The sequence below is a fragment of the Meleagris gallopavo genome, chromosome 8 (assembly GCF_905368555.1).
Source record: "Meleagris gallopavo chromosome 8, MGAL_WU_HG_1.1, whole genome shotgun sequence".
Taxonomy (NCBI): domain Eukaryota; kingdom Metazoa; phylum Chordata; class Aves; order Galliformes; family Phasianidae; genus Meleagris; species Meleagris gallopavo.
This window is the reverse complement of record NC_139411.1, coordinates 30,982,031-31,103,926: the sequence shown is the minus strand read 5'-3', so window position 1 is coordinate 31,103,926 and position 121,896 is coordinate 30,982,031. Positions and strand designations below refer to the sequence as shown.

The following is a 121,896-nucleotide window of genomic DNA, read 5'->3' as shown; positions in this document are numbered from 1 at the left end:
GAATACAGGGAGAGTATGGAGTGATGAGATCAACATCCCTGGAGGTGTCCCAGAACTGTGGGGATGTGGCACTGAGGGGACGTGGGCAGTGGGCACAGTGGGGGTGGTTGGGTTTGGGCTTGGGGATCTGAGAGGTCTTTTCCAACCTTCACGATTCTGTGAAACCTACTGCCTGAGCTGACCAGTCAGACCGTGTTTTCATGCTCTAAATTGATATCTGGAGCTTTCTATCTGCATTGACCTCAGTATAAATTAATGTGGCCATGAGCTGAACATGAATAAATTATTTTCCCCATCCTGCCCTGCAAGGCTTTCTGAGATAATTGCATCTCAGCATCAGCACTCACAAATCCACAGACACAGCATCCTCACAGCACCGTCTGCATGTGTGAGAAGGGAAAGTATGCACACCAAAAGACAGACAGAAACCGAGTGCTGAGCAGCTTAAATAAAGGGGGATATGGGAACCAACGGCGTAGCACAAAGTAATCATAACGGTCAAATCTGATATTATTCAGTGTCTGAGAATGCTGAGCTCTTCTGGAGGTCTCTTCTGCTTTTCTACACCCACAGGGGAAGGAAAAGAGTCATTAAGAGTCCTCACTTATGTACTGGAGTGGAATTTAATTTTCAGCTCAAATCACTGTCTAGAGATTGCAGGAAGAAGTTTAGGGGTATTTGTGTCCTTTTCAATGAGTTGTGTTCAAGGTATCAAGGAAAGTTTAAGGACCAAATGTATCATGTCTAGATAAATGATAACGTATTAAGGTTCACTAATTATTTCCCCTTTGTGTTGCTCGTAAGCACACTGAGGTAATATTCTGTTACAGTTGACTTTATTGGCTTTGACTTCAGCCGAGTTTTGGAAATCAATGATTAGGTCAGATCATTACCATGGCTTTGCAGGCTTAACTTTCACAACAAGGAAATGAAACAGATTTTTTAAAATGTAGAGTTTTATATAAAAAAATAGCTCACACGAAGTCATTTAGTCATAACCATATTTCATTAACAGTAAATATAACAAAATCACAACATACTTATATAGGACGTATTTATTTATATGTTACTTTGTATTAACCATTAACTTTATGTAATAAAAATATATTACAACATTTGATATGTATTCACAAAGCACAGGTAAACAGAATAGGCAGCACAGGCCCCTTATTCAAAAATCTGAAGTCAGGATTAAAATTTATTGTCCTGTATTCCTTTCAACTGTATTAATACAACATAATTTAATGTTTCTGTCCTTACGTGACAGAATATGTATCTCTGAAATATACACTGGGAATTGATAACAGTTTAGCTTACTTGGGACTTCAAAGTTCCATGGTCCATTTTAACCTATGGAATTCTCAAGCATCTGATTGTTACCTGTTGGTCTGTGCATCTCTCTACCCATGTTTTCATATTGCCTTTTTTCCCCCATATAAATAGCCTCATAAATTACAACTCATTGTTACTAGAAAATATTAATAAAATGCAATAAATTATAGTAATATAGTTAACACATGCTCTACCTACAGCATTTATTGTTAATGCTATTTCAAAACTATCTTTCTGCAGACTGACTAGGTGCTAAGAAATAGGAAACCATGTATTTTTGATATCTCAAAACAAACCAAAAAGGTTTAAATACATAGGCCAGACCATTTTAAATGTCCTATCCTATGGATGGTCCTTACTCATCCAAGAAATATCACTGTCCTTATTGGAAGGGTTTGTAAAAAAAAGTCCTTAACTTTTTCCTTTTAACTTTTTTCTTTTTTTTAAAGCAAATAATCATCTATTAATCTTATCTAAAGGAAAAGATTGAACTGCACCTATTAAGACTGGTAATACATCACATTCTTGAAAGAATTCAGAGGGGAATGATTAATGATTGCCAAATATATGAGATTTTGTAATCCTAAAATGATGTTAAGAACATAAAAAGAATATGAAAAAATTCAAGGTTTACAAAAATGCTCTGTGTAGAAATAAAGGTAAATCAAGGCACCTTTTAGTTATCTATTTCTATTTTCCAAGGCAATTTGTGATAATGGTTTTTCAAACATTATTATCTGGGAAGCCCTACGGTTTCTATTATAAATGACCCATCACACACTGTGGCTGATGCAGGTAGGATTTTGTGGTCAGAGAAGCAATGTAAACCACTTTAAATCCAATAGGTTGTTTTTCTAATTGTGTTCCAGGACTCAAGATCGAATGGGTGCAAAATGACTGAATAGGACTACCTGTGGTGACCAACAAGGAGAGGGGTACAGCCACGTCTGCACAAGGGGTCACACTGTGTTCCCACTGGCATCCCACTAGGATGCACTGGCACTACTACATTTCAGAGCATTTGTTTCCCTCTTCCTTAAGAGAATGATCTTGCTGGGATGCAGCAGGATGGAGGCTCTCCATTTCCTTTCTTGCTATTTCTGCAATCTTTAAGAACAGGTTTGTTTCAAAGCTGTAATTTTAGAACCACAGTGATGAGAAAAGAGTTTCCCAGCATTCAGTAAGCTCCAAATGGAGATCCTTTTTCTAACGTATCTTTGAGGACTGTTAATCAGCCGTGCGGACTCAGGCCCTTGGGTATGTTGTAACCATGTACAATCTTCTTCAACAAAACAAACGTATTTTACTATATAATTATCACACGTGCATGCTGTCATACAGCAGATACATTTGCTTCTCAACACACAAAGTTCTGAATTGCACTTACAGTCTAAAGGGCTAACCATCTCAGTTATAAATATAGACATATATGGGAAACCATAGCATCCTCTCGTTCATTAGATCAACATCATTTGCTTAAAAACCAACAATTCTACATATTTACATGGCACACATCAGGACTACAGGTAAGAAGTAGACATTTTACAAAGACTGCAGCAGCTCTTATCTCCATGTAAACTTTTATACCTCCTGAAAAGGACAGCTGTCTGTTTGAGAAGGATGGTTTTCATAGAGAAACTTCATCCATCAGAGATTCTGAGTTATAATTAGTGCTCTGAATTAAAGCATAAAATGCAAATTAAAAAAAAATAATAATAAATTTAAGGCTAAAATGTTATTATTGTCTCACCTGTTCAGGCTAGAGTAGCTTATATAGTCCCTGAATCTACAAACAAGGAAGCCTATGCTTACAGCTAACTACCCAGGGCCTCCTAAAGCAAAAACCATAGGATCCACTGACCTAACTGAACTTTCTGTGCTGAATGTGGTGTGCAGTAATATACTGAGATTGTTACTGTGTACTGAGATGTATACTGACATGGGTGTGAAGTCTCTGGTCTGGTTCAACATAAATTTCATTTAATCCAAAGAAGGTGAGGGAGAAGATAGTCCTGGGAGCAGTAGAAAGTGAGCAGTGGGCTGTTTCAAAGGACTCACTGCACAATGGACTGGACAAGATACCTAGGGACCTCAGAATCTTTCTTCAGTATTAAGAGGTGGTGAAAGAACTATGAGAATTTAGGCAAGTAAACCCAGAAAAAGCTTTCTTCACGCAAATGACCTGAGCCTCTGGGACTTTAAGAATTAGGCTGTCTCCCAAAGCAAGACTCACCCAGGTGGAGCTGGTTTCAGGCCATCAATGAGAGGCTTTCCCACACATCCCACCTGAAAACTATTTAAGCCTTCCCAAGCCAGTGAGTACTCTTCCATGGAGACTGAGAGTTCCTCTATGGCAGCTACTGAGCCTCGAGAGAAATGCTGTCTTCGGGGTAAGTGGATGGCTGAGAGACCTGGCAAACTCCTGGTTTAGAAGCAGGTTATTAAGGGAAATGACCACTACAGCCTGGGTAATGCACATCACTGCAAGAGAGTACGGATAAGAATTCCCAAACTTTCTGGTCCCAAGCCTCTCAATCATATTTTTGACCCAGTTTAGTAACCTCTGAAGTTGTACTGATGACTATGTCTAAGCCCCGACTAATTAATCTAGGAAGACTTTATTTTTGATGTGGACTATTATCATTTCCCAGCACTACTGTAGAGCAAACAGATGTACTGGCAAAACTGAGATGGCAACATGAGGTGGGGATTGTCTCTTGGGAAGTGGACAAGATGACCTCTGGAGGTCCCTTCCACTCTCAGCTGCTCTGGAATGATGTGATGCACGTGGTACTGCTGCAGAAGTCCTCAGCTTCATAAGGAGTTGTCAGGGACTTTTAAACTGCCTAGGCTTGATCATTTCAGAAATAAAACTTGATGTTGTAGAAAGTATGGCTTGGGGCCATCGAAAACATAGTTTTGAGGATTTTTTTTTTTTTTACCTCAAAAAGGGGTAATAATGGGGATAGACATCATTTAGAGATGGGTCTCATAGCTGCAAGTGAGCACTTACACTCACAAGGTACTCAACAAATCCTGTTTACATCTTGTCATGTGTAAATACCTTTGAAGACACGGCCCTACACACCTAGAAGTCAGCTGTATAAAATCTGGATATAGTTATCTAATGGGACTGAATCATCAACTGAAACAATAGTTACGTTGATTTATGTCTGGAGGTGGATTTGGTACTGCTTATTTACTCAGTAAACTCATTTCATTCTTTTATGCATTCTGCCAAATGGAATTACCTGATCTCCACATCTGAACTGGATTAAAAATGTAATACAAAATGGTGTTCACAGCTATGGCTCTGAAATCATATAAATAATATATGGTTGTAAAATGAGCGGCGGGAAAAGCTCAGAACCTGCGAAATGACATACTGGGTTAAATACTTCTAATTGTCTGCCAATGTTCTGCCTGTCAAACTTACAAGATAGGAAGAAATCGTTAATTGAACATGCATGTGAGAAATAGATATTGCATATGGATTGCAGATACCACCAAACAGACAACTGCATATTGCCTAAGCAGCTGCACAAGCTTTGCACATGCAGTTCCATATTTTGGGCACACTGTAGCTGTAATTCACAACATTTTTCCAAAAACATTTAAATAAGAAATGAAAAACCCAGCCCTCGCACGCACCCTCTCATGGGCATTTGACATGAGAACGGTTCCGACTGACGATCAGAGATAATGAAGTATTGAGCATTATGTTTGCCATCGTTATTCTAACTCACTGGAGTGAAAGTGTTGTGTAGTACGTACAATACTCAGCAGACACGTAGTTAGTCATAGCTACATTCATCACTTAGACATACATTTCAGAAAATTTTGCTGGTTGCCTATAAGAACTCAGCTGAATAGCTAGCACTTAACGAGCCACAGTATCATATTTCTATATCTTATAAAATGTCATCCGGAAATGTTAGGGTATTATTTTTATTTGTATATGGAGTCAATTTGCCAAGCGCCAGCATGCACAGCTCCCGCTTGCTTCAGATGGTAGAAATATGACAATGTGTCAGAGATCTGATGTAAGTACGGGGAAATTATGTTTATTCTCTGCTATGAGATTAATTTTGAAAGAAAGGCACAATGAAAGAAAGACAAAGCTTTAAATGCATACAAGGGGAGAGATTTATTGCTCGCGGTGACACATAAATCAACCAGGGACTGACTGTGATACACAGTCTAATGCTATATTCTTCTCCAGCTTTTACCAGTCATTCTAATAGTAGCTTTTCTTTTTTCTTTTTTTTTTTTTTTTTCTGGGAAGTTATTTTTCTCTATTGGAATAATGGATTGAAAATTTGAAACCCCTCTGGGGCTGAGTTTATCAACATGCAAACCTTCCTTTGACTTGGCAGCAGGCCAGCGTGTAAACTGACAACGCTTATGGACTTCAACCACCACCCCGTTCCAATTTGCTCACATTGAAAGGGTCTTTGTCAAATACATAACATCTTGGTACAATGCATTTTACCTTTTTAAGCTCACTAATAATCACAGAATAGCCTGGGTTGGAAGGGACCTCAAGGATCATGAATCTCCAATCCCTCCCCACCACATGCAGGGCCGCCAACCTCCACATTTCATAGCAGCCCAGGTTGCCCCATCCAACCTGGCCTTGAACACCTCCAGGGATGGATGGGGCATCCACAGCCTCTCTGGGCAGCCTGTTCTGCCTGGCCCTCCTCTGGACCCTCTCTGACAGCTTTGTAATATCCTTTCAGGATACAACAAAGTTATCCAAACAGCTTGAAGTATCGAACAGGGTCTTTTTACTTATTGCACCTGAGAAAATTACATTAAGCCTAACAAGTCCAATGGTTAAGATGAGGTAGACAATGTAATATGACTAATGGCTAACCTTGAACACCGTTCCCATAGATCCCATGACTATATTTGTGTATGTATTTTACTTCATTTATGCTGTACTTTTATAACTAAACTGGATAGCTAAGCTGAAGATTTTTATTTACATGACTGTTACTGATCTTCATTCTATTAAATCTTGCATTTACAATGCAGGTGGCAATGAGATTAACATTAGATTAACATTTTCCTTGCAGATGTGATATCATGCCAGAGAGTGGGGCTAAGGTGAGGCTCTGCACACCAGCACCCGAGCTATTACCCCTAACATACTGACTTTGGGGTTCACCGAGTTACCTATCCAGGTTTTGAACTGACGGTGAGAAACTTCAACAGTGGATGCTTTTTGCAAGGTATGAAGGCGACTGTTGTTGTCATAATGTCTGTTGTGTTAAAGGACAAATATTCATGGTGGAACTTGTAAAACAGTATGCCGAAGTTTGCAAAATGATTGATACTGGTTATTTACCATAAACGAAGCAGAATATACTAATTTAGCTACTTTCTCTTGTATCTTCCAAGCAAAGGGAAGGTCTTTTGCAGAGCTATGGACAACATCAGTGCCCTTTGCTTGGAGGATACAAGAGGTGGCAGCTAAAAAGTAATTCCATCAATATGATTCTGATTTCCGTATTTACAGTTGGAATATAAGGAAAAATAGATGTTAACAGAGCCAGCTATGTCAGCTGTTATATAAACTGCCACTGCATGCATGGAACCTGATAAGCCAAGACTACTCATAATCTGGGCATGTGATGTATTTGTTGTTTTACCCTTACCAACAATCTGTGTACTTTGTGGCCACTGAACAGAGTTTCTTGACCTAGTAAGTAAAAATTTCTTGTTATCTTACCTTTGCCTTGTGGACTTTGCTGGAGACAAATTATTAGATTCAAGGTCAGAATTGGTTGCAAGTCTTTTGCCTATCAAAGTATAAATGTAAAGCCTCTGAGACCAATAGGTCTTTACCAGAAAATAATTTCAAGATATTACGACAAGGACACATCTTCTTGATGCAAGTTGTTTTATGAATTATTACTAAAATCATAGCAGGGACAACCAATTAATTATTATTCTTGATTTCTTGATTTTTGCAGCTTTGGGACAAATTTCATCTATTTATAATTCAGAAATCCTAAAAAGGGGGTTGAGAGTAGGCAGGAGGCATCCTAACCATTCCGACCTATTTATCTACTTTTTTTTTTTTTTTTTTTTTTACACTTTTAAAATTTAATGAAGAGGAAAGTAATAGAATTTTGTGAAAGTTACTTAGAGGACACATCAGAATCCAGCCTGTAGAGTGGAAAGAGATTTTCTTTTCACTCAGTTCTACAGAGTTGTTCAAATGATATGTACCAAATGAGATTGAAAGCTATACTGGGCACTGCATGAGTATCCAGGTAAAGATTTTGCTGTTTAGATTTCCCTATTAACATCTTTTCTGTAGGGTACCTGCTGAAGCAATCAGGTTGAGGTTGTTTTATAAAGCTGGCAGATCCATCAGAGAGACCCTGATCTGCAGCCAGTGAAAAACATGGCACAGATTTATTTCTGTGTGGTTTTTTAAAATAATCTCGCTGTTGCACCTTTCTGCTCCCCCTAATCTCATGAGCCCTTCCACCAAGGAGCAGCTTTTCACTCTATGTGTAACTGCTGATGGAAATCAATGGGAGATTGGTCTTGGTGAAGTCTGCAGGACCACGCACCAATAGCACGCTGCAGTTGGAGAGAGGAGGCTCAAAGCAGCCTCCCATGGGTGTACGAGGGCTGTGGAAGGGACACAGCCCCTGTGACCACTTCCCAAAGCCTTGACAGCTGAGGGTAGCTACTAGGGACAGGCCAGTTACTGACTGTTGTTTCTCATATATCACTTAATGCTTCTGGAAGATCCCATACCCACGAGGAAGGCTCCTCATTCATTCAGCTGCAATATATTTCGATTGTGCGACTCGCTGGTGAGGGCAGAGGAGTTGATGGAGCTCCTTTTGAGGATCTTGTTTATGATGTCCTTCCATGTCTTCTTGTACTGATTCCGTAGCAAAGAGTAAACAAAAGGGTCTGAAACTACTTTGCTGTAAGCTAAGCACTTGGAGATAATTCCCCAGTGGGAGTTGATGGGGATCGAAGAGGATAATTCAACAAGTCTGTGGGAAGAGGAAGGTTGAAAGAGTGAGTGTTCCAGCAGCACAATGAGAAGTCAATGATGTACCCCTCCCCAAATTCCTGGGCACTTGCAAGAAAACAAAAGGACGAAAAAAAAACACCATACCCATGAGCGTGTGAATGGACAGGTTTTGTGACTCTGCAATAGTAAGCTTGGGCTCTGTTTCCCCGAAATGGGATTACACAGCTCCTCCTGAGATATCTTGAACTGTAAACTTCGAGGCATCCTTCACTTTGTACATTTGGATGTACGCTTGCTGAAGCTGGAATTCAGCCTTGGATGTGTTACTTCGTGAAGGGTTCTTCGTATCTTTGCCTCAAATCTTTTGGACAATTGCATGCAAAGTACAACAGCTCCAACAGAACGAGGCAAACTCTGGAAGAGCCTATTTATTTGTTACTGCAAGACACCCTTGGAGACTAACAATTAAGTCTGACTGTCTATGTAGAGCTGAATTTTCAACTCCTCTTGATGATCAAAGCGAGTGAGATTGTTGATAAAGGGTCAGCTTACTCTGTATATAGTGCAGTAATCTTGCCCTGATTATTTTTTTCTCTGTAGTGGATGCTGTGTTTAGGATCATAAATGTTCTGAGGTAAGCAGGTTAGCACTCTCCAGAAAATTTTCTGCTTATGAAAAATGTATACGAGTAGACATTGCATGGCATATCCCCAACATTATGGTTTTATTCTCTGCCAAAATTTGTGCACACTAGCAATGAGTGTTACTTTCTCTGATTACTCTAGGGATTTCAGTCCTAGTAAGAGCTCTTGTTAGAAAGCAAAGTTTCGTAGTTGATATTTCTTTTTTGTTGTTGTTGTTCTTTCGTGTTTCTGTTGCATAATTTTTTCTAGTAGTGCATGCCATAAGATCATGTTTTTAGCAGCTGAAGCTTATCATAGACTTGATAGAACTCTGAAAGATATTAAAAGAGTATAACTTTCCCCAATAACATTTCCTGATGACTTCCATGCTTAACTGCACCATTTAATTCATCGTGCACATCACATTTAATAGCAAATATAATAATATAAATATTTCTGTGTAGCCCAGCATAATTTCCTAACTACTGTTGCAAAAATTTTGGGTTCCTAAGTCTGAGGTCGAGACACTGACCATCATCGCTTCTTCTAGTGGGAGTCGTATCTCCCTATTATAACTTAAAATACAACATCTGGTCCAAAGTCATCCTTCAATGATTCTATGATTCTATGATTCAAGGTTCCCTCTGGAGTATCTGCGAAACCATCCTGCAGTGATACATATCATTTATAAAAAGTCCAGGTTCTGGAATGTGATGTGTTTGAATAGTCTGACTGGGTTATAGCTGAAGCACACAGGGAAGGAAAATTATTCATTAAGAAATGGCTCAATTAAGCTTAACTTTTAAAAGCTGTCAATTTGAAGGCCAAAAATACCACTGTAATAAATCTAGCCCAGAAAAATGTTTAAACCATTGGGAAGGGAAGGAATGGAGAGAAGAGCTTTGTATGCTCCTCACACCCCAGCGCAGACCGTTCACTTTGTTCTGAGACCTCCAGTGTTTTTGACAGTGCAATATTGATAACTCCACGAGATTTTCTTTTCTCTTGTCTTTGAACAACACTGAAGGGCAACTCTGTATGTCTCTACAGCTCTTGAGTAACTATTGATTTTTTCAGAGGAGAATGATTCCAAAAGGCATATGTGCTGGAGAGAGCCCCACTATGTGATAGCAAATGAGATCTTCGCTGACAACTATCTTCAGACACAGGTGTTTTTAAACCTTCCTGGAAAAATCTTCATCTGCTAACCTTTCTATAGACAAAGGACCATTTCCAAGGAGCATTCTCAAGTGTGATTCCTACAGCATCAACACCAACACTGCTAACATTTCAAGTGGTTTAGAAATAAGGATTTCCTTAGCCATTTTGTTTGCATTCCATAAAGTTTCCCTGCATTTTGTTGTTTAAAATAGCACTGGCAGATGGCATGGTCTAGTCACTGGAACATGAAAGTGGGGCTGAGGAGCCTGAATTTGGTACAGTATGGCAATAGTGCTTGAAACATCCCAGTGCTCAGGGATGCTTGGATAGCTACCTCTCTAAGAGGTACTTCTGCTCTTCAAGTTCTTTCTTACAAGGGCCTCTCTGTCATCTTGAAATGGTTTCTGAGCACCTCTTTGGGATCAATTTGCATATATTGCAACAGCACGCAGTGCAAGTCTAAGCTGTATTAAATGAATGATTTCATGGAATCATGAGATAAAGGGAACCAACTGAAGTTTGACAATTCATGTTATATGCTCTTAATTTCACTGTCAAATAATTAAGCATTAGTCACTGATAACCACCATGTTTCAGAGAGAAATATCATCCTGTCACAATTAACATCTTTACATTAATATGTCCTATTATCAAAGAACAAATTATTTTCAGCTTCTTTATATCTTTACTGAGCTCAATGGCCATTTCAGAAATGTTCTGCATTCGTGTGCTGTTCTCTGGGGAGATCATTCGTGCTTCAGTGGAGACAAGGGCTGAAAGTATTATGCATATGAAAAAAGGAACGCCCAGTGCCTACTGGGGTTATGGGCTCTGGGGCATTGGAGTTGACCAGGAGTTGACCAGGCTCTGTTATGTGAAAATGATTGAGAATTTGGCTCAGCTCATCACTGTGAGCTGCTCTGAGTTCCCAAAGAACTGCCATAACTTTCCTCTGCTTTCGTCTTGCCTAAGTCAATGCCATTCTTCCAACCTCTCCTTCTAATTGTGGTTGATATCTGTTTTTTACAAAGCAGCATCCAAAGTTAAACACCATTACCTTCTACTCTGGGTGCTGGAGGTCTGGTCTATTCAGACATGTAAGAAAATGTAGCTATGACACTCGTGTGAATATGTTCTAAAATGAGATTTGAATATTTGGATATTCATCTTCTGGTGAGTCATATTTACTCTGTTATCTACGGTGAGCCATCCTTCTTCATATATTTAATGACTTCTTTGCATTTAAAATTTTATCATCTTGAATTTAATGTGGTTGATTTACTTTGGTGAAATGTTTTACAGATACTGAATTTGATGAAGTTTAATTAAGTGCAGTGGATGCTTTGAATGATCAAGGTGTGACAAATTTGTGTCTGACCCTCTCTCACCCAGTCCTATGAGCTGTTAACGGTCTCCATTTAGAGCACATCACATGGACATTGCAGGGTTGTAAGTGGAGGCTTACAAATTCTGCCTTCGGTGACTGACCAATTAAAAATCCAGCACTTTTATCAACAGAATCTATGATATTTTCCTCAATTATTTGCTCGTGTCCTTGACATTTAAAGATCTTGCCATTTTTGTGTATTATATTTGACATTTGCAGATACATAGCAACAAACAACTGCGGATAAGCCCCAAGATACGCAATTCTATTTGATGTAGAAACAATTAAATGTCTTCAACTCGTGTCATATACCTTATTGCCTTTGAAAGAGGGTTTTGTTTCTCATTAATGAGGGAAATTATGTGCATAGCTTCAATTTTCATGAAACATTTCAGCCAGGAAGATGTTTTCAGTGAAGGTGCATTAATATTTCAGTGCTACCTCTAAATTAAATTCTACAGCATTGGCTACATAATTCCCTAACTTGCTTTCAAAAGCCACTCTTCTACTTGTCTGATACCCAGCTCTTGTACTTCAAAACTATAAACTGTTTTGCCATGATAATTTTTTAATATCTTAGAAACATAATTCCGTGGTGCACTTGGTGGCAAGTGGAAATCCAATTATTTTATTTCACTTTCAGAAGTAAACAAGGATGTCACCTTGAAGAGTAAGGCCTTGATCTCTTATGCAGATAACACAGAGTGAAAATGCTTTACATACTTGTGCAATTTATCATGTTAGTAAAATATTTTACAGGACATATATAGATCTATATGGGCAGCTAGTATAATGAGAGCATCTCTCCTGTGCACTGACTCCCCTTCAGAAATAAACAGAGTTTTAGAGAAAACTCTGAATAGGCTACAGATCCTCAAACAAGTGATTATGTCTTCTTCAGGAGTGAAACTGAGCAGGAATTCAGGAACTTGGATCGACTCTTTAAGCTTATAATCCTAACAGTTCTGCTTGTTACCAACTCTGATTTTATTTATTTATTTCACACAGGACTCACAGTATCAGAATTTTACCTTGGTCTTTTTTCTTGTATTAATGAATAAGCTGAACATGATGATCAGTGTTCCCACTTTTCCCACTTTTTTCCTACTATCCTACAACCTGAACCTCCCCTGGCACAGCTTAAGGTTGTTACCTCTCTTCCTGCCCCCCAACCTACATCATATGAAGTTTTGAGGGAGCCTAGAAAGCCTTCAAATATGTCAACCTATAAATGCACACTTAGGAAAAGTGTGTTTTCCTAAGTGTGCATTTATAAGCAGACAAGCAAGAACATAGGTCAGAACTCATTTGTGAGTTTGCCTGTCTGTCTGCCCAAGCAGTGTTTGTATGCAGAGGGCAGCCAACCAATGTAAAAATGCATTTTGTTTGTCCCATTTGCCTAGAGATGATACAAGAGAATTTCAGTCTTCTGCCTCTTCTCCCATCCTTCTCCCTAATCCAAGGGCTTGGGACTGCACACTTCTTTCTAATATTACTTCAGAATTTTTAACTTAGGGCCGATTGCCCCAAAATTGACAGCATTTAGTAAATCACTTGAGCAAAGTTCTGTATTTGTCTGAAAAGTATGGAGTTGAAAACAGATATTAGAAAATAATATGACTTCTTTTGATTTTCCTTATGAAGAAGCTTCCTGGAGAATTCAGGTTTTCAATCACATAACGATAAATATAGCAAAAGAAGGGATGTGTTTTAATAGCATTTTTCCAAACCAAGCAACCAGCTATACCTAGGAATACCCAACATACATCTGGTATGTTAAGACACTGAATCAATAATAGAATTATCTAGATGTACTACTTAAGGTCAGCCACTGAACTAATTAAATGTTTCCTTGACAAAAGGGGTGACTAATCTGATCTTTACCCTGATGTAAGCTGAAAAAGACTCCGGTTGACCTAGAGAGGCATTTGTCCTACTGCAGCTGTAGGTATGGCTCCCTCCCTGGCTCGTGGGCTGCTGCAGACAACTGCTGGCTTTTGGTGTGGAAGCAGAAAGATGTTATAGTGTAATCCAGTACCTGCTCAAATCATCAGCTGGTTTAGAGCACGTTTAATGGAAGTAAGTGCCACTTCGAGCCTGCTCTTCACATGGGAATAATACACTTCGTCAGCTGTCTTCTGTTCACCCCCTTGAAAAGTGACTGATTGCCCCATCTTGTGAAGCACAAAACACTCTGGATTGAGTCCAGAAAAGAATACTTGCTTACATAACTAAGCCTCCTCATCCCCCTGGGTTTGACATCAGTCACATGCAGAAGGTATCCTCAAATATCCTTCCATACATCATGGTGCAAAGCATCTCTGTACTGTTAGGACCTTATGCCTCAGTTTTTCTGGTCACCCCCCTGCAGAAAAGCCATCGGTCCTTCACGGACTGAAGACTTGTGTGAATGTTTAGTGAACCTGATAAGGATTGAAGCAGGTAGGTTGAGGATTTTTCTAACCCTCCCCTTTTTGTACTTCAGGATTAGAAGCACGCAGGCTGCCTCGGAGCTCAGTGGTAGCGGGGAGGTGGTGGTTGAATGCTGGGCTGAGGTGCAAGAAGCACAGAAATACTTCTGACAGCCCTGGCTCAAGTGCTCGGTGTCAGCAGGGCTGAGCTGAGAGCTATTCAGTGCCTGTGATGATTTTCATTAGCTTCACGCACCCGATATAAAATGAAATTTAACCACTTGAAGCAAGGCATGCTCTAATATCTTATAGCCTGACAGTTAAGGCTAAGTGCCCATAATTTTAAATCCTTTCATACCCTTTCAGAGCACAGGGCAAGGTCTCTTTGCCACTGTAAAGTCAGGGTGAAGAAAAATTTCATAATGCTGTACAAATGTACTCCCAACATTGTCACAAGTTATTAGCACGGATCAATTAGCTGTTATTATCATGAGCATAAAATTAATGTGGCATCCAGTTTTTTCTTTCTAACAAGAGACTACCAGACTGCTTGTTAATTGTTTTGTTAGAAACAGAAATTCAGGATATTGTACTGTGATGGAAAAATGGGTTTTTCTACTATCCACTTATACTGAGTCTTAATTCCGGTTTTTCAATGTGGGTTTTTTTTGGGAGTTCTGAATTTGACTGACATCAGCCCCAGTAATTTCTCTCCAGTAATACTGGAACAGATGATGCTTTAGGTGTATATATCTTTTTCTTTCTCTGCTCCGCATAGCAGTATTTCAGTTTTTCCTGAGTTTTAATAATGAGCACAAGTTGTAAATTTCCTTTCAACAACTTGATAACGCTAATCCAGAAATACGTGCTTTCCAATAATTTTGTTTCATAGGAGTACTTCTGTGTTTCCCACAGGAGCCATTTTCAGAAATAAGCTGCTAGATAAATAGGGACATCTGAACATAAATTGCAAGATTTTCTTTAGCTGTAAGCCAGACTGGCTTTGATATTTGATGTTTATGACCAAGCATTCAGTCCAAGAAAGCTGCTGTATAAATCTCAGCTCTCCATCCTGACCTATTCAGACTAGTGTCCTACACTATGGGTTAGCTCACCTTCTGGGCCACTGGGGTATTCTGAGGTCTCCGAAATTCTTGGTCTCCGGAAATAACCACAACATCTCCTGGCACCTGGGGACTGAACTCCTTAGTCCCTCCCATGCAACCCACCCATTGACTTGGCTCACTGGATGAGGTTTGGCTCACAGACTACAGAGGGGTTGGACTGGAAGTGCTGTGACATTCTACATAATGTTGTTGGCACAGCAAATAGAATCTCTGGTAGGTGAAACATAACACAGAACTTTCATCAGTTTCAGTGCCCTGCTTTTCTGACCGTTTTTTCAGAATATAGGTTCCTGCTTACCTTGTGATAACATAAGGTGCAAAACAAAGTATAAAGGTACCAATGAAGGTACTTATTTTCTTTGTTGCTCGTTGCCTCCGTCTCTTCTGCTCTTCTAGACAACGCTCTCTTACACTGTGCAACATTCAACACAAACAAGAACATGAATCATAATATCAGGTAGCAGACTTTAACAGCTATACTTCTGGAATAATAGAAATCAATTCTTCCAGTACATGCTGCTTTCACATAACCCGATAACCAATGCATTGCGTTTCCACTGGAGAAGAGTGAGTATTAATGCTTTACATGATCTTACCTTCCAAAACCAATTACTGAGGAATGCACGTATGTACACTTATATGCACATATGCACCCCATTATATTGATTTATTTATGGACAGGCTGGTGGCATTCAGCCTTGAATCCAATGACACTGCAGTCACTGTATTCGAATTTTCCTCATGATATTCAAAGGCTTACAAAATAGTAGTAGTAGAGTGGGATAGGCAGCGTCCTAGTTCCATAGGAAAGGCAATTCAAACAACCATATCACAGATAAGAGAAACAGTCCAGCGAGGTAAGAAATAAAGCACAGTGAAAACATAACAGGAAAAAATACCCTCTTACCAGTCAGCCCAACACTGAGGCAATCATTATATCCAGTAGCTGTGAACAATGCAGCCATAAATCCCACAACAGCTTGTGCACGTGTTGAGCACTTTGCAAAGTCAGAAACTAGACAACAAATCTGAAAAGCTGAGGTGTTCTGACTCTGAGGCTCAAACCAGCCTTATTTCTGACCAAACAGACACCAGTTAGTCCTGTCCTGATTTTTTCCATCCTCCTCTACCTGCTTGTGCAACTTCTGTGCTGGCTGGGTGAAGCCCAAGGATGTGTCTGTGGCTCTCCAGGTGTTTCTGTGGGATTGGAAGCACAGGTTGTACGTCCCAGAGACATCTGCACCTGAACTGGTGAATCTGCCAACGTATTCCCTTTGGGAAAGGATGAAACCAAAGCCAGGCTGCCTGCCCAAATCTCTCTCTAGGCACATAGCAGTGTTGCTGCCTGTGTGCCCATGGCACACGTCTTGTGCCAAAGTGACCACATGTCTTGGGAGAACCCAGTGGTCTGGCCCACGCACAGCACATTATAACAGCTTGGAGCTCATTCCTTCTGATTTTATTGTAAATTTGTAATTGATGTCTCATTGCTAGGTTCCACGCTTGCATATGTTAATAGCTGTGTGGTTTATGACCGCACCTGTGTGCTGTTTGCTCTAAATGTCTGATCAGCATCTAAGCACGTGTTGTGTCCTGAGGATCTCAAGGTGCTTTGGGGCTATCTGTGTCACACAGTTCTAATGTTATCTTTTGATTGGGCTAAAAAAAAACCTGTTTCATTAGTTCCTTTTTATTTACTCTCTTACATTCAGTTCCCAGAGCAGCTTCCATGATGGAAAAGTGAACAAAAGGAATAACAAATTGCCTTGCTCTTAAAGAATATGCCTAAGTAGAACTAAGACGTGTCTAATGGTGTTACATGTTCTACATCTGAGTTATATGCAGCTCAAAATGACAGCTGAGCAGTAAAAAAAGAAATCCACCTGTTTGAGGGAACCTATGCTTCCAGTTCTGCAGGAGCTGAAGAACTTGGAGTACTTTTAGGTGCAAACAGGATCTCAGAGGTTCAGCAGCTTCACTTAAGACCTGCGCTGAGACTCGTAACATCCCAAGCACACATCAGTATAGGAAAAAAAAATTCCAGTCATTTCAATTAGGATGCTCTTAGGGTGGGGAAGGGTATTTTTGTGTCCAGTAGTTCCCTCCATTATATCTCTCCACACATTAATTGGTATACAAAGCTGTTATTGACTCCAGGAGCTCACGTGTGACGTGGGAAGTCCTGAAGGCTTTGGCTGATTTCTTTTGTTCTGCATTTCCAGATGTAGCTAGTAAATACCACATCACAAATGAAACTATTTTATGTTGTTCCTTCATATAGATCATGTGCTCAGACGGGTATTTTAGTTTTCTGCAGTGTTTTGTGCAGTTAGATAAGAACATAAACATGGGTTCCATGGGTGACATTGGTAACAGAACTGGATTGTTGACTAAGCTTTCATTCAAAGATTTTAATATCCTGGAAAATCTGAGATATATCCCTTTGAAGCTTTGGTATTTTAAACAAAGCTTATGAGATACTGAAACTTAAGATCCACTATCTTTAAGAGGTGGATACACAAAAAAGATAGCATAGATAATTTCGGTTGAGAAATACATGAGTTAAGCACTTAAGAGAATTCTTGCCCAAGCCTCTCACAGTAACTCAGATAGCTCAGTCTAGGGAACAAAGTCAAGAGAAAGCAGTACCCAGTAAAACGCCAAAGCTAACTTGAAAGGACATGTGCCCTAAACATTCACACGGTTCTGTGCGGTATTTAGAGGTTTCCTTCGTACTCATCTCAAATGATCTTCAGAAGATCACTTGTGTCTCCCAAGTCACAGGTAATAAAGCCATCTGTCATAACGCCTGTCCCAGAACCCCTGGCGGGTGGATTCTGAGTCACAAGGAGCAGAAAATTGTCTGTACACATTTCTCAGCGTTGAAACCAGACCACACAAGAGCCAGGGGTAAGCTAAGCTACAACTGCAAACTTTGGCCTCTTGTGTACATCCTCCCAGTGCCCGTGTTTTGCTGTTGGGTACTATCACAAACACTAAACATTCCTGTACATGTGCCACTCAATGCAGATCACTTTGTGAAGAGCCTCTGTGTAGAGTCTAAGATCTGACCCTACAGCTGCTGCAGCTGTCACTGATAGGACAGCAGCACTGTAGGTTGGAATCAGCCATCGTTGCTGTAGTCCAGAGAAATCAAAACTCCTCTTTCCTACAGAATGGCCTGATGTAAAAGCTGAATAGCAGCAACAGAGGTCACTGGCAGCAAAGTGCCTGTAAAACTCCATCTCCTCCAAAAAAGGGGTACGATACCCACAGCCCCATGAACCTGCTCTTCTGTGAGACAATTAAGAAATGCAGGAATACCTTCAAGTTAACTCAGACAAGAAAAAATGCAGAGGAGGAGAATACTGTCATGATTTTTGCCCTTTTTTTCTAAGCTTTTCTGTACAATCCAGCCATACTTTAAGCATTAGGTGTAAGGACTGCTACTTCTAACAGCCCCAGCACGTCTACAGCACTGCCCTGCGAGTGGCCACAGCATCCCACAGCAGGAATTAAGAGCGACTGGGATACAGTTTAGCAAACCAGACAGCATATGGGGTAGGAGGCTGTTTTTTCCTCTCTGTGACTTGGTGGATAAAGGAAGATTTATACATGTGTTTCTCAAAAGCAGGAACAGGACTCACCCAAAGTTCTGCTCCACATTTGTGGTCAAGACACGGATCAGACAGCTTAACTGGAGAATTTCAAGCAAATGTTTCTGTTCCTCTGACACAGCACTGTCCTGCCCTGATCCTTTCAGATTTCTTTGCCTCAGGCTAAGGAATCCCCGAGCTCTGACCTCATTTTGAGGACAGCCACATGTGCTTCCTTCCACTCCTGCAGCTGGCTGCAAGACAGGAGCTGCTGCTTGCCTCCAGCCTGCAGATAACGGTAAGGTGGGATGCTGCTATGGGACAACCCTCCTCATCTGCTCGAGACTTTCCTCTCTTCTTCTCCAGCTGCCAGCACCTTGCTGAAAGACACTTCTCTTCCCTTCAGTGTGAAATTACAGACTCAGTCTCTGACAGCCTCCCAGTCGTCATGTGCATCCTTCACAGGTGCTCCATAACCCCCCATAGCCAAACCATCTTCTCCCCCTTTCTCCAGGTGAGTCCATTGGAGCCTTTCCTTCCCAATCAGCTGCTCCAGTCACGGTCCTCCTCTAAGCGAAACTCTCAGCAAACTGGGCCCATTTCCTCCCACGCTACAACCAGCACCCCTGGTTTTGTAGAACCATAGAATTATAGCTTCATTAAGGTTGGAAAAGAACACTAAGATCACCAAGTCCAACCATCAACACGTCACCACCGTGCTCCCTGAACCATGTCCCATGTTTCCCCTGCCTGCAGCTCACTCTCTCTCTTTCCCACCTTGTCCCAGTCCCAACTGATCCTTAACCTATCTGCCCCAGCTCATCGGAGCCTCCAAGCCCAGAGCCTATTGTGGTCCATCAGCCACTCCATCCCACTGCATCCTGCCTTAGCTTTGTGATTGATTTCTAATTTCCCCTTTTCCCAGGCAGATTGCTCTGGCTTGTCCTGCTGCTGTCTTCTCACCAGCCCCAAGTCCCAGGGCTTCCATCCAGCAAACCTTTCTCTCCTTCAGCTGTACAGCTCTGCATCCCTTAATGATCAGGGAAAAGGTTTCTCCCACTCTCCCTTTCCCAGCCAAATCTGCTTCACTTGCTGACCCAGACATGTCCCATTTATGCAAGATTTATAGCCCGCACATCATCTCTGATAGGACTCTTGCACAGCTTCCCGACACACATCCATGCCTGCTTGGTGCTTGCAATTCTTCTCCCAACCCTTGGAGACTTTTCTCCTAACAATTCTCTCGCTTAAGGACTCTCATTAGCAATGAGCTTCCTATATCCCTCACTTGTCATATTAACAATGCTACTGAAGTATCTCGGTAGGATTTACATACAGGCATTCAAGCATACCTATTTAGCAGATGTTATTCCCTTACGATGCTGCCTTTGGGAAAGATAAAGTTACAGAGAGCACAGCAACATGGACACAGCTGGAAGAGCAGCGAGTGCCCCAGCTCCCCTTCCCTCTCGGCTCTGAGACAGGGACATGTGCTCCCTCTCTGCAAGAATCAGTGTTTCAGGCTGACAGTGCTAAAATCTGTGACTCTCTCAATCACTAAATCCACTTTCTGAGACAAAGAGCAGTCGTCTGATCACTGTCTCAAAGGGAAATGCATGCTCAGCCAAAACTGCTTGTTTCTTTGCTCTCCCTCCCCAGACAAGCTCCTAAGAAAGAAGACTTGTTTTTGCAGCCGGAAAAACACAAACACAAGTATAAAGCAACGTGCAGAACAGATACCAGCAGGAAGGATGCTTGTTTTCTCCCCCTCCCAGTCTCTCCCTGCTGTGACACTGCTCAGACTGCATTTAACATAACACTAAGCCCCATCCTCACTTCCTCGGCAGCCAATATTCTCTCTTGCTGAGCACACAGGCACCTACCTGGGATGGATGTCCACAAGCAGTACCAGGGTCTGCATAGTGATCACGTCAATCCGCTTACAGTGGAACCGTGCCACCTTCAGCACTTTGAGATAAGTGAAACACAGGACTATAAGGGAGAGGAGGAAGCTGAGGGTGTGAAAGACCCCAGTGAAAATCACAAACTGTGTCCTATCCTCTGGTCTCTTGTTGTACAGGGTGCAGGAGGCATAGAGGTGATGGAAACCCACCCAGGAGAGAGACGCTGCCACTATGGGGAATGACACGGAGTGTAACCACGTGTAGCTCAGGATGAGAGCAGCATCTCTGTACCTCATTTTGGAGTGGTAACTTAGAGGAAAGACCACGGCAATCCACCTGTCAATGCTCAACGCTGCCATGCTCAACATGGAGTTCGTGGTGAGGAAAGTCTCCAGGAAGCCCACAGCGTGGCAGATCTGATCTCCTCCCGGTTGCCTCTTGTAAATGATCCCAGCCAAGGTCAGGGGCATGCTGGAGACGGTCATCAACAGGTTGCAGAAGGTGAGGTTGAGGATGAACAATCCTGGGACCTGCTTGCGGATGTCGGCGCTGTACAAGAAGCACATCAGCACCAGCACGTTGGCCAGCAGGGCCACGAGCATCAGCACCACCATCACAAAAGCCAGGATCACCTCCCAGATGCTCATGGTGCATCCAGTCACAGGAGGGACATCTCCGAGTGTCCGAGGACCATGGTGCGAGCTGCTCTCCCCTCGCCCTCCTTCCCAGCCTGCTCGCACTCTCGCATGCCCTCCGTATTTTTAGAAGAGCTGCCGTTTTTTTTCTCCAACCTCCCCCTCCTTGCTGCTCCTTTCCACGTCAACGCTCTCCGAGACGTGCACAAAAGCACTGGGAATGCCCATCAAACTGCGAGGAGGGCTTTAAAAATATCAGCAGGACTGAACCACTGTCTCCATTCGGTCCATCCAAAGGCGAGCAGGTTATTCTGAGAAACTGCACCCCTGAGATCCCTAATTATCAGCCCAAAGCTTGCAAGCAATTCACTGAGCGAATAGCACTCTCTTTCTCTCTCGCTTTCTCTCTCTCTTGCTCTCCCCTCCCCTCTCCTCCAACCCTCACTCCCTTCCAGGCTGAATGTAACCTGCTTTTTATGATCACAGATAAAAACCCCATTAATGGATTAAAGCATGCACACTGCTGGTGATTCGCAAATGTGATTATGTCATCCCCACTCCACAACCCCTCCCCTTCTCCTTGCAATTGTGACTAGACTTTCCTCAAGAGAAATCCCATGCTTTTATTTAATTGATTTAGCCATTAATTTGCAAACAGCCATATAACCAAATTCCTGCACTACACTCAGTTTTCTGTAATTCAGTGCATCACTTTCATAGTCACTGCCTGCTCTCTGCTAGGGCAGGGGAATTCTTTTCTGTGCTTGGAAAGATGGGGAAATGGATGTATTCTGCTACTTCTCTGAAGCTGTCATTAGGCTACCAGAACAACTGAGAATCCTCTGCCTCCAACCACGATGTAGGAGGAAAACAGTTGCCTTCCTTCTTCCTTTAAAAGTAGGGAAACCAGAATTCCAAGTGCCCAAGCGACTTGCCTGAGTTCATAGTGCAGGTAAGAGGCAGAGGCAGCCAGTCTCACCACTCACCCTGCTTCACAGCCCATGTTTCCCCCAGTTACCCTTCCTTCTTGCAGGATGAGCACCGCAAGCACTACAAAGGGGCTTGGTGGAAGCAAGCAGGGCTGAGTCTGCGTTGCATTTAATTAGACGTTCCAATTAAGTTTGTTTCAAAGGAAGGAGTGGGAACAGTTTTCCGATTGCCTTTGCTGTCACTTTAAAACCGCTTTAACCAGGAATGCTAAAAGACTGCAAGCAATCAGGACAGCTTTCTCATCAAGGCAACCAAGCCTTAATCCCTGTACAGTGAAGAGGGAAAAGATAGCCCGCAGCAGCACAGTTACTGTGGCTGGGTAAGTGCCTCAGTACACGTGCGAGAGCTGGATGCTGAGGTGGATTGTTCCTCTGTGCTTGCAGCAAGCACTTGCCAGAGCCGTGTATGCTTGATTTACAGCATCTCTTCCTCTCAGACACTCGCTTGCTCAGTGGTGGAGCTGACACTGCACACAGCGTCGGCACTTTGCACATTGTAGGAAGGCCCCTTTGCTTCCACTCAGCTATTTCTGCTGGCGATATTTTTCCTTAGACCAAGCTTTAAAAAGCTGACAGCAAAAGGAATTCACTTTTTTAAATCAAAAGGTTGTCATTAGAGGCATTAAATAAAGCAGATGGTTGTTTCCTGAGGTGTTGAACCCATGAGAAAACCCTGTGAAAGACCACTTCTAGTGACTGTTCTAAGGTCCCTGCTAAGGGACCCTTCTAAGAGGGTACAGGGACACTACTAGGAGAGGTATGCTGAGGAGAGAAGGTGAAGATCTCACTGCAGTGCAGGTCTAGAAAATGGGAGTTTCTTTGTTGGGTACAAAGGAAAAGCCTGGGATGAGAATGATGCCCTGGAATCAGCAGACAGAGCAGGGTGATGGTGCTAAGGGATTGGACATGGCCTCAGGCTCTACTATGAAAGAAAGGCACTGTGGGTCCCCAGGAAGGGAACACAAGAGCTGGAAGGTGCAAATGCTGAAAGCCTGGGAAGTTTGTGAAGACATGGCGAGGCATCCTGGGAGACTAGGAAGGTTAGAGAAAAAAAGGAAGGGAAACCCAGGGAAACATGGGACAGATGGAGGGCAGCGGGCTTCAGGCCCACTCCCACTGCTGCTGTCAAGGTGACACTGATCACACCTTCCCATCCTCAGCCTCCTCCTTGGTCCTAAGGAGCCCTACATGGCCCCAGTCACACAAATCATTCAAGGCCCAGCAGCACTGGCTCTGGGTGTTTGGATGTTTATGTTGCCATGTTGCACACGAGGCCAGTTCTGCTGCATCTTGTCACTGGGGCAGTGACGTTGCCCCAAGTGAAGGGAAGCCCTCCATCTCTGTATGGTGTCAGCTACCTCTTCCGAAACCTGACATCCCACTTTTCTCCACCTAACCCTTCTTGACCAAGGGCTTAATGTGGCACTGATAACATTCCTATCAGTGTGGAAAAGCTACATTCAAGCAGTAGATCCAGCTCATGCTTCAGTGATTATCAGCCAAAATGAATGAATCTTCCTAGTTCCGTGTTTCACAGTTTGCTGACTGTTTGGCCTTTTCCTACCAAGTAATTCTTGTACAAATTTTGGGGGGGGGGGTGGGTAAAGAAAAAGCTACATTCCCTGTACACTTAAGAAAAATCCATCAGCTAAAAAGGGCTTAAATCTACAGTCTAGTGAAAAGCACTCTAAACTTCAGGGAAAGCTGAAGTTTTCTTTTGATGACTGCCTTGAATCTCGATGTGCATGTCTAACTCCAAAGGCCCACATACTTTACATAACTGATTCCCCTGCTGGTAATCCCTGCAGTTGAGGATATTTATTGAGTGTTTCTGGATTTATTTATCTTGCATAGCTAAGTGAGCATGATGGATCCAACAAATAGCTTCATTTTATACAAATCAGAAGGAGTTTGCTGTGCATATTTTACATGGTAGAGGGGATGAATGCTTTGCACAGCTTGCCTGTGAGCTCCTAGCGGCTGGGCCTGCATGTTTTGTTTGTAATACTTCAATGACAGACTACGTTATGAATTAGCAATAAGCACTACTAACAGATAACAATTATCACCAGCGACCTCTGAAGTATTAGGTCTTGACTTGAAAAATCAGTACTACTTTGACATTTGTTGCATTGTCAGTCACATAAAAGCACAGAATATTTACTATGTTTTCAAATATTAAAAGCAGAGGTGGCTCTGTGAAGCTATGGCCTGGCAGATGGGGCATTGGGCCATGACCAGGAGACCTGGGTTCTCCATGACCACGGGGACATCAGTTCACCAAAGCTCTCACCCCTTTCCTCTATTTAGGTTGTAAATTCATGGGGATGAAGACATGAAGTGTGTACAGAGTGAGGACCTTATCTTTGAGGGATCCCAGAGGCCTTATCTTAATCAAATAATGAAATTTATCCACAAATGACTTGTTCTAGAAGAGTTACACAAATCTCTTGCTATTTTTTAAAACTACAGCTAATGGATTAGTGGCCTACATACCACATGCATACCAGGCTACCTTGACTGAGATATGATTTGTAACGATATTGTGCTAAACAGGAAAGATATTGCAACAATATGAAACTTCTCTAGATAAGAGGTTAATTTATCACTTTGCATTTGGTAGTTTGTATTACATTTTTGTCTATATTTGGCAATGGACAAAAAAGCATGAAGCTGATGAGATCGTCAGTGTTTAGGCCTGACCTTTGGTTCAAAAGTTCTGTGACACACAGACAGAAGGTTTGTTACTGGAGTGTTCATAAAGGAGAAAGTTTTTTCTGCATGCTGCTCTACTGAGAATATGAAATAGCTAGTTGGGATCAGCAGAATTTTTTGAGGTTATATCCTATATATGTGGTATAAGAGATTATTTGATGACCTAACTAAAACACTTCAGTCGCTCATTTCAGAGGAAACTAGTGTTTAAGGCTGAAAAACACCAAGAAAACTAACTGAAAATCTAACTTGAAGATGCATTTGAGAACTGATACATTTCCTTTGGACTGAAAGATGCAGCCGCCAACTTTCTTCTATCAAATTTTGGCATCTCAGTGTCATGTTTTCACTGCACTTTTTTTCCCCTATTTTCTCGCCTTCTTCCTTTGATCAACAGTGTACAAGCTTCTCAGGACTTTAATAACAAGAACACTGACACATGGAAGAGTTTGTTTCTCCTCTATCACCGCCTTAGCCAGCTCTAAGACAGCCAATTTCCTCTGGGAAGCTCACATGCCTGCAGACAGCCCATGGGTATATCCTCTTCCCTCCATCAGCTTTTGCTTTTTGCTTCACTGCTGTTTGGAGGGTTTGTTCATGAACTGCAGAGCTGATCCTTATGGATTCCTTCCTGCTCAGGATGTTCTATGGTTCTATGAATTATTTCCTTTCGTAGTCAATTAAACCGACCTTGAGTAACAGCAGTATCTTTCCACTGATTATTTGAGGGTCAAGTGTCACACTGTAAAAAGCAACATCATCCTTTTTTACACATACAAGCCAGAAAATGGCTCATGAAGTCATCATTCAGCTGGATTGATGGTAGACATTTCACTGACTTCAACAGCCAGAATTTCGCCATGTACGCACTGCACAGATAACGTAAGTAATGACTTGTGTAACATCTACATACTTGTCAGGATGGCAGACAGACTTAATGAGGCAGCTCATTGCTCCACTGAAAACGTCAAGCAGCAGACAACACTTTTTCCTCTGCATCTGCAGTATCACAACTTCTGCGTCACCGTGCAGAAGGAGATCTAAGCCTCTGGTCAGACGGCTTCTCACAGGCCACCAGTTTGGGGAGCGAGCACATGGAACCTTCATTTTCCTCACTTCGTGGACGTGAATGCCACAACAGCTACAACACTTCACTGAAACCCTCCTAGTGAATTATTCATGCCCAGGTTGTCACTGTTAGTTTGCTTCACGGAATCAAAGAAACGTCAGGTCCTCAGGCAGATGGCTGATGCTTCTGGCGCTTCTGCCTGCCGGATGGATTTTTAAGGGCTGCAAGGGCAGCTAAGGAAATCAACTCAGCAGCAGCAGCGAGGCATGCGAGCCTTCAAGTTAGGTGGGAAGACGTGTGTAGGTGGGAGGCACTGCTCTCTTTATCTCCAGGCTGTTTCTGAGCAAGGTGAGAGCTTTCTTCCTGGGGACCAATTAGTGGATGAGCAGCTCAGTCACCTCCAGTTTGAGTGCAAGTTCATCTTTCGGTGTTATTTCTGCAAATGTAAGACGTTAAATTACATGTTCCAGCACATTTTCACAATTTATATTTTAGAATCACTCAATGACAATATTAGCAATGAGGCACATCTTGAGTCATACTTTATACTGAGCTATATTAGTCCCGTTGGAAACTGTATATATTTTCATAGGAAATGGTATTCACCTAAAGGAGACAGTTCATGGATGAACCAGCCTTATGCCTACAAAGACAACAAGGAGGCCTCAAAGAAAAGCTCGGTCCACAGGGCTTAAGTAAACTTTCTATTTTTCGATTAATTAGCTAAAGTTTATACATATTAGGAAAAAAAAAAAGCAAAGAGGACTTTTGTTTTCTGATTTTTTTCATTCTTAGTCTGTTTTTATGTCTTAACTTATTCCTCTTTCTTACGTGCAAATGAAAGAATAACAAATGAGAAAATTAACATAATTTTACAGATATTTCGAAAAACTCCATCAAACAAATGATCAAAATATTTGAAATAGAATTAAAAGAATACATCCACAGTATCGCAACAGTTAGAACAATATCAGAGAGGGGAACTAAATTTTTCTATCCATCAGCTCTTTCACCATTCATCACTTTGAATTCATATCTCCAGCCCAAACCCCAGAACATATTTCTGGAAAGGCGCATTTCCAGCCTCTGGAAACTGTTGAAATATGATCCAGGATGCTATGTGCACTAAGTGACTGAGAATTGCCTTTGGAAAATTGGGAAAATGGGTCCCATGTCCTGATAATTAAGTGGTATTTGTCATACTCGTGCTTTTCCAGACAGAATTGGTTCTCTTTACCCCATAGTTCTTCAAAATGTCAGAGCAGAAATCATTTTTGTCACACTTGCTCTTTTTAGACATGCAGTATTTCAATTTCCTCTTGTTTTAAACTGGGCCAGCTCCTTCTCACTCAGCAAAGACAAAAATAGAGGCTGGCAACAGAAGGCTTTAAAAATGATACGTAGATGGCAGTGCCTATTTCTACATCCAAAGTAATCTGTGAGCACCCACTCTCGAAAACTTCTGTTTATCCATTAACTCGGTGTTTTCATTTCTTATAATTGTCTCATTTTTACTTGGCTATTCAAATCTATTCACTTCTTTGTCTGCAGGAAACATTCACTATTAGAAGTGTTACCTGAAATAAATGACTTTTACATCTTGTCGTTCTACCGAGCTGAGTGCCATCCCTGCTCTTTCTAACGGGTTCTGCATGGGAGGAGGTTAGCATGCTTATAGGGATCATCTAACCAGACCCATCTGCTTTATTAGGGAAGAATATTTGGATCTGTGCCTCAGGCTGGGCAGAAGAACTTGGGTTCAAAAAATATTTGTACGTGATCGAATGGACTTTTTACATGGCTTTCTCCATTCCCCTCACTGTGATGGAACCAGGAATTCAGAGCTCAGTTAATTGTGTATCACCTGAAATTCTCCACTTCATTGCCTAAGTATTTTACTTTTTTGAAAAATTAATGTCATTTCAAATCAGGGGATGCAACATTCCATTTATAGGTCTTTAAGGGACTAAAAGGCTCATGGTGAAGCAGACTGTTAAAGGCTTAAGTTATTTCCCTGTAATAGTAATTTTGGGTCTGTGATCCCTTTGGATTTGTGATACATTGATAATGTATTTATAAGGCTTTCCCCCCCCCCTTTTTTTTTTTCCTGGAAGATTTTCTACAGGTCCACTATCTTTGAGGATTTTAAAATGTTAATTATTGCTTTAACTGGCTTGCCATGGTAATGAAGGAATTAGGCAACCTTTCCAATAAGCCAATGCAGCCTTTTTAAAATAGCTAAGTTATTTCCAGGTCTGTCCTTTGGAAAGCAGAACTAATGAGGTACAACATGCTCAGTTTAGCCTTTTCACTGTAAAATGCTATTAGCCTAAAGGTTGTGGGGTAGAACCTGTAAACCTACTTCAATACTTTGCAATCAAAAGCTATTAATCAAAATACATTAATATTAAAGATGGTTAGTTGCTGTTTTAAACCCAAACCATCATTTGGCCACCAGCCACAAGCAGGGCTCGCATGAAATTACCAGAGCGACAGATCTGCTGGCATTTTATCTTTGCAGTCAAGACAGACAGAGCAGTGGCCTCTGTTTGAAAAACAATTTTGCATTCTTGTATCAAATTTTGAAGATCACAATAAACTGTATGAGCTGATTCTGTCATCTTTTATTGACACCAAAGAGGAGCTTATCTCCATAATATCCCAGCTGTGGAGTCACCGGTTGCTTTCTAAAGCTGCGAGCAAACACAGCATTTATTTTACTGCAACTAAAGTTCAGTGGCTCTCCTCAGTCCTGGAGCAGAGCATGCTCCAGCAAAAATACAAATGCAAATCAGAAAAAAATACAAATGCAAATCTAGTTGGCAAGCAACTGAGCTGATCAGTGTGGGCACTGCAGTGACAGGAGGTGCTGCTGACCTACAGGAGCTCACAGGGGCACCAGTGAAGTCAGAAGGCTCTGTAGGACTGATGATGAAGTTAAGCAAAATGAAAACATGGGGTGACAAAGGTGCTGACAGCCACGCAGGCTGGATGGCAAATCACTGAAAAGTTAGGCAAACAGCTTCTGGAGTTCTTTTGGGCAAGTTACAACATACACATGATTGAAATGCATGGATCAGAAAGCTACAGAGCAAGCGCTGATTTATCTTGTTGGGAGATCAGTGTCTACTAAAAAACATGGCATCTGTACCAGGCTAATTCCTTTAATTTCATCTTTTTTTTTTTTAATTATTTCATTGAGCTTATGTCATTTATGTGCACAGTGAATAGAAGATACTACTGTTGACTGATATCTTAGATTGCTTAAAAGACCTCTTCAAAATTGCATATTGATGAAAGAAGTTTTTAATGTGTTTTTAATGTATTTGTATTTTTTGAAAGCTGTAGCGGAAACGCAAAGTCACAGCCTAAAGCAGTGATTGAGCACCTGGTGGGAAGGCAAGACCAACCCAGGGCAGCTCAGGTGCACGCAATGCAGCTGAGTGACCAGAAGGCCTGAAGTCAGGAACCACCCCTTCCCAGCCCTCATTTAAGGGTTGGCAAGGGAAGCAAGGGATCTTGCTGGAGTTCTCTGCATACCTGAGGTCTTCAGAAGGTAGGCAGGTTTTTTCCTTTATTTTTGCACTGGTGGCTGTTGCATTTGAGCAAGTTCTCCTTTGCTGTATACTAGGACTCTGCTGTTACCACTTTCCACCACCTTACAGCTGGTGAGCCAGGTGGGTGTGATGGCAGTGTACTAATTAGGATAGATTATCTTAAAAAGATGATGCGTTGGTTGATCACCAGGACCCCTAGTACTCCAAAGGAGGAATTCCTGTGGGAAACCCTGGGATTTGTGGATTCTCTGTGGCTGAGTGCTGTATGGATTGTTGTCAATGGTTTATGGGCTGGTTCAACCTGGTTCCATCATGTTAAGTAGGGGGTCACTGCAACCTGTGTAAGGAGGTTGACAGTGTCCTTTGTTTTGCCCCTGGCATAAAATATGTGGATAAAACTCTAAAAAGCTATAATGCTTCAGTCACTATAACCTTGTCATCTCCCTTATTCTTTTTTCAATGCAGTAAATATTTTAAGTTAACTCGAAGAGTGAAATAAGAAGTGTTGGCTACTTCCTTCTGTGTTCGTGTCTGTCAGCATGCTCCATCTGGGTTACTGATAGTTAAGGAAAGCTTAATTAAAACATGTGCAGAGAGAGACTAAGCAAAGCAGGAGTCCAAGATCAGCAAGTCACTGATAGACCAATCTGGAAAGTACCCACTTCACATTAGTACTGGGCAGCTATAAGCAGTATGCAAAGAGTGATTCTGTTAGCTCTTACTGAAGGCTTCTCTTGACCGGTCTCAGAGGAGTTCCGTCCCATAACAGCAAAAGTGAATTTAATCCATATTCATACAGAATACTTCCATGTCTACTAGACAATACATTTGCCCCTTTAACATAATCTTCTGATAAAGGTTCAGAGGAACAGTGGGAAAAGAAGCAAATCAGCTCCTCAAGAAAATTTAAGATTTGTGGAAGAAGAAAGCGAGGAAAGAGACTCTGAAGTGATCAGTTATATCCTTTATATCATAATATTCTAGAACACCTTTAACTTTTCTTATATTAAATTCCACCTGGCAGTTGAGAGCCTAGCTACAAAATCCAATTACATGGCAGAAAAGGAGAAAGCGACGAAACTTTGTCTGTGTCCTTAATCACTATTTGATTTTTATCAACTCCAGGCATAATAAACATTGCCTGCAATTATCTCCCACGCAGAAAGATTATTTCCTTTTGTCATGAATACCTGTCATCCAGACCCAGGAGCACTGTGCTGTTATTACTCGGGGCTCAAGGAGCACCTGTGCTTTCTTGGCAAGCTCTGGAAGGAAAATGCTTTAGCAGTAGTCAGGTAAGAATTTCCTCTGCATTCATGAGTATCTCATTGATCTGGTAGCTGTAAAGAAAGAGAAATTAAAGGAGCTGCTGACTGATCCCTTTCCTCACCACTGAGTATCTTCCACTCTTCAACACAGCTTTGAGATGATATTTTCACAGAAAATGTTCACGTTTTGTTGGAGAGTTGAAGCCCCTGAGGATTTTGGCACAAAGCTCCAAAATATGTTTGCATTTTCCTGACAAAATGTGGTTCTCTCCTGTGTAAAAGGAAAAAGAAAAAAACCTAATTATTGCCATAATAATAAATAGCTAAAATTCAGTTCTCTTCAATGGTTTTTTTTTTTTTTTTTTTTTTCCCTCTGCCTCTGGGTGTGAGAGATGAGGGGGCTGCAGCCAGGAGGAGCCCTCCGTGCATGGAGACACAAGCAGCATCTTGCAGCCCTACTGAGGATGCTGGAGTGACCTTTTCTCTTCTACGTGAAAAACAGCATCCACAAAAACTGCCTAAATGCAGAGAAATTAAGGTTGTCTTAAAACATCCCCTGCAGTACTACAAGCAGTGTTGCTATTCTGGATTTCCAGCTATTACAGATTCTCCTCTCTGTACGTAATCCTCTCCCTTTTCTTGATACCATCTCTGGAAGGTCACAGAGGATTTTGCATTTGTTTACTCTAAACTTTCTTGCAAATTAGTGGAGAGAAATCGAACAGGACTAAAAACTCTGATACTTTACTTGTTGTTTTTTTTTTTTCCTCAGCAGACCTTTTTAGCATCTGATAATCTGTCTCTTCTTCAGTCTTATCTCAGGAGAAGGAAAAGGCATTACAACAATCTTTATTGGAGAGCACACCAAGAATAAGAAATTCAATCCAATTAGTATAAACAGTGTGGATTTTTTTCCTCAGAAAGCCTCTAACATACATTGGCAGGGCAGAGATTCAAGTGTCAGTGACACCCTTCAGACAAATGGCCCTTCCAAATGGCATTTCAGAGCTAGCGACTGACTCGTGTGCTCTGTCCCTCAGACCGGAGGATGCCTGCCCTCAGTTTTGCGTGCACCTTCCCAGCAAGGCATTTTGCCTGCAGGGCTGCAGTGACAGCCACCACGTGCTCTGGAGGGATGCAGCAGAGATAGACAATGCACACCACTATTTGGAAGCACCTCTTTTGAGCTCAAGTGCTCAATAGAAGTGATACTTGTGGGTGGACATGCTGTCTGGATTTCAAAGTAGCTCTGGCCAGAAATTAAGCTAAGGGAAAAGCTGGAGGTGAAAGAGGAATGTGTGCTTTATGATGTAGGAATAAGTCTGGCTTCTAGCACTGGAGGACCTACTGGCAAGACTAATTAAAGGCCTCATTTATGGTTTCAAGGAGGCCATTATAACACTCAAAACTCCCTGAAATGTCAGTGTTGTAGCCATGCCCTGCTCTTCTGGTCATAGAACTATATAATGGTTTGGGTTGAAGGACCTTTAAGATCATCTAGTTCCAACCCCCTGCTATAGGCAGAGATACCTCCCTCTAGACCAGGTTACTCGAAGCCCCATCCAGCTGGTCATGGCCTAGCATGTCCTCCTGGCTAAGCAGAAGCCAACAGCTCCTGCCAAAGCCAGCTTCTGGGCTGTCAGAAGGGCAAAGTACCTGTCCTGGGAGGAGGATATGGCACGTGCTTCAGGGAGGCCTGTTAGATAAGTACAACACGTGTTTTAGTACTTTTAACCTGCATGTCAGGTCAGAACGTGTTTGGTTACAGCTGTCTCCTTAGCAGATAATGAAATAAGGCACTGCTTTAAATTCTGTTTAATAATTCAAGAACTATGCATGTGATGTCATTCACAGTGTATATGCCAATACAGCGGCTTGAATACATGATGTTCCTCTTTGCCAACATTTGCTTATAGGTAAAGCTGTGGGTTACTCTTCAAATGCATGTTTGTATGTGAACTTGTAAGAATTCGCCTATCTTAGGACTGAGGAAGTGCTGCTGTGGCAAGTGAAGGCGATGACAAAGCAATGTTAAAGCAAACTTGTGCTTGTTATCAACAGTTTGCTTGGTGTAATAAACCAGCAGTGCAATTCCAGGGCAACCCCCTCCCTCAGCAGCAGGGACACCCAAACCACATGCTGTGAGGATTCCCAGTGCAGGATAAAAGCTCAGATCTATTGTCTGAGTCATGAATCATCTAAAATCAATATTTTTTAGTTTAAAGCATTGTTTGGTATCGCTTCTTTATAAGCCTCACAGGCGGAGGGCTGTGCTGCTGAATCTCTGCTTTAAAGTAACTTTTTCTGACATGACATGCATCACTGAAAATATGGGTTTGTAATGAAAGTGATGGCACAATGCTGTAGCGTTGCAAACGCAAACCTGCAGTGACAGTACCTCAGAGTTCTGCTCTGATTTCTACATGTTCGCTCTTCAGAAGTGATCTTCCTTAGTGAGATCCCGTGAGGGCTTAACCCATACCAGATCTGAGCAACAATTGTGTCTTTCGGGTATTAAATAAAACGGTCTCATCCATGGCAGCAAAGGGGATGAAGCAGTGAGTAAATCACCCCTTGAAGATGCTCTGATATGGATGGTGTCCCTGGTTATAGTAGCAGCAAACCTTCACTGTGTCTTCGTCTGTCACAGCTCAGAAGGGTGGTGACTTGGTGGTGATGCACTGGAACAGGTTGCCCGAGGAGGTTGTGGATGCCCCATCCCTGGAGGCATTCAAGGCCAGGCTGGATGTGGCTCTGGACAGCCTGGTCTGGTTGCTGGCAACCCTGCGCAAAGCAGGAGGGGTTGGAACCAGGTGATCTTTAAGGTCCTTTCCAACCCAGGCTGTTCTATGAAGCATAGAGGCTCTGTCTCCCAATTATCCACAGAGATTCTGCAACGGGAAAGGGAGGAAAAATAGCCTTTCCCCTTGGTTGCTGAGCTAAAAACAGACAAACTGCTTTTGCAGCTCCTGGTATTTGTATTCTTCTGCATCTTTTGATTCCTGATGGAAATAAAGCTGTTGCTTTCCTAAGCACAACGATAACCTTCATTTCTCAGATCTCTTAGTTGAGTAGACTAGATAGGCAGACAGACAGATATAATATCCAGCAATATTCCAGGATATTACCTTTATCCACTAAAGGATAGGATTGCTTGCTGTGAGACTTTATTAAATGCTATGTCAGATCATTTTCACCACGGGAAGCTGTATCACATAGCAGATGAAAAAAGTGCAGAGCCTGCAATAAATATTCAAAGAGGCAATACATTATCCAAACTGAGATTATAATCCTCTCAGAGATTCTGGGAGCACAGAGCTGTGTCTCATGTTATCAGTTTTTTTTGATTGCCCCATTGCGAGGTGCTCTGTTTTACACGTAGAAAGCCAAGGATGTGTTGTCTGCTAATGTGATTTTTCAGAATGGCAGAGAATGTATCATTTCAAAACCTCCTAAATGAGATCTATCACGTCAACAGCAAGACAAACTAAGAAAGCCATTTTGCTTGTCTGTGTGTTGAAGGAGCATGAATTGGTAAACTGTTTATGTGAGCACCTAGATCTACAGGGTACAGGTTTTGCAGAAGCATGAAAGCCAGACCTTACAGAAAGAGCAGTCTGCTCAGACTTCCAGCCCCATTAAGAAAATATGTTCTACCATCAGTTTGAGTCACTTAGGATCTACCCTGACTGCAGCTTTAGAAATGGCCCCATTGATCTGCCACTGGCTCTGCTGGAGGAAGATGCTTTACAATATAGCCATCATTAGCGAGTTCTCCTTCAGCCATTTACTCAGGTTCAAGTGTTTGGGCAGATTTTTTTTATTATTTATTTTTTAAACAATAACAATATCCTTAATCTCCTGGAGAAGTATTTCTTTGTACTTTGCTACATCTCCTTTCTATTCTGCTGCATCTGTTAGACTGGTGTGTTTTGTTTCCAGCACTAATTACTTCTTTGATATAACAAGATAAGAGGGACAAATGGAGCACGTTGTTTTCAAAAAGGATCTGAAAAACTATGGCTTCTGTGTTAGGTTTGGTTTTATTTTCTTTTTTTTCCCTTCTCGTAGGTGAGAAAGACACTACAAGAAAAATGACTTTTCTGACCAATACACAAACTGTTCAGGAACAAGTAATCCTCCAAAAAATATATATATTGAGCAATTCTGGTAAGATTAGGGAGGAAAGGCTTACTTGTGTGTCTCGCTGCTCTTGCAGCATGGGCCAGAGGTGTCGAGACACAAGTTTATCAGGGTTTGGATATTTTAGGTAGTCTTTCTTTAGCAATTCGTATTATTCCTTATTCATGTTACTTCTGTCTTCTGTTCATTCATTTTAGACTTCCATGCCTGTGACAGATGGAATTTAAGGCCCAATCCTAATGTTGGCAAAGTTAGTAGAAGACTTACTGAAAGACTAGTGGAAAGAATTTGAAGGGTTTTAATGAGGAAAATATTCCCAAGCGGGGGAAAAATAAATGGGTTCAGCTGCCTTCCTTTATTAGGAAAGGCGACTTAAGAGTACTTCTAGAACTGGGAGAGCAGGGATTAAGTTATGAAAGATACACACACAGCCATTCCATATGTTTATACCAAAAATGTGAAACAAGAAACCCAACCCAGCAAGACCATTCAAAGGCTGAAAAGCCACAATTGATGCCAACAATAAAAGAAACGTTAATATTTCAGGTTGATTTTGCTGTGTGGCGTTTTCTGTTGTGCTCTGATAGCTTATGGCATACCATCTATGCGATAATCAAGGCTTCTCGCTAAAGACAAAGCATAAACAGGTCTGGATAGAGCTAGGAGCCTGACACAGCACCAATGGATTCAAGGATGAGCATCTGGTGGCCTTTCATAGTAGTAGTTACCAAGAAATATATGATCCTGGTCAGCTAAAAGCAGATAAACCAGCACAAGGACTACTCAATTCTGCACAGAAATGCAAAAGTAGTTTGTTATGGAGTGGTCTGAGGTGTGTCTGACTGGGAACAGACCAACTACAGGGAAAGGAGTTTGGAAGCCATATAAGAGATCTGTTGACAGGTGATGGGTGGGGGCTCCACTAAGCTGTCAAATCTTGAAATATTAAGAGCATCTCTCGCTTCCCAGAGCCGTGGAGACATTTATCTGCACTGGACTTTGGCACCACAATTGTGTCTGCATCAGTACATATCAGAACTGAGAAGAAAGACAAGTGGCAACCAGTCCAAAATGCCAGCCTTTTCCAGCTTCCAACACATCTTTCCCAGCAAAATGTCCGCGAGCTTGAAGGGTTCTCTTCAATCAGTTTTTTTTTACTTGCTTGTAATTGAAAATCGTCAACAAGTGTCTGTGAAGATTTCCCCTGATCTTTTTGTTTTCCAGGAGAAAATTACAAGTACACGTCTCAGCTTGCATCTCTCTGCTCCTTGCTATCAGCAGAGTGCGCTGTACCTGCTCAAAATAATTATGACACTCTACCTTGTGCCTAGAGTAACTGAAACGCTCCTTCCCCTTCAAGCATACTTCCTCTTTCCTGCCTGTTTTCAGCCATGTGAAGCCACACTAAATGAAGACTAACCTGACTGCTCAGTGAGCTCACACAGTAGGATGCGATGGTTTCCTTCTCGCTAACTTTGCAATCCCAGTGACCGATTGTCACGATGCGACTGTTCAGCTGGTGGTGAGCTTTGATTTCTGCTCTTTTTGATGGACATGATTGTTGGCTGCTTGCGGCCCACAATGCCCTATGTGCCCTGTGTCTGAAGTAAGTAATTCGGGATAAGAAAGAAAGACCAACCTAAATTAGAAGGTAAGGATGAGACCCTTTCTAAAAGTTTGACTGCTTGCTGCCAAAAGAAAAGCCCATTATTTATGTCTTCTGATAAATGTGGCTTTGCAGAGTTGAGAACGGAAGTGGTTGTGTCCTCATGCATCTTCAACAGCTGAAATCATATTGTCATGTACTTCTGTAGTGCTCTAATTGTTACAACCTCAGTTTCTGTTTGTGTTTATGGATAATCTGCAGTTATTTCTTAAACAGAAGGAGCTGTATATTTGCGTGGCCCTTCTTGTTCTAGTCATGGATTTAAGTGCAATACAAAGATGGTTCTAGCTAAACATGTTCCAAGCTCTAGAGCTTTTAAGTTAGTTTAATTACAAATATGTATTTCATTCAGGTACTTATCTGAAATTTATTAGCCTCGAGATACTCTAGCTAGAGTAATACTCTAGAAGTAATCACGTAATATTTAAACTGTAGGCACAGACTGTTGTTAGAACTTAATACAAGTGGTATTTCAAAGAGAATCTGGATAAGGGCTGTTACACACCAAAGAGGTTTGTGCAATATAGGCATGCGAGGAACGTTTTCCAGTTCTGCAGAATAAAACAGGGTTAGAAAGGTGTGGCAAGGGGTTCAGAATGGGTCAGAAGCCCCTACTATCAACTCTAGTGTAATAAGAGCACAGAGGACAGACTGGTGTAAAATCTGTAGTTTTCTTATCAACAAGGCAGAGCAATTCATCTCCTTTTCATGAGTGCAGCCCTTCCTTGTGGCAACCATGACCTGTACAGAAGATACAAGTCAATGTTGCTCTCTGTTTTAATATGGTTTATCTCCTAGGTCTGAAGAGGAGAAAGCACAGTGAAATCAGCTTGGTGTCTGTGAACCATAACAAGCCCAAGGCAACAGCATTCAGACACATGGATTTGGGCATGCCCAAACCTTTTGCTTCTCTGCTTTTTTTTAAAAAAAAAAAAAAAGTCACAGCTTAATGTTCTGCCATATCCAGGCTCTTTTAAACTTTCCATTCTGCAAATCACTCAGCTTGCTGACTTTTCAACTTAGTAAAGAAAACATCATGCTTTTCCACGGGGTGGAAAAAGAGCTGGGAAAAAATGCTTATGCAAAACCTAATTTGCAGTGGGGAACAAGATCAGATTTATGAAAAAAAGAAAAAAAAAAAAAGTTCATATATGGTAACTTTTCCTGCTCTGTTGACAGGAAACTTTTAAAAAAAAAAAAAAAAAAAAGCTGCTGAATTACTCATGTCCCAAACTCCTGGCCTTCCTAATGATAGTGACACAGATACTGTGGGGGGCCTTGAGAAGGAGCTGGGATCCTTCTGCTGTTTAAAGAGCATATATCAGGAAAAACTTCTGTACAGAGAGGGCTGTTAAGCACTGGAATAGGCTTCCCAGGGAGGTGGTTGAGTCACCATCCCTGGATGTGTTCAAAAACGATTTGAATGTAGTGCTCAGGGATGTGATTTAGCTGTTAGGGTTAGGGTAGTATGGTTAGGTTGTGGTTGGACTTGATGATCTTTAAAGTCTTGTCCAACCTGAGCAATTCTATGATTCTATTTATTGAGCATTATGCAGCTGCGTTTTCCAGCCTCTTTGGTTAATGAGAGGATTTCTAATGACAGATCTCTGAGGTCTTTCAAACCTTGCTGTGCTGCTCTCCCATATGGAAAAGCACAATCAAATGCATTGAAAGCAATTAAGTTGGCTTTTAGAAATATAAGAAATCATTGGCAATTTAAAGCCTGGGAATTTTTCACATGGAAAAGAAGCAATGAGTTCTGTTTTTCCATAAACTCACTGAAATTTTGTAAGACCTTAAATATCACAGTGCTCTGGGAGAGTTCAGCTGCAATGTTCTGTTTAATTCTCAAAAAACCGACATGAAAATGGGAAATGAAAATGGAGTTGTTTTTGTTTTCATAACAGAACTCTGCAAACATCATTCTCTCTCCCCCTCAATTTTGTGGGACAAGTTTCACTTCTTCTAATAAAGTACATGAATTTCCACCAAACCCTATCAAGAAAATGATTTTGCAATGAGATGATATTGGTTGGTATCCTACACCTTGCCACATTTTATTAACTTGGCTTTTAGCAGATGGCTTTTAATGAATAATTACACAGTAATGAAGAAAATATCTTGCTCTTAAATAAAATTGTATGCAGCTTTACTAATCAATTTAGACACTGTATCTCATTTGCTTACGGTACATCTCCCGCTTGGAGTATAATTATCCAACTTTGTGTCTGCATTTAACTGTCTGAATTGAAAGAATTAAAAGTGGGTAGAAGTAACTAATTGTCAGCATACCCACCAGCTTCTATTGAAGGTTTCATCAGCATGGAGCTGATGAGCTCTGAATACTTCAGGCTTTTACAGATATTGAAGAATATTATTTGTGAATGTTTTCCTGTGTTGTGCATACATCGCTTTGTACGTAACCTGCACCATGCAGTAAAGATCTTTTGAAACATGCAGTTCTTCCCGAAGTATCACTGTCCTTTTTTGCTACAGCACTGCAGTGGATGGAAGGAAAAAACAGACTTTCAACTCTCTTCAAAGCATGGCGCACACTGCGGCATAGCACTGTGTATTCGTTAAGATGATGAGTCTGGTCCAGCTCCCCTTTGAGCCCAGGGAAAGCATTGCTGAGCCTTGATCTGTTCCCTGATGGGCTTCCTGAATTTGGGACAACTCACCACCAACTCTCCCTTTTCTTCTTCCAGCAAGAGCCTCTCAGTCCACTCATAATTCCTCTGCTCCTTCGCTTGGGTCTCCCATAGCACTTTCAATCATTTCTCATCCTCGTACACATTCCTATTCCTGGCTGAGCTTTCAACTTGTAAATCAGAACCAGCAAATCCCAGCAATACTGTAATTTACCACAGAGCTCTCCACCAAGTAGAGTCGCAAATTAGCCATTACTAATGGCATCTAGCCGGTTTGATGCTGACGAAGCAACAGCAAACAGCAAGATCCAGCAGTGGTGTGATCACCTGCAAGCAATGCTGATTTTGTGGAGCTCTCCAGAATGATGGCATTTCACAGTCCTTGCGTGGCTTTTTGTCTCCGCTTCTGTCACTGACGATTTTCCATTCTTCTCAGATTTTTCCCTTTCTTTTAAATGAGCTCCTATAAAGAACCCTGTTTTGCTTGGGTTTGCGTGCAGGGGGAAGCCTCTTATTTAAAAGCAGACACCCTGGGGCACTGCCTGGTGTCATTTTATTTTATTTTTTCTTTATTTTGCTTATCGAGGCTTCTATACTCTGAAAGATTGTTATGTGAAAGCTTTTAGATCCAGCACAACTCATCTTAACCACCCTTAGGGTCTGGTGTTTTGTGTATACTCTCCAGGTATTCATCATAGGAGCAAACTGCAGAAGAATTTAGAGCTAAAAACTAGGTCATTTCAGTGAAGTATGCAAAAATTTTAGGCTGATGAGTGCGATTTCAGTGCCTAATTTCTTCTAATACTTGAGGTGGTTTGGGAGGACTGAAGGTTGACGGCTCTTCTTTTAAAAGCGTTATTGTGGGTGATCCGATGGACAATTAGAATAAAAGTGTTATCTGCTTGGAGTTGTTTTTTTTTCAGTTTATATGAAAATAACAAAGAAAAAGAGCATGCACTGCTGCTGTCCTAAGGTGTGTTGCTGATATTCTACCTTACATCAAAGAACACTTTTAAAAGGCCATTTAGCACATCTGATAAGTTAAGCTGAATGAAAGTCTATGCTAAGAAACCCAGCCAACACCAATCATGTGTACAAACAGCCATAAACCTGCTCCTGCTTATAACACGCATTAGAAAAAAAACATGCTTCCACACTCAGAAGAGCAATTGCCTCTTGTTGACATAAATCATGAGAAAATCTGGTGAAGCTTACAGTATAGGTATGAAACAGAACTGAGATCGGCGTCTTCATAACAGGGCGTTGCCAAAAGGTGGTGTTAGGAAAACTCTGCCTTGCATGCAGTATTTCATGCTCTGCTATAATACAATAAAGCAGAGCAAAGGACAAATGTTTTGTGCCATCAAATTAGATAACTGGCACAATCAAAATGCATGCATGTAGTATAAATATATGACGTGCTGAGTAGGAATGCCTTTTTTTTTTTTTTTTTTTTTTTTTAACTCACTAGTTTCTACCTGTGGCTGAAAACGCGCTCAGGACGAGGTAGGGGGAAACCTGGACAGAAAGGCAGAGACCCAGATTGATCCAGACAGGTTCCAGAACAGAAACTGGAAGAATGAATGGTAATTGCAAGTGGTAAATCCCTGCTCCAGCTGCCCTTTAGGTGACAAGTCACTGCAGGGAGGAGATCTAACTACTGGCGGCGTTTGGCCCCTGGGGAGCAACTTGTGGAAACTGGAAAATGTCAACCGGCGCTATGGATCTATTAACCCTGCTGTGGGTGGGGGGGCTGCTAATCGCTGATGGAAAGCAGGGAACCTCTTAGCTAAAGATTTTGAAGGTTTGCTGAAGGTCCTTCTGTCATACCCAGAGCCTTCCCTCTGTGATGTGACCCTGCTGGCATGGGGCAGATCCAGCCCCCGGCCTGGCTCACACCTGAGCTCTGCATTTGGCTGCTAGTACTGGAAAAGCCCTTTCTGAGAGTGTGGGAATAGGCATGTTTCACTCAGTGCATCAGCCCCCAGGTGCGCTCAGCCCAAGCTCAGTGCTTCATTAGCGATAACCCAGCTAGAGCTAAGCACCGTTATCCTTGCCCATCCCTGGGTACCACCCTTGGCGCACTGTCCTGCACACTTTATGGCAAAGCACCCAACATCTGCAAGTCTGCAGTGGGAAGAGCTCTGAAAAAGTCAAGGGAATGGAGCAGAAAGTTTGGAGGAGTGCATTAGTCAGCTCCAAGGTAGGCTGCATTGCTTTAAATCCAGGGCGGAAACTTCAGCACAAGGCTGATTTTGTTCCCAAGCTGCTCTTATTTGCAAACATTTTACACAAGCAGGCTACTATTTTAAAGTTTTCCATAATAACTTCATCATACATGCTACGGAAGAGTGAGATGGCCCAAAGATGCAGTGAATCATTTCATCTTAGCAGCAAGCGTTGCGAAGTCTGTAAAACAATGTGGAATATTACAACGCTGCTGTCTATCGTGGGCTTGATCCAGGACGAGATCTTTTGGGAAATCATGCTAACAGTGAGGTAGCTGCCGAGTTAGATGAAAGGCTTACTGCTGGCTGCCGTGAAGAGCTCAGGGAATCAGACGCAAATCCTGCTGAAATGGATTTGGTGTGTCTTAAGCCCCAGCACAATTCCCAGCGTAGGTAAAGAGAGTGATGATAGATTTCTACACTTGAGACGTGCCTGCAGATTGAGGTTGGTGTCACTGCAGTTCCACTGAGAAACCCCACCGCAATGAGCTCTGCGGGCATCGCTGCTGATGCTGATAATCCACTGATGGTCCGCAGCTTCACATCATGCAGAGAGAACACTTCTGGATGGAAAAGACGTTGGATAGCACCATCTCTCTTTGATTCACTCAGCCCATTAGCTGGGGAGATTAATATCACAAAGATTATGAAGGAGGGCCTCTCCTGGGGCTGCTGGCAGTGGTGTGGGGCATGTGGGAGGGCAGCAGAGCCCCACGAGGTATAGAATGGAGACAGCCACGAGGGCTTGCAATAGCACAGGGACTTCATTTTGGGCACCGGCTTTGCTGCCATGGTTGGAAATTACCGATGAAAAAAATAAAACCGGTGATCTTTTGCAAGGAGCAGGCTCTCGCTGAGTTACCAAGGAAATGCCAACACCCTGGGAATCAGTGTGGCAGCGAGACTTCGCAGTGTGACACTCACGGTCCCTTTCGACAGCAGCTGCTGATGTGCAGGGAAGAAAATAGCAGCAGCCTTGGCACCTCGCTGCCATGCCCTGCCCTCCCAGCCTCGCTGGCTGCTCAGGGAGGCCGCAGAGATGCAGGGCTATTTCCATTTCTTTGAGCAGCTATCGAATGAGTCGGGTTTACCGTGCTGAGAAAGACCATAAATAAAACCGAGAAGAAACTGAAACCAACCGAAGTGGGAATACAACCCATGCAAAAGCACACATATGTTTTGTAATTCCATTGCAGTGTTGAAGTTTATGGCAGCGTGGCAATGCTGTCAGATCTTTAAGAATACGCTATGCCAGCTGTTTCAGGACCATATCCCGGCATTATTATTTAATAAGCTCCTCCAGCCTGAGTACGCAGAAATAAATAAACCACTAGGTTAAGTGCAAAAACAATTGCACTAAAAGGATGTGCTCTACTTGCTCTGCTCAGGTATCGCTAGTAATAGAAGTATCCTAAAATGACTCAGACTGTAGCGGAAGGGCTGAACGCCTGAGTGCACAGCACAGAGGAAAATACAGTCCTACAGACACTGAAATCATGTCCCTTCACATTACCTTGGATAAGTAAGCAAATGCACCCGGGTACGTCCAGCCCAAGCAGCAGGGTTGTAATGGTATCTCTGCTCCTGTTTGTCTGGCTGTATTTGGGAAGGCAGGGTCCCCTAGGAAAAATAACCTCTGCACACAACAGGCACAATATTTATTCGTCAGAAAATGTGTGTTTAACAAGCTCTGCTGGCTGCCCTCTGCTCTGGCAGCTTCAGGAAAACCTCTCTATGCCTTGTGCTCTGCTTCCCCAGCGGTCTGGGGATGCCATCCGCTCCTTCGCCTCTGCTGGCTGTTTTCCACTTATTTGCTTACTCTTTTCCATCCCAGTTGGCTCTGCATAGCCTGGAGGGAGTGAACTAGATTCTCTTTCTGGGGCATCATCAAAGGAAATGTTTACCGAATTGCAGGCAGTCGCATCTATGTAAATCTGGTGGCGGCACACGGGGAGAGGGCAGCAGCCCACAGAGATGTTAGGTTTCCTGCTAGCACAGGAAGGAAAGCATAAAGTACCCCCACCCCAAGGCCAGGACGGGCAGCACACGAAGCTTGCCATTAAACAACCCTTTCTGTCTGCTTGGCAAACTAAAGCATTTAAGCTGAGACCGCTGGGAATTAGTTATCTCAATATATCCTTTAAATTATGCTTTGAAACAGTCTTCTGAAACAATCTTCTACCTTCCTCCATCAGCTGCAAATTACCAACAGCCGCCATACCAAATAGAAGTTTGTAGCTCCTCGGATCAAATGTGTCAGCCAGAATATTAACATAATCAAATTAACATGCATTTAACGTGCGTATTTCTTGAGGCAGAAGTGTTTCTTCCTGTTTCATGAGGCACCAAATTCACTCCCAGCTATTAGTCTGTACTGATAGAAATAAAACTTTCTTTCACATCTAGCTCCTTGACTTCCAAAAGCAGTTTTCCAGACAAACTCTCATTTTGAGAAGGTGTCACGCATAGCAACAGTGCACTCAAACGTCACGCCGTGCAATGGCAGGCTTCACTGGTACTGCAGCACCAGAGTGCAACCAGTTCTTCTTTCCTTCCACCACATCGAAGTGATTTTTTACGTATGCACTCACTAGTGCATATGTAATTTTCATCAGAATTTTAATGACTTTGCCTTTGTAAAATGTTTGCCTCTTTCCTCCCAAGAATTAGGTCTCCGACCAGACAGATCCCACACTGGCTCTCACCAGTCTGCCCCCAAAATACCACCAGTCTTCCCATCAGCAAACACTGGTTTGTTCTTCAAGTAAACCCTCTAACAGGTAAGGCATCAAGACCTGACATATAGTTTACTGAAGCTCTGAGGTTGTGATGCCCCATCCCTGGAGGCACTCAAGGCCAGGCTGGATGTGGCTCTGGGCAGCCTGGTCTGATGGCTGGCGACGCTGCACATAGCAGGGGGGGTTGAAACCAGATGGTCACTGTGATCCTTTTCAATCCAGGCCATTCTATGATTCTACAATTCTATAATTCTATGATTCTACGATTTTACTGGAATCGATTGTGTTAGCCAGCGGATCACAGCTGACCTCACTGCTGAGGATTAACGCAAAGAGGCACAAAGCACTACTTTCATTGCGTGATTTATAGACACCCTCACGCTGTGAAGCTTCAGGACAGTCTCTTTGGAGATGACTCTATACTATTGATGTACTTGCAGATTTTTTTTTAAAATGTTCCTATCATCCTTTTTCATTTCATATCCTGTGTTTTATTTTATGTCCTCACTTTTCTGATTATCTTACATACTTACCCTATATCGTCTCCAGTAACATTACGTAGTTCCCACTTCCTTAATCTCTATTCTTATGCTAAAAATGTATGAAAAGCTAATTATTCACCTAAGCTGGTCATTTATTGCTCTTTTCTATATCTTCCCTCTACAATGGGACAGTTTGCACTTATGCCCTTAATATCATCTGTTTAAGAGACCGCCAGAATCCTTCATTCATTTTTTCCCCTTCAGAAGGATCTTGGAGCATAGCTTATCTATTCCGAGTTTATTACCATCTGCCTTCCTAAAACAGATTGTATTTGTTTTATTATTCTTCCTCGCCACCAGACCTGCGGAATCTGTCAATACATGGTGATTCACACCAGATTACTTTCAGCTTGTTTCTCTAAACTAATTCTTTTCTCCTGCCAGGATCACAGAATCACAGAATCACCAAGGTTGGAAAAGACCTACAAGATCATCCAGTCCTACCATCCACCTATCAGCAATAGTTCTCACTAAATCATGTTCCTTCAACACAACGCCCAAACGTCCCTTGAACATCTCGAGGGTCACTGACTCTACCACCTCCTGGACAGCCCACTCCAGCACCTGACCACTCTTTCAGAGAAGTAGTATTTCCTAACGTCCAGCCTGAATCTCCCCTGGCGCAGCTTGAGGCCATTCCCTCTAGTCCTGTCACCAGTTACACGAGAGAAGAGGCCGACCCCCAGCTCATTACAACCTCCCTTCAGGGATCTCACTCAGGAGCCAGAATCTACCTCTCTCCTTGCCTCTCCCCACTTGCCTTTTCCGTGATTGACAGAAAACTTCTCAGAAAATCTCTCAGATTAATTCAGGGATTATTCCCTAAAATATCCCTGGTGCCCACAGGGTTCCTGCAGGTTACGGGCACGCTATCAGCACAGCCCATCCATGCAGGCATGTGTGAGATAGCTGAGGACCAAGCAGCCAAATCATCTCATGAGCGAATAGGTGGGAAAAACATGGTGGTGAATCTGGCAGAAAAGGAGGCAGGTTAGCATACATCATGGTAAGTGAAGCTCTTAGATGGGGGAATTTTAGAAAACAGACTCTGGGCTTTGCTAGGATTTATGGTTCCACAGGGCGTGTTTAAGACACAGGAGCCTTCCTCCCTTTCACCTGGTAAAACCCAACCTATTGGCTCTCTCTCCCAGCAAGAAGCCCATTGGTCCTTGACTATGCAAGAAGGTTTATTTTGCTTCTCACTCAGCTGGGGAGTAAACATTGAAAAGGGCTTAGCTCTACAACACAGTTCCTCTCACCAGCCATCTTTCCTTTTTGTTTTATTTATTGATATTATGTGGGCTTTATTTCACATACGCTTTACTGGAAAAGCAGCGCTGCTAACCGAAGGGCTGTTTTCACTTTTACTGGAAAGGCTTTTCTGAATATTAGCTTTGGATTGGCAAATTTTCAGTAATTTGTACTCTCAGCAATACATCGGTATGAAAATTGGATTTGGGCAATGGGCAATCCCTGAACTACTTTACTCTCAATGTAATAACTTTAGCTAGATGTTGAGCGTATATCATGCTTCCATCTATTGCTTTTCTGCTCTGGATCAGCCGTACATGTAGCGTCTGAGTCTTTTAGCCTTTATCTACACGGATAATACCTGACAATAGGAAAATGCCATCACTCTGATTTGTGGAGCCTGACAAAGAGAGATAACAGTTAAAGCTTCTATTAAGAGATTGTTGTGAAAATTAAAGCGTAATTAAATTTGAGCATACCACAGGCTAACCCTAAGTGGTTTGTAAAGCACCCCAATTTCAATGGCATGCTTCTTTGGTCATTAGGCAGGCAGTTTAGTAATACTAACAGTGAAGTAGCTTTTGTTAAGACTTGACGCAGTGCTTAGGAAGTAGGAAGGGTTGCTGCCCGTCCATCCTCTCTCATGGCTGGCAGTATAAATGGTACACATCAGGGTCAAAGGGGACCGTTTCCTAATCTCTTGTACCGAGATGGTTTCACGGGACTTCCTGCATTTTAGTTTGAGCCCGTTGCCTCTTGTTTTGTTGTCAGGCGTCACAGAAAACAGCCTGGCCTCATCCCGTTGGCACTCTCCCTTAGCGTATCTTTATACACTAATAAGATCCCTTCTTGGTCTTCTCCAGGCTAAACAGGCCCAGCTCTCTTAGCCTTTCCTCACAGAAGAGATGTTCCAGATCCTTAGTCATCTTTGTAGACCTTCACTGGACTCGCTCGAGGACCTCCACGTCTTTCTTGTACCGGGGAGCCCAGAACGGCACGCAGTACTCCAGACTGGCCTCATCAGAGCAGAGTAGAAGTGAAGTGAAGGATAGCCTTCGTTGACCTGCAGACAACAGGATACCATTCCTTTCTGATGCTGCCCAGGATACCATTGGCCTTCTTGGCCACCTGGGCACGCTGCTGCCTCGAGATCAGCTCACAATCCAACCGGGGCTCCCAGGACTTTCTCTGCAGACCTGCTTTCCGATAGGTCAGCCCCAAGCCTGTGTTTGTGCCCGGGATTATTCCTCCACAAATGCAGGACCCCGCACTTGCCCTTGCTGAACTTCACGATGTCCACCTCTCTAGCTGGTTGAGGTCTCTGAATGGCAGCCACTCTTCTATTTGGTGTCATCAGAAGAAGGATTAAAAGTTTCATTTTGAAAGTAAATGTAGTAGATGATACACAGTGTGTTTGTGAGTTTAAGTGGGAGGTCATCAGTTTAAGAAATAAACACTTTTAAAATGGCATTAAATGTTATTGTTGTTTATCCAAGCAGGGAAAAAAAATATATCTTTTTTATCAAGTCTTGCCGTGCAAAATCTGTTTCTAAAGGCAATTAAGAAATCCCTGCGATCGGCAGAAATTCTTGCCTGCCTGAGGCCAGGCTCTCTCGGATGTAAACACCAAGCAAACTGGGTTAGTAACTGCAGCTCTGGAGCTCCCTTTTGCGTTGCTTTCCTCATCCCTAGACCTGGTCCGTCACTTCTGTGGCCATAAGGAGGAACTTGCATAATTTAGGTAGTCGTAAATCTAAGCAGATGCCAACTGCGCTTACCTGCTGTACGGCGAGGCGATGTACTTATTAACTCCGCTAATCTGCCTAATTACGCTGACCAGCGAGTTCTTCTTCCTTTATCAACTTGCAGGCCAGATTGCGATGCCCTGGGCAGACTAAGTGACTTTAGAATGAGCAAGCTCAGAAGTACATGCCATATAATGTTTTTCTTTCCTTCTTTCTGACATTGAGCCCCAGATATGTATCTCTTAAAAGTATCAAGATACATGTGGAGGATGGTTTTAGATTAAAATTTAAAAAGGCAGAGAAGCAACAGTGGCTGTTGATTTCAAGACATCAAAGGAGGAACTGATGTACAACTCAATTTATCCATTCCCGTATCACCCAAGCTAGCTAGGCCTAGAATGAAGCGCATCACAATTCCCATGCCGTGACTCAAGGGAAGATAATCAGTGAGATATTCCCCTGTTCTACCTGCATTTCTTTAAAAGAATAATTTACATTTACAGCCAGCTGAAAAAAAGGAAATTGCTGTAGATGAAAATGCTCTCAGTCGTGGCGCTCCCTCTGAAGTCGCTTATCTCACCGTGGACACTGAAGTCATATAGCTGAAGGATCCAAGACAGATTTTCGTGTTGCTAGCAGTACTGAGATAGTTTCTTCCTGAAGATTAGTTGGAGCATCTTGCTAATCTTCCCTCAGGAAATATTTGTCCAAAGGAAAACAAAGGTAACCGTGTTCATTTCTGTGGTGAAGCTCTTCTTCTGAAAGAAGATGCTTACAACTAATATAATTCAAGCACTTCCAAGCCCTCTGAAATCCCTGCTTTATCCATCTGCATAAAGCCTTGCTGCTTGCAATATTTCGCGAGAGCTCTGAAGACCTGATTTTGCATACTCCAATTAATATTAATCTAGAGAGATGGAAAATATAAGCAGTCTTTCTAAATTAATACCCGTATTTCTGAGCAAGCTTTTAATCAAAGAAGACAGCATGACACCTCCAGAGGCTTTGCGTGCCATTGTGTTGCCAATAACATTATCATGTTCTATTTGAAATACATTTCCTTCCTCCATTCTCAGGGTGTTTTCAGTTCCTTAGAAATTGCTTCCAATTATTAGTTTTGTCTGCGGTTGGTCTCCAGTTTTGCAGACTGATTTAGACGGGAATGTGTTATTATCACGTATACGTATGTATCTTCAGTGCTGAGGTAAGTTACGTTCATTGAGTGGCTTTATTTCTTGTGTATTTCTGGAGTAAAATGCAAGCGTGAGTGCCTGTGAAGCGTTAAAGAGCCAGTCGTGTTCTGGGAAGCAGGAGGCCCTCCAGGCCATCACATCAGGCTCTGGACATAGATGTGAGCCCTGGAGGCACCCACTGCAGCGTGTGCGTGATGGCTCAGAAGGGGCTCTCACACGCTCTTCCAAAAGGTGTTGCAAGCACTTTCCCAGAAGCTCCCCCAAGATTTTCCCCTTCTGCCTGTGACAAATCACATATCCCTGGGGTGTATATGACGGCAGACACGACGGGTGTAGATGAGCTGTTTTGTTTCTCATTAGAAATGAACTTTTGCATCAACAAAAACAGAAGTAGTACTGTTAGATATATCGTTCCTTGTAACTTCAGCCCAACGGCCCTTTCAAAGGAAGGAATATTTCCCCGGGTGTTTTGTATTCCCAGAAAGATGCGGGACATCAGACAGACTCTCAGGGGACGGCAGATTCTACTGTGGGAACAACGGAAATTAAATCCTCATCCTACTAGGTATCGTCAACTTTGAGAAATTCCTGGCTCAGAAGAGTTTTCGATCTATTTAGGCACACAGATGAATTTTTTTTATGAAACCTTGGCCAAAAAATCAGTCTTTAGCCTTAGCTCAGAATAAACTACAAACACCTGGTTCTGTACTCTGAAGTTCCGCCAAGAGCTTTTACTGTTGTTTCTTTCCAGCCTTGCTTCTGTTTCATGCGGACATTTTTGACACAGCGGTCCTCGGTGTGCTTGAGAGATAGCACTGCAATATTTAATTCTCTTTCTCTATACGTATGCACATTCACACATTCACACATTCACACATTCCGTGATGCTGTGACTCACGGGGACTGCTGAACCCCAGCCCCTGCGCCTCGTCACCAGCAACACCACGCTCCATTGCTGACAGTCCCACGGGCTCTGCCCTGAGCTCTGAGTGAGATCGAGACATCGGAACAGTCATGGGTTTGGGTGTCGGGTTTTTTTGTTGCTTTTGTTGTTGTTTCTGTTAAACTAGAGATTAGCGTAAGCCCTGCTAGCGGCAGTGGTGAGGGGAGGCCTCATGCAGGGCCGAGAGGCATCCCGGGCGCTGCTATCCTCTCTCTTGCTGGGGTGATGGGCCCCAGGAATGAGGCGTCCCGGCCCAGTGAGGAGTGAATGAGCAGCGGGACCTGTTCCTGCCTCCCGTCCCGGCTCCTCGTGGGGCTCCTCCATCTCTCTGGGGGTGGGAGCGGTGGGAGGCTCACTGAGATCCCCAGGAAGAGCCGTGCTGGAAGTGGCAGGGAGCTCCTCCTCATCGGGACCTGCAGGGCTGCCCGTTGTCTGGGGCTTGGAGTGCCAGTGCCCTGCAGGGAGGCTGTCAGGCTGCTCTCAGCTGTGGACTCTGACAGAAGTGTGACGACTCAAGCTAGAGAGCCATCTGCCCTCTCTGAAAATCTGACGGAACTCATAAGCCTCCCACAGAGCAGGCAGCTGAGTTTTCTCCAGGTCCACTGGAGGATGCAGCGGAGGCAGAATGTGTGGCTGCAAGGAAGCACTTAGGCCTCGTCAGCTCTCCCGTCAAGACAGATGGGACATGAGCACACGTCTTTCATCACCATGTTTTTTACATGCAGCGGGCTGGGTGGAGCTGAAGATGAAGAGCTGCTCCCCTTGCTGGCACCGTTGCATCAGGCGTCGGGCACTGCCCAACAAGGAGAGGCCAGTCGCCGCCCCAGGGGGTGGGCAGCGGCAACGTCCCGGTCCCTCGGCAGGAAACCCTCCCAGCCTCACAGCTGGTACATTAGATGCTCAGCACAGGATGAGGCTGAGTGAGCAAATTAGGATGACGCTTCATCCTAATTCATCCCATATTTCAAAACCCAGCATTATTTCTGGCTCTTAAATACCACGTCTCAGCCAAGGCCCTGCTCTAAGCTGCAACAATTTCTGCTTGAGCTTCTATCAGAGCTTTCCAAAATGTCTCCATTCTCAAGTTACGTACAAGGCACATGCGTTCGCTGCATAATGTGGAAGTTACGGGTTTACGGATCCTTTAAAAAGCACATTTCAAATGAAATAGAGATTTAAAATTACCTCAATTATACCTGTTTTTTGACGTCTTTCATATTTCATTTCACCGTGACTTTATAAGAAATCCTGACAACAGCTTTCATTCTGTAGATGATTTACAGCCATACACCCCGCAGCGACTGCTGCGTTCCTGGGATTACAGTCACTTACGATTTTTTGTCTGCTATTTACTGCTTCTGTGCAATTATTTCTTCTGTGCAAGAGAATATAACCGTATGAATGTTCCTCTGATTACTTGCGACGGCTGAAATACGCTAAAGGGGATTTCTCAGCATTAGGAAATTCTGCAGTAACACGCAGCAGAAAGGAAGGGCAGAGGATTTAAGTCTCTAAGAAGCGAGCGGCCAAGGTCATTACTAGGTACCCACCTACAGATTCAGACCGCTGAGAAAGAGCAGGGCGGTAAAGCTGAAATAACCCAGCTGTCACATTTAGACTCAGGAAACAGCCTGGAGGGCTTCGCTTGGGAATTCGGCATCAGAGGCAGCTGTTGGCATGGGCTACAGGACAGACAGCACATACACTGACCGTGCATTACGGGCTGACAACTGCACCACGAACCCACAGCGCACCAGCCAACCAACACCACAGACCGCCCTTTTTCCTCCCTTCTGCATACGGTGCGAGCGCAATAATGTGGTAACAGTATATCCTTCAAATTCGACCTCCTCACTTTCCAGAATCGCTTATGAATACAATTTTTGATATTCTTCATTACTCAAACTCGCTAATGCGCTTCTTCCGGCAAGTATTCAGAATCTATTCCTGCACGCTCATGAAAGTCAAGCCATACCTCGCTTGTCTTCTCCTCAACTACCTTTACGAGAGATCATTTGAGCCGAGAATTTCAAAATTAAAAAGTAGGGATTGCATTCTAGCAGAATACATGCAAATCAGGCTCTTCTCAGAATAGCAACATTTGCTATTTTTAGTTTTTTTCTTCTTTTTTCCCCTCGGCAGTAGCTGACCAAAGCAAACGAGCAGACGTTCCTATTACTCACAGGCTTTCGATCAAGTCACTGGTAGCATATGCTGCAACATAACACGAGTAGGAGCAGCAGAATTTTTCCCCTAAGCGATTCTTTGCACTGCACAGCTTCCCAATGAAACAGTTTGCCACGACTTTGTGTTTTTATAGGTTTTTTTTTAATTAGTTCAGCTATTAAACTTAACAACGAGCTGTCACGATCGGTCCAGAAATTTAAGACCTGGTGCAGACACACCTTGAGCTCTGGCTATAAAAATAAGCCTCCAGCATCAGCCAATAAAACAGCAGCGGCTTCAGCGAGTTTCCAGAGGGCTGAGAAAGGGAATACCCACCCTGAATGTCTGAAATATCAGTTAAAATCTCTGTTTGAAGGCAGCTGGCGAGAAAGACAGGAAGAGTCCTGCTGACAGACTTCACTTCTGAGCGGTGGAAAACGAGAGTACGATGTGCCACGGAAAAATATCGGGGCAGGCAGGAATAGGCTTGTGAAAAACGTGCTTGCGCAAACATACTCGCGTGAAGAACCGCACGCCGATGGAGATCTGAGCCCACCAACAAATATAATATTACATCGTAGCGTCTGATACCCCCCCGAGGAGACCTTTGTGCGTATCCTACTTCAAAGCCACTAAACAGCGTGTCACTGCTTTTCTCCCCAGCTGCCCCACAGAAGTTTATGGGAAGGCTAATAGGTATACTATTTGTATTCTTTAGATGTAGGATGCTCCAAAATGTACACAACCATTTAGCCAGACCTGACTGATCATAAAACCGTGCTTCTTTTGTAGCCTGCTAAGTTACTTCAGTTTAGAACGCGCTGTAAATCACGAATAAAAGGATTTACACAGTGATTAGATATCCTGTGAAAGACCTCAGTAGGAAATCACCGTTTTGAATACAAAAGATGAAATGTAAACCGCACATCGGCCAGCGCAGCCCGGCTCGTGTATTTTGCTTTGCATCCCAGTACGTTGGTTCCAGGACTGCAGGATGTTTAAGTGAGTAAGTAGAACGGAGAAAAAGCGTAGCTTTTGAGCAATGGATGCTAGATGCCATTAAGTAAGGAAACAAAATGAGAACCGAAGTCATTTTTTGGAAAGCATTGGGAACGGACTTTAATACAAATAGGAAATACTTGTTCAGACAGAGAGCTATCAAAAGCAAAGGAAATGGATTGTTATGCAGAAAGGGTATTTTACAGGCAGGAGGATAACTTGCATAAAGTTCTGCTTCTTTTTTTTTTTTCAGAGTGAGGAGGGCAACAAGTACTGCAGAAGAAATAACCGAACGAAGTGCACGAGGATATGAAAATGGAACCGCATCGAACCGCTCCAGAAATGTAAATTGTTGTGAAGCGGTTTGCACTAGCAAAAGCCAGAGAAACCGGCCGTGTGAAATGACATCTGACACCAATCATTTCTAAGAAACGTATCAAATCAGAGGTGGACAACTGCTGCTGGGAAAATAGCAAGCACCGAATAACAAGCAAAGGAGAAGCAGCGAACTAAATGCTTAATGGGGAGGAACTAGGAGAAAGACACGACTCTGATGTACAGTTCCTTACGCAGACAAAAATCCAGTCCTAGATTTTATTGAAGTCTGCAGAGGAAACGCCGAGTCACGGCTTGAAGCAGTGATTGAGCACCTGGTGGAAGGCAAGGCCAACCCGGGGCAGCTCAGGTGCATGCAATGCAGCTGAGTGATCAGAAGAGGTGGAGCCAGGATCCACCCCTTCCCAGACCTCATTTAAGGGCTGGCGGTGGAGGAGAAGGACTCTCATCGGGAGATCTCTATGTCCCTGAGGATTTTACAGGTCTTTTAAAGGTAAGAAATTTCTTTCTCTTCTGCACCCGCTCTTGTTGCATACGAGCGCATTCTCCGTTGCTGCTGCGTCGTTACCCCGGCTATGAAGCATTTTGAAGTCCAGCAGCACTCTCCCACGCCCTGCGGAAGTCCCCTTATGGATATAAGGGTAAGCTGTTAATTCAGATTAGGGCACAGTTATGAGGAAAAGTTTTTACGGCATGTAATAATGCATATATAGTCAGATACAGCCATGCGATCAAATCTATAGTTAAAGGTGGTGACTATCTTGAAAAACAGAGCAAGTTTTCAGCTACAAAACACTATCGCATAGTGTTCTTGCGCTCTTTTTATCTGCTGTAGTTTCTGTAGGAATACATAGGAGGCATTACTTCCAGAGTAATCTATTTAACTGTATGGGAAGATGGAAGCCAACAGAGTCATGGGGTGAGACGTTACTCATCGTGGCTGTTGCAAATGATTTCTCCAGAGGCTATAATTTCATTGATGAACTTACTCGTTGTAACTCATTTTTCACAACAGTCACGCTCATAATTAATTGTAAAGATATCTGTACTTCGATGGTTTGCATCAGGTCCTGACTAGCAGTCCTCCAGGGGTAGCGTGTCCCCATGGGCGCTCTCAGCGCTCTGCAATGCCGTGCTTAGGGATATCAGCTTATCCAAGAGAAGCAGCTACCCCAAACGAGACCTGAACAAGTGGTGCGACCCAGGGCTAAGGCAGGGTGTCCAGCGTGCTCTGGCAGTGCCTTACAGGGCACGTGCACTCAGCGCAGCAGAAAAACAGACGCTGGGAAGCCGGGGCAGTAGCAGCTATCCCTCCGTATCCTCGCAGCAGCCCTAGAGACCTTTTCGGTCACAAGCCAAGTATCTTCAGCTCACAACTGTATATCTGGATGTGAAACCTCACCTAAATCCTTCTTTTGTTAATTTAATCCCTTACTGAGTCTAGTTCTCTGCCTCTCTGTGCTCTACTTCACTGTAAGGCATTACCGTCCTGGGGCTTGAAGCCCCTGGGAAGGGAGTACCAGCAAGCTTCGACTGGCAGTAAGAATGATACAGCAAAGCCACGAGATGCGTCTGGGGCTTTCTGATGCAAGCCCATGCAGCAACAGCGGGTCAGAACCACTGTGCTGTACAGGTATAAAATGTTCTGAGAAATTTTGCTTACGAATCTCCCACTCGAACAGGAAAAAGGAAAGCAGGTAAGAGCGAGCATTCGGGACGGACCCGCATCGGGAGACAGGCTTGTTTAAGGGCATTAAAATCACTGTTATGTCAATGTAACTAGACAGGCAGTATGCAGTCCCTGGCTATTTATATCTCACAAATAAGGCGAGCAGACAGCCGAATATAGCTGCGGGCCGGCAGAAACAGAGCAGTGCAGTTTATTAACAAGCCGAGGTGGACGTGGCACTTGATACGTCCGTGTGTGAAATTATTTTTATCATTTACATGTTCAAAAAGGTCACGGAAGCTTTAAATATGAAATCGAAATAAAATTAAACCTTGCCGAAGATAGCAGGATCCCTCGGGCGCTTGGAGGCTGTCAGCACCTTACTCAGCAGTGGTAGAGAGAAGGGGACTAAACCGCCGGGGACTTCAGTCCGCACAGGAAAAAACAACAGTGCCATCTTTCCAATGTTAGAGAAAGTAACAGTCACTTAAAAACAGTGGGCAATAATCAAGCAATAGGGAAAAGCAACCGCCTTAGTACAAACTTCAGTATGTAGACTTTCTGGCATATGAATTGAAACGCAACTCCGTTCCAGCTAAAATATTGCAATTAAAAATAATTATACTGGATAGCGTTATATCAATTCCATTGGCCTTTAGACCTCATCAACTGGCTGACTAGGCAGCAAGTAAGTGAAGCTTGAGGAGAAGTGTTAGCGGGCTTAATACACCTGCACATATATATATGTGTTGTGTGTGTGTGTGTGTATGTAGCAGATAGCTTTGTGCTGTGAAAATGAAATAAAAGAACTAGCCCTGCATAATCACGTTACATATTTTGGTTTACCCTTTTCTCAGTCGGAAATATTAGCCACGACATGCCATGGCCTATGTGCTCGCTGAACCCCAGAGAGGTCCCAGAAGCATTGGCACGCTCATCTTGCATTTTCTAAATGGATAGTTGCCATTCTTTTCCAGTTTTATGTTTATAGAGCTGTTAGCTGAAGACAAATATGGTTTTTTGTGTTTAAAAAAAAGTTTATAAAGAAGCTTGTGTTGTTTTTGTTTTTCATAACTTCATTCAAAAACTAAACAGTTGTATAGGAGGTATAACCAGTTGCAGTTTTCTCCTGAATGCTTACAGCCTAGAAACTTACAGAAACGAGGGAGGGGAAATAAATAAGAGAAGCAGAAACTACTTGTTTCCTTCAAAGACACAGCAACAGCTGCAGTGTTGACCTGTGATTGTGTCTGTTGGAGATTGCTTGTGTATATAAACAGCTGGCCAAAGCGGTGGGCAAGGATGAACGGTTTGGGCTGGGCTAAGGATCTGATCACAAAACAAGCATTTGGGATGGAATGGCAGGCTGTTAACCGGCACTGAAAAGCACAAGGAAACTGTATTTAATGTCACTCAAGATAAAAAGGGGCAGATTTTGACTTCTGCTCTGAATATTTTTTTATGTCAGTCTTGAGATATTTTCTCAGATGTTCGTATGTGACATCAAAGAGTTCATTTTTTTTCCTCTTTTTTAGACAATTTGATTCACTTTTCATAGAGTGGCCTGGGTTGAAAAGGACCACAATGCTCATCCAGTTCCAACCCCCTGCCGTGCGCAGAGTCGCCAACCACCAGACCAGGCTGCTCAGAGCCACATCCTGGCCTCGAATGCCTCCAGGGATGGGGCATCCACATTACATCTCCAAGTTACAATTACACGTTACAAGTATAGTGTGGCTAAACCAACAGAACAAATGCTACCCTTTGTCTGTTTTGGGCATTCATACCTCAATTGGCACTGAGACACCGGGTTACCATTAAGTAATAATAACACAGAGCTACTAAAGCTTAGAGGGACAGAGGACTCTGCGCTCACTAATGGCAAGTAGATAAAAAATCCTTGAGTCATTTCTGTAAAGCCTGTTTATTTTAAAATCTAGGGAAAGCAGCATATTTTGAGTAATTTCACTTGTTCTGCAGTGCGTGAATATACAGGGACAGAGCTGAACTTTATATGAGCAATCAGCTATAATATATCAGCATTATATATATATTTTTGTGTGTTAAAACAAATTAGCCTGCTGGTTAGTAAGAGGAAACCCAGAGAGAAGGAATATGGCAATGACAGATCCCAGTTTGTTCTTGGTTATGGTCAGAAAGGTGTGTTCTCTCACTCAAAGTACTCCGTTGTTCATCAGGCAGCGTAACAACATTCCTTGGAAGGTTTGTGATCTATTTTGATGTGACCAGAGTTAGATTTTTATTACGGAACTCAGTTTGTTGGTAGACTTAGTCCAGTGGTCTCAGCGTGCCTTTGAGCTGATTGGGAAAAGCGTTTCATAGCCTCCTGTGTAAGGGACAAAGGGCAGAGAGGCTCCACTGCAGGTTTACCTTCAAGATTTTGGTTCCAAGAAATCAAGTTCTGAACCCACAACTAGAATCTAGAGCGAGGAGAGGGAACAATTCTACCTGGAGAGTTCATAATTCATAATCATAATTGTTACTTCAAGTCTGAGAACGTGCAAATTGAGGAGGACTTAATTCAAACTGTATTAACATCAGGCTTCATTCTGCATACCTGTAAACTTGAACTGCAATCAGAGGCTGACTGCCATACGATTCTAAATGGAAAATATTCACGAACAATGAAGTTATTCCTTAAATAATAGCACCGAACTATAGTCTGTGACTCAGGGAAAGCATTCTCAGAGTTTGTGATCACTTTCTAAGGTCACTGAGATAAAAACCTACAATCCACCCCCTTATATTAAATTGAACTCTCATATTGCATATACAATCAATCTTCTTGTTGAGAAAACCATTCTAAGAATGCTTTTATTTATCGTTTCCTCCTCATCATAGATACAGGTCAGACCAGGCCGATGGAGTTCTAGAAGCGTTTGGACAACACTTGCAGCAACAGCACGTGAAGTTCAGGCAGTCGCATAGAGCTACGCGTCACTGGTTCCTTCCAACCCACGCTGCTTTCTGACTGGTATGGTATTTCTCAGTACGAACGAGAAAGAGACATTTCAAGGAGTAATAATGCTAGGAGAAGTTTATAAAGAAACAAACATCTCTGTAACATCCACTTTAGACTTCCCTCAGGAAAAGAACACACGCTTTGTCTATCGCAAGAAGTAACAGGTTAACAGCCTGCAGATATCTGCTTAATTAAGGAGTAAAATAACTTAGTAACTCAGTGAAACTCACGTGAAGCCGAGTCATTAGCAAAGCGGTATCATAAGTCAGTAAATTAACTCTATTTTCTATCCCGCTATCCAGCTATCGCACTCAAAGCGCAGCAGAATTGGGTCATTAACTAAAAGCGGAGGCGATTTATGATCGCAGACTTTTCCTATTTAAAAATAGTATATTCCACACGCAAGCATTTAATGCAAAGGCAGAATCTGAAGGCAGCTGCATTTCTTTGTTAAAGAAAAAAAAGTAAAGAACAGTGTTTTAATTCATTTGCATTAGAGCACAGTCTTTTTTGGGACAGAGGATCGCGGGCACTCATTTACCATGACTTGACACAAAGGGTATCGCTGAGACGCACTAGTTTGAGTTACCTAGCAAGAAACCAGAGATAATCCTCATCAAATCAGCGTTACAAAAGGAAACCAGCAGTTGTTTCGCTAGAGTCGCACAGCCCCGCTCGCAGGGTACGGCACCCACCTTCACGCTTGAAGCTCTACCAAATTCAGGAACCGCTACCCTCCAGAAACTCAGCAGCAACAGCACAAGCACTGGAAAAGTATCACGGTTTCAATTGGTGAGAGTCAAACAAGTTTAACATGCCGTACTGTTGAAGTGGATGACCTGTGAAAATATTAGCTATTAATTTAAGTCTCGCTTTTTCTCTTTTTTTAATACAGAGCATGCGATGCTAAATGGCCAGTGGCAGAAGCGGTCATTGTCCTCCCCTTTCTCCTGCTGAGATAAGCTCACAGCAGCAGCAAGGAAAGAAGTCCCAACCAAGCACAAAATGCTGTTAGGTGCTTCATTTCTTCCGCGAGGTAAGCAAAGATTTTCTGCTTTTTTGTTTTAAGTTGGAGACAGCCAGGTATCCACTTTTCCAGAAAAACGAGTCACCTCACTCTAGCCACTCTATTTTAGGGCAAATACTCTTAGGCATCCTATTTCCACAGGTAACAGAGCGTTCCCACCTGCAGTAGAAGCAGTCTTTCCAAGAATTGGCTGCAAGCTGATCATTTTTCTCTAAAACTGACATATACCCACCCGCTTCCCACACCACAAAAGCAAACTTAATTACCAGCATTTTCAAGGCACGCATTGAAACAAGAACCAAGTTAAGCCTTGAAGTTCTCCTCCAGTTTCACTTCAGCAAGAAGTGAAACAAAAGAGAGACTTTTCAAAGAGAGACCTATTTTTCCACTTTTAAGTTTAGAAACGCCCAAGTTGTCTGTCTGCTGTTTTCTTCAGCACATTTGTTGAGAGGCACAGTCTTAAGTTCAAGTTAAACCGTACCCACGCAAAGAGATTTGTTTTTATACAAATTAACCTAGAAAACTGAGCTGGCCTCGTTACAGACTTCTCCCAAAGAGGACGCTTCATAAGCATTTCTATTTATTTTCCTGTTAGACCAACTTTTTCCCCCAAGAGAATTTGGCAAGAAAGTCACAGAACAGCAACCTTCATCTCAGCCTGTTTTAGACATCACCATTGCTGTAAGACATCCATAGTGTACACAGAGATAGCCTTGCACACACTCTGCAGGCACATTTCATCTCCAGCCACTCATCCAAACCCTTTTTAACTGTACACCCCAGGTACAGTAAACTACATAAAAATCAAGCAGCCTCTTAAGCTACAGACCAAGACTTGTTTCAGAACCTCAGCTTTGAAGTAAACTGAACTTTTTCTTCCTGCAGAACGCAGCCCCCCCACTCAGGGGGGCAGCCCCCCCACTCAGGGGGGCAGCCCCCCCACTCAGGGGGGCAGCCCCCCCACTCAGGGGGGCAGCCCCCCCACTCAGGGGGGCAGCCCCCCCACTCAGGGGGGCAGCCCCCCCACTCAGGGGGGCAGCCCCCCACTCAGGGGGGCCCCCCCACTCAGGGGGGCAGCCCCCCCACTCAGGGGGGCAGCCCCCCCACTCAGGGGGCAGCCCCCCCTCAGGGGGCAGCCCCCCCACTCAGGGGGCAGCCCCCCACTCAGGGGGGCAGCCCCCCACTCAGGGGGCAGCCCCCCCACTCAGGGGGGCAGCCCCCCCACTCAGGGGGGCAGCCCCCCCCACTCAGGGGGGCAGCCCCCCCACTCAGGGGGGCAGCCCCCCCACTCAGGGGGGCAGCCCCCCCACTCAGGGGGGCAGCCCCCCCCACTCAGGGGGGGCCCCCCCACTCAGGGGGCAGCCCCCCACTCAGGGGGCAGCCCCCCCACTCAGGGGGGCAGCCCCCCCACTCAGGGGGGCAGCCCCCCCACTCAGGGGGCAGCCCCCCCACTCAGGGGGCAGCCCCCCCACTCAGGGGGGCAGCCCCCCCACTCAGGGGGGCAGCCAAAAAAAATCCGATACTGACCAGCACCCACCCTCCCACCAAAAAAAAAAAAATATAATCTCTTTGAGATGGCTGGGGATTGCACTAACAGCCCCCTAAAAACAACAAAAACCAGCCACTTCTGACAGAAGTGGCTCCTACACACTTAAAAACAAATTCAGAAACCACATACCTATGCAGTCAGTTGCACTTCACCTTGACTACAGTACAGCTCCCCATCAACAATTGCAACCAGCCTCTCCAGAAAACTTCAAACTCCACAACAAGGGCTGCTGCATATCCACTGCAGGCACTGCCCTTGAAACACCACCTAAGACCAAAAAAAGTTAAACTCAGCAAGGACAAAAGACACACAAAGCCAGCTTAAAACTCCACCCCACAGATAGCACAGGCACATCACAACTAAAGCAGCATTCACTTCCTTCCAGAGAGGCAGCAGGAACGCCACCAGAGTCCCCTCTCCAGCACTGAACCTAAAAGAGCTCCACCAAGGGGCCCGCTGGGTGGAAGGCTCACACCCCTGCTACTCACCTCTCATGTAACCTCATGTTCAGGCCGCTCCTTGCAGAAGTTCTCTGCAGCCTTCACCCTGAAACCAGATCAAAAACCACAGACCAGTACAAAATGGCAGAGGCTCCTTAAACATTAACCTATCACACTCCCTCGCTACAGCACCTTACCCACAAAAACACCAACTCAACTTAAACATGCCCAGAGAAGCATGCTTCATACATTCCCAGCTAGCCTATACCATTGCTCTCACAATGACATCATTCCTCATTCTGTTTGTAAAAAAAAATTATGTTCCTCAAGTCCACAAATATCATCCCCATCAACAAAACACCCATCCTACAAAAACTTACTGCAAGTAGGCAAATCTCACTCACCTTCCCTTCTCCTGCTGACACAGCCATACTTTGTTGAACACCCTTTCCTCAGAAGGGAGGTGCTCCAGGCCCCCTCATCTTCTTGGCTGCACTGCTGCGCTCTGTGCAAGTTTCTCATCTTCTTGACCTGCAGAGACAAAGAAGTCAACTCAGCACTCCACACTCAGAACCCAATTGCTCTCACTCATTTTCACGCACCCCAGGATAGCGTTGGCTTTCTGAGGCACCCTGCTGGCTCACAGCTGAACCCCGAGTCCCCCTCAAGCCTCCCTTCCGGCAGGCCGCTCGCTAACATGCGGTGCGTGTTAGCTGCACAGCCCCATACCTGCTCTCCTTGAAGTTCACGCAGTCCAGCTGTCAGCTGCTCCTCCCAGCGTTGCATCATCACCTCCCTCTCTCTTCATCCAGCTCACTGACAAAAAATAAGAACAGTAACATGCAGTACCCGCCCCACGTAACACCACCATTGCAATGCTGAGTCTGCCCCCGCTCCTGGGCTCCCCGTCTCTCTCCCCCTAAGATTCTTTACAAGGACCCTGCCAGAAATAGTGTTAACGGCCTCGCTGAAGTCAGGCGGGCAACATCACCTGCTCTTCTCTGATCTGTGGAGACGGTCGCAACAACATGGAAGGCTCCCATGTCAGTCTGGCCTGATTTCCCCGTGGTGAATCCACCTTTAGTACCCCACAGAAACCTCTTCAAGTTGCTTGGAGACGACATCCGGAACAAGTTGGCCAGGCACGGAGATGAGACCAACCTCCTTGCCCTCCTTGAAGGCTGCGGAAAAGCTGGCTATCCTCCCATCCTCACAAATCTTTGCTATAGAAAGATCATAGAGAATGCAATAGAGAACCAGCTGGCGATGGCTTCTGCCAGCTCCCTGGGTGCAAGGTGGCGCATCCCGTTAGAGCCCAGGGATCTGTGAGCATCAGTTTTGCCTAGGTGATATTCACCTACCTCCTCCGCAATCGAGAAGTCATCCTTCCTCAAGGCCTCTTTCCTCTGGGATCCGGGATTCTCAAGGAGCGGTTTCTGCAGTCTCAGGGCTGATAGCTGAAACACAGAAGGCGTTCCGGGCCCCCGCCTGACGAAGCGGCAGGCCCTCGCCATCCCCAGTCGCCAGCTTGCTGTTCGCCAGCTTGCAAACAGCTGTTACCCTTGTTCTCCCTCCCTAAAAGGTGATATTAAGTGGACCTTCTCCTTCCTCATCCCATCTCTTCCTGCTCCCCTTCTCAAGCTCCTCCTTCTCCCGTGCAGCTCTCCTGCCATTTTTCCTTACTTTCCTGCTCCTAGACACGCGCTCCTCCTGAGCACAGAGGAAGGAATTGCGCCGCTGTCGGCAACCCTTTGCTGGACCCCTTCTGATGCTCTAACTGCAGGGATAACTCCAACTAGGTCCTTTAGGAGGACAGTGGACTTTGAAGGAGTCAGCTTTGTCTCAACCCTACTTACTGCTTTGCTTCTCCCGCACGAGATACTGAACTTGACCCTCCCTCAATAGGGAGAACAGCCTACTCCAACGCCTGTGTCCAAAGTTTTACCTTCGACACCTTGCAAAAACCTCCTGCAATAAGCGTGCCTGGCAGCCTTGCTTTCCTAACAACTGGCAGGCTGGCTCTATCTACCCTGACAACTAATGCCCGCAGTTGTGAGGCTGCTTTCAGCTGTGCGCAGAAGATCTTATTTACTTTCTCATCCTGGTTCATAAGCTATGTCCCCTAAATATGTTACCTGCCTTTACCTGCCTATTAAGTCTCACCCGAGTGCTCTCCTCTTCTTCACTCATCCCTAGGCAGGGCTCAATCCAGCTCTCTCACCTGAGTGGCCACTCCAGCACCGCGATCGTTTGTCACGCTGAAAAAGAACACAACCATCCAGAACAGCATTTCAGTCACGCGAGCTGTCCCACTGTGTCCTCACGATGGGATGAGATCCTGCTCCTAAAGATAAACGTAAGGAGGGGGAGAACAGACGGTCCCATCCTGCCGCTAGAAGCAGGAACTCGCCTACTGACTCCCAAACGCTCGCCGGTTTGGGATGAGCAGAGGCTCTGCCGCAGCCCTCGCTCAGGTCGCGATAAGAGAACGCTTGGGTTTGGCGCTGCCGGGAGCGAGAAAAAACGCAAAGAGCCGCTGAGGCTGCGGGAACGCGGCCCCGTCCCGCTCGAGAGCGGGAGGAACTGAAGCGCTCGCTAAAAAACCCGGGGTGGGGAGAGGATAAAAGAATCGAACGCGACGGAAGGCGGGCAGCGATGCGACAGCGGCTCCGAAAAGCCGGGAGAGCCCGGCGATAGCCCTGCGCCGGCCCCAAAAAGAGCACGGTGAGAGCCCGGCGGCCTCTTACCCCGAACGAAGAGCCCCCGAGGACTGCCGAGCGCCCGCCGCCTCCGGGGTCCCATTACGATCAGCACGGCTCAGCGGTTGGGGCGAACCTTTATGCCGCTCTGCAGCCTGAAAACGAAAAATAAATACGAAACAGAGAACGTTAAACACAGCTCCAAAGCTTCGTTTCCAACGCGGCCCCTCACGGTGCTTCCCGGCCCCGACGGCACCGGGAGCGGACGAGAAACGCACCCGGCTCCTGCACACGCGACTAGGAACTGCCCCGAGCACCTCCGTGGCTCCCGGCAGCCCCCGGAGGAGCTTAAGAGGCTTTGGGGCGGGCCGTGCGCTGAGCTCCGGACGAGGCGCAGCTGTGGCCGGCACCTGGCGGTCGTTGCCTCGTTAGCGCAGCCGGGCCTCGTTAGGGCGGGCCCGGGGCTTTGACAGGTAGACACGTGGACTCTAGATCTGAATGACGGACTTAAACTGCGCTTTGAAGATTGCTGCGCGCTTCTCCTTCTCGCCTCCTCGTGGGATTCGTTCGTTCGTGGAGCTTTGCGAACGCTTCTCTGCCGCGTTGCTCGGGGTTACGTCCATTTGTCATGGAAATCACTAGGAAGACCTTCCCTGAGATTTTACTTATGTCTAGCTAAGGACACGGGTACTCTGTAAAGACTTCGGTGATGCAATTCACTTGACGTAGCATCGTTCTTAATTTACTATGTTGTTACGGACATCAGCGGCGACGGGTGGGAAAAGAAGGGAGATCTGAATGTGCGAGAGATCCTGCTGAGGGTTCGGTGACAGCTCGTGTCCCAGCTGAGCGAAACCCTGACGTTTCCTTTAATGTTCTGAGGGAATCGTTCGGGGAGACAAATAGCATCGTAGCACAGAGCTTACGGCTACTGGTGTGAGCTGGCGCTGCTTTCTCAACAGTTCCAACCCCCTGCTGTGTGCAGGTCGCCAACCACCGGACCGGGCTGCCCGGAGCCGCATCCAGCCTGGCCTCGAATGCCTCCAGGGACGGGGCATCCGCAACCTCCTTGGGCAACCTGTTTCAGTGCCTCGCCACCCTCTGAGTGAAAAACTTCCTCCAGATATCTAACCTAAACCTCCCCTAAAAGTTTAAAACCGTTCCCCCTTGTTCCCTCACGATCCACCCTCGTAAACAGCCACTCCCTCTCCTGTTTATATGCTCCCTTCAAGTACTGGAAGGCCACTGTCAGATCTCCTCCAAGCTAAACGAGCCCAGTCCCCCAACCTTTCCTCCTAGGAGAGGTCCTCCAGCCCTCCGATCGTCTTAGCGGCCTTCCTCTGGACCCGCTCGGCGTCTCGATGCCTTCTCTAATCTACATTCTTTAATTCAACTGCTATTTATTCAATATCAATAGTTTTTAACGGACAAGGAGTGCTTCCTGTATGCAGTGCTGCACAAATGGGCGTGAAAACAGTCCCGTTCATTCAGAGGGAAAAGGTGTGGCTAGAAGGTTTCCGGCGTTCCCAGCCACATATTCTTCTTCTTAGGCCAAAACAGCTCTCCCTGTACCCTACGCAGCGTACTCAGCCTTCACAGCACAAACGCAGCGCAGCGCAGACGTCGAGGCTGCGTAGGACGAGGTTTGTGTGCTGACAGCCCCGGCTGACGGCCCCGTGACGGCGGCTCAGCGGCGCCCCCTCGCGGCGGCACGGGGCAACGGGCAGAGCGCCGGGAGCGACCTCCCTCCTCCTGACCGCCGTCTGTTGATGCCTGCGCGCCTCGACAGCCTCTGACGGAAGGGATCGGCGCTCCTGCGTGCCCGGCAGCTGCCGGCACGGCGTAAAACTTGCCGGGATTTGCATTAGCGGGGGAAAATTCATCTTCAGTCCTTCACGAGCAGTGAAGCGACTCAAAACCGCCCTCACCGTAGAATATTTTTGTCTTAAATCGAACGTGAATCTGCCCTCCTTGAGCCTGAAGCCGTTTCCCCATTTTCCGTCGCCACGGACCCTGCTATAGGGTCTGTCCCCTCCTTTCCTGGAGCTCCACCCGAGACACTGAAAATAATTGTCTTTAGCCAGGACGATATTTTTGCACCGTCTAATCAAGAAATTTGCTGATGATAGGCTAAGCGCTGGCCCCGTTGAACTCGGTGTGTGGGACTTCAAGCAGAGTGGGATTTCAGCCTGCGGCTTCTAGGAGAGATCAAATGCGTATCTCGCTAGCTGTGCTGTCCTTAAGCTTTTTTCCACCTGTACAGACAGGGTTAGCCTTCTCTGATACACGACGGAGTATTTAATGCGCCTTCATCCCATCCAAATCCTTCTTTGCTTCCTGTGTTAGCATGTGTCAACGTCCTCCAGCACCTGGCAAACGTGCAGCACGTCAAGTTGTCTGCGGATGTGCTCCGTCCAACCTTGAGCGGGCCGTTATCAGTCCGGTACTCTTGCAGCATAAACAGCCACGTGTAGCTGCGCTTCGTCCGAACAAACAAACTCGTTTCCCTATAAACAGAAAAGATTATGCCGATGTAGGAAGGTTTGCAGAGGGATTTCGGAACAGGCCGAGGGGCTTATATTCTTTTGCAATCGAAGTCATTTCGGCCGCACGTCTTATTACCTCCCTCCGTCCTCCAGGCTCTCCAAAAATGCAACTACAAATAAATGCAGCTCAACTTAAAGAGAAGTTGCTGACTCGCGCCTGGACTGACGGGGTAGGATTTATCCCTAAAGCAGCGGCGTGGAAGAGAGCAAAACCGCGTGCGGCGGGAGCGGGCCCTGTGGTGTCTGCTTAAGAAGGCTCTGCCACCACAGAGACGATCTCAGATTTATCTCAGCCCCAGCGTCTGTCTCATTAGAGACAGGAATGTTCCCCTACCCGTTTTGCGCTTTGTTGTATTTCAGATTGTTATGGCAATCTTTTCTAATTTTTAGCATTCGCTTTTCAGAATGTTTTGTATCTTGAATAAAAAACGAAGCGATGGCGTAAATCGAACTAAAAGTGGCCTGCTTTTTTTCTCTCTAGGTCTATCTGTTGAGCTGCGTTGTACGTTTAGCGTTACTGATCCGGTAGTTATTTTAACCGCTGCTTGGCTTCAGCCCTGTTGATATATTGGTTATTTTTATATGTGGTAGGCCATTTGTGTGACTGATTTTGCAATTCCTGCTGCCTGCTGAAGGACATCCCTAGAAACAGACCTCATAGCTGTATTCTCAAGATGAAAGCAATTGGACAGAAGTACCTTTCTGAAAAGAGGGGCCTCTATTACATTTATTTTTTTTCTGAATTGCTTGCTCAAACCAATTCGTCGGGTTATTGGAAGAAATGAAACGGGGAAAAATTGATAAGGTTCGGGTGTCGGTGTGTGGCGTTAAAGCCATTACTTATCCTTAGCAAATGGCGACTTCTGGATCAAATTCCAGCATATGGCCAAAATATAGCACAGGGGAGAAAATGGTTATGCTTATCACGGTGGCGCCGGGTTAGGGGAGGTGAATGCAAGAGCATCGGAAAAGCGCGACAGGATTGCGCGGGGTTGTTATTTTAGGCAGCCGGTCGCTCGGTTTCCCTTTTTGTGGAAGAAGGATGATACAATAACTGTAATTTCACAGATAACTTGTATTTCAGGGACATTTTCGGCGTCAACGTGAAAAATCGGGAGCCAACAGAAAGGCTGGCAATAGGAATAGGACTTTACATTGGCAAGGAGGTTTGTTTAGCTCTTCTGTTACTGCTCTTAGGAGGCAGGAAAACAGTCGTGTTTTAATTTTGCTTCTGAAAATCAATACTTTCAGTTAAAGCCTTTTAAATACCCATAGCCTTCAGGTTGAGGGTGGGTGGCTACGATTCCTCAGGATGTGAGCTAGCGTGCAATCGCACGCCACAGTGATGGCGTTAAATGGGAGTCGCGCTGTTCTCCGGCACGTCTTGCTTAGTTCGGTCTGCACGAGGTTTGTGGGCACGGCGGGACCTGGCTCAGCGCTACGCCGAACATTTCCGACCTCCTTCATCACGTGCAAACAAAAGGACCCGGGCGCTCCGTGGGCATCCGCGACGTGGCGAAGATGAACTGTGGAAAAAGCACCGCCGCCAAATCGTCCTCTGTTCTTTCTCCGTGCCAAACCTACTTACTGCGTGATTTTTGAAACAGTCCGTAGTGAGGCTCCTCTCAGCGAGTCCCAGAACACCGTACGCATCTGTTGGGCTGCTATGGGCCGTTCCTGGTGGATGCTTTGGGCTGAATAAGGCCCAGCTGGATGAGCTCGAGCTGAGCGAAGGGGACGGAGGTGCCGCCGGTGGGTTATGGGGAAGAAAGCAGCGGTGCGATGCCTCTGCTGAAGGCTGCCGGAGCAGTGCTGCTTTCCTCGCTAGCAGGTCCAGCAACTGAGAGAGTCGTAAATCAGAGGTTGCTCTGTTATCCTAGGTTATATATGAATGCGTTTTTCTAATGTCTAATCAGTTCAATGACTTCAGCTGTATCTCTCTCAGACGTAGACCCCGGTAAACTCATTAGAAATAAATACGAAACGTTTATAAATGGCAGTCGTTTTCCAAATTAGAAAAGGGCCTTGTTTATGAAGTCTCACTCTGAAGCGCTCATCCGCCCGGAGGCACAAAGCACAAATCGCGTGCGCTCCGCTGTAAGCGCGATGGATTCTGAAAGGTGCGTGCAAAAAGCATCGTGGTCACGCAGGCAGTTCTTAACTTCCCTGGTCCGTTGAAGAAGCTGTTAGGAAGCTGGTTTGGGACACGCTCTGCTTTGCTTCAGGCCTTTCAGGCCGCTTCTTGCTCACTGCTACCCGCTTCCAACCTCAGACCGCCAGAGGAGCTGAGTTTGGGTTCCGAAACGTAGTGTAACTTCAGGCATTTTCATGGGTTGAATGTAAATGAAGCCGCTAAGCCGGCCGGATCCGTGCGTGGTGGATTAGAGCCAACGATGCGACGCTCTGCAGTGTCTCAAACTTCCTTTGGGGAGTTCAGTGCTCTGCACGTGCAAGCCAAGAGAAGTATACCAACGGAAATGGTAGGAAGAACTAGCACGCAGTCCAACCGCCGATTACAGTAGCGGCTACCTCCATCCCCAAAAATGTCCCCGTCGTCCAATCTCAGCATCCGTTCCTAGCGAAATAAAAATGGATATGATTCTCCCAGGGAACTAACCGGCTTACCGTCAAATACCTGGCTGTGGTGAAAGGCGTAGGGAATTGTTTCGTATTGGAGTATGTTTTTGTCACCATGCCATTTTTGTTCCATAATCTACTCTTACCTTTTTCACTGCATCTAAGAGAGCTTTTTCCTTACAATCCTCCTGAAGAAAACCTACAATCGTCAGTCAAAAATCGAGCGACTTTGTGTTTTATTGTGAAATCAAACCGCTGGATTCTTCTCTTTCGGAACAAGACAAAAAGCAAGGATAGGGCCTCTTCTTAAACAGCGATATAGGACTTTTTGCTTAAAAATGGATGAAAACGGAAAACTGGGGCCAGCTTTCAGACAGGAGATGTGCAGGTTTTCTCTGCGGAAAAAGTGAGTACGGAGCTCACGGGGTGGGGAGCCCACGTGAAGCCAGCTGAACCAGATGGGAATCTCTCGCAGCGGCTGCGGCAGATGGGAGCAGGTCCCATAGAGACCCTCTATCTTAAACGTCCCCTCCTTGCCAGAAGCTCTGCTTTTCTAGGGCCGGACCAGATGGTTGGCGAAGCTCTCAGACACGGCGTGACGGGGGTTTGGGAAAAGGTGGGCGAGTGGGAGAGGAAGGTGGGCTCCTCGCTAAGGTGTACGTCCCGTTGCCCCACTACATCGTGAATCAAAGACTTCACGCGGTCCTTTATTCGGCTGAGGAAGCTCAATCTTTCCCACGACGGTTATTAAAATTAGGGCACATTCAAGTAAATAAAAAAGGAAAACGATCTGTCCTTTAGCAGCAAAGCTTTCCGCTGCCGTTCGCTTTTGCAGTGCTCCGTGGTGGCTCTAGAGGGCTGCCTTAAACCGCTGCAAGAACTCAGAGCCGTTGTTTTTCAGCGCTTTCCTTTTACTCGCCTCCCAATTTCTGCCTCGTCATCAGCGAGCTTCTATCGGTTTACTGTTGTGATGGGCTAGGATGAAACGTCCTTTGGAAGGAGACTGCTGTCTGCAGCTTCCATCTCTGGTCTGCACAGTATGTATGTTATACATACAAGTGAATCGACAGTGCTGAGCTGAAGATTTGAATTAAACCTTCTTGACGCTGAGCGTTTAAGCTCAGGTTGGTGGAAAAAGTGCAGGTTAAAAAAAGCTGTCTGGTTTTTGTTCCAAAAGGATCAAACGTTATGCTGTATTATATGCCACTGTATAATAAAATATAAAACGAATGGATCGTATGGTTGCACGTGTTCAGTCTTTGTATTTTAAAACCTACAGGACGTTTCTTATTTTTAATTGCTGGAGCTTTTCGAGAATTGGTCTGTTGAGGAATGTAAGTCTTTATAGCTCAGTTGTTAAGTAGCTGCAGTTTGTATGAAGCAGAAAACACGAAATCGCCACGTCCAGTAAGGACCTTTACTCCTCAAGTGGTTATTGCTGCAAACAGTCCTGTTTTGTAAATCTGATGATAACAAAGAACAGGCTCCGGTCTGAAATAAAGCAAATTCCGTGCTCGTTTCACTTCTGAGGAACGCTTACAGGAAGCGTGCTGACTTTGTAATAATTTGCAGCAAACTCCTCTCCTCGTAGCCCCCGGCGGGGTGCAGGAGCTGACTGACGGGGAAAGCAGACAAACCCTAAACAAATCGGTGCATGTGCAGAAAAGAAACGGCCATAGGACAAGAGGGGATGGTTTAAGCTACGGCAACAGAGGTTCAAGTTCGATATGAGGAGAAAGTTTTCCACTCAGAGGGTGGTGAGGCACTGGAACAGGTTGCCCAAGGAAGTTGTGGATGCCCCGTCCCTGGAGGCATTCGAGGCCAGGCTGGATGTGGCTCTGAGCAGCCTGGTCTGGCGGTTGGCGACCCTGCCCACAGCAGGGAGTTGGAAATAGATAAGCATTGCGGTCCTTTTCAACCCAGGCCATTCTGTGATTCTATGAAAAATCATTACTCTAAACTTCGTAGGTATTTGGAAAGCTCTTTAGAAACCTGCCAAGTCAGCCTTGCAGGGTAAAAGCCCTTCACGGTTGCTCAGTTACTCCGCATAACCGGGCTGTGTGCCCTGGCTGAAGGATGAGCACGCCGAAGGAAGGACGCTTTCCTCCCGTGAGCGCTGGACTCCCTGGCCCTGCTGGTGACGGGCACAGCCCGGATGTCCCCATATCCCCGCACTCGCTTCTGGGTCGGGTTTAACCTCAGACACAGCCGTGCGTTGTATTCATGTACTGAGGCGCTTTAAGGAAGGGCCATAGCTGCTTTCTAAAAAACACATTTCTCGAACTACAAGCGAATACGTACGTGCAAAACAGATGTTTTATAATGTAGACACAAGCACTCTAAATTACTTTACAACTGGTAGATTTATTGCACAGCATATAACCAAGTGGCATGGATGGGACAGTTTGCACAGAGTGAAGAGCTCGCATTTACTGAGCTGCTGCAGAAAATTACAGCAAGAGAATCAAATGCATTTCCTGGCTTAGCTGAACAGAGGATATGATTTCTCTAAGCACTGTCACCGGTGTTATAACTATGCGATGGGATATATCAGTAAGAAGCATCTTCAAAGAGGATTAAGGGTTCAGACTTTTTTTGGTTTTTGTTTGAGGCAATAGTATATTGAATTCTTTTGAAGTAATTACACTTGAAACTGATCCAGCTTTTAGCTTTTTTCTTTTTTTCCTTTTTGGGTACAATACTTCTTACGGTTTACAGCTAATTGGCAGGTGAGCAAGATTAGCAGCACCGAACACCGCTTGGTGCTGTTACTGCCTAAGGGAGAGCCAGGCAGCCTGCGGTACAGAAGAATGCTCGTGCTAGAGGAGCATAATGAACGTTCACCCGAGGAGATAATGCAGTGACTTAACCTCCCAGAAGAAACAGGACCTCGGTGTTCCAGGAAATTTCTTACCGAGAAAGTGTTTCAGGGATGACAGCAAAGCTTCTCTGTGGCAACCTAAACACTAAAAAGCCTGTAGGTTGCTATTACAGAATCGGAGCACTTGACTTGCATTCAGACCGCGCTAATCCCCACGGAGATTTATCCCATGTTTGTCATTAGTTGGCTGCACTGACAGGCTCCCCCGCTTGCCCTCCCTAACCAAAACAGCAACAAAAACTCCTTTGCATCAAAGAGAATTTTCTTTCAACTTTGATCACGTTTCTTGCGGTGCTCGAGCCTGTTGCTAAGAGAAAACGCGCCGGCAAGGAATGGGGAAATCATTATTATAATTACTCTTGTTACACCCCAGTGAGAACAAGGCTCTCCGAGCACTCAGCAGAACGACGGAGCGGTGTGGGGTTTAATTGATGGAGCTGGTGACAGCCCCGCTGGGCTGAAGCTGCAGGAGAGCCCGGCCGTGACATCGGCACGTGGAGCAGAGCGCCTGGCTGCTCCCTTGCAGGGTTTGCAGGGCACCACCTGCAGCTGTGTCACAGAGAATCAGAATCACTAAGGTTGGAAAAGACCACTAAAGTCCCCAAGCCCACCCCATCCCACCCCCCACGCTCACTGCTGCATCCCCATGGCTCTGGAACACCTCCAGGGATAGCGACACGTTCAAATCAGAGGCCTCTTCCCTACATCCCCAAGTACGTTTTACAAAACACAGTGTATACAATATAATCTGCTTGGAGGTGTCGTGGAAAACTTCAGTACATCAGCTTCTGAGGCTGAAATAAATACATAAAGCAGTGCTGAGAATATCTGTGCTTGTTTGAAAACGTGCTTCTGTGTTTCCAGCGTGCCTCTGTATTTCAAGAAGGTGCTTGTTCTGAAATAGTGGTACTAAATAAAATGTTTTTTTAATTTTCCAGCCAGTACAAATAGAGCGATTCATCTTTCTAGTGAAAGAAAGAAGGGGAAGGACTATCATTTTCACCTCCTGTGTTTAAAAGGTATCAAACACAAGATGACGTGACGTTTACATGGATCACTGCTTAGTCATTCGAGATTCGGCATGGCTGAAAGATGTCAAGTGCAGGGCAAACACCTGAGTATTTCAAGGCAGTAGGACTTACCCGTCGCATGTAAGACTGGTAAAGGGCAATGAGGTGGTGAAACTGCAATGGATGTGGAAGGAAATGCATGTGATGAATACTGGACCTGTTACATAAGAGAAAGGCAATAATCATTAATGAAAAATTAGGGCGCGTTGTGGTTGCTGATATTTAGGAACAACAGTGAAACGTTGCCGTAAGTGCTCACAAAGGAGCATTTTGAAGCACTGAGAAAAACACAGACCCCCTGCTTGTAGTGAGACGGCCCTGCACGTGCTTTGTGTTCCTTTTTGGCTCCCCACACTGCTGCTGGTGGCTCCCGTGTTCATCAGCACACCAAGCAGCTTGGAGAAGTCCCTCTGCTGGTACTCACTGTGCTCATTTGTGCTTTGGGAGGTCCAGTGCTGGGAGACCCATTTGGACAGCGTGCCCTGTGCTTGCTCTTCGCCTTGCTGTCTGTCACAGCCTGAGACATTGAACTCAGTCCCAGCCCAAAAAAGCCATCTCTTGGCTTTTTGTAATAAGGGATGACAGCTTCATTCAAGTGGAAGCATCGTAGATGCTTTAAAACAGATTCCAAATGAATGCTGCTTTGACTTCCACGCTGCTCTGAAGTTAAATCAAAGAGCAAGGAAAGACGGGAAGCCCGCATCCAGCTACTTTCTTGGACTTACCGCTATTGATTACAGTTGCACTGATTATTGGAGCACTGCATCTAATAGAATCGCTCTCGGATGGCACTACTGCAATTGAGAGAAGCGCAGCCAGCTTGGAAGGAAAGTTTACAAGCGCTGGAAGAGGCAATATTTAGATATCACGATATAGATGATTTGGTTAACGCTTCTTCTGCGCTCACTGCTGTGCTCAGCTGTATTCCTGTAGAGTCTCTGAAACGAGAAGAATGCTGTTGTTTCACCAGGAGTGATACAGAACAGGAACGTTTAGTAGTTCGAGCTGTTTCTATGTCTCTTCCCATACGATTAAGTTAAACAACTGCCAAACCCTAATGCCGAGTCAGTAACATCTCTTTGATCAAGAGACAGATACAGTTCTAAAAGTTTGTTTTTTTTTTTTTAAGTTAATTACGCTACTTGTTGCTTAAAATGAAGAAGTGTTAATCATTGATACCATGCACGCAATTCCAGAAATGAGAGCTGTGATGTATAAGAGAAGTTGGGATCATAAATTAATGCTTTGTAAAAACTGTTCTTTACCAAAAAAAATAAAGAAAAGGCAATTGCAGATTGGAGTATAGCAAGACATCACAGAATTAGTGTATCAGTGATTTTATTCTTAAATTAACATGATAGTTTCTTGACTCATCTGTCTTTCATCCCAAAATAAGCCTAGGAGTGTCCAGTTTCACAATTATTTTTCTTTATTTTAAAGTCAGCATTTCAAATTAGATTATTTTGGTTACTTACGTCGACTAGCGAAGATCCTCAGCGCTAGCTTTAGAAAAATAACCTTTGCAGACAGGACAAAGAAGCAAGAGATAACCTGATTGCCTTTGGACAGCCCTTCATCGATTTCAGATCGCGCTGTAATATTTCACTAAGTAAGAGCCTCTTCAGAAGAGGATGGAGGCCATTCCACTGCTGCTGTGCTCACTCTGAGCCCTGGGAAACACCCGCAATCTGCCTTCCTGCAGCAGTTTCCACTTCTAATTATTCCTCAATATCTTCTCAGGATAATGTCTTATTCCCTATGTAAGCCCTGACATTCTGTCACCAGCCCATCTTTTTAACCACGGCTTCCTTCAGAGCTCTTAGGTTACCCATCACCTCCCATGCTCAGACATGCAGCTGTTTCACACCAGCATTGCAGCACTTAACTGAAAACGTTAATTGACGGAGCCCAATTAACGAGAGCATTTGGCCCCGTGGTTCCTGCCAGCCAGAGTTTTGCTACTGTGCCAAAGGAATTGGAGGTCGCGCTGGCTCCTATTGCCTTACATGCAGGGAGGGCCCGAGCCCTGGGAGCAATGCAGGTGGATTATCGATGGGGGGGCACTGACCTGGCTTTAGTGGGACTTGGCATCGGGGCTCAGACAGGAGACGCTGCAAAGTAACCCAAAATGGAACAGCCTCTCTTGAATAAGTCACACATGAAAATCTCTTAAACAGTGTTGCTCACTAAGTCCCTTTGTCTCCCGTCCTTCCTCCTCCTCCCTGCACTGCAAGTTTAATAAGCCAAAACCCAAACCTTCTCAGCCTGGAGCTTTCTAAGATTTAAGACTTAAAAGTGTGAAGCGCCTCCTTATATCTGTCCATTTCCAATAGAAAGGGAAGATAGCGGGTGTCACTTCAGTATCTTATCAGTGGTAAGAGTTTGACTTCTTTCCTAAGTGCACTGCTTGCTTTTTTTTTGTGATGGAATCAAACACTTCTGAGCAGTACAGTATAAGAAGATGTATCAGTTTACACATAAGGACTTTAAAAAGGAGAGCAGTCTGTGTTTCGCTCTGAAGAAATAAAGAACTATTGTACAGTATAGCATATAACACTTGCACCATGGCCAATTGACTTCCTTCCTATTAATCAACTACTCTGTTTACCTTCTTATACAAACCATTTCAAAACCATTAAAACTAAGAGGATTAGCATCACGTTTCTGGCAAAATGCACCTTAATTTCAGCAAATGCTACTTTCACTGTCTGAGGAAATTTGAAAAAAAAAAAACCTTGAAAGCAATGGATTCTTTATTGTGGCAAATTCGTGGAAACTGGTATAAATTATGTCTCCCAGTAAAGGGGAGGGGGACGAAGAATTCAATTCCCTCACTCCAGTGAGAGAGGATTGTGAGAAGATAAAATTACCAACAAGGAAAAAAAATGCAAAGCAACCCTGAAATGCAAGCTAAATCCTGACAACATGAATTAATTGTTCTTTCCTGGCCACATACAAGTAATTCCTACTTTTGTTTAGCCTTTGTTTAGGGAACAGTCAGGAATGTCTAACTAGATTCATAGGTAGCACCGCAAGACATAAGTTCAAGACCTAGAGCTCCCTTCCCTACAGCCTGGGAGTTGGCCTGGCAAAGGAGTCCTCCTATGGTTCATTCCAGCTGCTTATTTGGCTTTTAGTCTCAAGTTTAAAAGGTTTGGTTTAAAGGGGATGAATTCACAGAGATCTTCATTAGTAAAAAGCATCAATAAGAATAACAAAAACACATTGTCAGGAGGGAAACTACCCAGATATCCATGTGCTGCAGCCTAGGAGCCTACAGATAGAGGGGAGTCAACTCTTTACGGGGGTAGATAACAGCAGGACAAGGGGAAATGGTTTTCAGTTGAAGGAGGGAAGATTTAGGTTGGATGTCAGGGGGAAGTTCTTGACTATGACAGTGGTGACGTGCTGGAACAGCTGCTCAGAGAGGCTGTGGATGTCGCATCCCTAGAGGTGTTCAAGGCCAGGTTGGATGGGGCCCTAGGCAGCCTGGTCTAGTAGTAAATAGGAAGGTTGGTAGCTCTGCATGTGGCCGGGGGGGTTGGAGCTTGATGGTCCTTGAGGTCCCTTCCAACCCAAGCCATTCTGTGGTAGTGGGGTGGTGGCTGGAATGGGATGAGGCTTCTTGATGTGCTTAATTTTTTGGGCAGGCATTGCAGATCAGTCTCTGGGGTCTGATGGTGATGGCCCCTTCTGTCTGAAAATATGAACGAGGCTCTATAAGTCTGGTCATAACATATCGCTGGCAACAGGAAATTAAGATAAAACTTTTTGGCTGGCTTTGTATTGTTATAAATCTAAATGACAAAACTCCTTATTTCTAGGGGGAAAAAAAGAAAAAAAGGGACCAGCAACTCCTGGGCTCTCTTGCTGATCAAAGGATGCCAACTCACCAAACTTGGAGGAGCTGTCCTGTCACTCCTACAGCTCAGGGCAATACACTTTAAAAATGAATTGCTCGTCTTCTGTAGCTTAAAAATAAGTCATAGTAATCAACCTCCTGCACTTGCTGATCAAAAATTCCCATGCTGGAACTTCTTGAAGAAGTCTTGAGAAATAAATATTATACCTACATTCAAGAGAAAGCTTCTGATAAGAAATAGATCTGGTATTGATCACAAAGCTTCCTGATCGGCGATGCACACAACTCTTACGCAGAACGTATGGAGATGATCTTTTCACACCAAGTTGGCCATTTCTCACCAGTAAGTTGCTACAAAATCTCCTCAAGTATTTTTCTTCCATTGCAATGACAGTTATGTGAATTCTAGAAATACAACAGAAATAAACAATTGTGCATCCAGATAGATAACAGCAAGAAAATCAAGCCACTGTCATGATGCAAGCAGTGGTCTGGGCCCTATTCCACCATGCCAATCTGTCACGCTGAAACATTAGGGCTGCTCTGAAGTGAAGACACTAAGGATGTTAAAAGCACTATCTTTGTCCAAGCACCACCTTTTCCAAGTCCTACATTTCTTCCTGCGCCTTTTGCAACTGCAAGCTCAGAGCTGGCTCCTCTCCTTGCACAACCACCAAGAAAAAAAGATGCTATTTCCCATTCATCTGTTACATGGATCCTTTTGCAAATGTAATCCTGTGCTTCTCCTGCAATGGAAGATGAGCATCAGCGGCCCAATGCTGGGCCGTGCCTAATGGCCTGATGTGGATAGCACTGCCCAAACTGGCAGCTTCTCCTCATTGTGCAGAACCAGCCGCACGAGCAGCTCAAGATGCCTTCAGCTCCGTGGGACGTTTTACACAGCATTTTGCTGCGAGCTGGCGGTGAAGAGGAGGATAAGGAACCCAGCTTAAACTCCTATTTTTGTCAAAAGAGTTAAAGGCCATTAAGATCAGTCTCTTAAAGCTGGCTGAGAGAGAGCCGTAATAGATTCAGCAAGATATACTGTATATTAAGAGGTTCCCGATTTTTTTCCAAATGATAACCTGCTGAAGGAAATGATGTCCTCTGCCACAGTACCTGCTTGTCTAATTGCAAACCATGCAACCTTATCCCCCTAGAGATTTGGAGATAAAAACTCCACTGTCATCACCTCCACCCTCCCTGGCTCCACTCTCCCTGCGCAGCAGGTAAGACAAGAAACAAGGACTGGCAGATTTAAATAGATAGAGTTCATTTGAGAAACCGGACAATTACAAACACCAGCATGGACACGCGTGCGGCAGGAATGTAACAAGTTAGTGACAGGAGGCTTTTCAACTGAGTACCAGGAAAATAAATAACAGATGTTACTTTGAAGGAACATGGCTGCCCCGAGTACCTCAATTCAGGCAACCGATGAAAGCGCCCGTCTGGACAGAGTTTTAAGTTATTTGGGGGGAGGAAACAAGGAGAAAAGACAAATGTTTCTCTGGATAAAAATGTGTAACAGGTTGAGGGCTGCCCTTGCTTGCGACAACCACTGCACGTCACAATTTTTGTAGCACAGCTGCCTATAGCCTGGTTGTGAATTTGCACTAAGACAGCGCCGTCCTTCTGATAGCTCCTTTTGGATTTGCCCTCTTGTTACTCAGAACATGTCCAAGATGGGATCCTTCTGCAATAAAGCCAAGTTTCCTCTCCCCTTGATGCATTCCCCCAAACCTATTCTGTAAGTCAGAGAGAAAAATTCTTCATCGCTTCTGTAGCTCTTGCCAGTTTAATCCCACTGGGGTTTATGGTGAGACTTCAGTGATGCGGCAGCCCAGGCAATAATCAAGGGAGGTTACTGCAGCTTCAAGTTGGAGCACTGGACTTCAACTCTTATCTAATTCTGAACGTATTCAGATTTTGCAGTGAAGATACAGCCTTCTGGAGAAGGCATCTAAAGCGTAGGCTTAAGCCCTTTATTTGTCTTCCATAAAAATACGTAATAGCAGATCACTCAAAAACTGATCACTCCAAGCTTCAGGAACCAGAGGCTGAGACCATCATGGTACAAGACATCCATTATCCCAGCACAGTTTAGGGAGGGCAACGCAGAACAATGTCAAAGAAACACAAATAATCACAGAATATCCTGAGTTGGAAGGGACTCACAAGGATCTCTAACTCCAACCAAGTTCAGGACACCCAAAATCCAAGCCTTATATCTGAGAGCATTGTCACAACGCTCCCTGAGCTCTGGCAGATCGAGGCTATGCCCATTGCCCTGGGCAGCCTGCTCCATGCCCACCGCCCTCTGGTGCGGAACCTTTTCCTAAGATCCTCCATGCCACTCCCTCAGACCCTGTTGCTGTCACCAGAGAGAAGAGATTCTTCTGCCCTTCTCCATTTCCCAGAGCACCAAGCTGCTTGCTTGTCCCATTCCATTATCCATTTGGCCCCCCCTCTACGGAGGGAGGATAATAGGAGGTGATGATCTGGCTGTCTATTGCAGGAGTGCATTAATTGAACAAATTTTTTATGGCTCTGGAAGTCTAAATGACTTTTCTGCCTCTAGGCTTTCTGCACAGGATTGTATATTCAGGTGAATGAAATTATGAGTTCAGCTGTGGGAACATTTAGCAAAACTAAAATCTTTAGCTAAATTTGCCACCCCTGACCCCTACACACATTTATTTTAGAAAATTATCCTTTTTTCTGGGCCTGATATTAGGTGAGAACAGAGGAGGCAGATAAAACTGGATGAGGAAAATTGCCAAATCTCCTTTCTCCCTCTGCTTCCCTGAGTGGGCAAACACTTCTCTAGAGGGAGAGGCGTGGCAAGCAGGGGCAAGCCTGTGCTGCGGAATCACTTGGTTAAGGGATGCCAGGAAATGCACCAAGCATCAGCTGTGCTGAGTAGACAGCTGGACCCTTCCTCCATTTGCATCCCATAGGCACTACTGCATCAGATAAAAATACATCCAACCCCATGTATTTTTCACCATTCACTAGTGAAAAGAAGGAGTAAACACAGACAGATTCTCCAGGTGTTGTCCAAGAAAACCAAAAGCCATGACTTCCCTAAAGGAAGGCCATGACTTCACCCAAAGGGTAAGAGGTGAAGCTGTGAACGTTTGCAAATGTATACCTCCATCATTATCCTACAGGCAGGCTGGCAGAGTCTATTTAGTATCATTTGAAAGTTCACTGAGATGAAAATAATGACAAAAATACTGTGACAAGATAAAGTACAGTGCTATAAAAATTCTCTACAGTGCTATAAAAATTAGATTCTTAGCAGAAAAGAGAATGAAGAGGTAATTTAGTAAAAGTGATGGATGAACCTCTGAAGGTTTGGAATTTCAGTTCAGTGCAGTCACTTCCTCAGATCTGAAGAGTCCAGGAAGTTCTGGACCACGGTCACCAGCCACGATAACCAGTCCCCCCTAGTTCTGACTCACCTAAAGAGCTCAACAAAAAGAAGACAAGATCAGACTCTCCAGCTAGGTTGCCCAGCAATAGTTAAGTTAGCCCTTATTCAATCTAAGTTAACATCCCTTGTGGGATGAGGACGTGCATTTCTATCAGGAAAAAAAGAGTCAGCTTGCTACGTTATCTGGTAGAGCTGGGGAGGAGTCACTTTTTGAAGGCATCTCGCACTCACAAATATGGTCAAAACCCACCCTTCCAGCAGGAGAACTGGCTAGTAATAAATAGAAAAAGCATGAATAGTTTGAAAGCAGTATGAGAACCTGGCACTGAACAATTCGGTGTCCTTCACAAGTAGAAGCAATCACCCTCATTACGTAAGAGCTACTGAATTTCAGAAAACAAAGCGCTTTACAAAAAAAGTTGTCTTTCTTGTTGTGTTTGTGACTGGAGAAGAGATAATCCTAGTGAAAGGAATGAACTCTGGTCACCATGGGACCAGATATTGTAAACAGAAATAAGATTCAACTCTACCAAGTTTTCTTAACAGAGGCCTTATCTGATAGGACGATAGGCTGGTTTCCAACGTGTAAACACATTCTTCCCATGCACTTTGTGGGAGCAGAAGAACATGAAGTACAGACTACGTGAATTGTATAGGGGCAATAAAATTCACCTCCACAAGACATTTCAATGGTCTCATTTCTTAGTATCAAGACTTACTTAGGGATTTATTATTGTACCAATAAGAAAGAGCAACGTGGTGGAATGATGATACAGGAGATGCAACAAGAAAAGAACTAGCACAATAGAAAGATATTACAAAAAGAAAAAAAAGAAAGCACTCGCCTGTTTCCAAATACATAGGGTTGCAGAGAAAACTCCAAAGGAGAGGGAGCTCCAACCTGAGATCCTTCCCCAGTGGCGCTCGGCCCTTAAATGGGGTCTAAGAGGTGCAGCCAGGCTCCCTCCCTTCTGGTCACACAGCTGAATTGCCTTCACCTGTGCTCCCAGGGCTGACCGGCTCCTTTCCCCAGGTGCTCAATCAGTGGTTCAGGCTCAGACTCAACAGTTACCATACAATTGTACACACCTGGCCACTGAGAGCCTTCCCAGGCTCACTGTGGATATAAAATAGAGGGTTTAGATAATGGTTCAGTGCATTGTAAAGTCTGTAGAGCACAACTCCAGTGACAATATTTTTCATGTAGAACCTTTACAATTAACAGTGAGCACCCATGAATGTTCATGGTGCTTTTTTTTTTTTCTTCTGTCTTCTTTTTTTCTTTTTTTCCTCTTTTTGCTTCTTTCTCAAACATTTTGTGTTCTGCCCAGATGGCTGTGCCTTCAAAATAATACAAAAAAAAAAAAAAATAATTGTGTTTCTCACATGAGCAAACAATGCTGGAAAGCTGCAGCTGGTATTAATTGTATTTAAAATCTGACCCTTGATCATTCTTCTTAGCGGATTTCACCTTGATTAAGTTTTAAAGCAATATTAAATATATTTCACTAGGTATGCTTAAAACTTCTATTAACGAGAATGGAAAGAAATAAGGTGAACAAGGTTATATTTTGTATCTGAAGTTTTCTCACCTGGGAATGTCCTAGACCACATATGATCATATATATTTGTGTACGAATATAGTAGAATGGATTTAAGGTCATCTTTGCTGTGCGGGAAAACTTTCCTTGAGGCAGGCCCCTCTACTTCCTATGGAAGAAAGCTGCCTCTGGTTGGGTTCTGGCTGAGCAAAGGTGGATGCGTTACCCTGCAGGGTGTCCTCTTGCAAAGGGCGTGTGCACCGTCGCACCCTCCCCTGGGAGACGGTTTCTCCTTTTGTCATTTTCCCCTCACGCTTTTCTGATTGGATACGTTATTTATGGGCTGTGATATACTGTATTTCTGAATTGATTTTGTGTTCAGCTATTGTAAAGCATTTTTGTGGACCAGCACCTCAGGGTGATATATATTTTTTTCTCTCCTGATGTTCTGACTTACCTGTTTCTCTCTGAGTTTCTCACCCTTTGCCTCTTGTTTTCCCATTCCTTCCATTGTGGACTGGAATATTCAGCTGTCCTCCTCGCAAAATAAAACCACAGTAGAAAATAAGAAATCAAATGCATCCGTTTTAATGAGACGATTGTATTAATTTGCTTATGGCCAGTAGTAAAAACTGAGAAAACCTTATTTTGTGTTTTTCCTATTTTCTTTCAACACACTGTAGTTTTGTTCCAAAGAAATGCTAGGAAAACAACAAAATGCCATGGAGGAAATGTAGATATGGGGAAGCACGTTTGGATGTGTGAAGTCACGCAGGTTAAGGGAGCTGTTTGGAAATTGAATCCTAGAGGAGAAGGGTGGGTTATAGGATATAGGATATGTAATAGGATAACAGTGCGTTTAGGGAGAATAGCATACCTGTGGAAAGGAGTGGGTGGGCTATAGGGAAATCATCCAGAACTGCGCCCACATCTGAAGCAAGCAGTGAATACACAGGTGTCAGTGACCTGTGATAGAGTCTCTTCAGTACTGCAATTATGTTGGCAGTCTGTAGGAAGAACTGAAATGGAGAAAGTGTGGAAAAGCTGGATTTGAAAACATATTCAAGTCACGTTGATAATTAAAGCAGGAAAGCGCTCAAGGGATGGCTGCAAACTGGTAGAGATCCTTTGGGCTTGGTGGCCTTCCAAAGTCACCAACTCCCCTGTCAATAGAATCCATTCCTTCCATAAATGGAGCAGGTGATGGCATTTAAGGACATGTGAAAGGAACATCAGATGGCATAGCATATTAAGATTTCTTGTGGCCAGAGCTGTGGTTGCTGTTGAATTGTTGCTCAAAAGCTGGAAAATATTTATGAAGTAAATCTATAAGCAAATGCGTAGGGATTTTAGCTGTTGCTGGAATCGGGAAACAGGGATACATTTCAGGAAGCTGACAACCTCCTTCAGGAAACGTGAGCACAGAAATGACAGGAGGAGAGGTTATTTCTACAGTGCCAGTACTAGCTGTATGAGCATTGGTTCCTCCTCACGCCTGCGTTTCCCATTCAGAGGATCATTAAAGACATTCAAACCATACACTTTGCTCTGCCCAAGAGGTAGAATTTCAGACATTTGCTGATAATACCTTTAATTAATAAGAAATGGCATTGGTAAGGGCTTCATTCAGCGACTGGGATGAGGATGGGTGACCGTAATATCCCTGCCTTCTAGCAAGGGCTTTGGGGAGGTGGCAGCTGCTCTACGGTCCCGCAGCAGGCAGGAACTGAGATGTGGAAAGGAAAGCTTTGAGGGTAGGTCATCACATATTTGGGTGAGAAGCAGAATATACGTATATCCGTGGGCCTTCTGCAGAGAGGGTCAGACACCGGCTTGCTTATATTCCTCTGCACTCTGATCTACCTTACTCAGAGGTAACTGGGGTGACAAACGTACATGCGGACCAGTGTATAAACACCTAATTGGCTCGCTTGTCCCGTTGGTGCCTCGAGTACCTGTTGGCCCCTGTCCTGGACCCAGGCAGAGCCAGCGGGTCCGTGTCACCCGGAGGAGCCCAACTTGGGTCCCTGTGTCTGGGCTGCCTGCCGAAATCCCTTTTATTTCGGAGCAGTAATGTCACCCGATCCATGCAGATGATAGAACTGATGCTGTAAAGTCTCTCTGTTCTCGGCCAGTTGAAGATGAAGATTAGCAGTTAATCGGGACAGATAGCGTGGGTTGTGTTACTCTGGTGGCTCTGTGTTACGGTTGCTGAATGGGCAGTTCTGTACAAGGCAGGGAGATACACATCGAGTGCAGCTGACAGCTCAACCTGGGCTAGGTGCGCGGTGAGCGCGGGGAACAGAGCCCGGGCTTTTTGTCCCGGGATTTTTATCATTTAACCAGGTCCTATTTGCTTTCAAGCATCTGCTCAGCCTTTCATGTGAGATGAAAACAATAGCTTCAGCTGCTTTCTGCCCGAGCACCGGAGGAGTTCAAGCTGATACTCACATCAAAGCGCTCTGCATATTTATCATTCCTTATTCTGTAATAAGCAGCGGCGTCTGACAGATGCACAAAAGAACCACAGTTTCCACTTGGACCTTGCAGTGGAAGCAATGGCTTCAAACACGTATTAAAGCCTCACTTGGGAAACACCGAGTGTTCTTCTTCCTGAAGAATTCCAACCTCCTCACAGCTTCCCGTGCTGTCAGGGCCACACTGCACCCAGCAGCTTGGGAGGACAGACTGCGTGCTGGGTGCTGCTGGTTGTAGTGAGGACAGGAATGTGCCTAGGGTTCTTCTGGATTGCTCTGTCAAGTGGCACGTAATTGATTCTCTTTGGAACTTTTCAGACCTGATAAAGATGCATTTGCTTGCAGGCAACGGTGCTCTTATTCTAAGGAATTTTCATTTAGCAAAAAGCAAACCTTGCTCTGCAACAGAAGCCTATGTTTAAGAGAACAAAACTTACCGTAAATATATTTTTAAAAAAATTTGCATTCGGCTATCAGGGTGCAACTCCTCAGTAGGTTGTCTCGGGAGTAACTTACACCTGTGACAGCCCCAAAAGTAAATAAGGGTATGGAGTAACTTGATACTATTTAATACATAAAGAAAGCTGTCGAAAGAACATTATATTGCCTGCACAGAAGGCAGCTAATCACCCCTATTAATATTCAGATTACACTGTGGATACCCCATCCCTGAAGGTGCCCAAGGCCGTGTTGGATGGGCCCTGGGCAGCCTGAGCTCGTGGGGGGCATCCGACGTTTGGAAGGGGGTTGAAGCCTGATGATCTTTAAGGTCCCTTTCAACCTTTAGATGTTGTACTGAGGGACACGGTTTAGTGAGCAATATTGGTGGTAGGTGGACAGTTGGACTGGATGATCCTGGAGGTCTTTTCCAACTTGATGGTTCTATGATTTTTTTTCTTAACGAATTTTGCACCTTCACATATATTTTTAATTGAATATACTGCATTATGCTGCGGGAGAGAAACCACAAGCAATGGCCATGAGCTCCGAACACATTCAATAAAAAGCATATTCAAAGCCTATTGAGAAATTTCAGTGCCATTATAGAAGATTTGCATATATATGGAGACAATACCTGACTTACAGAAAGCAACAGAATACAGACTCCTACTGATTCTAAAAGACGATTAAAACCACTTTAATTAACATTAACAAGTTGGGTTTTTTTAGTATGCTGTAATCACTTTTAAGATTGTCAGATTTAGACGTGGATGTTCTATTAAGAAACTTAAAAAAAAATGCTTTGCCCCATTTGAAATGGCTTTAAAAGAGAGCTGGGGTCTCATCACCAGCATGCAGTTGCTGCTTGCTTTGTGTTGTAGTGCGGATGCATCTGCAAATCAGTAAAATGATACAAGAGAGTCTTTAAATTGATCTTTTTAAGGCATCGTTTGCATTATGGGCTCACGCCTGGTGAGATTTATCTCAAACAATAGCATATCAGTATTAGCACGCTCAATTATAGATCCTCCAGCAATACAATAGTTAGGATGAGTCCCTGAAGGCTAAAACGGTTCTCTTCCAGAAAGCCGTGTATTTTTATGCTTAAATAATCCATAAAGACTGTCCCTGTTGAGAAGTTCAAAAAGACTGTTCTTAATGCTTCATTGCAGGGCTTTGGGCTGTACTGCACAATGCCAGCCCTGGCAGCCCTGCAGCAGGGCCCTCTTTCAGTGCTGGATGGCCTTTTTTGGTCTTTATGTTGACTGCTGGAGTGGGATTCTGATGTTCTTTTCCCTTTCTACTGCAGTCTAGAGTCTCTCAGTGTAACATTAGGTCTTAAGCTTATTAAAAGTGACCTCGAAATCAAAGGCTAAAATGCAACGGTGGCCAGAGCTGGGGCAAGCAGTGGATATTTCCATCCATACGTGCGTGTGTATTGGTGAAATGGCTGAACTCATGTGTGATGCTCTGCCCTTTGCTGGGGCACCGATAAAAAAAACTTGGCGGTATAAATTCATGGAATCACTACGGTTGGAAAAGACACCTAAGGTCACCTAGTCCAACAGAATGTACATTCAGAAGCCGCCCTGTAGAAATATTGTGACGCGCGTACTGAAAATTAAGCACACCTAGAAGCTTTGGCCAGGTTGGGCCATAGTGACTTGCTCAAGATCAGTGTGAGACCAGTTCTCTGACCAGGACCCTAATCTCAGGGATGCTCATCCCCCCTTCTCCTGGGTGCAGCTGGGTGCAGACATTCACTTGCAACATTTGGTAAATTTTAAGAAAAGCCTTTTTCTGGCAGGCTTAAAAGGGAACTTAAAAAGTCATCGCATCGTGATAGCTTGTGTTTTCTTCTGGAGGACTTCTTCCTACCTCGCTTGAATTTGCAATTCCAAACTCCATTCCCATATTAAATTATGAAGGAGGTATTTTTGAAACATCTTATCTTGACGTGCATCTCCCATGCCAGACGACCTCAGGCCCAGTTCCTAATTAATTATTTCATAAAGCGCAAAAATAAAGCTGGCGAGAGCTATGGGCAGTGACCTTTCCCAAAGTCCTTCCAGTGGTGTCCCCTGTACCACTGCTCCCTGGGTTGGAGCCATCACAACCATACCCAAACACGGGGCAATAAGCACACGTGAAATAAAACGCTCCTTTTCTAACATTAAAGGCCACTGAAACAAAAGGACAAAGGGGCTTTTTTTTTTTTTTTTTTTTTAAACAATATATTCTGAGAGAATGAGAGATTAAGTTTGAGGAGTCACTTCCAATCAGAAAGCCACCATTTAATTACAACACACAGGAAATTACAGAGTGAATGGCTGGGACAGTGATAAGAGACTGACACCGGAGGATGACAGGTACTGAAATCCGACCACTTCATCACAAAGCTACTTATCACAAGAGCCTGTCTGGAAGGCTGACAATCTGATTGTACTGTCAACTCAATTCATAATTAATATATTTATCAAATTAATTACTGAAAAAATCTCGCTGGTGCTCGCCATAAAACAGTGGCTAAATTCATTGCCTGTTGGCTTCGTTTACTGCTAATAACTGTGCTGTCAGTTTAATGAGGGCAGTGAGCGGGCCCTGTTTTAGCTGCATGACAGACAAATTGCCCTCTTATATAGAATGATACAGAGAATTTAAGAGAAGAAAAGAAATATGTCATTGTTTGGTGACAGCCACAATCGGAGCCTTGTCTCGGAAACTTAGCATCAGCTCTAACGTACATGAAAGGGAGGTTGGGAATTCCTTTGTCAGCTAAATAAATACTTTATGAAATCCTGACTGATCCCTTCATCTGCGCTGACCTCGCGGCACCGCGTGGAGCTCTCAGTAATTCTGTGTTGATTCCGAGGCCCCGACAGGAGCTCACTGCTCGCCATGCCCAAGGCTGGGCTGGGACCGGCAGTGGGATGCAGGACATGGGAGGAGGGCAAGGACAGAGCTGTTGGCAGGCCTTGATTACCACGCTCAATTAACTGCCTGTAAGCTCACTGAGGTGCTGCGTTGCTGTGTTGCATGGTGTTGTGCACGACGAGTGGTTAAAATCTGCTCCAGTCCATTGCCAGGAGATAGAGGGATGGTGAGAGTGGTCGGTGCCTCTGAGAAAGGGACGCTGCTTCCCCAGGCATGCTAAGTAGCACTCCGTAGTGAGCTGCAAGATACCCAGCTAATCACCAGTTCTAATGGGATTTCACACACATCACTTCAAATCATTGAGTTGAGAAGCCCGTGGAAGCTGTGCTGCAACAGAACTCATCCAAGAAACGAATATTTAATTGCAAAAACCACGAGAAATATGGTTTTTGTTTTTTCCCACTCTGATGACTAATAAGCCAGGCTGTCAATTGTGAGAAGTACAGAAACCTGGCTGAATGTGAGCTGATCCCCTCTGCGTGGGAAGGAAAGGAGTCAGCATGCAGTGTAGCATTTAGCACCGAGGTCAAAACTTCACGCTGCAACCCTCACCCTGAAAATATTTTGCAGAATGGATGTCTTATTAAGTTTTTTAATTAGATTACATAAGTAGTGTTAAGTTAAAGGCCAAATAATTTACCCGGTGTTTAAATAGGTTTTAAAAAGGCAGTTTTTCTTGTTTAATGGAGTTTGAACAAATATGGACAAGCAGCGACACACTGCGATTCCACTTCACAAAGGTTAAGTGATAAAATTAATGCTGTGAAAAAGCTCCGTAGCAAGTGTTCACATTAAAAGCCAACATGTGTTATCAAGACTATAAACACCTGTGATCACTAGGGAAGGAAGTTTGAGGAGAAGGAAATCCCTGCAGGTTATTCACAGTATTCAGCCGTATACTCAGCTTTATTCTAATCTTTATCGCTTGCTCCTGCCCAAAGTATCAATATTCCTAACTCTAAAGAGAAAGGGCTGAGGGTTATTTAATAGAGGATGGATTTCGGACTCTTACTTGGCAATATTTAGTTATGAGCAATTGGTTCAGCCATAAAGCCAGGAAAACAGTCGATCACTAAGGCAGTGAGCACCCAGCAGGGATGCTGCTGCAGACACACAGCCAGCAACATCCCCGGGCTCGGGTCACCCCTGTACCAGTTTGGGATGAAGATTGCAGCACGAGATCCAGGCTCGTTTTTCCTTTCATCTCAGCCATCTCCAGATTGCAGACTGAGATTGCGGCTGCGGCTGGCTCCCTGCTCACGCACACTGTGCTTCAATGCCCTCCCTTGTCCGCAGCCAGGCGATGCCTCTCAATCTGCTCAGCACAAAGCCTGGCACCTGCAGAGAGCTGGGCAGTGCCTGAGGATGGCTGTGCACAGGGCAACACCTGCATCCCTGCAGGGACCTGTTATAAAACGAAAACCGCTCTTTCCCAGCGTCAGAGCTGATCCCATGCATCTTGCCTGGGTTAACGTCTGCGGTGCGTTGGGAAGTGCTGGCTGATCTGCAGGAATGGCCGCTTTCATTTGAGCACCGCGTTTATCCCGGTGCCCAGCCCCTGTCTGAATTAATAAAGATAAAAGTGCAATCGTATCGGTATCGGGCAACGCTTGAGAAATAAAAGGCACGGCTCAGTTTACACCATGCATCCCTCAGGGATGAGAGTCTGTCTGCAGTGAATGAGCTCAGCTAGAAAGGCTGTCCACAAATAATAAAAATGATCAACTCCTTAGAGTTATCTTATCCAGTCATCTTCTGGGAAACATTGGGATCAGATATAGCCTACCTGAGTTATTTTATTTGGCAAATAAGCACTTTAGGCAAGATTTTCAGGAGGCAAATAGGAAATGAGAGTTGGAAAACATTAATTAAATGTGAATACAACAGCTTAATGGGTTTTATCTTCAGATGAACTGGAGATGACTTTTTGCCATTCACTTCATCAAACTGCAAGCAGAGATAAATGAAATGTAGCAAGAAAAGGCGACCAGGGAAAAGGTGAAAGATGTGGCAGGTTGACAAGACCAATGTAATTTGATTTGTATTCAGGATGGATCAGTTCACAAATTCTACATATTGCTGCCAAACGCCTGCATATTCAAGTAAAAGAATACTTGATTCTTGCAGTAGCAGCTTTTAAAAATAAAGCCATGCTGTTTGAATGCCCGTTTACAAATGGCCTTTTTCTACAGGCTTTGTAGAGCTCTCTCTCCATAGGGGAGGTTTCCTCACGTTCCATTGACAAGGTTTCTGAAAATTATCAGATATGTCCAGAAAGCTCAGCATCAAGTGCTCATCCTACATGTGGAGCACATGCTATACATCCACGGTGCACTGCTATTTCTGTCTAGAATTAAAGCTGCATATCATGTAAGGCCCCCGTGACATTCTTAACATTTGGCTTTTTGCTCTCTATGTTAGAAATGGCCAAGAAGTACCACAGATGGTCTAGTTTGGGTTGGGCTGGTTTAGTTTGGTTTGTTGTTTTTTTTTATTTGCTTTGTTGTTGTACCATTAATGGAAAGTAATCTAAGAATGTGCTTGCAGGTTATTTGAAATGTGCGTGGATTTAAATCAATTCTTGTCTGTAGTTTTCATTATCGTCACTAAAGGGAGAAAGTTTTCAATAACACCCACTTTTAAACTGCCAGTTGTGCAGTTCCACCTCTGTACTCAGTTAGAATTTGCTGACACAAAGCCACAGCCCATTCTCACCCAGCACTGCATCCCCTGGCAGGCACAGCACCATCTCCCCTACCAGTGCAAGAAGTGCAGTTGGGGATAGTTATCTATAGATGGCAATCTTCTTCTTAGCAGAGAGCTGAGGTGAAACCCATCTGCTGCTCTTCTGGAATTAAAAATAAAGCACCGTTATGTACAGATATACACGAGTGCAGAAAAGCAGTCTTTTACAGTGGGATTGCACAGGATGCATTGCAACTGGGCTTCAGGCTTGTATTCAGCCCGGAGGTGCTGCTTTACAATTAAAAAACATTTTATAAGCGTAGGAATTTATTAATGTCTGCTCAACTGCCCAGCTTTGATAACATGTGAAAAGCTGCACTGACTTCTGCACTGGCTTACGTGGGCAGAGCATCAGCATTCCCATAGCATGGTCATGTGCGTTATGGCAGAATATTGTGCCTCACACTTCACACTTTTTTAAAATTCCACACCAATTATTCTATTTTTGTGTTAAATCTATATTCCTTATGGTCCTGCTAGATAAAAAAATAGCAGGACTATTTCTCTGGAAGGCGTGGGGAGAATTAAAGAGTGCTCTGGCATTCACTCTTCTGCTCCTCAGATTAAGGCTATTTAAGAGAAAATGGAAGGAACGATACAGAAATAGCATCCAAGGAGGGGATGTTTTGCACTTCTCTGTGGGGATCAAACACTGTAGAATGGACGGTGATTATCCTAAACCTTGGGTGTCCAACTTTTTGGCTCCATCACACTGAGTGAAGAGAAATTGTCTTCGGCTACATGTAAAATATAGAGTATAGTTAATGTGTATGTGTAATGAAACCTTTATATATATATATATATATAAAATAGAAAAAGAGAGCAACAAGGACATAAAACTAGCAGGTTGGGCACGTATGTTCTACACCCTCTCCATTTGCTCATGAAAAGAGTCTGAATGTTTTCAGCCTGTCTACATGAAGACGATAAGCAGTTGGCAATCACTGCGGACTCGATGGGGAAAGGCAGTTGGTGTTTAACCGAGGCACCTGTCCTCAAGGGGGTCTACAAAGAGAGACACTGAGCCAACTGCCACAAGTACCACACTGAAGGGCTAATATTGGGGAATTAATGTCATATCGAAGGCTATGCTGCAGCATTAATATATTTAATAGACACGTCACATGCACCTCGAAAAGATTTTGATGTGTATTTGAGATTGCTATGGCCTTCATTTAGTTCTGTCTCCCTGTGTAACACTGATAGATATCAAATAACCTCTGCTGACAATGGGACAGTGTTAGTGCTGGAAGCGCCCTCCAATGAAGCCCCCTTTGGCTGGGAGTCTGGGGATACAAAATATTGATGCTGTCAGTTATCCAGAAGCTGAGTAATTAAATACACAAAAGTCTGGGCAGATACAAAGTTCTCACACACGTTAAAGCTGGCAGAGGCAAGATTCTCAAAGCACAAAAAGCCCCTTTGCTCCAAGTACATGGCAGTTTCGACTCCCTTTATACATATTGGGATGCTCTGCTGTCTGTTTTGAAGCAAGTCCCAGAGAAGTCCCTCTATGTTGAATTCACCAGTGAACACTTTCAGGTCCCACTTCTGATAAGTTGCAAAATATCTAAAACTCCTCATAAAATGCCAGATAATTTGACTGCCCTGAGGGCAGGATGGGTGAATGGGATATGCAAGCTTGAGTCCAGTTTCTTAGAATTAACAAGATCTGGATAAGCAGAACCAATGCAGCCCGAGCATGAATAAAATTACTGCACCTAGCAAAGTTCAAACAAGGAATATGTGAACTGTAAAGTAGTTGAGCACAAATCAAGACGTTGAGTTTCTGTAAAAACCGTTCTGAGCTCTGAAATCTGGAGCTCAGTACATCTCTTTCTTTCTCAAAGGCCTAAGATTTAGAGAATACCAACTTTCCAGGGCCCCAATTCTGAAAGGTTTACGAAATGCTTAATTTTGGGGACCTGCATAGTTACGTCTCTTCTCATTTCTACATGGAGAAGTCATCCACGTTTTTATTTTATATATATTGGTCAAGGGAAATTTCACTTCTTGCAGTTTTTTATTTTTTCTCCTGGCATTAAAGCATTGACATGAGGGATAATTACAACTCAGAAAAAAAAATATATCGAACTAGAATAGGGGATTTAAAGGAGGTTTTCTGTAAGCTGCAGTTAAATTCACGTGTTGTCAGAAAGCAGAAATATTGGTTGAGCCTTTGCTCAGGGGAAAAGCCAAAAGTAACACAAGTGCATCTTTAAAGTAGTCACATTTTCTCTGAAAAGCAGTTTCTCAGGAGACTATGGTCAACTTCAAGGGTGCCTTTATCAGACATTCCAGGGGAAAAAACAGGAAGAAGAGCCGAGCGCTGCAGGTAACACAATAGGGGTCTGCAGCAGTCACAGGAGTATCAGTTACGATAAACCAAGCTGTGCAACAAGGAGATTAAGACGTGGATTACCGACCACTTACTATGTGACATAAAGAAAAGAATAGCTTCAGATGCCAGTTTGACTTAATCTGGTACTGGCATTCTTTCCTTGAAAGGATTAATGGGCACAGCGGTTTTTTTTCTGCTGAGGCATTTTTAAAGGGTTTGTCATAATAAAGATTGAGAGGAGCAACAAGTAATGACAGAATCTTCAGCATGAACTATTAAGGGATTTGATAACTAATTAACCATTTCTAAGTCAAACCAAACGGCCATCAGCTGCGTGCCTTGCTTAATTAAGGAAACATTGTATTCCGATGGAAATTAGCTGTGGTGGTGATATGGGGCCTTGAATCAATTTCTGTAGATGTGAATACAGCTCAAAATGCACATTGATTGTAGGCATGGGTGTATGAGAGTTGTTCATGGAATGGCCTGGGTTGAAAGGACCATCAATGATCAGCTGGTTTCAACCCCCCCTGCTATGTGTAGGGTTGCTAACCACCAGACCAGGCTGCCCAGAGCCACATCCAGCCTGGCCTTGAATGCTTGCAGGGATGGGGCATCCACATTTTCCTTTTGCGTGGGTTGGTGATGTCATCATGCTTTACAGGCATTCCTCTCCAGCCTTCCACTCTTCCCCTGTGACGATCTTCATGCAGATACGCAGCGTAACTGAAACACCCCACTGCTCCCTTTCTCTTCCTGGTGTATATTTTTTACAGTTTACATCCTGAGAAAATAAGAATTGCCAAAGAGTAAGTGGTCCACGTGGCATTTTCCAGCCAAGACTGAGAAGCACACAGGCAGGGACACAGGACATCAGCTGCAGAGAGTCTTCCTGCTAACACACGTTCAAACGGTTTATGAAGAAAACATTTACAAGTGGGGAGAGGAAAATAAAGAGGGAAGGGGAAGAGGTAAGAGTCTTACAGGTGCTCAAAGTCTCAGACGTGGCTCCAGCAGCTCAGCTAACACCAAGGGGTACAGCTCCAGGACCAGCGTGCCAGAGTACCCATCTGGTTGGAACATGTCCCATTCCCATCGCTCTTCCTTCTTTCAATCTGCTGATATATCCTCTTAACCAATGAAAGGTGGCATTTTTCTCTAAATTGAACCTTCTCCAGTCAGTTCAATATTGCTCGTCAGTGTACATCAATGTATGTAAGTACATCATTCCACATTTACTTGAATACAAAAAAAAAAATTCTATTTGATTTTTTTGTGAAGTAAAACCAACAATTAGGTTTACTTATAAATTCATTTCTGAGTTTTAGTCAATCATAAATTCCAAGCACTGCTGCAAAAGAAAACCACCTGTATTTAAATACAAGCCAGTAAGCGAACATCAGAGAACTCTTAGGAGAAGCCTTCCTGTATTTGTATCTGCAATACAGAGATTTTATACAGCTCAGGTACTTTGGGTTCATGCCCACCCTCAACTATGTATTTGGGACTCCTGTCCATCCACTGCAGTTCACTCACATTCCAGAGCAGCTGACCATCGCTGGCTGCACCATGGGTTTTCCTCATTGCTTTTTCTCCAGTGATGAAAACAGGGGCAAGATAGTGACAGCATCCCCAGCTTAAGTTCCTATCTTGGCTTTCACCCAGTTTCAGCCTGTAGAAATCAAAAGACTAAGAACACATTAATCAGATGTCTCAACAAAGAAAACCTAGGCTTGAAGACCTCGTAAGCTTTTAGATGCATTTTTCTGACCAGAAAGATGCATTTGTAGAGGTTGGGTTGCAGGTGATGCCATGTGGGACCAGCCTGGGCCTACCAGGATCAGCTGAAAGAGAATCATTAACTTCCACAGATTTTGATTAATCATTGGATAGGATGAGTAAAGTCACACTAGTTCTAGAGATACTTCCTTCCAGTCTGTTTCCTATTATTTCCATCCTAATTCAAAATTATTTTCTATCAGGAAAAAAAAAAAAAAAAAGAAAAAAAAAATCTTATTTTGAGGTGTTACAATCAAAAAGATCTGCGCAGTGGAAGGGCAATACAGGAGTGTAACAGCAAAGGGACTAGTATGAATAGAGTGTTATAAAGGAAAAGTGCTCACCCAACTGAGAAGATCTAGACTTGCGAGGAAAACTCCACAAGGGAGGGATCCTCAACAAGAGATCCTTCCCCAGTGGCACTCAGCCCTTAAATGAGGTCTGAGAGTGCAGCCAGGCTCCATCCCTTCTGGTCACACAGCTGAATTGCCCTCACCTGTGCTCCCAGGGCTGACCGGCTCCTTTCCCCAGGTGCTCAATCAGTGGTTCAGGCCCTGACTCAGCAGTTACCATACATGAGGCATACAGAAGATCTTTCTTCGTTTTCCATAATGCATAAATCTCTCTCCTTTCAGCTCTCTGCTACACTGTAGGTCTGCCTGTTGGAAGATTAAATGTTAAATGCTGCTTAATTTTTGAAATACAAAATAGAGACGAGCTTTGTTTAGTTCTGAATATCAGAAATATTCTCGACGTGAAGGCAAAACACAGGAAGACTTCTCTGCAAAGCAGATTTCAACTGTGGGCTTTTGTGGCTCAGCTAAGAAGCTTTGTATTGTCCCACAGACCAAATTCTTACAGACATGCTCCGCCATAAACACAGAGAGAGTCCCGTTGCCTGAAATTCCAGTCATAAAAAAGGATGACTCTCCCTATATTTCGCTTACTTGGGCAGAATGCATTCTCCTCACTCACATTTCACATTTAAAATGTCTTTCTCCACAGGTTAAGAGATGTCAGGGCAAATCCTTAGCAACAATGAGTTTGAAGGCTACTATTTTCCACTGTGTAAAGATCATGCCCAGCAAATACATAGTGATGCTAACAGGCAATGGAATAAATATATTCTCAAACCCGAAAGCGTGGAGAACAGTTATGCGTTCATATTTAAGTGTGTAGTCTTTAGGTTTAAGGCTCGCATTTCTTTCACAACATAAATTTGTGCTAAAACCATTTCCCAAATTCTCTTTTGATTTTTGGTGAAAGTTACAAAAGCTCAACTTTTTTCAGTTACAGCCGGAGTCTCTTAAAATTAACTAGTTGAAACTGCTTTGATTATTACAGTGGTTACCATGATGTCAAATTTTAGGAGCAAAGGAGTCTTAACACTTGTGTCAGGACAACTCTTGTGCATTAGTGCAGTTTTTAAGCGGAGGTAATCTGTTCATCCCATCCACATACATCTACACCTGCACAATGACTCAGCTGACACTGGTCCATCCATATGGAGAAATGAAAGGAAAGGAGCATCAGTGAGGTGATGCCTGTATGTCCACTCACATGGTCACTGCAGTGCCAGAACTGCTCCTAAGTTCACTCCAACCACACACTTTGCCTTAGGGAGCTTGTGGAGCACGGCCAACTGCAGGAGATGGGATAGCATGGGAGATCTGCCATTCATCACTGTGCCACTGTAGGATTTATAAATAACACAATTAAAGGCTGTTTTTTTTTTTTCTCCTACCCACTACACAGGTGGTTGGATTCTCACCAGACCATTTATGATCAAAATTAAAACCTGCGATTTGGTCAGTTCATAAATATGCTCAGCCACGCTCCACTGTGACCTTTAGAAATGCCAGTGTTAACTGGAGCACTCAGGGACATCTGAAGGATATTTGTTTTCATGGGCCAACGTGCAAAAGAGCTCGCCTTCATTTTTAGCATTTTCCCCAATATACACACGCAACCCAGCCCAGATCTCATCACGTGTAATTGAAAATGTACAGTTTTGTGCTTCCATGCTGAAGGGAACAAGCCAAACAACAAGCTCCTGTTCGGGCCGATTCGGAGAGCAGCTCGGCGGTGTCTCGCTGGCTGCTCCCTAACAAACCCTCCATTCATTGCAGTTCCGTGCAGCTGAGCTGTTTCCACCTGAGCCAGCGTTACAGACCTTTAATCAAACAAATGTACAAGGAAGCTCAACTACTTAACTGCTGTGCTTGTTCTGCGGGCTGAGATAGCCAAATACAACAGAAAGAATTTTACCCCGCTTGAGACGAGTGCATATCCTTGCCGTTGTTCCCAACAAAGGGCAGCAGGTACAAATGGCCCACTATCTGTGTCACTGAGAAGTGGAGAGCAATTTGTTTCTATTAAACAGGATGCTTCTATTTTTTATTCCGTTGGCTTAGCCTCTCTGCAGCCTGTGCCAATCATGGTTTTAATCTGAACTGCCCTTGACCGTTCCTGCTATGCCACAGAAGAATTCTCTCTTTCCACCAACCCACCCCCTCCCTTCCCCGTCGTCTTGTACAGGTAATTGTGAGAAAGCAAGTGAAAGCCCTGGGGTATTGGATTCAAAACACAATCCTGCCATTCTCAGGAGCGTACAAAGAATAAACTTGAATGCGACATTGAGTCCTTGCAGACTGCACCTGCTGGTGAGCTCCAGTTCATGGTGGGGTCACGGAAGGCCCCGTTGCTCTGGTGGCAGGAGAGCTCCTATGTTTTTGGTTCACAGTGAGATTAGATCTACAATGTTTGACCCGTCTAATTTATTTTTTGTTTGATGAAGCAAGGAGAGCCCAGCGCACTGTTAAATGCCTTCCTACTTCTTCCCTGGAGAATGCTGCTGGTGTCTTTCCCCTGACGTGGTGGTATTTGGAAAGGCTGTAGATTGGAGTTGATGTAATTTAATGTTGTATCCATGTACAATACAAAACTTTTCTGTCTCTACGGATTGATCTGCATCTTCTTTCCATGGGAGTGCAAGAGGAAAGGCCCACAGAAGTATCCCAGGTGCAAGTTCTGGTTCATGTGTTTGGGTTTCTGTGGGTTTCAGTTTGGTTTGTCTTTCATATAACTTCCTTTGGATTTGGAACCTGTCCTTAGCACTGCTAAGAGTGACTTTGTTCACGTCTGTTTCATTACGCCCTCTCTGAATTTCACAATGTCCACGCTTTGTTGTTGGGATCCATGGATGCTGGCTGGAAGTCAGAAGAGCACGAGCTCCTACGTGTTCTTCCTTCCCCAACCTTCTACATGAAACACTGCTGAGCAATGAGCCACCTTGTGCTGCCAGGGTTAATTTCTACTCATCCAAGCAGAATCCTGAATACCTCATGTATCTACAAGCTTTGTACATAGCAACATACACATACCAGATGCACCAGCATTCCAATATCTGCCTGCCTTGCATAGAGCCACTATTCCTTCTTGTCCAGAAAATCCTTTATTTCTTAAGTATTTTTACTCTTTCTTATTTTTTAGCAGACAAAAATGTTGATGACTTGATTCAATGTTAGACATTTCTGCTGGACTCCTTCAGAGACCATTTTTATTACTGATGCTAGAAATTATAGGAGCTGATGCCACTCTAATAACATTTCTGTGATATTTTTTGGCCTCCTCGCACCTGGAGCTGACTGGTTTTCTTCTGTTGACATCCATCAGATAAACTTCCTAAGCAATTTCACTGGCCAACACTGCAATGCAAATACATTCGAGTGCTCAGGCTTCGCAGGTTTGAGGCATTCACTGCTCCCTTTTGGAAGGAGAGCATGTAACAGAAATAAGAACTGAATTTTGACTAAACACAAAAAATTCCATTTTTTTTTTCTTTTTGGTCTGGAAGTTTCATAACAGAACAAATCTCCTGGCTGTAAGCCCTTGGGAAACTGGAACTGCAGCTACTCTTTCTGCACCATATTATATCTGATGCTGAGATAAAATCAGAGGCCTCCGACATAAAATCAGCTTTTTGTGAAGGGCTGCTGTTAAACAACTTCTTACCTTTAAAAATACTGTGGAAGGAGATGTTCCCATCTGAATTTTTAGGGAAAAATTCAGGTTCGTTATAATTTTTTCTGAGTATTTTTGTCTATCCCTAAGGCAAGAGATAAATGAAGTGTGATAGTCCTTTGGAGAGCTTAGGAACTATTTGTGGTGAATAATTTATTCGACAAATTTCGCCCTTATTTCAGTTCATGAATTATCTGTGAACTGACTTGTACTTTCACGAATTTATTCATAATTCAAAATTATTCAAGAAATGTTTCTGCGCAAACATATTTCTCTGCACAGTTTGCTTATGAGCAGATTATTGATCTAACTATTTATTATCTGCAGCGTATTGCTTGGAGGGTGAGGGGAAATTATTCTTTTTCAAAGGCCCTGTAACGCATCTGTAAACTCAATTTCAAAGGTTTTAGAAGGGATAATCTTTCTGTTTGTTGCCTTCATGGGATCTGAGTTCACTTCTGTTAATTTTTTTGGTCATAATTAGCAGCCCCAGCTTCTCTTTAAGTGGATGTTTGAAACTGATTTAAGTAAACTGGCTCTAGTACATAGGTTGTGAGGCCAGCCAAAGAAATATTGACTGTATTGACTTCTCTTTCATGTATTTCCAGCATGCAGAATAGGTATTTCCCTGTGTCTATCTAGATTTTAGATGTATAGACATATAGTAATGAAAAGCTCTTTTTAATCTATGGTCAAGCATTAAAACTTGTTCTATGAAAAAAAAAAAGTATTAAAAAGAAAAATGGAAAGAACTATTTTCCTCTAACTTCACCTTAGTTTTCTATGGATCTAATGCCTTGATTTAATTTGATGCAATTACAATAAAAGATGCAATCTAAGGCAAGCAAATGAATTTTGTGTCAAGAGTGAAATACAATCTGTTAAAATTGGTTTGAAAATACAATTTTAGGTCTAGTACAGCAAGTCCTGACATTTCAGATTAATCTGTCCTATAACAAAATTAATGACACTCAAAGTTGTTTAAGAATGGCTGTTAACTATTCTTACCCTATTCATCACCAGCTCTATCAGTCTAATCCAAGGAGTCACCAGGCTATTAAGTACAGTACATCAGCTCCGTTTAAGGACATTCAGATTGTGATTGTTTGAGGGATCATATTCCTAGTAATAAGAATACAAGGAATGATGGTAAATAATGAGGGAAATCCCTCTGGAAGTTTGTCGATGTGATGCCTGTACATTTCTGTCACCACTACTCTCTGCTAAAAATATGTTAAAAATCAGGGGTTCATTTCTGTCAGGCAGGTGGTGTGAGCAGTTATCTGGATGATCCTAAGCTTTTAGGGCTTCAAGTGGTGCAAGATATCTCATGATGAAGGCTTTGTCCAGAAAACTTGAAGATCCTTTCTCCAGCCATGTAAAAACCATTCAAGAGCCATGCCAAAGGCAGCAAAAGCGAGATTCCTGCCGCTGTTCCACCTTTGTCCAGGTTGGAACCTGGAAGAAGACTGCAACTTGATGGCAAGGCCAAGTGCTTGTCCATTACACCTTGCTTTGCTCCTTTAGTTACTCTCAAACACACCGTAGTAACGGTAATTTGGGTCCATTTCCAGAAAACGGGCCACAGGAAACTTTTCAAGCAGTTACAGCAGTGCTCTATGTGCTCATCTTCTGAACAGAAATGGAGGGGAGCCAGAATAAATCTTGTTCTCTGCTTTCTATTCTCCTTTTTTTCTTAACTAAGAATGAAAATAATGACATGTTCAACTGTTATGTAAAGTGGGTTTACATGAGCCATGATGATTTTGGGACACTTTTACTGTAGGCTCCTCGGGGCAATGGGCACAGCCCCAAGCTACCAGAGTTCCAGAAGCATCTGGACAACATTCTCAGTCACATGGTCTGATTTTTGGGTGGCCCTGTGTGGAGCCAGGAGTTGGACTCCATGATCCTCATGGGTCCCTTCCAACATGGGATATTCTATGGTTTACTGAGGAAGTAGTGCGACTGGAGTTCTGCACAGGAGAAGCAAGCTATAATTCTCTCCTCTGGATAAGTGTATAAGATCTGGGGGGCCAAGATACAGCTTCTTTCTCTGCCTCCTTTTGAACTTCAGTACACAGTTTCATTGGAGACTGCTTTTCCTGGCAGGACGAATTCATATGAAAGGTGGAAGATGTTGGTTCTAATGCTGGAATATAAATCTCTCCTCTTTTTCATGAGTTCTCTACTGACTCTTGAGGTAAAGCTTTCTGGTAGGAGGCAACTTTGGGCTTTCTCCTTGGAGCTGCTGCACATCCTTCACACTGAAAACGTGAGCAAGAGTCTTACGTGGTAGCATTAGGGGCAGAGTGTTCTGTCCAACAAATGTTGAACCAAAAACCACAGAACATTAAAAAAATATCATTCTTATACAAACACGAAGCTGTGTTCTGATTCCATCCCTGTTGTCCCATTTGACAAAAGCCAACTGGACCTGTTAACTGGCACAGATTCCCTGAAGCTGTTTTCTTCAGAAGGTGGAATATTTTCTTCTCCCAGTGCATCCCCATGTTCTGTCAATATTACAATTCTTCTCGTTGTTCTATGAACCAGCAACATGAGAAATACCTTTCATCTAATGATGAAAATGGCGCTCACCATTTCATTTAGCGTCGTCTCTCTTTTGGTCTAAAATATTTCATTTTGCATAAGCTGTGGCCCTGATTCTCTGCTCCTGCTGTTGTGAAGCTGAGCTAACTTCATCGAGGTGACTGGAACTGACAAACAGAATGCTGGGCACACATCTCTGGCTGTGCACTTTGTGCTCTCTGACACCATCTCCTTCTCTTCCCCACAGAGAGGACCATTCTAGGATTTACCACCCAAAACTTTCATAGCTCACATGGCTGAGTTAATTCTTCCTTACTTTTGACACCGAAGGTGATATCCATTCCTCTGGGATAAAGTGCTACATTTGCTCACATAATAGCCATACTTTTTGCCCAAATGTTGCCATTAAAACTCAGGTCTGGCCATTAGGCTCTTCCTGGAGTAAAGATGAAGAAAATTCAGGACTAAACCTAAGCCGTAATTATCTAACTGAATGTTCATCCACTCACACATTTTTCATCCACTTTGAAATTGCATTCCCCTATACGTTTCCTGTATTCTAATGCCTCTCCTGCAGCTTTTAGCTTGAATCACCAGAGTAATCGGTGTCCCTCGTCGCAGTCTAGGAAGACTAAATGCAGAGCTAACACCCCATACTGAAGGGATCTGAATCACATCACCACAAAAAGCCTGACATCGGGGATCAGGGTTTACCACATTGGCATGTGGAAAAGAAAAATTGCTTTTGATGTTTCTCTCTCCCCCTGTTCCCCTGTTATTACTATATTTTTTCTTTTTCTTTCTTTTTTATTCTTTTTTTTTTTGAGAGAGAAAGAGAGAGAGAGAGAGAGAGATGAGGCTAGAACTGTTACACAGAGATTTTTCTTTTAAAATCTATGAAGAAATGACAGCGTGTTACCTGCCTGGGTATTTCGCACAGAATCAAATGTGAGCTTTCTTAGGGCAAGGGGGAGTTTTGATGCAATGAGGCAAAACACGTAGAAAGGATGACACTTCTCTTCTAAGTGAAGAGTGTCATTGTCCTTGAAAGACTGTGAACCAGGCAGTTCAGAGCACGTGGGAATGCAGCATCTGGGTTTTAGTGTGGTTTTTGTGTTTCCATTTTAATAAGTATGACATATAACACTGCATCTCTTGGCACAGGAGAAGCAAAATAAGCAAGTTTCATGCTCAACACCATTCTATGTGATGCCAGCAGGTAAGAAAGGACAAGGAAAGTTCAGAAACCAAGTACACCACTGAAGTGTTTGCTGGTATGAATTTGCTCTTGTGAGCGATGGTCGCGATAGCTACCTCCCTGCACCAAGTGGTGCTAAAAGCAGGTTTCTGTCCTCTGAAAAGCATGTGAGAACTAGAAACTGCTGTTTCCTTGATGTTCCTGCTACAGTATAAGCTAGGAGACATCTTTGAGGCTAAGCAGCTTATACAAACACGAAACAGCCCAGAACAAATGAATATTTGTTTCTGCTTAGATAGTCCGTCTATCAACAGTTTTAAGATGGCAGTAGGGGCAATTTGAATGGTAGAAAATAAATAAATCCCATTTATTAGCAGCTGAATTTTTCATGAATATATTGGTATTAAATATTAACCATATACCAGTTTCTAAAAGAGGGTGAAAATTGGTTTGTGAGAAAATTGTTCTTAGTTAGACATATTCCTAAATCACAAAGACTTCAGCATCTTTTATTACTGCTTTAAAGTGCTAAGATGCAGGGAGATAAATTCACCTATGAGGCACCATAGCGTGCATCACAGGAAAGGGAAACTCTATTAGTTTATTAGCAGGGTAAAAACCCATTTTCTGTTACTGAGACCTGTGTCAAACAAAATAGACTTCTGTAGTCATGTTTATGTTGTATTTTACTGTTTATAAAGAACATGATTCAGAGTCAAATTGTAGAGGAAGAGGTGAATTCAATTACCTGGGACTATAGCTATAGATATAGTGATACTCTTCTGCTTAAGAGGTTGCTCCAAAAAACTTGGAAAATGTGTAAGCAAATGTGGAAAATGCGGAGTTTGGAAAAGATCGTATGAGATTTTGGAAACTATGAAAGTTCAAGTGGAGAGAGTGTAATTCTGTCCATGGGAACTTCTGAATGTGGACTGAGAGAAACTCCTGGTGTTGTCAAGAAAGTCACAGTGTTTAGATGCAGGTGTGGGTAGCGATGCTCTGCCTCTTGAATGGAGATGTGGCAGATGGCTACTCATGGGAGAAAGAAGCTTCACCTGAAATCAGAGAGAATGAAGATGTAAGTTTGGTAATACTAGTCTCAGAAAGAGAGAGGGGACCTCGTGGAAGGAGGGAGCATTGGTTGGTGCCTCTGGGTGTTTGAAGGCAGGTGAACAAAAGGCCACTTGCCGTGTGAACAGCCATTTCAGCTGCCAACAACACAAGTCACAGGAGAAAAACAATTTCTAATTGAGGACACGAGTAATCTTGAGGTAATTCTTATTGCTTTTCCCACACATGAGATGTATCCAGAGCGAATGATGCTGCTGACACCAAGCAACACTCAGCATCAAGGCTGGACTACCTCCACAGAAACTTCTCAAACTCCTCAAACTGCTGCTGTGCTGCAAACACGGCGTTGAATTATGGAAAGGGCAAAGCCAGATAATAGAGTCCAGTGTTTCTTTCAGCATAACGTTACAGTCCAAAATGGAATGATCATAAAGCCCCGATGACAGCCTTCTGTGCAGGTCAAACCACCATAAGGTCAGTTCTCATGGCAAAAGGAGCTCTCTCCTCCTCTGTTGAAATGTGAATAATGTGCCAACTGTCCTACTTTCTCCTGCAAAGTTCCCATCAAGATTTTTCATTAGGTGGTGCACGAACCTTGCAGGCTGTAAATTAAGCATGAGAACAGCTTGGCTGGCAGCCTGCAGTGATCTTGGGGCAGCCAGAGACTGGTCTGTGCCCTCAAATGAAGCCAGGTATAATTTCTCTGCTGTCAGGACTCATCTATCTTTGTTTTCCTCCCTGTGTATATTGCACCCTGCTTGTCCTTTTACAGTCCTCAGCCGCTGCCCGATTTGCATGTTTAGCTTTCCTCTAGCAGAGGAGAAAAGAGGGCTGCTGGCTTTGTGAGAACTCCCTTCTCTTTAATGTTGCTGCAGTAGCTTTCACAAGGCGAGTACATTCCCCAAAGAACAAGAAGAGCGGAATCAGAACATCACAAAGGGACGTGCCTCGTGATTTGGAAACAAATGACATCTGAAGCTGTGACAGTAGGGCTGGAGGAGCTACAAGCAACTATCTCTGTGGCTGCACAGCAGGAGTTGTGACGTCCAGGAGCTCGGCCAGCCAACCCCATTTCAGGAAGAAGACTTCGGACTTAATTCGTCATCCATTATCCCAGCCTCCCACAGGTCTGACTGCACCCAGACAGGTGTTTCAATGCCAGAGACAACAGCCTGCAAGAACTACCAACCAACCCTCCAGCACTCAGGAATGCTGTTGTGTGATGACATGCAACATTGTTTTGCTGTATACTTAATCTAAAACGTCGGCTTGCTAACTATGTTGAATGGCCACAGGAGTGATCCAATTGCTGAGCCAGTATCAGAAGAAATAGGAGTTCAACAGCAAGCTCATAGAAATTTAGTGAGTATTAGAAACATTGGAAAACCAGCTGCACGATCACCTCGGTGACAGGGTTCCTCTCAAGTCAAACTGGATCTGCATTTGAAAACACAAAGTCAAATAAAAACACAGTATAAAATCTTGAAACAAATTCAAGTAATCACAGTCGCAACTCCTGGGCCTAGATTTGAAAATGCAAGTATTGATGTAAGCCATATGGAAATGGCACTGGGCTATTGCTAACACAGAAGAATAATACATTTTAAGTCAAGCCTAAAATAGACTCATTTTAACAGTATTCTTATTCTAATATCAGGTTTCACAATGAATTAATTTGATGTGTCATTTTTCTCGCTCCACAGAAATGTTCTGTTCCTTGGAGAGGAAACAAAGGTCTTTGCTTTTCCAACTTCTATGCGTCAAAAATATTGAAACTTCATAAAACATCTTGTTCTCTCTGTTTTGCAGGATTCTGATTTGGTCACTGACTGAACTCTTATGCTCCAATTAATTAAATGGCCGTCTCATAAATTTAAAATATATATATATCTCATGTCCTTAAATCTCTGAATCCCAGCTGGGAACCTGAAAGGCGTGAAATACACAGTAATCATCTCGCATCAACAGAAACTGATCTTAAAGCTGTAATTACATGATAAATGTCTTTATGACACATGCCCACTATTTGGTCATGCCCTAGAGACAAATGCTAAGAGCCAAGAGAACAGGGAGGGAGGAGGAAATGTAGCTGATATCCAATCCCTTCAGCTTGTTTGCAATTTCATTGGCTTTCTTTCAATGACCTGAGACTTCCAAGAGCATGATAGATATTTCCTAAATATTTTACATTCAGGTAATTACAGTAGTATATGGATTTGCTAGTCAGTTTAGAGGAGACCAATTAATTGCTGCAAATCACAGTATAAGGGATGATCCTGCAGCAGGGGAAGGGTCACATCTTAATAAGTAGGAAGAGCTGGATACATATGGCTAAAGTGTGCCTCATGCACGTTGACTGAAACTGGTCACCTCTATAGTATTTGCTTAGGCAAACCCCTCCATATGTTCGATGTTCTGGCTCAGGACCATAGGCTTAGGTCTTAAATGTCAGGAGCTCACTGCTCATCAAGTAATACTGCATGAAAATTTTGCATCATTCTTCATATCAGTACACCATCCTTTATATCATTATTTTTCATCCAGCATTTCTGTGGCACATGACTCACCTTTGTTGGTGTTTTTTTTTCATTTGTTTGTTATTAATTGGACTGCTGTGGGCTTGTTCTGTTCCTGACAAAAAGCTGACACATCCCTTCAAAAACACCAACCAAGGAATATGGTTTGTGGCCATATCTCCAGTATCTCTCTTGTCCCATAATGCATACATTATGCAAGGAGACTGACCAGAGAGATATGTCAGGGTATTATGAAAGGAGTCCTGGGGAGATACAAAGCTAGAGAGGCTCCAGCATGGACTGGAAGGTGGCAACAAAGGGGCAGGGCAAGGAAAGCTGCTCTAGCACAGAATGTAGCACAGAATCCCCTAAGGAATGTAAAGAGCAGACACATACCAGAAGTAAAGACAGCAGGAGATGAAATACACTTGGCTTGCAAAGAAAATTGCAAGTCTTCAATATTTGGGCCTACTGAAACTTGCTAGGACAGACAAGATGCTATCATCTGCTGGGAAACAGATGGACAGTGCGTCCAGAGAGGCTTCTTTTATTTCTAGCATCTCTGATGAAGGCAAAGTAAAGCAGGCTAGACATTTATTTAATCTTAGAAAGCCTTGAGTTGAGTGATAGCACAGTTCCTTTTGTTAAAAAATGCATTATAGTGTAGAATATATATTGAGAAAATTGAAAGAAAGGCAGTTCCGCCAGTTAAAGTTTAAACATGCAGTCCTTAATGGTTCAGAAGCTCAAAATGCAGAGTCCCCTACACCTGTCAGTTTTGTACTTTCCAAATGCTCATTCACAAAGATTGAAATTAATACTGTTTTATCTATTAGAGAAGCAGCATCATTAGATTGCAGAACGACTATTTAGGCAGCTAAAGTCATCAAGGTTTGCAAAGTCCTTTCAAATAAAAAAACTGGAATAGAAATCTCTTCAGAAACACTTTTTGACATCACGCAAGCCCACGGGGAACTTGTGCAGTTCCCTGTTGAGTTATAATCATATGGTCACATTTTCAAATACAGCTGAGTTGCAAAGGAGTTTAAATGCAACACAGTAGTGGTGTCTTTTCAGTACTGTGATCTTATTGGAGTGTCATCATGGTACTCAGATGGTTCTCTGCTTCTATTAATTTCTACATCACAGGTAGATGCTGATTTTGTCTGGAAAATGGCAAAATAGGGATTTTTGCCTTCTTTAGCACACCAGTAAAGCTAATTGAACTGCCATACAAAACCTATTCATATTCATCCTGTATTTTTGTGGCTTCATTTAACTCGTTGTCAAATATGCCTTGAAAATTGTTTTTGAAGCAGTTATTTTCCTAAAACCATCAGATCTTACTTACTACCAGTAATCAATGAAGCTTCTCAAGGTTAATGACAAAGATAACTTCCATATTTTGATGAACACATGGCTTCTCCTATTGACTTCAAAGGCAATCTGTCTGAAGACTGAAGCTGCCATTTAGAAAGGAATACTAAAAACTCAGGGTTAATTCTTAATCAACACAGAGACTTAATTATTTTGTATGTGAAATGCTATTCCATGCAAAATTTCATTAAGAGCTCCGGATGACTGTATTACTTCAATCCTAGTTCCTTTTTAACTTGGATCACTTAAAAATAAATCGTTTAGAAGAAATATATGCTTGTATGGCTTTCTGAATTAGAGCTTTCAAAACAACTGAATTATGCACCGTGCTTATCCCCACCAAGCAGACAATAAAACTTGAGGCCACCTCAGTGAGCTGATCACATTTTCTAATTTTATTGAGTGTCAAATGCATCAATTCTAGAAACAAAACAGCGTGCAAGATAACCTGGCACAAACATCTTGTTTTCCAGCATCCCCTTCAGTGTTCTGCATTCTGTTCCACAAGGGAAGGATGGACACTGCAAACACAATGGGTACAGAGACACCAAATGTAGGGACCAGAGCTCTGCTACAGGCCAGTGCTGCCCATGCCATGCTGGTGGGGCCAACCTTGTCTCTGCTGGGACAGAGCAAAATGGGCTTGGGTGAATCTGTTGTCAGTCCACCCTTCCAAAAAATTAATGGTTGATCTCTAGTTTCCCAGACTTGAGCAAATTCAAACAATTTATTCAGTAAAATGCATCTGCCGTGGTGGGATTTTTTAATTTCTAAAAGGAATGTCTGAATGAGAACAAAAGGTTTTGCGAGCATCACAGCAGGGAGGCTGGTAGAGATAATTCCTGAGTGCTTCAGGTAGTCAGACAACATGGACTGAGGGAGGTGTTTTGTTTATGAGACTATGCTCAAGGTTAAAATAAGTGACAAATAGCTTCAGAGAATAGGAGCTGAATTCAAAAAAGAAGCCAAGTGTGACAATGATATCTATAATACAGTTATAAAAATACATTGGTGCAATAAAATGCAAATTTGAGGTATACAACAGATCAAATGTCTGTACCATTTTTCTCTGCTTGGTATTCTTCCTGGAAAAGCGAGGATGCAGAGTGGAATCAGTTTTTATACAACCTCAATCTCAAAGTGCTTTCCTAATATTAAATGCATAAATGAGCTTTTATTTTCACCAACGTTTTCTGGAAATGCTTCAGTTTTAATGCAAATGAGTCCCAAAGAGACAAAGAGAAAATAAATATTTGTTTTTCATTCAGTGATCTGTTAGGTTTTATCTACTGTGACCTTCCCCTAGCTTTACTATCAGATATCCATGCAAACAGGGTCATTAGAAGAGAGCAGCTTTCTTTGAAATTAAATATAGATTTGCCTGAAAATTTCCTTATCTCTTTACATTTACATTTCTCACAATGCCCATCTATTATTGCGAGGCTCACTAGTAAAATTCAAAAAGGTCATTAATAAACGCTTGTTCACAAATAAAGGATTTTAGTGACTTGTTTTGCAAAGAGAAGCTTGCTTGTTTAGTATACAACATAATTGCTTCCTTTGGCCATCTGCTAAGCGCAGAAAAACCTTGAGTTCACAGAGGTATATTTTGATTTACAAAGCGCAGCAAACATTAAAAGAGAGTATCCACATCTCATAAATACTATCTGCGCCATCCTCAGAGGTGAATATGCAGTATGTGTTCACGTGCATTTTACCAGCAGTACTCAAAGCAATGGAACACGTCTACTTTCTATGGCCTGTCCTCTCCACATGTTTACGTGCCCATAGATCTCTACAACCTTCCCAAATCTGCTCTAAGACCTCTTTGTTCTCCTCCTGCTGCACAACACAGATAAAATTCTCACTCTGATTTCTATCCATTATTTTCAAGATAGATGTTTGGGGTGTACTGAGAATTGGAGGGTCAAATAAAGAGCCAGTTGTTGCCTTCAAGTAGAATCATATGATCATAGAGTCATCCTGGTTGGAAAAGACTACTAGAATCGTCCAATCCAACCATCAAATCCTGCAAACACGTACGTTTTTCTGAGCAATTGTGTATGTTTAAATACAGAAGTGTTCAAGAGCAGATATGACCCCAACCATAGTGCTTCTGAATGGGAATGTACGCATGAATGTGAGCTCAAGGAGTACCTGAGACTGCTAAAGAAGAGTAAGAAGGTGGTGAGGACCTTTCCAGAAATGCTGCAGTGAATCAAGCACCTAAAATGCAAAACAAGGGTTGAAAGCAAAGTAAATAAATATTTTTTTTCTTTTTCTTTTATTTCTTTTCAGAAATAGTCTAATACTATTACTAATACTAAATGTAGCTGAATAACAGCTAATATTTTTCTGTAGGACATTTTAATAGCCCCTGGGACATTTCTGAATAACCCACGCATGAGATTTCAGAGAGTTTTAACTATCTGGAAAGTTAGAAATATTCCAGCAGTTACAAGAATGAACTATTAGATCGGCTAAAATGACCTGACGTGTTTGAAAATATTGAAGATCCAATTTTATAGTAAGCTCATCATATATTAAGCTTATCATAAACTAATTAACCAACAGTCTTAAAAACTCCCATATATTTTTCATAGTCTCAAGGAGAATACACTATAATTGCAAAGATGGCCCACTGCACCTTTTTCCCTATGAGTCAAGGTGCTCTCACATGAAGTGAGAAGGCACCAGAGATTTTGTATGCTGGCACATGGCATGCAGCTCTGTGACGCTGGAGGTGTGATGAGAAGCACCCACCAAAGGCTTTTCTGCTCTGAAGGGCTCTGCCATCTTCAGAGCAATTTTCCACTGGGGGCCCAACAGCATTAAATGAAAGATTGTCACGCTTTGGATGGCCCACAGAAGTGACAGAGCATTTTCAAATCGCTGCCAATTGGCAAAAGTATCCCTTCTGAGGAAAGCACTTACAAAAGGGCTGCAGACTATTCTGGGATTTGACCTTTCAGCGCAAGGAGAAATTGGGCTTGCTGCAGCAAAGGCCAGCAGCGTCCTTTTTGTCAAGCTGCCTGCTTGCCAGTCACCTTGTAGAATCAAGCCTTCCCCAAGGAAAGCATCCATTGGATTTTATGTCTACCTCCTGAAACCACAAGGAGGCAGAGCCCACTCCTGCCCTCTGGAAGCCAACGAGAGAACTCCTTGACTTCACTGGGAACGCGTTCAAGTAATGATTCAGGTGGGTTTGGTGGAGATTTGCAATTCAAAGGCTGCCATTAGAAAAGTAGCATTTGAAACTGTGTTGCTGTGTTGTGCCTCATGTAGATCAGTATCAAATTAAATTTCCCTATTGTACCTCTTATGTTGTTAACACAATGAGGGGAGTGTTGTTTGCCTCATCTCCATCCTCCTAACTGCAACATCCTTTTCAGTTTAAACTATACAGAAGTGAATAATTATTGAGGCCTTCTGTTTACCATCTTTAGAAGATTTAATTTATCCCAATAAACATTGTGAAGCAGACCTTTTGCATTTGCAGTGACATATAATTTACTTGGAACAAATGCTCTGGGTTTCAGTATAAAGACCATTCATCAGGCAAATCTGAATCGGAGGCAGCTTAGAAAAAGAATCCTTTGTGTAATTGTTTTCCATCACAAACAACATGTGGGAGAGAGATTTAGGCAATATTTTCAAACATTGTAAGCTACATAATTATTGTCCTCTGCAAGCCTGGTGATAGTTTTTACAATCACAATTGCACTTTATCTGTCTAATCACCTATTCACTGTGACCAATTACAGACTTGGCATTGATGAGGAGGCGTTTGATAATATTAAATACAAAACCCTAGATTTGAATAATGTTGAGTTTATGACACAAACTAACAAAAGCCAGGAAATTCAAAGGCAAGGTTTGCGCTCCATCCTTAATTCATGGCATTCTGCCTGAGCGTAAGAGCACATACGAGCACTGCAGAGACCTCCACTACACAAAGATCATTGCAGGGCTGAGTTACAAAGGAATAATAAAGTCCCGAGATTAATTTTTAATGTTGAGGTCTTTTGCAGATTTAGCGTGTAACCGCAACAATATTCTTGGTATGCTCTACTTTTGCATCATTTTACCATACAAACATCTGGGGGAAATGGAGCTAGACCCTGCTGTTTTCTATGTCCATTTAATGCCACTGTCCTGGCACAAAAGAAATGGTCAATAAAAACTGGGAATCCCCTCTCTTTTTCCTCTGATTGCTTCCACTGGTGCAGGCTTCTCTCTGCAGCAGTGCAGCGAGCACAGCTGTCAAAGAAAAGAATGAAATTGGTGCACAGAAAGTCCCTCTCCCTGGCATCAATTAGAGGAATTTTGAGGCTGCTCTAAATTTAACCGAACTGGAATTAATTTCTAGACACCCTGAGCAAAGAGTGATGGGAAGCGAGGGCAGAGCAGCATCTCCTCTGTCCTCCTGTACAGATTTCATCCAGTTTGGCTGCACCTGAAAATGCTCACAACATTATTCCAATATTTCCAGCATCACCGTTGAATGCATGGCAGAGTAACGCAGAAAAGGATATTTTTGTCTTTTTTTTTTTTTTCTCTCAATGCAAGCACATTATATTTGTAACTGCACTGTCTGCACTGATTGCTTTGTTCTAAGTTTTCAGTTTCATTCAAAGAAGTGCAGTGGCATCTCTCTCAGCTATTTCAAGGAGTCAAGTAAATAACCTATTGTGATTCTGTGTCAAACTTAGATACCATATATTCATTACCCTGCAGCTTGGAATGGCAGCTTCAGTGCCATTAGGGCCTCTCACATAAATAAGTATATCACAATATTTTGAAAACCAGATTTTGCATTGACAAAATGTAATGGCTTCCAAACAGCTGTTACGGTCTATCATGTAAATCCTTCTTAGTTTGTGGGTTATTGACCCAACGGACTCTAATGGGAGTTCTTTGGAGATGTTCAATCTATTGTATCTGCCCAGCTGCATCTGATACGCCTGTTATTTGCTCTTTGAACCTTTAGGGGCTATTATGTGGGTCCAGCTGCTGACAGTACAATATAAAATTTCTTATAATCTATCAGATACATAAATACTAAAGTTAATTCCTCTTCTGCATTTAAGCGTGTGTTTTCGTGGCTTTTTTCTCCAGCCACCATCATTACTTTTGTACCTGCTTTACCATGAACTCTGGCAGAAAAGGTGGAAAGGAAGGCAGAAGCAGTTACTGGTTTTACTAAGACTTCAGCTTGGGAAGCATGAAACAGGAGGAGTCCTCCATAGAGACAAAGATGAACTAAACCACAAGGCTGTTCCTCGTCTGCCTCTAGCTGCGTGTCCAAGATCAGCACCAAAAGCCAATCACTTGTATTGCCAAGTAGCATTACAGTAGTGGATCGACTATTCTAGAACTGGAGGTGAATAAGTCATGAAGAGGAACTGGGGTGACCCCCAGCTGCTCCCCAGCACAGGAGTCTGGGGTACCATATCTCAGAGACTGCACTGCAGGAGCTGCCCCATCCCCTTCCTGATGAGTTCATGATGAGAAATAATCATCATTTTTATATGAAGAAAAGAAATTTAATGATGTTTTTAAAAATAATAATCTGGAATAAATCTTGTTAAAAAAATATTTTTTTCTTGAGGTTACTGATAGAGGCTCCTCTTGATACAGCCTGAATTCTAGATGTCGGGTTGGAGTGTCATAAATACACATATTTTGATATGGTTCATATCTATGTCAATTATGCTAAAGGAGGCTTTATTTTTTTCTGAATATTACATTCATTTTAAAGACAGACCAAAAAAAAAAAAAAAAGAAGAAAAAAACCCTAGAGAAATCACAGACGACTTCTCATTCATGAGGCATGATTTACCGTGGCTGTAATTCTTGACCTACAATTTCTGCAGACATTTTAGGGCCATCAAACAACAGAAAAAGCAGTACTGCACTTCTAGGGAAGAATTTGCCTTCCTCATTAAAAAAAAAAAAAAAGATCAAAACACAAATCATCCTATTGCATAAGAAATCCAATTAAATTAACAAATATAATCTGTCTTAAAAAAATACATTCAAACATTTAATTTGCATAGAAACAGGCAGTGCTATTCATTTTGATAGAAGAAAATCAGAAGTCATAGCTAGCAGCCACTCTTCTAAACCAGATTTTGAGCACAACCCCCCAGGGCTGTTTCTACCAATTTTCCAATAAATCATGTAATGACTTTTAGAAAAGACAGATATTTAATTCTTGAATTAGAACTATAGGACCATAACCAAAGACTGACAGCCCTCTTTTTCTGCCACACTCCCATACAAACCCTTTCAGCTGATTGGCTGTGAAATAATGCAATAATTAGGCAATTAGATATTTGGGAGAATGTAGAATGAAGCACTGAATGCTGACCTTTATTACATAGATCAAAGTACATTGGAAGAATGACCAAATATATCTTGTTTACAAGCCCTCACCCATTTTTTTCCAACATTTCAAAATTAAGAACTAGGGGGTCAGACTTCCAAAGCTATGCATAAATTTGCAGTTGGCATTAGATACGTGGGAGAAAAGCCACTTTCTCTGTGCATAGAAAGTGGTGTCTAATTACTAGCTTTTTTTTTCTTAAATATATTGATTTATACCTATAGCAATTATTGAGTAGCAAAATTATAAGCTCCTTCTTCCCAAATATCTTTTCCATTACTGTTAACTGTAATTAATACTTGGAAAAGCAAGGAAAAATGAAAGTAAATCACAAACTAAATCAACCCATTCCGGAAATTCTCTCTTCCCCGAGTCCTTGGTCACCAGTAGAAGGAGAATCTCTGGAGATCAAAACTCATGAAGGAGCTTTAATTTTTATTTCTCTTAATGGTGAAAAATAAGAACTTTCAGACATGCAAGTCAGCCATGGGAAGAGTCAAGGAGTTGAGCTATTGACCAAAACCCTCTACCCTGTGTTATTTTACCCTCAATTCACCAGGCGGCTGGAAATTGCTGTGAATGCAGACGTTGTATCAGGCACTGAAATTGCCTACAATGTGCCTGGTGGGAAGTTTTTCTATTTGGAGGCACTGGAAGAGTCAGGCTTTCTTATTCCACTTCTTCCATTAGCATCAAAGAGGAAGGAGGAAAAATGCTTGAGAAGCACTTATTAAAAAGTGAGCATTGGAGAATATGAGGATATGGTGGCAGAGAAGGATACTTCCTAGGTTCAAAGCAACACTTTTTGTTATTGCAGTTCATCAAGGAAGGAAAAAAAAAAAAAAAAAAAAAAAAGAAAAGAGGGGTTTTAAAAGGAATTTAGGTAGGTGTTGACTGCATAGTGATTCTTCTGGAGCATATGCTGATGGAAAATCCATAGCATTTACGTGGGCATTCACTATGGAGCACATGGATGTGGAAAATTAGTTCAGGCATACTGTCTCTGTAGAATTCCCATTGGTATAAAACCTGGACAGTTACCTGTAGTAAACCTTGGGTATAAATGTACTAAACATAAGTGTAAGCATGCCAGGGGAATTTTCACATGGCAACTATCTGAGCTGGCAAAGGAGAAAAGAAAAGCACATCACTGCAAAACTCTTGCTTTCCTCATATACATGTTAAACCTTTATCTTGACTGGAAGAGTTTGTACATTTTTCCATTTGAAGTTTCAGACTGTTCCTCTTGGTGGCCCTTTATTTGTCACTGGGGACAAAGAGCTGGATAGAAGGTGCAAGAGCTTGCCCTTTCGAGGCAGCTCCTTTAGACCAAATCTAAGTGCAGAGAACCTCCGCAGTCCGTAAAAGTTACAGCATAAAATGTTTACAGCTTGCACAGCTGGAATCCATGAACGTGGAAGTTCCCTCTGAGCAAGATGTATAGCAAGACACAAAGTCTCTTTAAAGCATAATTTGTGAGTGAACATAATTCTCTAATTTAAGTTGCATATTGCCTCTTTGGGGTTTTAAAAGAATATTCTGGCTCTAAAAGCAAGAAATGTGATTATTTATGTGTATGCCTTTGAAGCCAATGAGAAAGTCTACAGAAGTAGAGGATGTGCTCAAAGTATAAGTCTTTAAAAAAAAATCTGGTGTCAGAAATGACTCAGGCCACTCTGCCTCCTGCCATCACCCACATATAAAAATAGAGTTCTGTTTGCAACTACAGGAACATCTTACTTGAAGCAGGTTCTGCAGGAGCCCCAAGAGCGCCACATTGAAAAATTAAATGCCTTTTTTGGAGGTGAATTTTCACAGGCTTATTTAGGCTACAGATCATCTTAGATGCAAAATTAAAATACTCAAATGTAATTTGTTTATATTTGAATTGTGTTGTTTTTTTTTTTGTTTTGTTTGTTGAACAAGTAGTTGAGAACAGTCAGTGGTGATCATGTGGCCGATTTGAGGATTTCATCGGGAGATGTCACATTCTATAGATTGTCCACCAAGGCTTTTAAAAAGAGTGTACTTTTAAGTCTAAACATTTTAGGAAATAAATACATGTCTTTTACATATATATGAATATTTATATGACTATATCACACAAATGTTATATATTGTATATCTCTCAACTCAAAATAGACCTTCTGATGTCCCCACCCTGACCCAAAATACTAATGGAGAGAGGAACTTCTGTGCTGATTTCACTGGGATTTGATCTAGGTTCTTTAACACTGTTAGGACAAGGGAAAATTCAAGTAACAACTCAGTCTGACTATTCAAACTTGAACTAAAGCCATTTTGCTGTTTTCATGCACACCAATGAATTCCATCCCTCTCTTCTGCGTATATAGCCCATCTTGAGGTCAAAGAACTTCTGTGCCTCAATTTTGTTCTCATATAACTTTTTTTTTTTTTTTTTTTTTTAATACCTATGCCTCCTGATAGGTATTTGAAAGTAATATATTGATCGGATTGAACTGCTTGTTCAGATTCAGAGGACAAAATGAGTGCAAGTTGTACATGAAAAAAAATCACTTGCAAAAGTTTGCTATTGCATCTGAGTATTGATTCTGGAGATCTGAGCTACCTAGTATCAATCTTAATAAAATAAAACCTCAATAAAATCTCAATAGTTAAAGATACAGTGGCACCTCACACTTAATAACAGTGACTTCTCAGGACAGTTCTTACTGTCCTGCCATTTCCCCCACTGGCCCCAGCCATTGCACTGCCTCCACAGTCAGGTCAGAAATATCACTTCTCCCTTTCCTTGGTCTGTAGGCAGAGGCAGAAAGGAAATCTGCAAGCAAGCTCTAAGGAGTGAAGTTTTCCATTGCTTTAGCTGATACAGTCAAGAAATGTAGGTTTGCACCCAAATATGTAGATAATACAAAACTAAGAAGCTGTGTAAAGAAGTTAAAACCATATATTTCTGTACCTGGTGTAGGCAGAGGCTGTGCTTGTTACCAACATATCCTTTACTTTCATTTGTAATTAGTATCAGGAACACAACGTAGTGAAATAAATCAACTGAACAAGCCAAGAGGAGGCATGTCTGGTTTAAACTCAACCTGCCATAAAAGCTCTTTTCCAGCACAGTACAAACAGCAAAATTATTGATTAACTTGTAATACTCCACAAGAAGAACAAATTATTGCTGATTAAAGCCATGCAGGTGATAAAAGAACTTAACCAACAAAAGCTGCCAGCTTTAGGTTGGGAAACAGCTGTGTCCCTAATTATGCAGCCTGATTTATACTCTATTAAATCAGTATATAAGTAACCCATTTCTCTGAAAGCATTTAAACCTCTTATATTCCACCAAACACAGGGATTTTATTTGAAATAAATGTATCCAGCTCTTTTGGGAACATATGGTATATTTCTCTCTTATTAATAATTCAGTTCAAATGAGCAAAAATTAGTTGGTGCAGTTACAGCTGATTTTGTCCTGAAAAGATCTGCATTAATTTTAGACGTTTTGTAAATTGGGCTATTAAATAAAAGCATTATATGTGAATTACCCTTTAAATTTTAAGCAAGTTGGTAGTTTAATGGTATTTTCTCGTCAGATTCATTTTCAATCTCTAAAAAATTATAGTCATTATAGTAAGACAAATCTTTGAAACCCGCTACTTCCATCCAATTACATATTGTACTAATAAGTAAACTAGAAAAGTTTTGTGCTTCATTTCCCCTATTTCATCTTTCCCATCAGATGACAATTGCTCTCTTCACTTCCTCCCGTGCTAATGAAATCAGATACTGACCTCACATCTCCTCACCACCTCCAGCCCCTCAGCCTTCTGCTTTGTATCTTTCTGCCCTTCTTCACATGGCTCCTGCAATGTGTGCGTGTGGCTCTGGGCTGGCAGTGATACACATCAGGGAATTAGGAGGAAAGCAGGTTCAGATTTTGTACGAGAGAAATATCAGTCATGTTACTGAGTTAGTCTAACCTGGCCATCAGCTCTTCGTGATGCATTCTCTGCTCAGCGCAGAGTGCATAGTTTCTGTAGCACTGATGGGAGTTCTGCTATGCACCCCTGCCAGTTTAAGTTCTGCTTCCATTGCAGTGACCAAAACACTTCTAAAATGTGAATGCAAGGTGGAATATAATGCCATGTAAAACATTCCTGGTTTACTATCTACTACATGGTAAATCTAACTTTTTGCAGAACTCAGACAAGCACAAACCCAAGCGTATGTTAAAATTAATTTACAAGTGTGAAACTCAAGCAGGCACCTTGACAGCTATTTTTAGCATAGTTTTTTTTTTTTTTTTTTAAACTGTTGTAGTCTCTGACATGCTGCCACAAGTAAGTTCATTGTTACGCAGTTTTATATCCATGTTTTGCATGCAAATCTAGAACAAGGAAGCTTAACTCTGATTTTATTAACAAACACGGACCTTTGAGCCAATGTCCTTTTCCAATACATTGCAGAGTATCAAAGCAGCAGTTTTCTCTTTCCTGCTGCCCTGGGTTTAATTCTGTAGCTTGGCTTAGTTTACATACTGAATGCCTAACTATTAGTAGTTATGTGTGCAAATTAACAAAGACAGCCCCTTAGACTTCTGAGATATCCTACAGAATCATATTATCACATAAATCATTCTAATGTTAATAACTGCTTTGTTCACACAGATTCATTCATATCTGTACCTATTTTGTTATATTATCTACCATTTTAGAAAGAGATCCAGCTTACTTACAGAGTTAAATTCAAATAGTCTAAAGGTTAATGTGAAACACTGGCAAGATATTATGAGCACAGCAGTATATTTTAAAGGCTCTTGGCTGTTAGAATCACTAAGAATGAACGCTCAATGCGACTCCCCACTTGTGCACCAAGGAAGGTTACAAAAAATTCTCCTCTTCTACATGATGAGGTTCCACATGCCTTACCTCGCTGATATCAGGGTTGAGAGATAAGATGGTGAATGGTATCAAACAGGGCCCAGGGCAAACTGATCAAGTACCAGATCTGGAGGTTGGTGGCCCTGCCTGTGTCAGGGCTTTGGAACTTGATGATCTTTGGGGTCCCTTCCAACCCAAGCCATTCTATGATTCTATGAATGATAATTCTCAAACTCTTTGTTTCGTATGAATTCCTCACTTGACCACAAGGAGTGTTCTGGTGACAGTATCCCATAGCTTTCTTTTAAACCCATGTCACAGAACCACAGAATGGCCTGGGTTGAAAAGGACCTCAAAGATCATCTAGTTTCAACCTCCCTGCCATGGTCAGGTCGCCAACCACCAGACCAGGCTGCCCAGAGCCACATCCAGCCTGGCCTTGAATGCTTGCAGGGATGGGGCATCCACAACCTCCATTCCTAGTTATGAGTTCACGGACTTGCAGAAGGTTTTGACTCAGCCCTTCCAGGTGCCATGTCCCTCCAACACCCCAGCCTAGGTATTCTTCCAGCAGCAGAAGACAGGTTTGGAAGGGGCTGCTCAGAAGCAAGTGTAGCTTTCAGAGGTACCAAAGGAAGTTGAGAAGGAAAAAGAAGCAGCAGTAAGAAGTCTAGCCACTTTGTAACAACACTGTCCGTGCCCAAGTGGTATCATGTCATAGGGCCTGGCACCATCTTGGTCCCATCCAGCCCATCTTTCCCATGAATATCAGAGTGAGTTCAATAAGGAGCAGGGACAGACACCATTGATCAGGAGAGAGCATCACAGCCAATGTTGGCACAGGAGGCCACATGCTTCTGGTGTTTTAAAGAGCGTTGTTTCTCCATGCCCCGAGCTGCTGTGTGATGTTGTCTGGTGGGCTGCTTGATGGTCACCATGGTCCTGGGTTTTGTCTGCTCTACTGAAAGCCCACGAGCCAGAATTGACAGGTGCTGGGGAGGATATGCTTTGGGCAGATGTGAATGAAACTTTCCCTGGAAGTAAATTATGTAAAGCAGTTTCCTGCCATTAGAAATAGAAACAGCATCAATAGCCAATTAAGAGACTGATTTTGATCTCCCATGTGGTTTATGCTGTTTTGTCTCTGCTTGCTCACATTGATAAAGCCATGATTTTACAGCAAGATGAACATGAGAAACAAAGTTGCTTTGGCTACGTATTTACATTCATTAGAGAGCTGATTTTCAAAAAAAAGTTTCAGAAAATTTTGGAGAAGACAATAAAGACGACATTGGGCAAGAACCAATCATTTAAAATTTAAAAAAAATCATTTTACCTGTGCTGCCAAGTTTACAGTCCAATAGGAATAATTCCAAGCACCACTTAAACTTTGTTATTTTTTTTTTCTTCAATAAAGCAGAGAGGTTTCCATAAAATCCAGAGAGAATGTACTTTTACCTAACTGTAGAAAGCTTACAGCCTTTGAATAAAAAAAAAAAGTGACATGCAATTATACCCAAACCAGCTGCACTGCGTGTTTAAAGCCAATGACGGGTAGTTTTTATTTGTCTAATTCAGAAGTTAATTTTCCAGTGCATATTACAGACTCTTTCTGCTGATCCAGACCTGTTTTTCCATGGCATAATCCCTCCTTCCAATGCAAGGCAAAGACAAGTGGATGGATAACATCAGATTGTGCTGTTTATTTTTTTTTTATACCCTTGCAGCTCTCAGTCATCACAAATGGTTGTGCAGATCCCTGCCTCAAAGTATTTGCTGCTTTTCTGAAATGGATACAAACAGAACTTTCTGCTCTGTGACTTTTATCAGGATATTTATATGAGCATCTCCAATGTGCGTATGCGAAAAGGAAACGTGCATCCTCTTATCTCTCCCACACTTTACCTGTTGTCCTACTGCCACTGCTTCCCCTGATATCCCGTGCCTCTACAGCCCACTCAGACAGAAATGCTCAGGTTAATAATGGTAAGTACTGATAAGATGAAAAAGGCAATAAAGTGTGTTCAAAGGGGCACTCTTTGATCTCTCAGCAATATTGTACTTCCACTGATCTCGAGTGCTGTCAATACTTCAATGACACAAACAACCTGGCCCAGAGGGTGCAGAGCTGGTAGAGCTGCACCACTTTGTGCTAGCTCTCAGCCTGACCACTGCAAGTCAAAACTGAAGGAGTGTTTTCTCTTTAACAAGTTTCATGAGCAATAGAGCAAGAATCGTGTGTGGTTTTTTTTTTTTTTCCAGTGAAATGAATGTCTTGGTCCTATTCACATATCCTCAGCTTTTTGGTAGTCCTCCTCTGTAGGAAGGTATCATTTAAATATTACTTTAGCTGGGTTTTTTTTAGTAGTTTTGTATTTTAACTTTATTTGCATGGGATAAATAAACAGTTAATGAGCATTTTATTTAAGCATATATAGCTAACAGTAAGCTTTCCCACTGTTAGACTATTCCTGCAAAACATTGCAAGAGTTTAGGGCTGGAAATTTTCTTGTCAAAGAGCCTCATAAAACCATAGAATCACCAAGGCTGGAAAAGACCTCCAAGAATATCTAGTCCAACCATCTTGGAAGTATTGTGCAGGACTTCAAGGGAATGGTCGCCCTGAGCAGAGCTCCATAGACCTCATCCATGCTGGAGTGCCTACAACCCCATGCAGGGTGCTATAAGGAAGCAGCAGTTTGCTCCTGAGTTGGCTTGGAAGCTCTGCCCAGGTCACCCAGAGACTCAGGCCCTGCTGACCTGCTCCATCTTCACCCACTCACATGGACAATCACTGGGAACTTCTCATGAGTTTTCTAATATTCCTTCTCTTGACATAAATATCTGTAGGTTTCTGGATGGTCTGACTTCAAGAACTCAGGAGAAGAGTTGGTTACATATAAATTTTTGAGTTTCAGATACTTAACAAGGAAGGATTTTCTTGTAGCTGAACTTTCTCTTATGATAATGTGTCAAGTCTGATGAGATCCTAATTGCCTCCTTCACAATTGGATCATCTTCATCCTTTCCCTCCATCAACTGCTGTCGGTAATGCAAACGCATGTGAAGAGGTTTAAAGGGAAGGGAAGCATTTTCCTCATGAAAACAAAATTAAGAAATTCCTCAAATCCAAATTTTTAAAGGACTTAGATTATCAAGATCATTAAACCACATAGGTTTTGAAATAGCACAACCCTCAAATGTTATATACGCACAAGAAGTTAAGTGTAACCTTCTTTCCTCATATTCCCCAACACTGAAATTAGCTATATTCTTCCCATAATTTTTCTAGATTCTTTTCATCATTCATTTTGCAAGGCCATAGCATAGGGAGGCATGCTTCTTTGACCCGATTCACCATCCCAGAAGAGTAAATTCAACGTGGGAATACAAATCCACAACCAGTCCAATGGGAGCCTACCCTTGACAGAGGACATTCCACACTTACAACTGTGGCTGCTGATCTAGGCATACAAGATATGTATGTATATCTTCATCTTAGAATCAACATTGTAATTTGCATC

At 43.2% G+C, this 121,896-nt stretch overlaps 1 protein-coding gene across 25 annotated transcripts; it reads right to left on the bottom strand.

The window, feature by feature from the left end:
* Positions 1-1,037: 1,037 nt before the first annotated feature.
* GPR26 (G protein-coupled receptor 26) lies at positions 1,038-65,160 on the bottom strand. 25 transcript variants are annotated; one of them, XM_085229938.1, is made up of 16 exons: positions 64,030-65,152; positions 63,800-63,906; positions 63,198-63,310; positions 62,414-62,509; positions 62,214-62,275; positions 62,044-62,130; positions 61,782-61,868; positions 61,457-61,583; positions 61,101-61,158; positions 60,742-60,879; positions 58,732-58,875; positions 33,912-34,023; positions 30,706-31,054; positions 20,530-26,394; positions 15,349-15,462; positions 1,038-8,360 (listed from the first exon to the last, which is right to left on the bottom strand). In XM_085229938.1, exons 14-16 carry the CDS (start codon positions 21,195-21,197, stop codon positions 8,129-8,131), a joined length of 1,014 nt encoding a protein of 337 aa, XP_085086064.1. In that variant the 5' UTR covers positions 21,198-26,394; positions 30,706-31,054; positions 33,912-34,023; positions 58,732-58,875; positions 60,742-60,879; positions 61,101-61,158; positions 61,457-61,583; positions 61,782-61,868; positions 62,044-62,130; positions 62,214-62,275; positions 62,414-62,509; positions 63,198-63,310; positions 63,800-63,906; positions 64,030-65,152; the 3' UTR covers positions 1,038-8,128. The 25 variants fall into 25 exon arrangements, 21 of the variants coding, with proteins under 21 accessions (XP_085086064.1, XP_085086065.1, XP_085086063.1 ...); XM_085229939.1 differs by lacking the exon at positions 62,044-62,130 and having other exon boundaries at positions 64,030-65,153; XM_085229937.1 differs by lacking the exon at positions 62,044-62,130 and having other exon boundaries at positions 62,151-62,275; positions 64,030-65,149.
* Between the last annotated feature and the right edge of the window lie 56,736 nt (positions 65,161-121,896).

Bases quoted from the DNA above. Each gene is read 5' to 3' on its own strand.
- GPR26 (XM_085229947.1), bottom strand. From the start codon at position 21,197: ATGAGCATCTGGGAGGTGATCCTGGCTTTTGTGATGGTGGTGCTGATG. The intron at 15,463-20,529 runs GTAGGTGCCTGT...AATGTTGCACAG, and splicing joins CTTGTGGACATCCATCCCAG to TGTAAGAGAGCGTTGTCTAG. The intron at 8,361-15,348 runs GTAAGCAGGAAC...CTCTTCCCACAG, and splicing joins GCACCTTATGTTATCACAAG to ACTTGTTGAATTATCCTCTT.